We start from the raw sequence: 144,179 nt of genomic DNA on the forward strand, positions 1-144,179 counted from the left end.
CTGTATATACAGTGGCAATAAAAAGTACGTGAACCCTTTGGAATTACATGCATTTATGTAAAAATGTGTCTTAAAATCTGGTTTGATCGTCTGAATACATCGTTCAAACATTTACAGTGTGGTTTGGAAAAAGTATGTGAACCCCTAGGCTAATAACGTCACCATAACCTAATTAGAGGCAAATCTGGCATCCAGTTAATGAAACGAGATTGGAGGTGTGTGTTAGATCTACTTTTTAGATCTAAAATTTTGAGTGTGCTATTCATAAGAAGCATCTGGTGACGTGGATCATGCCTTGCACAAAAGAGATCTCAGAAGAACTACAATCAAGAAATATTGCTTTGCACAAAGCTGGAAAGGGTTACAAAGTTATCGCGAAGTCTACAGTTTGACAAATTGTCTATGAATGGAGAAGATTTAGTACTGTGGCTACTCTCCCTAGAAGTGGCCATCCAGCCAAGATGACTCAAAGGGGACACTGCAGAACACTCAATGAGGTAAAAAAATTAATAAAAAGAAAATACCTTAGAGTGACAGCTAAAGAACTGGTTAACATATCTGTTCATAGGTCTACTAAACAAAACTCATTAAACAGGCATGGTGTCAGAAAGGAAGCTGCAGCTTCCCAACAAAAACATTGCTGCATGCCTGAAGTTTTCCATTGACCACCTCGGCACTCCACAACGCTACAGCTTTGCTGCTTCGGGGCCAGGACTGCTTGCCATAATCAAGGGAAAAATTAATTTCCAAGTTTGTCAGTGTAGCTGTGTGCCAGCTGAAGCTCAGTAAAGGTTGGGTGATGCAGCAGGACAATGAACCTAAACATCTCAGTAAATTCACTACAGAATGGCTTCAAAAAGAGTTAGTCAGAGCCCAGACCTTAAAGGGGTCATGGCATGAGGAATCAAATTTTCCTTGATCTTTTGAGGTCATTGTACTATAAAAACATACTCAGAACTGAAAACGTCCTCCTTAATAGAAAAAGAACATTTATTTAAACCAAGCAGCAAAAATTGGAATTTGTGGAACTTGTGCTGTTTTGCACAATGCAATGGTCCTGGACTGATTTTGCACCCATCTGTGCTATTTTAAATTTTTGGTCTTTTGTAAACATGTCTTTTATGCATTTCTGGTAATGTGCGCTGCATTTTAAGAGCAGTACAAGTACATCTTTTATAAACAATCTCATTCTGCTGCTGCCACTGACTGGGAGAAACACAAGCAGTCCTGTGTGTAAACAAACACTAAAGATTTGAGATGTGAAGACCAGTGTCTCTGTTTTGGCCTGTTGAAGCACCCAACATCACTTTGTATTGTATTACATTTGAGTATTCAGGAAATTTCAGCATGGACTGCTTGTGAAACAGTCACAATATGATTCAAGCTTTGCAAAGGAAAGATGGGTCTGTTAAATGTCTTGTTTTAAACCCAGAATATTTATTTAATTACCTTAATTAATTAATAAGCTAATTAATTATATCAATTAGTGGTTAAAGTAATTATCACCTTTAATATGCTGGGAATAGCAACAGTCTTGTCCGAGACCCAGACTAAGACACCAAGAATTTAGACCCCAAATAAGGCCACATTTGTATGGTCTTGAGAGGTTTCAAGACCACAAAATCATGACTTCAACTCTGGCTGCATATTGAAACTTCAGAGAGAATCATAACGTCATGACTTTACAAGTGCAAACATAATATACACTCACACACAGTCTTGCATAATGTTACACTCTTTGGGGGAAATACAAAAAAATTAACTTCCAGGAGAGACCTCAGTCCAGCCCCTCTTTTCATCTGTGTATTTTAACTTTTCTTCTATCACAATACAGGTGCTCCCATCCACGCTACCATGATGAAATTCAAAAGAAATCCCAAACATCAAAGAATCACACAGCTGTCGTGTGGCACAAACACATACTGTACACACACACACACCCTTCAAAGACTTGTGCATTGTGATTTGTCAAAAGAGGGTAGTTAAATGTTGTCCCAGAGTAAATTTGAGAATTTGTTTTTGTTTTTGCCTTTTGGCTTTTGGCTCTGTGACACAAACATTCTGGCCATATGGTTTAGCTTCAACCCAGCATGCCCTCCTTGTGACCTTTTAAAGTGTACAGTAGATACACAGACATTTACATACATATATACACTCAAAACATACTTATGCAGAATATGGCAGTATACAACAGTCTGTCTCATATTTTCACTCTCTGTAATTACACAAATTGAAGGATGCAACAAGCAAAAAGAGACAGAAATGCTCTCACAAATGCAGTACCTATATACGCTTTTTTTATTATATTAAGTCTAAAGTGGATACAGCTTTAATATAAACAAATTATTTTCAGCTAAGTAATTACCTGTCTCGCCACTTTCCTCACTGGTCTTAAGACCACCACCATTGTCCAAGTGCCCAAAAAGTCTGCAGTGAAATGTCACAATGACTACTGCCCAGTGGCTTTAACCCCGGTCATTAACAGCTTTCAGAGACTCATACTATCGCACATCAAGACCATCATCCCCAAGGATTTAGACAGCCACCAGTTTTCTTACCGAGCAAACAGATCTACTGACGATGCTGTCTCACTTGCACTTCACACAGCCTTGTTTCATTTGGAGCAGCCAAACACCTATGTTAGGATGCTAATCATTGATTTCAATCTGGGCCTAGCCACTTCACTCTGCTTATGGATTATGAACTTTCTCACCAACAGAACACAACATGTCAGAATGCGGGGCTGTGTGCTCAGCCCAGCACTATTCACCCTTTTCACTCATGAGTTCACCCCAATTCACCACTCCAACAATATAATAAAGTTTGCTGATGACACCACCATAGTGGGCCTCATATCAGGAAATGAGGAAACAACCTACAGGGAGGGAGGTCCAACATCTTGTTGAGTGGTGTACGGACAACAACCTGGCCCTGAACACCACAAAAACCAAAGAGATCATTGTAGACTTCAGAAAATCCAGGAAGACCACCCATCCCCCTCTGCACATAAATGGAGAGGAGGTAGAAAGTATCAATAACATCAAGTTCCTTGGAGTCTACTCAACAAAAATCTCACATGGTCTGTCAACACCTCCCACCTGGTGAAGAAAGCACAAGGCAAGACTACCCACACATATCCAGGTGAACTTTTACCGGAACACTACAGAGAGCATCCTCACCCACTGTACCACAGAGTGGTATGCCAGCTGCATTGGAGAAAACTGCAAAGACCTATTTCGCATAGTTAAAATAGCACAGTTAAAATTAGCACATAGGCTGTGAGCTCACAAACCTGGGCACTGTGAATGCTAGCAACATCATTAAGGATCCCACCCACCCGGGACATAAGATTTTTGTCCCTCTACCATCAGGGAAGAGGTACAGAGCCATCAAGTCTCATACAAACAGTCTAAAGCATAGCCTCTTCCCCAGAGCTGTAGTAGAAAATAATTGTGGACCTCCACAAGTCTGGTTTATCCTTGGGGGCAATTCCTAAATGCCTGAAGGTACCACGCTCATCTGTACAAACAATAGTACGCAAGAAAAAACACCATGGGACCACGCAGCCGTCATACTGCTCAGGAAGGAGACATATTCTCCTAGAGATGAACGTAGTTTGGTGCGAAAAGTGCAAATCAATCCCAGAACAACAGCAAAGGGCCTTGTGAAGATGCTGAAGGACACAGGTAGACAAGTATCTATATCTACAGTAAAACAAGTTCTATATTGACCTAAAGGCTGCTCAGCAAGGAAGAAGCCAGTGCTCCAAAACCGCCATAAAAATAAACCAGACTACAGTTTGCAAGTGAACATATGAACATAGATCTTACTTTTTGGACAAATGTCCTCTGGTCTGATGAAACAAAATTAAACTTTTTGTCCATAATGACTATTGTTATGTTTGGAGGGAAAATGGTGAGGTTTGCAAGCCAAAGAACACCATCCCAACCGTGAAGCATGGGGGTGGCAGCATCATGTTGTGGGGGTGCTTTTATGCAGGAGGGACTGGTGCACTTCACAAATTAGATGGTGTCATGAGGAAGGAAAATTATGTGGATATATTGAAGCAACATCTCAAGAAATCAGCCAGGATGTTAAAGCTTGATCGCAAATGGGTCTTCCAAATGGACAATGACCCCAAGAATACCTCCAAACTTGTGTCAAAATGGCTTAAGGAAAACAAAGTCAAGGTATAGGAGTGTCCATCACAAAGCCCTGACCTCAATCCGATAGAAAATTTGTGGGCAGAATTGAAAAAGAAGGTGTGAGCAAGTAGGCCTACAAACCTGACTCAGTTACACCAGTTCTGTCTGGAGGAATGGGCCAAAATTCCAGGAACTTATTGTGAGAAGCTTGTGGAAGGCTACCCAAATTGTTTGACCCAAGTTAAACAATGCAAAGGCAATGCTACCAAATACTAACACATTTTATGTAAACTTCTGACCCACTGGGAATGTGATGAAAGAAATAAAAGCTGTAATATATAATTCTCTACTATTATTATGACATTTCACATTCTTAAAATAAAGTAGTGATCCTAACTGACCTAAGGCAGGGAATTTTGTAATTAAATGTCAGGAATGTTGAAAAACTGAGTTTAAATGTATTTGGCTAAGGTGTATGTAAAATTCTGACTTCAACTACGTATGTCTATATACTGTACTGTGCAAAAGTTTTAGGCACTTGTGGAAAAACTTTCATGGTGAGGATTTCTTTAAAAGAGAATTACATAAATAGTTTTCATTAATCAATTATCGTCATGCAAACTTCAGTAAACAGAAAAAGAGCTAAATCAATATTTAGTGTGAACACGTTTGCCTTCAAAACATCACCAATTCTCCTACTTACACATGGACACAGTTTTCCTTGGTTGTTGGCAGATAAGATGTTCCAAGCTTCTTGGAGAATTCGCCACAGTTCTTTTATTTATTTAGGCTCTTTGTGTAATCCCAGACAGACCTGATGTTCAGTGGGGGACTCTGTGAGGTCTCCATGCCTGTCTTTTCATTTTGACACAACGTCCAGATAGCAAGTTATATATTATATATTTTATAATATGTCTATATTATTTTAATTATTATAACTTTATTACTTAATCTATTTATTATCTTTATGCTTTAAGTGTAATATGTCTACTATTACTTTCTGAGGGTTGCCACACTAAATTGAATTGTATTGTAATGACAATAAAGTGTCTTATGTCTTATTGTACAGGTAGATTAAAAAGGTTTTGGTCATAAAAGTTGTGGCAGAAATTACCCATTTAGATCTCTAAATGTCAAATGAATCAAGTCACACCTTCCACAGATCATTTGATGTAAACTGACACTCTTATGTTGCCGAAACTGGAATACAAAAATAATTATTTACAAAATGTAAAATCTGCTCTGCAACTAAAATGCATGGTGATTACTGACTGTGAAGGTCTGTTGCAATTTTGCTTGTTATTTGTATATCTTAGAGTTAAGGTATGAACTACTAAGTTATTTAAAAAAAAAGTTATTTTATTTTCTTTGGTCATATCTTTTAGTTATAGCATGAAGAGTCCTTACAATTGTGTGATGTGTAGCGTAGTTTTAATCAATATGTTTATTTATGAACATTTTATGTTATGGTCTTATATAAAAAACTCCAAGTATGAATACAGAATACAGGTAGTAGAAGAAATAGGAATAGTTGTATCCGAAATTCCCCATTTAGTCATTGCCATCCACTGTGTTTTGCATCTCTGACTGCTGTGTTGCATTGTGTTTATTGTTAGTGTTGGATTGCAGCGTGTGCCTGAGAGTACTGAAGAATCTCTTGGACCTTGGAAAGTTTCGTTCTGTAGAATAAATTACTGTATGTATGAATGAATGAACGAATTATTTTATGCATTGATCTTACTTTTAAGACTAGTTGTCTCACTGAGCTATCCTACAGAACAACGGTGCCATCATGTGGCTACTTTAATTAATGCACGAACTTTAGTCATGTGCTTTTTTACAGTCTATGCCTGGTCATGTGCGATCTATGGAATGATATTCCGGACATTATTCAAAAGGAATTGCAAATTGTATTTGCAATTGCGTTTCAATTTGTGGACGCATAAAATGTGACATAATCCAAACGCAATTGCAAATCGCGCATTACGGTTTGCATTTTCGTTTAAGCGAACGCACAGTGACTGCCAAATTTCAAATGGAAAATCAAAGTCCGTTTGCAACTGTGTTTCCCATATCTTACGAGTTTTGGCCCTGTCATATTTAAATAGCAATTTCAATTACCACGTCTGCTTTTTCACTTTCTCAGCGTCGCGTATGTAGCCAGCCAAAACTCAAATGGAATACTATTTATTTATTTTTTTTATTGCAATATTAACAAAGAGAACAAGACGATACATACAAGAAATATAAACAATCTTTCAAAACAAAAGAGAAATTATGGTTCAGAATACATTGAGAGGAAATGTGAAAGAAATTTAAATATATTCAACAATAGTCTAAAAAGAAAAGAGAGTAAGAGAAGAAAGAAAAAAAAAAGAAGAAGAAGAGGGCACAAAAGAAAAAAAAACATTAAGAGAGAATATTAAACATGGCACTAATTCTGGATGTTTTCATTGCTTTCTTGTTAACAGAAGTTGAAATTGTATTTAAATACATCTTCAGTTCTTCTTTGAAAAAGCTGAAGTGGGGTTTACTTTTTATATATTTACATTTCTGGATATGAAACTTTCCAATATATAAAAGAAGGTTTATACAAAAACATGCATTAATTAGATTCTTGTCTTTAACATAAAATCCAAAAAGAATGTGTCTATATGATAAAGAAAAGTTACATAAAACCTTTTGGACAATCAGAGCATCAATATTGTTCCAGAAAGACCGAGTAAAAAGACATTCCCAAAACAAATGATCAACAGTTTCAGAGGAGGCTTCACAAAAAGAGCAGGAAGTATCAATATCATTTCTAAATTTCTTTAAAAAAGTATTTAACTGGATAAAATCTATGAATAATTTTATAGGATATTTCTTTAACTTTATTAGTTAGAAAGAATTTCTGAGGATGTGACCAAACATATGACCATTTAATATCATCAAAAAGGTTATTCCAATAAGAAATGGAGGAAGGAATTGAAGTAACAGGGTCCAAAAATAATGACCTAATTTTATAATTGGATTTATGTATTGAAAAACAAATAGAACCAACCACAGTAGATTCAGGGCTAGGGGAGAAACAGAAGTCACTGTAGCACTATTACTGTTTCTAAACAGCATACAGATTTCCAAAGAGATGGCCTTGAAAACTATATTAAATTCTTTACTAGATACTGGGAATTGGTATCCTGAAACAAAATCGGAATAATTAAATAAATTACCTTCACTATCAAATAGCTGGTTTACTAATATCACCCCATTATTGAACCAGTTTTCAAGAAATAAAGATTTCCTCTTATGAAGAATATTACAGTTGTTCCAAATTAAAAAATTGTGTGGCGAGAAATTATGCTTGTAAATAAGTTTCCAAGCCATAAGCATCTGCTGATGATAATTGGAAAGTTTGACAGGAAGTTTACTAATTGAATAATTGCACATTAAAAGAAAATGTATACCTCCTAATTGAGAAAAAATATATCTTGGGATTATACTCCAAATAGAAGATTGATTGTGAAGGAAACGTTTAAGCCAATTAATTTTTAAGGTATTGTTAAGAGAATCAAAATCAATGAAATTTAAGCCACCTTTATTATAAGAATTCAAAATAACTGATTTTCTAATACTCAAATGGAATACTAATTCCCTTAGTATTTCCATTTCCGATGCCTTACACAGAAACCTGTCAATCAGGGTCAAGGGTGGGATTATGCTATGGGGCGTGTTTGTCTTGGGAAGTGACGTCACTCACAGTCGACGGTCAAGAGGTGATGCCCTGAACAGACGCCGGTTTATCAAATCAAATAAAATCAAATCACTTTATTGTCACACTACCATGTACACAAGTGCAACAGTAGGTGAAATTCTTGTGTGCAGTTCCGAGCAACATAGCAGTCATGACAGTGACGAGACATATACCAATTACAATAAACAACATACACAAAACAATTTACAAATCAAATGTACACATACTTACACAACACAATAATTATATACAATGTACAGTAAACAATACACACAATATACAATACAATAAGTAGGAGTATATGAAATATATATATATATATATATATATCTATGAAGTAGTATATTGAGGAGAATATGTTGACAGTCCAGTGTGAGATTATAGACACTGACGTGCGGTCTGGGTAGGCAAACTAGGCACTGCCTACCCTGCCAAAATTCAAAAATAAAATGTTTATTAAATAATAAACTTGTATTTGTATTTTTACTTTTTATTTTTGTGATTTATATATGCAATATGTGTGTTATTCCAATTGTTTAGACGTTATGATGACAAATGTAGCAGTTACGCATAATCAACTAAAAACAAATGGTAGAATAAGCAGTGCTTTTACGGTCCATTCATTGCAGACAAGCGGAAAACCCATGTTGCGCATGCGCACTTCGATCCTGTATTCTTTAACATGTACGGCAAAAAGCACAAATCTGCTGTGCCATTTCACGTAAATATGTTATGCCCGTAATCATCTCCGTTACGTATCAGACATGGACCAATTAAAATCGAGATATTCCTGGACATTTGCGTAGCTAACGTCATTACACCACAGCTAGCATACATGCCTAATCCCCGCCAAATTCAAAATCAAAATGACAGCACCGGCCGTAATCACAGAATTAAGAATTTTTTCCAAGCTCGATTTTAATTCCAAATATGAGTTAATTGCAAGAGGGCGGTCTACGCCAGCCTTAGATTGACTAGTACAGCAAAAGGGCCCAAAAAGTATCCGATCATTTCAAACTGATTGGTATGTAAGAAAAGATTGGCTATGTGGCTGTGCTAACAATCAGCGGCTGTACTGCTATCCCTGCCTGCGTTTTTCAACCAGTCAGACTGTTTGGACTTCAGCGGGATATTGTGATTTGAACAACCTGCCCGCAGCTTTAACCAAGCATGAAAAGTCGTCAGCTCACATCCAGTGTCAAATTACACTGAAAACCTTTGGAAAATCTCGGATCGACCTTGCACTTGACGAGCAAAGGACGCTGTATATAACCTACCACAATGAAAAGGTAAAGGATTGTTGTATTGTATCTTCTGTTATAAAGATGAAGATTGCACATAAAAAAATAAGCACATAATGTTGTAAAAAATAAACAACTTATGTTCTGTTATATGTTCTGTGTTTTGACTACTGAATTTTGTATAATAATATCTAATGAAGATATATTAACAAAATCGTATATATTATAACACATATATAAAATACATACATTTCTTGATATGCCGCGCTTGTGCGTAACGTTCACTGTGTGTGTGTGTGTGTGTGTGTGTGTGTCTGTGATAGAGAGAGAGAGAGAGAGAGTACACACGATATACATCCTGATTTTTTTTATTGACAAATAATTCATCCTGATTTTTACATTTCTTGATATGCCGCGCTTGTGCGTAACGTTCACTGTTATTACGTATTATTAGCTTAAACAATAAATCAGGTAATCTGGCTTTCATAACTCAGTGCCAAGCCTCTTTAAGACATCACCGCATGTCACTGATTATAGATGAATAAAGTGCAGTGCTAATTATTGATCCTGATAGACTGTGAGTGATGTCACTTCCCAAGACAAACACGCCCCATAGCATAATCCCACCCTTGACCCTGATTGACAGGTTTCTGTGTAAGGCATCGGAAATGGAAATACTAAGGGAATTAGTATTCCATTTGAGTTTTGGCTGGCTACATACGCGACGCTGAGAAAGTGAAAAAGCAGACGTGGTAATTGAAATTGCTATTTAAATATGACAGGGCCAAAACTCGTAAGATATGGGAAACACAGTTGCAAACGGACTTTCCTTTTCCATTTGAAATCTGGCAGTCACTGTGCGTTCGCTTAAACAAAAATGCAAACCGTAATGCGCGATTTGCAATTGCGTTTGGATTATGTCACATTTTATGCGTCCACAAATTGAAAACGCAATTCCTTTTGAATAATGTCCGGAATATCATTCCATAGTCTGACTAGTCCAGCGATCTGAAATAAACTTTTGGGAAACTGTTCGTGATTGACAGCATTTTGCCCTAAAGTCTTTCTACAGTAGCCTATATGTACAAAAATAATATTGTGCTGACATACAAACGACCTTTCCAAATGTACAGGGCAACTTACAGAATGCATTCTGTGAAAAGTAAATGTAGCACAAGAAAAATCATGTCAGGTTTTGATTTACACTTCCTGGACAAGAAAAAAGTCGCGGTTTGGATTTAAATAAGCAAATATTTAAGAGCCTGTGATTGGATAATGATTGCAGTGATTCATATTTTTCAGCTGGCAAATTTATTTTTTAAATCCTAACTGATGCAGTGTGTAGCCTCTCATTTGTTAACCATGTCGGAAGTCGGAAGATGTATCCTTTGGTCGGGGGAAAAGATGTTATTTTGTTTCAGAAGGAAAAAATCATCCCCTTGTAAAACCACCATCACCCCTTACCATTCCATTTAGGTCAATTGTGTCATGTATTACTTAGAACTAATTATCAAAAGTAAAATATTAAACTTTATACGTTTAATAAATAACAGACTTTAAATAAGGGCGATTAGCCGGTCAGAATTACGTTTAGACATGTGTGGGGTTGCCAGATATCTATAAGTGAAATCCCACAATAAGATCTTCACACTTTGCTGTTTGAAAATATTCTGCCAGGGTGACACTTTAGTCACGCAATCTGGCGACCTTGAGCACGTGAAATCTCTGACTAAACTCTTGCAAACACTGCGAAAAATGACCTTAGTTTTCTGAAAACACTATAAACAGGTATTTCAGAGATAAGTGATGGGTTCACATCCTAGTGTTCACTTGAAACTTATGCCACAAGTTTTGTGGAAAACCAAGCTCAGAAAAGTAAAGAGAGTACAGTCCAACCGTAACGTACAGTGAAAAAATGCAATTCACAAGAAACATTTACTTGAATACACCATTTCTATGATGAGCATATTTTCAATTTCTGAGTTTAAAGTCATACTGATATTTTTTTATATATATCTTAAAGTAAAAAATGTCATGTGGTGTCCAGAGAAAAAGTCAAAGTCTCATTAAAAGCTGACATTCCTAAAAAAAAGAAATGTTGTGACTAGTGAAATGACTAGTGCAGAATAATCTTTTACTGTTATTTCTTAAAAAATGTGTTATAATATATATTTCAGATTTTAAAATGATTTTGTCCACTAAATCAAAGTCACTGGGTGAAATCAACATTTTGAAATTGACATTTTGTTGTCTAAGTTGACCATAAAAACCATTAAACAGAGTGGACACCTTTAGAACCTCAAGACTGAGTGAGTTTTAAAAAGCATCTGATATTCATTTTGACATTTTTATGAAAAGGCACATTTTGTTCAAGTCATGTGGTGTAACCCTGAGAAAACTTCTTGACTTATATATTAAATATTTTTTACATTTAAAAATGTGTTTGAAAACCTTCTTGGAAATGAATGATGAAGTTGTTTTTACTCTCGTGTATACAAGGTGCAATTAAAGTATTATTATACATTTTAATTTATGGTAACACCACATCACACATGATTTTTCTTCTCTTTTTTTTTTTTTTAGAAAATGCTATTGTTTCAAAAAAAAATTATGAAACCAAATTTGACACAAAGATTACTTTTCTGAGAATATGACACAAGTGTTTTAAACTAGATTTTTAAAAGATTTCTAATTTTAACACCTTGGACAACTTTGTCAATGACCCGTAAGTATTAGGACCCCCCCTCCCCCCACACACACACACAAAAAGAAAACCCCTTGAATGGATGGCACCCCATTCCTCTTGAATTTTTTTTTTGACAAATCGACCACTGATTATTGATAATTAAAAAAAAAACAGTGTTATATCAATGTTGTTAAGTTGTCGAAACAATACCACGATGAATGCGTGTCATAATCAAAGATAAAGGCCGTCCAACGAAATATTGGTGTTGATTGAATGTCAACATGTAATTAGGATAATGAGATTTGGCACTTTTCCACTGCACGTTAAGGTTCCACTAGCCTCAACTCTACTCGCTTTCCTTTCAGAGCTTGCATTTCCACTGCAGTTTAGTGGCTCATAAGCGTGGATGGGATTGTAGGCTGATCGTTTTAGTTGCGCCGCCTCTGCTGCCGTGACATTATCTTAAACACAACACAAACTGACCAAAACAATAACACAACCGCTAGCTGTTAGCTACTAGCTCATTGTGCTGCATAAAGCAAGCTTCCAGTAGCTGGTTAACTAAATAATGTGAAGCTTTCATGCAGAGTATAGAGTTAACATAAGAAAACATACCAACCTCCATCGTGGATCAACGCCAGTCCAGGGCACTCTCCATCCCATTGCTCGCCCGTTTAAATGGAGTCCATTTGGTCGAACAATATCCACTTTTCCTTGATGGTTCTGTAGTCACTTACATTTTTTTTACTCTTCCCTACACTGTTGGTAGGTCCGGTGGTAGCCGTGTGCTGCCAACAGCTGATACACTTCCTGAGAGACTTTTCATTTCGCTCATCGCTAACGAGCGGAATGTCTGCACCTAATTTATTGACTATGGCGTGATTTCTTTTTTCACAATTCGAAAGTCACGTGAACAATTGATACTGTTATCACTGATGCTAACTTTAAAAATAGCGGGTTGATGTCACGTGTCGGAAATCCAGTGATGCTGGTAGTGACAATTCTCCCTGACCAATCACTGATCTGCAGGATTGTGACATCACATTTAGTATCCGCTGGGCTTGCTTGGAACCTGGACCGAGGTGGTATTAAAAAAGTACCAGGTACTATCCACAGTGGAAACCCCCCAAAAAGCAAGCTGAGTTGAGTTGTACCGTGCAGTGGAAAAGCCCCATTAGATCTCCACCCTAAGCAAACATTATCTAACCTTTCACTCCGACCACTTTTCTCACATTCTCACTTTTCTCTACATCTTACACCATAAACAGGAGAAACAGAAGGATAAATGTGTCTTTTCCATATCATGGCTTTGATTTCCAAGGAATACTCGTGCTGATAAATGTTTAGCTTGAATGCACTATTAGTTTCTTTGGATAAAAAACGTCTACTAAGTGTAAATCTGCATGATGTTAACTGATAAACAATATTTATTAAGTTACAGTCTCTACCCTAATGTATCATGGCTTTCTTTTTGATTAGCAAATTAGACTCCAGGGAGTTAAATGATCTAGGGTGGTCTAAAATAGGATTATATGCTGTTGAACATATTCAGCAAAGGAGAAGGGGAAAATAAGTTAATCCAAATGGAGGAAAGCAAAGACGCCATAGAGAAAAGAGAGGGCGGACCACAGAAGGAGACAGGTAAGAAGATTCGCTGACTCAGGACCATTAAAAAAATGTTGATTTCCACTCTATTTCTCCAGCCTCTTTGTAATTCTAATGAGGTGTCAGGAGCCAGAGAGGGAGTAAGACAGAGGAAGATAGGGTGAAAGAGAGCACATCAGATTAAATATCGACTGACTTCAGGCTTTCTGATGCAGACAGGCAGTGTACTGAGTCATTATCTGTGTACCCTGCCAGCTTGGCTGGGGAGGAGAGATAGAAAGGGTGAGCAGGCAGAGACAGGAGGTAGGATGAGGAAGAGAGGAGCTACCCAGGAGAATTTGAGGAGAACATTGAGTTTTGGGGTTGTGGGGGGAGGAGAGACAAGCATAAACAGGAGAGACAGAAAACAATGAGAATGTTGTCATGTAATAAAGGGAGTAAAATTAAAAGACAGGATAAGAAGAAAGAAAAAAAACAAGAGGCTGGGCAGAATACATAATAAACACAGGATCTGGAAAGTAGAATTGTTTAGAACATTGAATAAAGAGACTTGTGATCAAAGACATGGGAGGAGAATGTTTATAAAAGAATATACTTGTATATTTATGCCAGCATTAAACAGATTTTATAGAAAAGCTCAGGTTAAAATGGATTGTGAATATTTGAATTAGATTGTGAAACAATTTAATTCACAAACAATAATACAAACAATAATTGATTTAACTTATATTTAAATTTAAATTAACATATAAAAAATTAAATATCAAACAGTGTTTTCTTTTTTGGGTATAATCTGATTACAAAGTAATTAGTTACTGTAATATAAGTAGTCAGAAAGTAGTATAATGCATTACATGTAACATTATTGTAATCAGATTAAAGTTATTTAGGGTCAAACCCCTTAAACTATATAGACTCGCAGGCAGGTAGAGCAATAACATGAAAAAGGTTAACGCTTAAAACGTTAAAGTATCCGAAAATATAAGTCTGGCACATGAGATATCATTTGAAAGCTTAGAATCTGAACTTTTTAGAGATATCCATTTCTGCATTTATGTTTCTTAAAATAAAAAGAAATGTTATGGGGTAGAAATATTTATATAAAAATAAAAGTCCTTCACATAGTACCAAAATGGACAAGTCATATATCAAATGAAAGCTCTCATTCTTAGAAATGTGACTGTGCAGTTATACAGTATTTGTTGCTATACTACCACAGTTCAAAAGATTTTCATTTGATTCATTTGATGACTTGAAACATTTTCAATTCATCAAATACAAACATCTAATTTTTGCTATAATAACTGTAACCTGTACAGTTATTATAAATATTTATATCTGCTTTTACCTTTTGCTTGTCTGAATAATCCAATGTTTATCTTAGATGTCCAGAACTAAATATGCCATCCAGAAGGAAAAGCATTCAAAACAAGTCATCAGAAAAATGTGTTTTACACTACTGTTGATAAATCATTGTAAATGGGAGGATCTCAGGGTTCTAATGACATCTGGATGGAGCTTCTATTCCACTCAGAGGCTAAGGTATTCAGTGAAACAACAAGGGTGGGGCTTGAACTAAAAATTAGAATGAATGTCTATGGACAAGCAATCTTTAAGGGCTAAAATGCGTTATAGCGCCATCTACATTTCAGATATGTATATTGTGATGGAATGAGACAGAAAAAAATTCTAGTGCTTTCTGCCATGTAGTGGAATAAAATTAGACTTTTCAATGTGATGTTGCATGAACAGAAGCAGAAATACTTTTTTTTTACAAATTTAGGACAACAAAATTCTTCCAATTCCAATAAAAATTCTGTTTATCATAAGATGACAAACAAATACAATATTATTTATGAATAATTGGAGTCTTTATTATTATTTGGGGGGGGGGTTCTCTAAAAAAATGAATTATTTTTTTGTATTATTATTCCAAAGTATGTGTGAATGAGGAACATTTTAATTTGAGTGTGAAAATTTAGGACAGCAGCCCAAAAAACACCAGAGTTAATTAATTAACATTACTTAAACATTAATTATTTTAATCTGTTTGCATCTCTGTAACAGCTGTAGGCCATGTACCCCAAAATGAGAACATTTCAAACTAAAATAATTTTCGATAAGTGGCAAAAACAATTAAGAGAATTAATTAGTAACGTGTTGTGGATTACTTTTTTGAAGTAACTTACCCAACCCAGTTTGGCAATATTGTGTGTATTTACTAATAAAGTACTTCCAATAAATTACTTTGAAATTCAAACAGAAAACATATCTGGGTCATTTAAGAGCATTTGAGGAAGAAAAACATACTTATATGATTAAATGACAGTAGTTTGTTCATTGTTTTGGAATTCTAGATATGACTATTGATTGGAAGCTTTATGGAATATCACGCAAAAGTACTGTATTATCAATAAAGTACGGGAAGTTTCCTTAAAAATAATTCATCTTATTTATCCTGTAAACCAGGTGCTAATATATATATATATATATATATATATATATATATATATATATATATATATATATATATATAAATAATGGAAACTGTGTGTTTTGTATGTCATTATGTATTTATGAGAAGAAAAATTTGGGCTGAATTTGAGTATTTATGTATTTATTAATTACAGTATAACAGACAGGAGAGTTTATCTATATAGTAAAGATATTTATAAAATTTTTGATCAAAAGTTAAAAAATTAACTTGTGAATTTACTTATTTACAGAAAATATTATATACACAAATGAATATGGGCAAAATAACTCTCTTAAAGACAGAAGTGATATTTTATTTAAAAACATGGCAAAACATGAAGAATCATAATGCTAAGAGCTTTGTCAGTTGTATTGTATTGTATTCCCTTATGTATATAGTTATTTTTTATTTTATTTTATTTTTTGGTTTGCACTGATATTCATTTTGACTTTATTATTTAATATACAAAAATATTGGCACCCTTGGTAAATATTCAAAGGCTGTGAAAATAAAACTGCATTTGTTTATGCAAAAATCTAACCTTTAATTAAAGAAAAACAATTGAAATGTGAAATATTTTTCTCCAAAATGCATTGGCCATAAAATTATTGCCACCCTTTTATTCAATACTTTTTGCAACCTCCCTTTGCCAAGATAACAGCTCTGAGTCTTCTCTTATAATGCCTAATGATGTTGGCGAACTCCTGTCAAGGGATCTGAGACCATTCGTCCATACAGAATCTCTCCAGATCATTCAAATAAATTAGTCCATGTTGGTGGACTCTCCTATTCAGTTCACCCCACAAATACAGGTGAAACTCGAAAAATTTGAATATTGTGCAAAAGTTCATTAATTTCAGTAATTCAACTTAAAAGGTGAAACTAATATATTATATAGACTCATTACAAGGAAAGTAAGATATTTCAAGCCTTTATTTGATATAATTTTGATGATTATGGATTACAGCTTATGAAAACCCCAAATTCAGAATCTCAGAAAATTAGAATATTACATGAAATCAATAAAAAGAAAGGATTTTAAATACAGAAATGTCGGCCCTCTGAAAAGTATAATCATGCATATGTACTCAGTACTTGGTTTGGGCCCCTTTTGCATTAATTACTGCCTCAATGCGGCGTGGCATGGATGCTATCAGCCTGTGGCACTGCTGAGGTGTTATGGAAGACCAAGATGCTTCAATAGCGGCCTTCAGCTCTTCTGCATTGTTTGGTCTCATGTCTCTCATCTTTCTCTTGGCAATGCCCCATAGATTCACTATGGGGTTCAGGTCAAGCGAGTTTGCTGGCCAATCAAGCACAGTAATACCATGGTCATTGAACCAGGTTTTGGTACTTTTGGCAGTGTGGGCAGGTGCCAAGTCCTGCTGGAAAATGAAGTCAGCATCTCCATAAAGCTTGTCTGCTGAAGGAAGCATGAAGTGCTCTAAAATGTCCCGGTAGACGGCTGCGTTGACTCTGGACTTAATAAAGCACAGTGGACCAACACCAGCCGATGACATGGCTCCCCAAACCAACACAGACTGTGGAAACTTCACACTGGACTTCAAGCATCTTGGATTGTGTGCCTCTCCATTCTTCCTCCAGACTCTGGGACCTTGGTTTCCAAATGAGATGCAAAATTTGCTCTCATCAGAAAAGAGGACTTTGGACCACTGAGCAACAGACCAGTTCTTTTTTATTTAGCCCAGGTAAGGCGTTTGATATTTGAAGCCCATGTCCAGGACCCGTCTGTGTGTGGTGGCTCTTGATGCAGTAACTCCAGCCTCAGTCCACTCCTTGTGAAGCTCCCCACACATTTGAATGGCCTTTTCCTGACAATCCTCTCCAGGCTACGGTCATCCCTGCTGCTTGTGCACCTTTTTCTTCCACACTTTTCCCTTCCACTTAACTTTCAATTAATGTGCTTTGATACAGCACTTTGAGAACATCCAACTTCTTTTGCAATTACCTTTTGAGGCTTTCCCTCCTTGTGGAGGGTGTCAATGATGGTTTTCTGCACAGCTGTCAGGTCAGCAGTCTTCCCCATGATTGTGAATTCAACTGAACCAGACTGAGAGACCATTTAAAGGCTCAGGAACCCTTTGCAGGTGTTTAGCTGATTAGAGTGTGACACTTTGAGCCTACAATACTGAACCTTTTCACAATATTCTAATTTTCTGAGATTCTGAATTTGGGGTTTTCATAAGCTGTAAGCCATAATCATCAAAATTATATCAAATAAAGGCTTGAAATATCTTACTTTGCTAGTCTATATAATATATTAGTTTCAACTTTTAAGTTGAATTACTGAAATTAATGAACTTTTGCACGATATTCAAATTTTTCGAGTTTCACCTGTATTCTATGGGGTTCAGGTCAGAGGACTAGGATGGCCATGGCAGAACCTTGATTTTGTGGTCAGTGAACCATTTTTGTGTTGATTTTGATATTTGTTTTGGATCATTGTCGTGCTGGAAGATCCAACCAGGGCCCATTTTAAGCTTTCTGGCAGAGGCAGCCAGGTTTTGATTTTTTATTTGTTGGCATTTTATAGAGTCCATAATGCCATGTATCTGAACAAGATGTCCAGGACCTCTGGCAGAAAAACAGCCCCACAAGATTCAAGATCCAGCACCACATTTAACTGTGGGCATTGAATACTTCATCTCTCTGTGCGCCAAACCCATCTCTGGTGTTTGCTGCCAAAAAGCTCTTTTATTTGTTTCATCTGACCATAGAACCCGGTCGCATTTGAAGTTCCAGTAGTGTCTGGCAAACTGAAGATGCTTGAGTTTGTTGTTTGATGAGAGCAAAGACTTTTTTTCTTGAAACCCTCTCAAACAACTTGTGGTGATGTAGGTGATGTCTGATATTATTTTAGGGACTTTCTGACCTCAAGGCTCAACTAAATTCTGCAATTCTCCAGCTGTGATCTTTGGAGATTCTTTGGCCCCTTGAACCATCCTCCTCACTGTGAGTGGAGACACTAGACACACGTCCCCTTCCAGGATGATTCTTCAGATCTCCAGTCGATTGGAACATGTTAATTATTGCCCTGATGGTGGAAATGGGTAATTTCAAATTTTCTTATAGCCACTGCCCATTTTGTGAAGCTCAACAACCTTTTGTCACACATCAGAACTATATTCTTAAGTCTAAACCAATGTGATTGATGATTAAGGGAATTTGGCCTGTGTGTTACCTCATATTTATACCCCCTGTGAAACAGGAAGCTATGGCTGAACAATTTAATGTTCCTAGTCACCAAGTTGCACTAAAAAATGGGAATATACTTCAGATATATTTTACTCATAAGAATGTTTAGGGGTGTCTAACATGTTTTGGAGAAAAAATATTTAATTTCAATTAGTTTCAATTGTTTTACTTCAATTAAAGGTTACATTTTTGTGATTTTTTAAATGAAAGATCAAAAGGATAAACAATGCAGATTTTTGTTTCACAGCCTTCTTTGCTCATATTTAACAAGGGTACCAATATTTTTGGCCACTACTGCATACACTATGTCTGACTGTCAGATTAAATATACATTGGAGAGAGAAAAAACCTTTTAATTTTTAATTGAATGCAAGTTTATTAGCGGCCACTAGATGGAGACAAATGAAAAACATCTAGCCGAAAGGAAACGTGTAACTAAAATAAGGAAATTACGTCAGACAGCATTCATGCGCTAGACAAGCAGGTGTTCAAAATGCTTCCACGGAGAAATGATGGTAGAGTTGTTCAGTCGTGACATGAGCGGTTGTAAGACACGACTGTCAGCGAGGGCACGAATGCAAAGGTATGTTGATGTTTACCCTCCGAATTACTGCAAACAAACTGTTCTGAGGTAACAGAACCTTTTCAATGAAAGCGTGTGATTATGTCTTTCAACACGTGCATCTTTTCGTCACCACCAAAATATAGCTAAACGTCAAAACACATTTGGCAACAGCACTAAGACTGTATGACAATTTTAAGTCCATTAAATTAAGAGAGTATTGCGAGTAAAGGTTAAAACAGTCAACAGTTATTTTTACAGAGATCCCATTAATATCCCTTATTAATAGACAATACACGTGTTGAAAGTCGACGGACAGTTTGCTGTAAGGGTGTGTGTCTTGGTAGATTCTGAATATTCTCCATGTTTACATTTTTATTTAGGACATAGTTGGTTGTAATAACTTACCGCACAAGTCATAGGCTACTTTAAAGTGCGCCTCATGATGCTTTCTGACAGCTGAGCTCACACTGAGCAGAGAGCTACATTTGGATTCAGGTGGCTAGTGTGTCGTAAAGTTGGAGTAAAGTTACATTCTGTGTCCTGGTTGTTCAGGGACCTTATGGAATTTAAAAACCATAATTTGAAAACTAAGTTTGGCTCTTTACCCTTTCGTTGAATAAATTATATTGTAGAAATCGCAGTGGAGTTTAGTTGTATATTAATGGTGTTTGTTTACGATCATGTTTTTAGTTACCATGTAATTAACATTTCCATGCAGTAACTGGGTAGTTGACATGTCAAGAATTGTGACATGCAATATCAACATTTAAACACATTTTTCTTGTGTAATTAGTATTTTTGTTTCTTAATATATATGAATTATGACTGCATGAAATAGATACTTTAAAAAATAAAATTATTACAAATAATTGTCCCACAGACAGCGTTATTTAAGTGAAGTGAAAATAAGCTTGTTATAGCAAGCTAAGTTGACTAGAAATATTGACATTTTGAAAATGGGGACCAGTCACAGTTCCTAGATATACATTTAACAATACATAAAAACAGTTAAAGGGATAGTTTACCCAAAAATGTAATTCTCTCATCATTTACTCAACCTCATGCCATCCCAGATGTGTATGACTTTCTTTCTTCTGCAGAACACAAACACAGATGTTTAGAAGAATTCTTCAGCTCTGTAGGTCCTTTCAGTGTAAGTAAATTTTGTCCAGACCCGTGTTTCCCCACCCTGTTCCTGGAGGCCCCCCAAACACTGCACATTTTATATATCTCCCTTTTCTGACACACCCAATTCAGGTCTTGGAGTCAGTACTGAGTTGAATTGGGTGTGTTTGATTAGGGAGATATCCAAAATGTGTAGTGTTGGGGGGCCTCCAGGAACAGTGTTTGGAAACACTCAAGCTCCAAAAAGCACAAAGGCAGCATAAAAGTAATCCATAAAACTTCAGTGGTTAAATCCATGTTTTCTGAAGCGATATAATAGGTGTGGGCGAGAAACAGATAAATATTTAAGTCCTTTTTTTTTCTAGATCTCCGCTTTCCCTCTCCACATTCTGTAAGTGAAAGTGGATAGTTCGAGTAAAAAAGGATTTAAATATTGATCTGTTTTTTACCCAAAGTGATTGCATCGCTTCAGATTTTGGAGCTTCAAAGGTCTTGCCACCATTTACTTGTATTGAAAGGACCTATAGAGTTGAGCTATTCTTCTACAAATCTTCATTTGTGTTCATCTGAAGAAAGTCATACACATCTGGGATGGCATGAGGGTGAGTAAATTATGAGAATTTTGAGTTAACAATCCCTTTAATGGTCATGTCAATGACTACTTTTATGAATGACTCCCCTTTAGAGCTGTATAAGTACCTGGACTCTCCAGCCAAAACCTCAGTATGGGCTTTCCATTTTAGGCAAGCGATCACAGATCTGTTAAAATAATAATAAAAACAACCTCTTCTTTCATCTCTGTGATCAGGAGTTGCACAAAGATGGAGGACCATTTGATAGAGGATGGGACAGTCTTTTACTCGAAGGCAGAACACTACTGGAGGGAAGTCCCACCCACTGTGGATGGAATGCTGGGAGGTTATGGCAGCATTTCCAGCATTGACATTAATAGCTCCAAAAAGTTCCTCCAAAAATTCCTTGGGGTGAGAAACCATTCTACAATAATTAGGGCTAATAATTTAATTCAGGGCCCATATTCCCCAAAAATCTTAAGGCTAGAAGTAGCTCCTAACGTGAAAATTTAGGAGCAACACTTAAACACTTAGGGTTGTGTCACTCCTAATATTAGGATTTGTAAAATTGTGGAATTCATGGAGCATTTTAATGCTAAAAGTAGCTCCTAAACCCACTACACCTTAGAAGTCATATTGAGGACTTCTAAATGCTTTAAGAGTTACTCAAATGATCTGAAAAATGGCTGCTGTCTTCATGTATTAGAATATTATTATGATGTTGACCGCTTAAAAAGGTATCGGCTGAATCACAACTGAGTCTGTTTTAATAATATAATATAATATTCTTATGTTATTATGTTGACATTGACCTTTAAAAAAAAGGTGTAGCCTGAATCCTGGGGGTGTTTTCATTATGGTAAACTTAGTTAGAGAAAATTATTTTAGTTAGTTTTCATGAACTATAATAAAACTGATTCATAGCATATTTTTTCCTGTTGATATATATCATATATATATATATTCATTTATTATAATTTTTTCCTATAGATATGTATCATTGACATCGATAGTGGTTTCCTGTCAGTGGTGGAAAGAGTACTGATTTATTTATTTATTAAGTAAAGTTACTGCTACTGAAGAAATAATTCACTTGAGTAGAAGTACTGAGAAATAGTGCTGCAACTAACGATTATTTTGATAATTGACAAATCTAATTATTATTAGAACGATTATTTGGGTGATTAGTGCAACTATTATTCATTAGCTCTTAACTGACCATTCAGCTTGTGCCTTGACTTAAAAAGGTTGTATTAATTGTGCTTCCTGACAATAGAGGATAAAATCATCTTTTAAAAATACCTCTAAATGACGTTCACTGAATTAAAGGGGAAAAAAAAATACTTTTTAGTTTAATTCAGAAGAAACTTCACTGCAAACAAATAATGTTGTTATCAAGTGTTTTGTCTTGTTTTCGATTTAAAAATATCTAAAAATCCTTAAAACAAGATATAAGGTATTTAGACTTGCTTTGAGAGAATAAGCAAGTCTAAATATCTTCTGTTGCTTCTCAGGTAAATGTGTCTTGTTTTAATGATTTTTAGATATTTTAAATATTTTATATTATATTTAAAATTCTCCAATGACAATTTTGTCTTCTGAAGTATAGCTCCTGAAATAAATGTTTGTTGTTTTAAAGGAGTTTAATAGGTTTATATTGTTATAAAGCCATATCAAAAACTTATTATGGGCAAATTCTACCCTCTCTTTTGTTCAATTCGATCCATCTTTAACTCACAAAAACAAACAAACTCTCATAATAGAGCTGCATATCGCCGATTTTCTTCATGCTAAAACACACCGCAACACATATTTTTTTTATTCAATCGTATTATGTCACGAGCCACGTGTGCGAGGGACAAGCGTCCCCACGCCAGAGTGTGTATCAGATGGGTGGAGTTTCAACCTCTCCCCTTTAGATTGGGTCACTTCATGCAGTGAAGTGACCCAATCTCTGTGTGGTCAGCATCTCGTAGAAGAGATGCTGACCACACAGAGAAAGATTTTGGAGTTTCGGAGTTTGTACTTGCATGACCTGCTTCCTTATATTTGAACTTTAATAAAGGATGAATTAAAGATATAACGCCAAGGTGTTTCCTTTAAAAAATGCTTTGACATGCAAATTTTGGTTAAGCGGCACGGCAGCTCCGGCTCTGCATAATTTCCCCAAAGACAGTGCCTCTGTATGCACCTATTTTGTATTTTTGTATAATTCCTCATACTTTTCGATCTATATCACCTAAAGCTGTTTGGAGTGCATCTGTGCTCCTCTCATGCACCATCATTAAAGTTTAATGTCATTTCATGTTACGTTAAAAAGATCAATCGACTATTCGACAACAACAAAAAACTTTTGTTGTTGATAATGTCGACTAATCATTTCAGCCCTACTGAGAAATATTATGACTCGAGAGTAAATAAGTAGTTTGCCAAAAAACTACAAGTAATTGTTACAAGTTACTTCATGAAAATGTTATTATTTATAGTATATACACTTCCATTTTTAGAACAGGAATTTTTGTTATTGAAAATTGATGCTTTTGCCAAAATCATTAATTGCAAATTATAATTATTACAGTTTGAAATCATTTTTAAGTGGTATTTAATCCATTTGTTTTCTTTACCAGTGATGGAAAACATATAGCCTACTGTCACCTATTCCTTACAAAATCATTCTAAAGTGCTAATTTGGTACTCAAGAACATTTTATTATTATTAGAACAATTGAAAATGGTTGCACTACCATGTGGAAATCACAATACAGTGGGTTTTCCCCCCATTTGAGCTTTACACATGCAAGTCAAATTTTGGTTTTAAAAATAGGCAAAAAGAAACACATTTCTCCCGAAATTCTGTGGTTTCACTGAATGAAACAACATAAAATGCCAGACCATAACGTAACAGTGTGGGTACATACCAAATTGTTCACTAACCACTGTTAGTGTAATCACAATAATTGCAGAGTAACTATTTGCATTAGGTGTAAATAGCACCACACAGCGGTGCTATTTACACTCAAATATTCTGGTGGAAGCACAGAAATTGAAGAGAAATTGCACCCCAAGTGTGGTCTTAATGGCGAAGTGTGTGTAAAGACTTGTTTTTATGAAGCAGAATTATTATTATTTTGCCGTGCAAATCTTTAAGCAAACAATACAATCAATACAGCAAATTAAAAGGTATGGTAACAAGGATAAAACTGACAGACAGGAGGAGTAGTGCATTATTCAGTGCAGGGCCAAGATCAAGTAAACACTGAAAGATAAATATTTAATCAATGTTAATGTTACTTAATGGACACTAGGTCCATCAACTTGTAATTAGACCAGTAAAGTCATCACACCCATTAATTCTCAAAACTGTGTGGCTGTTCACACAATACGCGTTCTTGCGTCCAACAGAAAGACGGATCAAAACTAAATGGAACTGAATGCAGGGGTTTTGATTTGCGTTTTTCAAAAGTTAAACCACTTTCAATTTTACTCGCCATCTTAAAAATGCAATGCTCATGACGTGAGAAAACAAATAGCAAGATGCGACTCAACGACCATAAATGGGTTGACATTAACTTTGACAGCCATATTTCGCTTTCATTAATTTCAAAACCGAAGTTCTACTGCATGTTAAAAAAAATGTAAACATCATACTACTGTTAACATCATAACACATTCATTCTGTTCTCTGTGATGTTTAAGGACTGGGAGGAATTGCAACAGGGTTTTCCATATTCAACAGTGCCCCCTTTTATCGTTAAATGATGGATGAGTAAATAATAGGTATTATTGGGGGCCTGGGTAGCTCAGTGAGTATTGACACTGACTACCACCCCTGGAGTCGCGAGTTCAAATCCAGGGCGTGCTGAGTGACTCCAGCCAGGTGTCCTAAGCAACCACATTGGCCGGGACGCTAGGGAGGGTAGAGTCACATGGCGTAACCTCCTCGTGTTTGCAATTGGTGGTTCTCGCGTGGTAAATTGTACGTGTATCGCAGAGGGTAACATGAGCCTCCACATGCGGTGTCATGCACAACGAGCCACGTGATAAGATCCGAATGCATGATCATGTACAATAGGAACAGTTACAGGTACTGAACTAAAATAATTCTACTCTAAACATAATTTTTGGGAATATTAAGAGAAACTGTGCTCCGGTTTAGTGCTTTTTTTTTTAATTCCCCCATATCTTTATCATTCAGTAAAATGAAAACACAGACCTTATATGGCAAGCCATTTTGACATTTATTCCTTAACACTTACTAATATCTATTTTTACGTCACAATTCAGGCGATACTTTTTTAAAGTTCAATGTCATAATATTCTAATATATTGTTTTTAATGTGGATAGATGACAGCATGCTTCGGATCGTTTAAGTCAATCTTAAGGATTTAGAAGTCCTTACGATGGTTTAGGAGCTACATTTAGCATTAAAATGCTTCATGAATTACTCTTGGGAGTCCTAAAATTAGGAGTGAAACGCCTCTAAGAGTTGCTCCTAAATTTCAGTTTTCTATGCAAAACAAACTGGCTTTGTTGAAAAAAATTATGGCATTTGATACATACATATTTTATTTCAAAACTAAAATATATATTTTTTTAAATGAATGAATGAATGACTTGGACTGAATAATAAAGAGCAGCCAATAAGTGCCCAGCATGGATGGGAACTCCATCCATACCATTTAAATAGCATCCCAGGGTGATACCTCAAGAAGTTGGTTGAGAAAATGTCAAGAGGACATTTCTGCAAATCACAACATAATTCCCATAGTTTTGTTGACTTCACTATTATTCTAAAATGTAAAACAAAAAATAAATAAATAATAAAGATCGGTTAAAGACTTAAAACGGTTGCATGATGTAACATTTAGCGACCCAGCACTGGCTCAATGGAGCAAGTGACAGTTATGTCAACTTGCCCAAAACTCTCATACACTGGCCACAGACCAGCAGACCATCCTTATTGTTGAGCCATGATCATATATCTTATGACATTCTACTATTTTGACTTCTAGATCAGATCAACTAATTATTTGGATAAGTATTTTGAAAATTTTGTAAGGCACTAATCTTGTCCATAGTTACTCTGAAAGTTTAACTGGAGGTAAATTAGTTAAGTTAGCTTTTTAAAATTAAAAGTACATGAAAATCACACATTTGTTTTTGGTTTCCGATTTGTTCTACCCTAAGGATGGCCAGGGTAAAACTGGGACTAGTTGTGCTCTTGACTGTGGGGCTGGAATTGGCCGTATCACCAAGCGGCTGCTCCTGCCTCTCTTTCGAACAGTGGACCTAGTGGACGTCACTCAGGAGTTCCTGGATAAAGCTCGTACATATCTGGGTGAGGAGGGTAAGCGGGTGGAGAACTACTACTGCTGTGGCCTGCAGGAATTTCAGCCCCAGCCGGAACGCTATGATGTCATCTGGATCCAGTGGGTGATTGGTAAGGCATAATATTGCTTTTGTTTGGTTAAACAATCAAGAGTTTTGATAATAACAATTTGGATCCAACACCAAGCTAGAAACTATGCCATACTCTTCAATCTGTGTCATAGATGGATTTATTATACAGAGTCATTTAGTTTTTTTACATGTGGTGGCATTCTGCTTACATCGGGTCTAAACACGATGAAGGTTGTTTACTGCTGCCAAGCAACAACACATCTTTGTGAATTTATATAGAATTCAGATGATGTGCCTTCACAGGTTTGCATATATTACTATTTTACAATGCCTTCAAACATGGCTCATCAGTATTATTTATAATGTATTACAGTTTTGATTATTTGTTTTTAACTTTAATGTTAATGTATATGCATATGTATTTATTTGTTATGAATCTTATCATTTGGTTTGTGTCTATTAAGGTCCGAATGAAAATAATCTCATCAGGAGTATGTAAATGAATATTCAAAAACATTTTACACTTATTTTTTTTTAAATAATTTATTAAATACTTTTGGGTTAAATGTATAGCCTAAAATACACTAACTATATCATAACAGTGATTTAAAATTACTCTTACCATTAAATGGGTATTATTTTGTAGATTAATACTCTGCCCACCCCTAATGTTATGTTAGTCATTAACAAGTATTAATGCTTTGTTACATTAACCATCTAAATCTGATGAGACAGTCAGAAATATTACCCATGGAAACTGTTACCATGACCACATGAATCTTCCATTATGTTTTGCAAACTCAAAGTCCCTCCCTGTATCTCTAGGTCACTTGACTGACGACCACCTTGTAGAATTTTTGAGGCGTTGCCGGATTGGTCTGCGTCCAGGCGGCTTCATTGTAGTGAAGGATAATGTTGCGCATGAAGGTGTAATACCTGATGATGTGGACAGCAGCGTGTGTCGGGACCTAAATCTACTACACTGCCTAGTGGCCAGGGCTGAACTCAGCATCATCTGTGAGGAGCAGCAGCAGAACTTCCCTGAGGAGATCTATCAAGTCCACACACTTGCTCTCAGATAGCTGCGAGCATCAGCCTGTTTTTTTGAAGCCAATGAATGTAAGAGGAAATTGTCTGGGATCAATGTTAGCTACATAAGGCTACTTATTACTGCCAATGTGATTGCTGTTTTTAAAATAGCACAGGCCTGAAACATCACTGTGGGACTTTAATTTAAGTTTGTAAGAAGTGTTATTTGGAAGGTTCCAGTTGACCTCTAAATGATAATGTTACAGTTAGGGTTTATAGCTGTCATGAATTGTGGATAAGTGGCTAATGGTAGCTTTTCAGAAATGCAAATAGCTTCACACTCCAATTGATATTCAATACAAAGTCTGGGGAAACAGGATTTATCACAGAAAACCAATCATGAAAAAATAATCTATGCATGCCACCACTTATGTTTATAAGTGGATCTACTTAAGACTGTTAAAACATGTTTAGCATGTATCTGTGGGTCAGAACAGATTGAATGAAAACCTTTGAATAAATCATGAGAATTTGAAAACTATACAAGTTATTATGAGTGTATATTTACGGCTACTCCAAAGTGAACCACAGGTTTTATTTTTCCTTTAGTCATATTTGAGCTGTCTCTGAATGAAAATGTTATTGAACAGATTCACTGTATTAAATATATCAGTGTGATTTGAATTCTTAATTATTTTTCCAGAAATGAGCACACCTTTTTTTTTGGACTTAATGGGCTATACTTCCTGTATTTGGGCCGTCAATGTAGCAAGAAACAAAGGATCAGTTCCTCTATTTTATTCAAGATCTATTTAAACAATTTTCAAAAAAGGGAACATACGTAATTACAAATGTATTTCCAATTTTTGAATTAAAATGTAATTAAATCAATAGAATTTGGAATCAGAGGATGAACTCAATGCAGTGCAGCAACCAAATATTTTTGTCTGACATATTACTATATATATATTATATATATATATATATATATATACACAGTTATGCACGTCATTGCCTTTCAAGTACTCGAGTAGACAAAATGGCCAAAATGCCTATCCTATATATATATATGTATATATATATATATATATATATATGAGCGAGAGACCAAAATGACTAAATATTATCTTCAGATGCATTCCAAAGCAATCATTTTGCTTTTAAGGCGAGTGGTCCGACTGACCAAAATTGAGGTTTGGCAACGTCTTGTAAAACCTTGTGGTGGAGTCAGTCACCAGCGTAACACCCTTTTACCCGTGTTCAAACTCTCAGAATGTGTGGGTTATTAAGGCTATGAGAGGGGTGTAATGAAGAGATCAGGACCAGGTTTCACTCTGAAAGCGCCCCGCTTTTTCCATGGCATCCAGCATTTCCTGTGCCTGATCTTCAGACATGCCACCCTCTTTTTCAAAAATCCCCTTCAGTGCATCACATACACCTGTCGGCATCTGCTTAGCATTCCTAGATAAGAAGGGAGATGTAGCTCATTTCTGCCCTGCACATAGCTGAAGTCATTAAAACTCATTTTTAACCACTCCACAGAATTCATATTAGCAAAATATAGTTTTGGGAAGTCTTTAGGACATCTACTTTGAGCATGACAATTACTTTTTCCAACAATTGTTTACAGACAGATTGTCTCATTTTTAATTGACTATGTCACAATTCCAGCGGGTCAGAGGTTTACCTACTCTTGTTAACTGTGCCTTTAAGCAGCTTGGAAAAGTCCCCAAAATTATTTTAAGCCTTCAGACAATTAGCTTCTGATTGGTGGTGCTCCTGGGGATGTATTTTAAGACCTACCTTCAAACTCCGTACCTCTTTGCTTGACATCACGGGAAAATCAAAAGAAATCAGCGAAGACCTCAGAAAACAAATTGTGGACCTCCACAAGTATGGTTCATCCTTGAGAGCAATTTCCAAAAGCAAAGGTACCAAGTTCATCTGTACAAACAATAGTACACAAGTACAAACACCATGTGACCATGCAGCCATCGTACTGCTCAGGAAGGAGACACATTCTATCTCTTAGAGATGAACATATTTTTGTGCAAAAGTGCAAATCAATCCCAGAACAACAGCAAAGAACTTGGTGAAGATGCTGGAGGAAACAGGTAGACAAGTGTCTATATTGAGGCTGCTCAGTGAGGAAGAAACCACTGCTCCAAAACCACCATAAAAAAAGCCAGACTACAGTTTGCAAGTGCACATGAGGACAAAGATTTTAGTTTTTGGAGAAATTTCCTCTGGTCTGATGAAACAAATATTTTACTGTTTGTCCATAATGACCATCATTATGTTTGGAGGAAAAAGGGTGAGGCTTGCAAGCTGAAGAACACCATCCCATCCGTGAAGCATGGGGTGGCAGCATCATGTTGTGGGGGTGCTTTGCTACAGGAGGGACTGCTATTTTATCACAAAATAGATGGCATCAAGAGGAAGGAAAATTATGTGGATGTATTGAAGCAACATCAGCCAGGAAGTTAAAGCTTGATTATAAATGGGTCTTCCAAATGGACAATGACCCCCAAGCATACCATCAATAGTGTGGCAAAATGGCTACAAAGTCAAGATATTGGAGTGGCCATCAAAAAGCCCTGACCTCAATCTGATAGAAAGTTTTAGCGCAGAACTGAAAAAGCATGTGTGAGCAAGGAGGCCTTCAAACCTGACTCAGTTACACCAGTTCTGTCTGGAGGAATGAGACAAAATTCCAGCTGCCTATTGTGAGAAGCCTGTGGAAGGCTACCCAAAATGTTTGACCAAAGTTAAACAATTTAAAGGCAATGCTACCAAATACAAACAAATTGAATGTAAACTTCTGACCCACTGGGAATGTGATGAAAGTAATAAAAGCTGCAATAAGTAATTATCTCTACTATTATTATGACATTTCACATTCTTAAAAAACAGTAGTGATTGTAACTGACCTAAGACAGGGAATGTTTTCTAATATTAAATGTCAGGAATTGTGAAAAACTGTGTTTAAATGTATTTGGCTAAGGTGTATGTAAACTTCTGACTTTAAATGTATGTATACATATATATATATATAAAATGCTCTTATCTATAATACAAACATAAATGCTGCTTTACAACCATACATTTGTTTGGATATATACATAGAGTAAGAACAAAAATTAGGTTGAAAAGTAGTTATGAGCACAACTGTTATGATATTCACATTTTTCTGTTAAATTAGTATGTCAAAGCTATTCATATAGAAAAGTTTTTGATGTTAAAATGAATTGACCTGTTGGCAGCTGAAGAAGCAAACTTACCCTGCTATATAAAAGAAGGCATTCCTCTTTGCTATCAGATCCCATAAAAGTTTGCTTTGTTCCTTCACTCGATGTTGAACATAGATTTTATCCTCCTGCAAATGAATCAAGTTAAAATTAAATCTCTAGCTCACTGTATACCACAGCCTTTAAAAGGAAACATCCAGCTGCAAAAATAAAATACTGTAATGAGAAGATTTTATACATTACATTAATTAAAAACAAATTACATTTATTCATTTGTGTTTAAATCATTCAGCTACGAATTTCATATGATCATTACTTGCACTACCATATGTCTTTAATGTAGTTTTGAGAACTAGTTCAAACAGCAGCAGTTCAGTTAGATAATAATGTCTGACATAATCTCTTACACTCCACTCCACAGTGCTCTCGAGGTAACAGGAAAATTATAGTCCTATTGCCTTACCTGGTCTCTGGAGAAGGCTGTGAAAAGGATCATCTGGCCCGCCTGCACCTTTTCCTCCCATTCTGATCGACAGTAGAAGTCCTTTGATTCAGACCGACAGCCGAAGAACAGCACATTAGCTGAAAAAGGAGACAAGACTGGGGTTAGAATATATTATGACAAACCACTCCGTGACAGCAACAACATTACACATAAGAGGAAACACACAGTAACTACATTTAAAAGGTGTTCTTGGCCTTCAAAGTACACTCAGGACTCAAAACACAATTCTTCAAGGTATATAGGAAAGTAACAAATCAGGCCCTCATTTCTTCATTAGGCCATAAAGGGTAAGAAAACTCTGCAGCAATATATGAAAACATAACTGCCTTAAAGGAATAGTTTACTCGCCCCTCATATCATGCTCTTATCCCTACAAGGAGAGTCCATAATGAACATGGCTATCAAGCTCCAAAAACAAAAAAAGCAGCATCAAAGTAGTCCTAGGCATATGATTGCAAAAGGACAAAAAAGCAGGAAAATGTACATATCAAAGACTGTGGCACCACTTTGCGATTTGAATTGCAATATGATAAACCTTGGATCGTCTAATATTGATGTGTTGCTCAGCATTCCACACACAGCCGCTAGAGGGCACCGCTCGCTCATGCAGCACTGACTGAAGCGGTAAATACAGAATGCAGACGGTTTAAAAAACACAGCAATTTACTAACTGTGCAACAAGGCCATATCGGGATTTCAATCTTAGTTCAATCCATAATGCTTTCTTGATAGATATACCAATGTCTTATAAGTCAAAGTCTGCAGGTTTCAAAGCGTTTTGGATGGTTTCCCTCTACATGTACTGTGAGTGCCGCTTTCAAAACTGTCATGGCGGTTTTTCCACATTAATGTGAAAACGACTATGAATAAAATTAAATATTAAATAGATAAATAGAGATTGTGTGGTCTCCAAAAAAAAATTTCATGTCCGTAATTTAAGTTAATTTCCCAATTTAAACGGGGGAAAAAATACATGTCTAGACTTGTCTAACATTTTCTATTGTCTGGACTCAGTTTGCAGGGGTTTTTGAATATACATACAAATGGGTCAATATACTGGCACTGAGTACTTTGTATGTAAAGTTATATTTTAGGTTTTCACTGCAAAGATCACATCCCCAACACAAGAACTGCCCCTAACAATAAAATGTTTTAACCGGTCAGCAACTACCCGTTTTATATACAACCATTTATGAACTTTTAGTTCTCTGGATTAATTCAAATAAACCAGTTCCTTGAATAAAGAGTAGGCACAGAAAACCAGTAGCCGCTGTCTAGCACTTTCTCAACTCTAAAGTAAATGACACTTGTTTGTGTGAAAAATTCTTAGAGAGAATTAATAGTTTATCTTTAATTCACAGAGGTCCGGCTTAATCCTTAAAAATCACATCCCTGTAGTCCAGTGTTTCCAAACCTTTTTTCTGCCATGGCACACTTTTTATGACTAAAAAAAATTCTATGGCATACCACTATCACACATAGGCTAACCATCATAAATATTTTTCCTAACATGTTTACCTGAAATATTTGAAATTCGGCTATGCAAATAAATAAATAATAACTAAAAATAAATCGCATACAGTGCTTGCGTTAGACCTTCTCATCATCCCTCATTTTGACGGACAGAGTTGTAAAAATTCAGTCATAATCTATTATTATCCGTCATTTAAATTTTCACAACGCAATATTACAAAAAACAAATACGAGTAAACTATGAACAAAACATGTAAAAATGAACTGAACAGAACTCAATCGACAACTCAAATCTTCCTCCTGGTCAGCTCGCCTGTGTGTAATCAAGCGCATCAAGGGAGACAGATGCTGAGGCAATTGTCATTAGATTTTGTGTCTTTGCCTCGGACAGACGACTTCTCGTGGCAGTTTGAATTCGGTTCTGGAGGCTGAACCCAGCGTCAAGCGCCGCATTTCCCTCCACATGACAAGAGTTGCAGAAAGCGTCACAGAAATCAAAGAGGCGTGCACAATAAACATTGAAAACATGTATTTGGAAGAGAGAACAAAAAACTTGCAGTTGCTTAGATAGCAGAAAGTAATAAAATATTCGTTTATGTTTAAGTCTAAGCGTTTTCTTGGTGAATTTAAATTAGTCTGTGATATTCGTAAACAGGTAAATATTCACTCTAAAATAAACTGTGAGACTATTTTATTTTCATGCATTTATTTATTTTGTGGAATTTGATAATTTTCCACAGCACACCTGACAATCTTTGTGGTTGGGAAACACTGCTGTAGTCCATGACTTGGGTCCGTTTCTCACACAAAGCTATTGTATGGCTTCAGCACACTTGGAATATAACACAAATTAAACCCAAAGTTTACTTTGATTTTGATGCGAACACTCAGCGTCTGCGTTCAGTCAAACGCAAGCCTGTCAAAGTATCCTCCATATTACTGTGCACATACATAGGCAGTTGGCAGATGCACGATACAACTGCTATGAGACACTGAACTATTTCTCTTCAGGAGTTAAGACACATTAAGTTGTTTTTAGATTCCTTCAGACTCAAGTTATACAAATGCAGGCATCTCCAGACCTCCTCACACGTGCGCTCTTGACTTGCACATCTACTGTTGTTGTTTTTACCTTCTGATATTCTGATGTTTGTCTGCAATTACATCTTCTTCAAATGTTTCTTTGAAAGCAACGGCTCAAATGTGAGTGTTGCCACCTTGTGGATCCACTAATTAGTGCAAATAATTCCAGGAGCATGTGCGTTCTGCGCAGTAAAAGATGCAGTGTAAGAAAAATCGTGCTGCGCACGTTCAGTGCTCAAGCACTGTGCTGATGACAAGATTTGTGTCACATGTCCTGTACGTGGACACTCAGCGTTCGTGTCTGACCAAAGTATACTTTGGGCTTTAGACTGACTACTTGCATGATGCTTTATGGTGCTTTTGGTGATTGACATCTGTGGTTACTTTGAACTGTCATTTTATGGAAAAGAACTGCGTGAGGATCTTTTCAAAATATCCTTTCGTTCAATAAGGAAAAAATAACAGCATCTGGATTTGGAACAACAAGAAGGTGAGTAAATAAGGACAGGGTTTTTATATTTGGGTGAACTATTCCTTTAAAAGATGTTTTCCTCACATTAAATCTCATTAATAACATACATGTTTGCTTTATCACTTTTCAAAATAAATTTTCCTCACCCATCTTCCCTTGAGTAGCCCTCAACTGTATGGCAGATCTGAAGGGAGCCACACCTGTCCCTGGCCCAACCATTATCACAGGGGTATCTGGGTCCTGAGGGAAACTCAAGCTCCCCTTCTTCACCCACAGGGGGACAAAAATCTCTACCCAAAAAAACAGATTACTTGAACTACTGTATTTGTACAAATTACATATCTTGTTTGGTGTATTACTCCCTACTGCTTTTTACATTTTAATTCCTCCAGGTAGACCACACCCACCTTTAGAGGGATCTAGAGATGCCAGCCAGGTAGAACACAGTCCCTTGCGTGGCTTATGAAGAGTGGTTTTATATTTCACCACTGCAAGCAAGATCTGGATGCGGTTAGGGTGTGCCTACAGGGGATAGTAGGTGGAAGCCAATATTTGCAGCAATGCTTGGTGCTTACACAACACTGTATAATATAACAATACCATACAGAGCAACATTCTCCAGGCTTCAGAAATTGTAACACAAATAAGTGTGTGCAAAATATGTACATGAAACTCTAGGACAGTAAAAAACATAGTGCAACTAAATTAGCACTTGTATTGGTCCAACATTTGCCATTTGTAAAACTCAAAAATAAATGTATAATAGGTTGTAGCAGTGAAATAAAACTATTTCTGCAGATGACATGGATAAAGTATCAATAGTTACAATACTTAGTCTTTACCAAGAGCGAAGAGGCAATGGAGAAGGAGCGAGGCTGGATTTCAGGGAAAAGATCCAACAGGTAGTCAACACTCAGCTCAGCTGTGGTGTGAGGAAAGTCTGCAAGTGCCTAAAAAAAAAAAAGGTATTAAATGGTAAATGCCAGTATGGTCCACCCAGAAGTGTTTAAGTTTATCCATAGGGTGAGTGCGACCCAAAGCTTAATAGTCATTTTACAAATAGTTTTATTTCCTGTGTGCTAACATTAGAAATATTGACTACTAAAGGATTCTTTACTGTTATAATCTCATAGAAACTAGGATGCCTAGAAAATCAGAGCAACAGAGCACTGACTTTTAAAAAAGCATATTGTTCCATATTCCAACAGTCACTGGGATCTCTCACCTCCAGGGCTGTTCGACGGGGTCGGTTGCAGTAGGAATGAAGAGCATCCTGGCCTTGAGCAGAGCTAAACTCCAGCAGTTTTTCACGCTCTAGTTCATTAGTGGAAAAAGTGGCCAACAGCTCAAAGAAGGAGCGACGTGGAACAGCAGAAATGTCCAGAAACTGTTCCACCAGAAAGCGAATGGAGCAGGGCTGAGGGAGACGTGCAAAAACTGCTGCTACAGAAAGGAGAGAAACCCAAACTTTCTTTTTAAGCGAAATTTAATTGTGCTCTAACTGGTCAAACGAAGGGACCAGTGTCAAAAGTACCTTTTTTTATTAAGGGGCAATGTGTCGTCCATTTATGTTGAATACGTATTAATATAAATAAGTTCTTAATAAAAAAAAATGATGGCTGTTACATATAAAATCAATTTAAACACAAAAGTAGCAGTAAATAATGCATTATTTGATAAAGGCTGTTTGAATGCACTCTAAATTGTTAGTTGTCCGTTCAATTATAAAGCTCTCTCCTCTACCATCACAATAGATTTTGATGTATTTAAATATCCGTATTTGATTTGTGTGCTGTTTACCAGAAGTTGATCAATGATTTGATTGGATTTGTGAGTGCATAACAACTTAAATATCCATCTGTTAATCACACAAATACAAATACAATTTTTGTAAATTACAATTTCTGTTTTGGAGATTTTGGTCTTTCCCCATTCAAGTAGATGCTCTTGTATGCTGCATGTTGACAGAAAAATAGCTGCCCAATAGAATTTCAAATATGGACGCCAGTGGACTGAATTGTTAGAAAGACCATATGGAGTCTGTAAGGCTGAGTAGCCTGCCAGGAACAAACTCAGGCACCTTTCTCCCAACAAAGTTTTACCTAGCCCCACCTCTGGCTTGGGAAATGACCAATCATAGTTTAGAATGGCACCTGGGGTAGCCTAATTTTACTGTGGTTTTATGGTGTATTTTGTCCTTTCACTATTTAATTTCATCATATGGCAAATCGACGTAAGCAGATTTAAATAAAAATCCTTTTGTGTTCAAGGAAGAAGGTCATATGTAAATGTATATAATGACAGAATTTTTATTTTTGGGTGAACTATTCCTTTAAAATCTAGATTATGTGAATAACAGGGCCGCATTAATGCACAGGCTTACTGGCTGCAGGGGAGCCCTGTCGTGGCATCCGGCACCCAACATTCACAGGAGGACACATATGTAAACCGTTCAGCAGGAGACGCTGATGTAAAAATGGAGACGTGTGCAACAGTGAAATGCGTGTAGTGCATGGTCGTAGAGTAACAACGTTCCACCTCCTACTACACCCCCCGACGACTGGACTAGCCCAGCAAAACTATAAGCCCCAGAGAACCTTAATGCAGCCAAGGTGAATAAAACATCCTTGTTCTCTTTTTTGAAGTGTTAAGTATCACCTGTGCTGCTGTCAGTGGGATTTAGTGTAAAGTAGAGCTCAGGGTCAAGTCCCAATAGTTGGCAGAACTGCTCCACATCATCTGCAGCATTACAGGGCCTTATCATTACAACGTCCCCTGCACTGTACCTGTCAGACATGGACATACTCATAAAAACGGTCTGTAAAACCTATTCATTACTACCTTTAATCTATATTTATTATTGTTGTTTTAAATGTTTTCTCCACTCACTGGATGTTAGAGCCTGTGATGTCAAACTCAATATGCCTGACATCCTGAAAGTGTGAGAGATCAGTCACTCTCTGATTGAACACCACTTGAGCTGGGAAAGGGTGCAATGAGGTGGGAAATGCCTTGTTATCAGGTGTCTGGAGATGCTCAACCTGCTTGTCTGGAGCTTCATCTAGGAAGTGGAAAACATATCGTGGTGGAAGCCTGAAAGTTTAAAATATTATTTGTAAATATCTAAATAAAATATATGTATAAGTTAATATAGTGTTTGAACAATCACTTCAAAAACTAAGGACAGACTATATAACACACTTCTCTTCCTCCCGGATTGGTGCAAGGCCTGCTGGAGGTGGGTAGAGACACAGGGTTTTTTGCCAGAACAAAATTAACCAGGGGTCAATCACACCATCTGCCCTGAGGAGTAATATAAGAAATATCAGCTACACATATGTAGATGGAAGCATACAAAGATACTGTATATGCATGGGAGTTCTGCAAGACTTGTAGAATAAGTCACTCACTTACATTGTATTGAAAAGCCATTTAACTGGTCAACAAGACCTATTTTTAAATAAATACAGCCCCTCAAAATGTTTATTACTGCTATATACTTATAATACATGTAATAAACATAACACTTTACTAGTATTTTTCAGGTATGTGAACATAGAATTGTTGGATGAGGATTTTGACCCATACATTTTTATATGAGACAAGCTTTCCCTCCTATATGTCAACTTGTTATGAGAGTAGAGTAACAAGGGGAAATCTCTGCTGAAATCTCACCCCAGGTCATGTTGATCATCAGCAAGTCCAACAGGCTGCAGCATATTAGCACCAAGCTGAAGCAAACGCTTATAGAGCTTCTTAGCAACAAAGTTGAACCTAGGAAATGACAAAAAACATATGTAAACAATGTACAATCATATTATATAGTCTAAACCCTCACAACATTGACACTTCATGCCCTTCTAATGATTGTGCATTCAATAGAATGGCCTCTGTGCTGAGCAGTAAAGAACGGGTATTTGCCATTTCAAATCCATTAAAAATATGTGAAACACATTTTAAAGCAAAATTACAAAAATCTTCAGCTTACTTTGGATAGGAGGAGTCTCCAAGGCCAAGCACTGCACAGTGAACACGACAAAGTGAATCAGCAGGCAAAGACTTCCTGAACAGGAATCTCCAGAATTTCTATATTAAAATGAGAAACCGTTTTACCCTGCTAAATCAAAACAAAACCATTTAAAGGGGGTACATGTATGGAGATGTCCTGCTATCTATAGTCTGACCTTCATATTGTCTGGAGGGTCACCCTGTCCTGTTGTGGCACAGACAAACACAACCAGAGGCTCTGAGATCAGGTTGGCCTATAGAGCAGACATTTATTAACATATCAAAGCAATTGATCAGTTATTAAAGTTATTACTAATACATCTCACAGTTTCATCTTAAGAAAGCATAAAGCTTCATATGTACCGTGTATGACTACACACTTCATATTTAACATGCACTGACCACATTGTAAGTGTCCAGGGCTTCCACTTTGACTCTCATCCGCCTTCTCTGTGCTTGACGCCCGATCCTCTCTGCTGTGTCCTGCGATGTTCCTGTCTGGCTCCCGTACAGAACCACAAGAGTGTGGATGCTCATTTTGATACTGTAATTAGAGAATACATTATACAAGCAAATACATGCAATGACATCAATCTTTTACTTTTTTTGAACAATGACATACAGATAAGAATACCGCAACTTTTAACATGAGATCAGTAGGAATCAGTTTGTAGTAAAACTGACAGATATGAAGATATATGTCGACGTGCTGTCTTGGCTCGTAATGACAGTAATACAATACAAAGATATCTTACAACATCCATCGTTTAAGTGACATTTATCTTGTAACACTGTATGTGGTTATTTTAAATATATATGGAAAACATATTTCCATCGTATAAATTCGTATGGCTTGTGATACTCATAATACTGTCAGCAGATGTATTAATAATACTGACTGTAAAACAGACCTTAGTATCCGGATACAGCATGCATACAAATGAAACTTTGCGGGGTCTTCCGATTGGCTCAAACGCCACTTTACGACAATTCAACAGTTTAACGACATAAATGCTTCCAGAGGTTATTTAGCAGAGTCGAACCACTCCTATTAAAATGAATGAGAAACATTAGAACGCCCAATATGGCGGATGTAGAAAAGGAAGTCCCGCTTTACAAATAAAAGAGCCAATCAGCTTTTAGACACAACCTGTCCGTCAACTCGAGAACGCGCATGCGCAAGCGCATAAGCTGTGAACCAGAGCTGTACTTTTATGACGCTTGTTTACCCAGCCCTGGAGCGTTCCAAAAATGGCAACTGAGTGGACTGACTGCCTTGAAAAAGAATTTGACCTCGGTCATTATCTCTGTGAACCGGAAATAATAGTACGATTGACCTGCTCTTATTTTTAAAGCGTTTTTAAAAGAAATGGCGTCTGGGAAAAGGTGTTTGTTTACAGTAATTAATGCGATTTTTATGGGTTTTATCATAGAAAGTCAATGTCGACTCCATCACCTCATTCTTAAGGTATGTGTGCTCAGTGCTTTGAATGTATATAGAAAAAAAAGAAACAGTTATTGAGTTATCATCACTATTACTGAATGCCAGCAGATGCTGTCTTGTGATCATGATAGTTTTGTTTAATGAAAGCCACATTTAGCGAAATGCCTAATGCCTCCTTCGCCACTAAACATATTTGTCATGTCTCAGGATGACATCCGTCAGCGGGTCCATCTGAACACATTTGGCTTTTATAAAGATGGTTACATGATCATTAGAATTAACAGTCTCAGCTTTACTGATGGAAACACGGACAACATTGACAGCTCCACGGTAAGAGTCTGTTCTCAGAAAGTCTGAATATCGGCTCTGAGATTCATTCAGTGCACCATAATAATAAAAATAATGCCTCTCACAGTATTAATGGCAGTCTTTCTCTCCTTATGCAAGACAACCTTCCTCATAATTAATTCAAAACCAACTTAAATGTCTTATGTCAATTGCTGTATGTTGATAAGTATAACACTGGATGATGTGAGATTTGTTCATGACCCATAAACGTCTTTCTAACGTCTTCCTATTTTTTTACAGATTGGTTTCAGCTTAGATCGCGCAAGCAATAATGGCTTCTCCACATATCTGGTTAGCGTCTGTCTTCTGATATACATTTGAATATGTTATACTTAATACACTTATGAGCCAAAACATTATGACCACTCATTTGAATTTTTTTGTTGCAGTATGACATGTCATATTGTATAATATTCAATTAAATCTGATTTTAAAATAGTAATTCATTGGATGATCTTTCAGTCAAACTGTGTTCAAAGCATTTTATAATCTGTCTTTTGAACATGCAGGATGAAGGTCTTGACTATTGTCCTCTGAAAAAAGATCCAAGCAGTAATTTTGCAGGAGTTCTTCTCTTGCTGGACTTCAAAAGTAACATGTGGGTGAACTTAAGCTAACGGTGTTTGTTCTGTTGAATATATTTGGATGTAGCTGTAATTGGAACCTTTTCTCATTCAAATAAAAATTGGTCTGGAAGTTTTAGCAGTTTCTAAATGCCCTGCCATGACTTACAATATCCACAGAGTGAGGAAGAAGACTTCAGCAGAGGCAGGTTTGTTTCCCAACATCATACCCATATTGCCCAAAAACACAAAGGAAGACCTTAAGGCTGAGAATGGGAAAGGGGTACCAGTCAAGACACCAGATGATGGATCTCAGCCTGAGGGTAAGTCTCACTTATCTGAATTGTCAGTCCCATCATGGGGTATTTCCTGGCCTTCCATAACACTTAAACAGGCATTACCTCCAAAACTACCCTGAAGTGAATGAAAATGTTTAGTTTATGCCAAGCGGAATTGTGGAAGTCTATTGAGAGTATGTGTAATTCTGCTGTTTGTGTTCAGATATTTTCCAGGGCATACTCCAACTCGCTATGACTGTTTGTGCTTATTTATGTCAAGTCAATGTCATATTCTTTTATGAAAATATGGTAACAAAGAGACAAATGACTGCCTGTAGTGTTAAATTGATAGTTCACCCAAAAATGAAATTTCCCTCATCATTTACTAACTCTCATGCCATCCCAGATTTGTAGGACTTCCTCTCTTCTGCCAAACACAAATTAAGATTTTTAGAAGAATATCTCCACTCTTTTGGTCCATAAAATGCTAGTGGCCAGAACTATGAAAGTCCAAAAACCAAATAATGGCAGCATGAAAATAACACTACAGTGGTTAAATCTATGACTTCAGAAGTGTGGGTGAGATATGGATCAATATGTTTTGCAAAAAATTCTCCCCATGCCCAGTAGGTGGCGACATGCACAAAGAATGCAAATTGCATAAACAAAAGAAGAATGTGAGTGGAATTTATAGTAAAAAAGGTTTTTAATATTGAACTGTTTCTCACACACACCTATCATATCACTTCTGAAGTCATGGATTTAACCACTGTAGTCTTATTTTCATGCTGCCATTATTTGTTTTTTGGACTTTCATAGTTCTGGCCACATTCAATTCAATTCAATTGAACAGACAGATATTTTTCTAAGAATCTTCGTCAACAGAAAAAAGAAAGTCAGACACACCTGGAATGGCATAAGGGTGAGTAAATGATCAGAGAATTTTAATTTCTAGGTGAACTATTCCTTTAAATTGTCTTTGTGTGGCTGAGATACATAAATGCAGTCCTTCATTTTTAGATTCAAGAAAGCCTGTTATGTAAGGCAATTTTATCTTTTGTTCACAGTCATATTTTGTATTAGTCTAGATATAGTGATGTTTGTCTGTTCATTTCTCTCCAAAAAATATTGCAGCGGTTGCTAAATCCAAGCAAGATGTTGAGGTGAGACCTGCCTAAAAAAAACATACCACAATATGGATCACATGATTAAATGAACTCTTAAAATGTTCTGTGTCTTAATTTTACATTAACTGATTTGGATTTCATAACTCCGTTTCAGAACAAGGCAGAAGATACCTATACTCTTCAGAGCAAGGACCATGTCTACTCTTTTCAGGTACTTCGGACATCAGCCTTGTTCTTTAGCCTAGATCAAATCTTTTTAAATAATTTGGCATGGTAGAGGAACAGGACAAGTATCTCATTGTTTCTTCCTAGAAGAACTGATATAGCTTTTGCTGAGAGCCCAAGGGACTCTGTGATCTTTAACCTCTGCAACTGAACTCATGTCTGTCCGTTTTAATATTTTCCAAGGTTTCTAAGTTGACTTCTTTTAACCTTTACCCAGTTGTGAACTCTGAACTGACTGACCTGTTCTTGTTTTTAGTTTTACTTCAATGTCACAAGGGACGAACAGCAGGGCCTATATAACTTCTATTTCTATAAATGCTACTCCGTGCCAATAAACCAGGACAGCCCTGTTTCAGGCGTGCTGTCTTTCAGCATTGATGTGAGTGATTTCTGAGAGTTCTAATTTACAATTACCATAAATGTCATGCAGTTGTCACTACAAGCCCATACTTAAGTAACTTAAGTAAATTAAGTACCTGAGGATGTGTAGTGTAGTGAGCACAGTTATGGCTAAAAGCTTGAATTCCCTTCAGCCGTGTCGATATTCACAATGTTTGCACGGCCTTGAGTGCCTTACATAATACATAATAAAATATTAAGGACAAAAATGTTCATTAACATAATGTTAGTAAGTAAATCTTTCCGCTATAAGAAACTGTCACTGACATGCAAAAACAATAACATATCATTGTTCTATGGATGCTGCGCATTGATATACACAATAGCTAAGTGAACTGGTGTTTCACATCATAGCTGTTACTGTATTACATATTTTATTACAGCTGGAATGCTGAATTGCATCGAAAGAAATGATCCATTTTACAATGAGCAATTTGCTTGAATTTTAACCAAATTTGAATTTATGAAATATTTAGTGACTCCCACTGAAAAGTTGTGAAGGTATTTTGCATGCCTTTTAGCAGGTGGAATCACCTAAAAAGCACAGTTGTATGTTAATACTGTGGAACTGTTACAAGTTGTTAAAATGTTGTGATATGATTTCAGATCAACATAGAGGAGAAAAATCCAGACAGCTACCTCTCTGCTGGAGAGATTCCTTTACCTAAACTTTATATCTGCATGTCCATGTTCTTCTTCCTCATCGGCACGCTGTGGGTTCATGTTTTGCGCACCCATAGGTAAGTGCTAATGTAACAGTCCAATCTTATATTTATTTAGCATAGTTTAATTTTCTCTTTGGCTGTTTTTCACCTGTTACAAACAATAACCAGTAGAGAGCAGCAAAAACATGCCTTTTATTGTGTACTGTAAAATAGGTAAAACAGATTCTTAATTTACTCTGTGTACTGCTCTTGCTTTGTGTCTTAAAGTGCTGATGTTTACAAGATTCATTGGCTAATGGCTGCTCTTCCATTCACTAAGTCACTTTCCCTTATATTCCATGCGGTGAGTTTTTGCATCCTGACCTCTTTTATTTGAGCAGATCTGTTTTTATGTGAGGTTTTCTGGTATTAAAAAAAGAAGTTGTTTGGAAGGATCCGAAGCTCAGAATTCCAAAACTTATATTCGGCTTTTTATGATGGGATATGTAATCATACTTTCCGCTTAGAAACTGTGGTGCTGGCCTACTTGTCCGGGAATTATAAAGTTTGCCTGACAAATTGGTAATATCTGGTCATTTTATTTCAGTGTTTATTTGGCGCTGTAACACGATGGATTATGCATAATTTGTTCATTATAGGAGTGTTACTTTGTTCAGATAGGGTCTAATGTTCAAGCTAGGTACCCAAAACACAAATTTCACCATTATATTCTTGTGTTACAGATTGACTATTACTACATTTCCAATCAGGGCTTTCCTATCGAAGGCTGGGCTGTGGTCTATTACATTACTCACCTGTAAGTTCACCAACCTGGGAAAATGGTACTGTCAAAAAAGAAATGACCTGAATCAACATGACTGCTTTCAGAAAAGTTGTGTTTTGGTAAAAGTCTCTGTACCATCTACTAGCAAACGTTTTTTGTTTTTGTTTTGTGCAGACTGAAGGGGGCACTGTTGTTCATTACTATAGCATTAATAGGAACTGGCTGGGCCTTTGTCAAGCATATCCTCTCAGATAAGGACAAGAAGATCTTTATGATTGTCATTCCCCTGCAGGTATTGTCACATTTTAGTATCATCCCCTCAAATAAATGTTTCTACAAAGTGTGGTATAGTGACTAAAGATGCATTAACCTCTTCGACTCTGGTGATTTTTGGGCGACCGTCTGCAATTTTTCATACTTTAATTTAAAAGCTATTTTTCCTAATATGTCAATGTCATGTTAATATGAGTGAATTGTCTCTCCACGTGGAATGTGAATGGGTTGGGGAACCCCACAAAAAGGAAGGTTATTTATTTTCTTAAAAAATATGATATAGTGATTCTTCAAGAAACGCAACTTTCCCGCAGGAAGCTGGGTTGCCCTCTTTCCCCGTTATTGCTCTGTCTTGCCCTAGAACCATTAGCAGCCACGATAAGAAAGGAGGATGATTTTCCTGGGGTTGTGGTGGGAGGGTGTGGCACAAGCTTCTGCTTTACGTAAATTATATTCTATTATTCCTCTCCGATCCTTCTAGATCTATACCTTGCCTCCACAGAATTATTAAATCCTTAACTAAGTTCTCGGGATACAGAGTTAATTGGTCTAAATCCGAAGCTTTGTCTCTGACAGCGTACTGCCCGATAATGTCTTTTCAGCCGGGCACCTTCCAGTGGCCCAAATAGGACATTAAGTATTTGGGCATTTTATTCCCAGCAAATTTGTCTGATTTAGTTAGTTCATTTTGACCCTTTAATAAAAAGGTTTTCGAGCGATATGGGCAGGTGGGCTTCATTACATTTATCGATGATTGGGCTAGGTTAATGTTATTAAAATGAATTGTATTCTAAAATTCAACTACCTGCTACAGTCTCTCCCTGTAGATGTCCCCCTCTCTTAGCATAGTGAAGGCCTTCATTTGGAATGGGAAACATCCCAGATTACATTTCAGTAAGCTGCATAGGCCAATTGACTAAGGTGGGTTAGGCCTACCCAAGATTTTATTTTATTATTGTGCATTCAGTCTCAGACATTTGGCTCATTGGTCGCTTCCACCTGAGAGAGCCCCTCCCTGGTTTTGTATTGAACAGGAAGTTCTTGCCCCTATTTTGCCATTGCAGAGCCTTTCTATCAAACTAACCGAAGAAGTTAAATTACATCCCTTTATCTCGCATTTGCACTTGGTATGGACAAAAGTGTCCAGAATGTTTAATTCTGACATTATTTAAATGTTGCCTCAAGCTTATAGCAAGGATGCACCTTATGCAATTCAAGATTTTACATGGATTCTATTGGACCCCCTTTAGATTGTATAGGCTTGGTCTTAAAGAGACACCCACCTGCTTGCAATGCCAATCAGAGGATGGAGACATAACCCATGTCTTTTGGGGTGTAAAGTTCCATGAGTTTTGGTTGAAGTTTCAGAATTTTGTGTGTGATGTATTGAGCACTCGAGCATCATTTTGCCCCAGACTTTGTATTTTGGGAATAGACACATAAAGAGTTGGGTCCTAACCAGTGTCATCAGTAAGTTAATCACCAGAAAGATCATTTTAATGGGATGGAGGTCAGCTGGAGCGGCCTCATTTCAGGAGTGGTACTCTGAGATGGGGAGGGTGGCTGCCTTTGAAGAAGGGGCATTTAGAAGACTGGGGAAGTTTTACTTGTTTGTGGAGAAATGGGATGGATATCTGATGTTTATGGATGTATGATTTTATTATTATATTTGTATATTTTATATTTTGTTTTGTGTGTGTGTGTTTGTCTATAATCATGTAAGACTGCTGAGATATTTTTGGGGGCCAGGGTGGGGTTGTGGATTGGGAGGGGTAATAGTGGGGGGGTTAATGTTGATTCTGTGTGTACAAGTTTTGTTTTTCTATGTTCAATATGTGAATCAATAAAACAATTGTTAATCTGAAGAAAGCTGCGATCCTCCCTTTTGCGCTGATGGATAACATTTCATCATTAATTGTAGATAACATATATTTCCAATGATTTATTTAGCATGCTTTTCCTGCTGGACTTTATATTTTGTTCTGGACATCTAAGATATAACATTGGATTATTCACAAAAGCAGTCTAAGAGAAATAAAAAATGGCTCATTATTTTTTGGCAATGTAAAAGCAGATATAGTTTTTTTGCTATTTGGGGCATACAGCAGCATTTGTATGCATTTTATTTATAGCATTTTATCATAAGGCATGACAAAATGTGAAAAAAAAATTATGGGGTCTGAATACTTTCTGAATGAACTGTATGTATTCAGAGGCTTGAACAGTTTGAGCGTAAAAACATTTAGCGACATAGTACCCCCTTTTCAGGTACGCAGAGTTGAACAGGTTAAAAACTAAAATGTGTAATGACACACACACACACACACATGCCAAAAATTCACTACCCTATGAGGATTACAACCAGAGTAGTAATAATTGTAATGTTACAGTTTTGGCCTTGTGATATCAGGTTCTGGCCAATGTGGCGTACATCATTATTGAGTCCACAGAGGAGGGCTCCAGCGAGTATGGTCTGTGGATGGAGATCCTGTTTCTGGTCGATCTGCTGTGCTGTGGGGCAATACTCTTTCCAGTCGTCTGGTATATGGTCTCCAATGTTTGTATTGTATGAATAAATGGTTGGCTGTTATTGCTCTTTTAGTAGTTGACTGTGACATTTGTTTTGATGTTTAATGTTGTCCAATGTTTTTTTTTACATTTTATTTTATTTTTTTATTGGTAGGTCCATAAGACATTTACAAGAGGCATCAGCGACAGACGGTAAAGGTATGTTGAAATAACATTGTTGGAGCAATTTTCAATCAGCTTTACAGAAAAAAACTGCAGTTTCTAATACTTATGTTGTGACTACACAGAAACAGTCTTATACAAAACTCACACCTGTTTCTCATTTGTTACAACGTTTAAATTAAAAGTAATTTAAAGAAAAATATGTATTTTCAAACTTTAGAAATTCCTCCTTTTGGTATTTTGAACTGTCATAGTTTGCGATTCGCTACGTAATTTATTCATAACACTCTTTGTGTGCACTTTATTCATAAGTCTTTAGGCCATGAAATTTAATTGTGCAAAATGCACAATTTCGTTGTCAAAATGTACAGCTGGCAAAATGTACAGTTCTAAACATGTTGCTGAAACATAAGTTAACCAAATACTAAAACTGCCACAGAGATGTAAAAATGGCTCTCAATTACATTGGTAATCTTAAAAAAAAAAAAAAAAAGTTTAAAGATGAAAATGATTCTGAATTTTATTATCACTCCAGAAGTGCACAAAGTTTTGACAGTCCATTCCAGTGATTTACTCACTATGAGTAACGATGAACAGTGATCAGATGACCTGATTCAAAGCTGAAAATATGGATCCAAACCTCATTATGAATGTCTGATCAGAGGTTAATTTTTGTAGTTTTCCAACACACATTTGTCACTACGCAAAGCAGAGATACAATATTTCTCTCCTCTTGCTTGATTGTTTATCCTACCAGTGATGCTCTATCTGGCATGTGCTCTGCCACCTTACACTGTTTCCTGTTGTGACAGTAGATGCCAGGCAGCTTTTAAATGTCGTAGCTCAGAGAAACCAGCCTGGGCCTATGAAGTTATCCTACCCACAAATCCAGAGACTTGATAGACAGATTTCACCCTGCAGCATGGGATCTGTGCTTTCCATCATTTGGGATGAAGATGGCAAGTTCTCACTGCAAGTCAGATTTTAGAGAGGCAGATTTTACATGAAAGTATATTCAAATAACAAAGCAGGTAATACAGAAATAGTATTCTGTAGAATATTTGTTGAGTCTCACTGTTTTGAAATCTTGAAATTAACAGATTGAATTTTAGCAAATTTGTACCCCTTTTTTAAATTTTTTTTTAGGACTATTAAAATGTACGTAGCCCTAATACTTGGTAGTAGTCAACCTAAATATAGCCACGAGTGATAAATCGTCTTTTTGCACTGTATGTATAATTCATTTTATTCGGACTTTAGTGAGAAAATTGCTAACTTACACATGCCATCCGTGGTTGCTGGACTACTGTGTGCACTGTTATTTCCTCCTTCCTAATATAATAGAAATTTATTTATGTGCAAAATTAAAATTGGATAACTAAACAGAAATTGGAAGAAAATGCTATCTACTATTTTAAAGCACAATCTTATTTATTTTTTTAAAGATTCCTTTTCACAAAGTAAAAATTGTGTGTGAAATTGAGCAAATATAGTGCTAAATAAGAGTTTATAATTTAAGCATAAAATTGTGTGACATATTGGCCTCTCAGCCTCCCGGCTCTCTGGATATCTGCTATTAAAAACCCATATCAGTCAACCACAAGTACTTGGTAATTTCTGCCATGGCCTGGGACTACATTGTTCTTTTAATATCTCAAGCTGTCCCCCTTTCTTAAATGGAAAGAAAACATTCTTTTAAGCTGATATAAAACAAGACAGTCCAGTTTTTTGAAATGACAAATAACATGTAGGCGTATAATAACCAACCAATTATCTCAGACCAATGTTTTTATCATGCATCTAAACAGGGAGGAAAACTACTCGCCTTTCATCTAAATTTCTCAGATTGTTTGGTAAAACTTTCTAGGTTTTATTAAAATTATTTGAAAGTGTTACTTTATGCCTAAACACAAACAAAGAAAACTTCAAAATCCAACAAAATGTTTTAAATACATACGAATAAACTGAAAATATTCTCCTGCTGACATATTTTCTCCTCTCATGAGTTTGTATCCCTGGTTAAAAAAATTAAACCTGCTAAGAAAGAACACTAGATAGAGCTTTACAGGTCTTGATAACAACTACTTCCTGCTGTGCATTGTCTCAGACGTCTGTAGTAGATTTAGAAATACAAGGTGTTTTGCTGATGTTCAGGTTGTGGTGCTGTTTATTTCATAAGTGATCCTTCAAGATGTCTATTTTCAACATGCTTACAATTACTTTTGTATGTGAATGTGTGCATTTGTGCTGTCTGGTGTCTGTTATCAGAGCTCTGAATCAAGCAGGTTATTCCCATAGCCCCAGCGTTTGTGTCCTAATTTTGCCACTGCGGAAAAATTATGCACTCTCGCAAAAATAAAAAATGTGGTCATATTTAGCCACTATATTACATACACCAAACATTATTATAGCAAAGCTTGGTGATGCAATGGCATGCAGTCCATTACTTCCAGTATAAATGCTAGTATAATGCTATATTGAAAAGATTCCAAAAAAGTTCTGTCACCACTCTCTCAAATAATCAATATTTTGGTGCTGCCAAACTCTTTCATCTACTGCCTCTCCCTCTACTTTGATTGCCTCCTGATTTGAACAATTTTCACAGCAAGAATCACAGTAATTGAAGCTTGAAAGGTAAAAGGACAGCTCTCCACTCTCTGTTTTAATCATAATGGTTTGTCTTTTGTCTTTTTCTTTGTAGCTGCCATCAATCTGGCTCAACTGAAGCTTTTTAGGCACTACTATGTGATGGTACGTATTCACCTCACAGTCTCACTATCCAGACGCTGCTTTCAAATGGAAACGTGACTGGCGCTCCATTCTGTGCAGGGGTGACTGACTGTCATGGCACATTTATTAGACGTATTATTTTTGCTTGACTCATTAAATGGTGACAGCCTCTTTTTAAATGCATTCATTAGTCAGAGGCAGTGTATAACTACAGGACTGTCGCTGAATGTTATCGCACTTATGAAATTACAGACTGACTTCATGTGAATTCCACTCAACCACATTGCCCCAAATAGCTTAATTATCATAGAGATGAACAAATGGCACAGTATTCATTGCACCATTTTGGTGATCATCCTTAATGACATCTGTCTACTTTAGCATCATCAATGTATACCATTCTTGTGTTTCAATGTCTCGTCTAACATGATTTAAACATTTAGGCTATCTAATCCTTTATATAAGTGTATCACTCCTCCGTCTCTTTTTCTGGCACAGATTGTATGCTATATTTATTTCACCCGCATCATTGCCAGTCTCATCAAGGTCATTGTCCCCTTCCAGTGGAAGTGGCTCTACCAGGTGAGTGATGGCAGCTTTTACTTCAAACATACAACATTTTACAGAACACATTTAAAAAAAAAATTATATAGTAAAAATGCAGTGTGATAATTCACATCAAGAATTGATTTTGAAAATGTTAACACAAACTTTTAACACACTGAATGTGTAAGTTTGTGACAACATATTTGTGAAGTTTTAGCATAGATAATATTTTTTCTGAAGTCAGTTTCGCCTTTCTTTGAGGCTGACAAAGTTGTGCCATAAATCTTTGTGACAAGACATATTCTCAGTTTAATCTGCATAAATTCTTCCAAATGCATGACGTCAACTGTGTCTGACTTAGTTTTAGGCATCACAGAGGGAACATATAGCTTGTGGAGGTTTTGATATTTTATCTGCTGTCCCAATTATCTATTTGGTAGGGTAACTATGATTGGCTTTACCTACCTGTATATAAGACCAATAGTTTTTTTAAACATTTGAAAAACTGGGACGCAATCCTGGATTCCAGTGATTGATTGCGGCTGTCATTTGTGGCTGTAGTGATGAAATGTTTTGCGCACTACTCAGTGGCTTTTTGTAGTTTTACACCTGTTGCACAGAATCTATAAGACCCCACTGTGTTATCACAGTCATTTAGTCATAACCATTTAATATAAAGTTTTGTTAATCGTATGGAAACTGGCCCTGCATCCGAATATGCATATTTCCCTACTATATAGTATGCGAAAAGCAGTATTTCAATGGAGTAGTGTGTTCAAATCCTCAGTATTTATAAAACAGAAGGTGAGAAATACCCAGATGACTTACTACATCCGGTGAGATTCATAAGTGCCTGTTCTCTGGACACCTTACTATCCCATAATGCCACAGGAGCTGCAGAGATGTCATATTCGAAACACTGCATGCAAAAAAACAATTGGTGGAGAACCACAAGTCGGGCGGCTCTTTTCGCTTATAAGTGCTACAGTACATACAGTACTGTGCAAAGGTTTTAGGCACTTGTGAAAAAAATTCATAATGAAAAATAATGCCATAAATAGTTTTCATTTATCAATTAACGTTATACAGTCTATTGAACATAAAAAATCTAAATAAATATTTGATGTGACCACCTTTGCCTTCAAAACAGCATCAATTCTCCTATAGGGACACCTGGACACAGTTTTTCTTGGTTGTTGGCAGATATGATGTTCCATGCTTCTTGGAGATTTCGCCACATTTCTATCTATTTAGGCTGTCTCAATTGCTTCTGTCTCTTTATGTAATCCTAGACTGACTCTATGTTCAGTTGGGGGCTCTGTGGGGACCATGCCATCTGTTGCAATGCTCCCTGTTCTTATATTGTAATCTTTTTTTTTTATTTGCACAAGGAACGTTTGGAAGTCTGAAATTTATATTACTTATGGACACACTAAAGCTGAAGACATTAAAAAAAACATCTTAAGGCAAATGTTTTAGTGAAACGTCTAATTTACCTAAGACTAGGTGCATACGATTGTTAAGACTTGTGCACAGTACTGTATCCCAAGACATTTGTTCCTTGTGGTTACATTGTACTTGTTTAACAAAATCAGAATAGATTATTTTTGCGGTAGTTGTTAGTACGCTATATATTTGGGTCACGGGACAATGCCCGTGTTCCCATATGAATGTATTCATGCTACTCACCTGCATACCTAAAGAGTGTACTTCTTTTAAATGGCCAAGAAGTGCATTCTTTATCAATTGCAGTACATACAATGCATACAGTGTGCAAATTCAGATGCAGCTAAGGTGTCATATTAGATTAACAACTTTAAAATGGGCTTTTAGGTTAATGTCAGCCATTGAAAAATGAAATTCTAAATAAAACTGTTAATAAAGTCCATTAATGGCTGTAATCCTGATCATTTTCAGCATTCAAAGAAAAACATGTATTTCCCAAATACTCACCTGTACAATTATACAAGGTTAATACATTTTATGCTTCCTCCTATTCTTAGCTGTTGGATGAGCTGGCCACTCTGACCTTCTTTTTCTTAACCGGACACAAATTTCGTCCAGCATCCTACAACCCCTATCTACTGTTGTCTGTGGAGGAAGAAGACATGGAGATGGATGATGTGTAAGAATTTGTACATGCTATTTAAACACATTCAAAATCCCACACAAACATACAGCTGCTTGTATATATTTCTATTTCTATCATATATATATATATGATAGAAAACTGCAAATGAATAAACATTCTGTGTGATTGAGTTAAATATTTGTGAACATTGTTTCTAGTGTTCATTCTGCCAGTGTGTTTTTTTTTAAATTTTTTTATAAATTAACATAATTTTTGTAATAGCTGTGTTGTAGACATAGCAAACATGCTCTTGACCCGTTGGACATGTGTTGCTTCCATTGAAATTCAGGTTTGAGGCCTGCATTGTGTCCCCCTCTCTCTCTCCTATTACCTTTATGTTGCTTTGTATTCCTTTGTCCGTTTAAAGGCTTATAGAGCCATAAGTAAAACGTAAGTAACATTTTTTTGGTAGAGAGCAAATTTGTCTATGTGTGAGCATGCATGCGGCTCTTTTACATGCCAAGACCCTGTTGCGCTCTGTTACTAGAGGTGACCTGGTCACACACAGGCTTACAATGATCCAGACACCTGTCATGGCCTTAGCAGAAGCCCAGAGGGGTTTCACCTGATTGGAGGACCTGGAATACATTCTCATTACATGCCCTAGCTGCAAGCACCTGTCATGCCCCCATTTATTTACACGTACACACGCTCCCATACTGGTCATGTTCTCTTAATCTGAGCTGCTTCACCAGATTTTGTTTGTTTTAATAGCTTTTTTCTTTCTATTTCTATGGTCATTGTCGCTTTTCCCATCCTTCTAATTTTCTTGCTAGTGTCTCGGTGGATTGCATCTCTATCCTCCCAGATGTCCAAGTTTTGTTCTGTTCCATGACAACCACCACCCTCCCCACTTCCCCCAGTCCCCAAAATAGCCCTGTGACTTCATATGTCCTTGTTCCAGGCTTGCACTTTCCCCCTTTTCTTTTCCTCCTCCTCCTCTCGTGGATCTCTACCACCTGCCTTACATCGTGCTTTACTCTCACTTCTCTTCCTTCCAAACGGATTGAGCAGATTGCAGCCTTGTGGCCTATTTTCCTGGGGTGATTTGGGTGCGGCCTGATTCAGCTGTCCTCATTGAGTCTTGTGAAGAACACAGAAAAGTTGGGTGAGGGTAATCACAAAAATAGAAGGCAATGCTCTCATGAGCTGTCAGAGTTTAGGTCTAAACAGCCCATTGTGCTTTAAAAAATTTTAATGACAAATCTTTGGCTTTCAATTTTCTTTTAATTGCAAAATTTTATCTAAAAGCAGCTTTAATTTGTTAAGGCCTTTTCACACGAAATGCAAATATTTGAGATATATGAGACTTTGAATAGTAACGGTAACTTTCTATGGAGCGATTTAAAGGTGATGTGTTTTTTGGATGCTTTCTCCTGTCCCGGATTAATATGCAGGGACAACTATAAGAAAACCATTAATTCAAAACCATAATTCCTTGGAAAAGTTAACACTGTTGCTATTTGAGCACAGCTGTTTGAGCATTCCCATCATTTGACACAGCAACAGGAGGGTGGGTTTGGTGTGAGACCATCTGTTTTTTTGTTGTTGTTTTTGTTGTTTTTACCAATGGCAGATGCAGGGAGGTAATTTTTGCAGTTCTATTAACATTAGTGGCACAGAAATTACACACTTCAGCTCTAACGCTAGGTATTAACATTTGCTCGAGGACAAACCAAGGTTCTTTTTTGTTAGTTTTTTGATGATTGTGTCCATTTTATTTCTTTGTCTGGCTATGACACCAACCATATTTTTAACTTGGCATACATGTAAACCAGGCCTTTTCTTCCAAATCAGTGGTGTGCAATGTTTATTCCATAAAATGATCCCGGATCCGGGATTTAAAATGACGTCAGTAATAATGTACTTCAAATTTTAAATGTATGCGGAGGAGTTATGAGCTCATATCTGGTACCATTTGAAAGCTTAGAATGTCTACTTTCTTGAGATATGCATCACTTTGGCATTTGTTTTACATGAAGTAACTTATTTACAATAAATTACATAGTTCCACCCATCAAAAGTCGTGGTCATAATTATGTATGCTTTTGAATACATATATGTCTCATATCGCTCAAATATGACGCACATGTACAAACCATGTATCAAATGAAAGCTCTCATTGCCAGTAAGAAGTTCCAATAAGTCTTTTTATTGAGGTTTAATCACATATCTAATACACTTCGAATGAATCATGAGGTATACAATCAACATTTGTAAACATACAAGTGAAATTATTGAATATTTGCCGTGCTACTCGCGACTAGACAGCACAGTTAGCCACAAATGCTACATAATCCTTTACCTTAGGTTATTCTCTGCAAAATGAGCCGTTTTTCAGTGTTTTCTGTGGTTGTGTGCCCAAGTAATCCCTCGATATGTCACGCGAGTGCAGAAACACTACAAAGTAATGTTATATGATATTCAACAATCCAGGAAAATATGTAAACATCCGATCCGGATAAAGCATATATTGCCGTAAAGCTTAGACCCTCCGCTTTCCGGCAATGTCTCTCAAGATCAAATAGACCAATCAGGGGCTGTGATATTGCATCCTGACTGTGAAGTGATCACTAGGTAGGTTACGTCAGCAAAACACACAGACGCTGCCTCACCAGACACCTGAGTGCATATTTACCACTTTCAACAGTGTTTTATGTAATGACAAAGGGTTTTCTGTAAAATTACACTGGGATTTTGCATTTATAGCACTGTATATGGGTATGGGGAGACTTTAGATTTGGGTAGGCGAAAAGTACACCAAAAAAAGGTAATATTCCTCCCTTCAGATACATTTAAATAGATATTAAATAAAACATGATACAGACAAAATTCCTTTTTCAGGTATTTGCTGACATCTAGTGGAAACAGCCAAAACTGTCTGCATGCTGCTAGGGCAAACAGGGCTTGAGTTATACACTTTCAAAAATGAATTTATATAAAAACAATCAAAAAGCACCTCTTTTTTTAGGAGGGTTATTACTGTTCAGACAACATATATTTAATTTTTTTTAATTTTTAGCAGTGTTTTATGCAACTTCAAAGGGTTTCCTGTAAAATGACACCTAAACTGTGTATTTAGGCCAAAGTATGTGGGAATGGGAAGCTTTTTAATTTGGGTAGGCCAAATCCAGGCGGAAATCCCCAAAAATGGCAAGGATCTTAAGAGGTTAACAGAACCTCACTTTAGCAGGTTCCTGGCATTTTCTGCTATTTTTACACATCCTTTATTTTGTGCTTTGCATCTCAGTGGAGACCTTTCACTACAGTTTTTGGCAGCTTCTGAGCGTGTGCTGGATGTCTTTTATATTTTCCTTGATGTTGATCCGAGATCCAGTTCTGGAGGATGGACCAATGAATTTGCAGCAGTATTGCATTGTAAAATTGATGTCATTTGGCCATTATCCAACGTGAACCAGTGATTAATCCACTATTAATATGTCCATGTCTATAACATGGACATATATCACATTGGGGCTCATTCATTAGATTTTTTTTTGGTTGTTTGTTTAACCATGACATTATCAACATTCTACTCCATTAAACAATTTACATTTGAATGACCTAAATTTAAATGCATTTCAGAACAAACTCTGTGTTGCTTTAACAACAGTAGGTCCTCTTAGATGTGTTTTCTTATCAGTGAACAGTTTGTCACTACCAGAATGGCCATATGCAGTCCAATTTTTGTTCAAATAATTGTTACGATCAGAAAGTGTGTGTGTGAGAGAGAGGTCTAGATTTTTTTCAGAAAGTGATTTAACATTTGTTTTGTATATTTTCAATGTTCAAACCTTCTTAGGAGAGACTGATTCTGTCTTTTTATTAAACATGAGTTGTATGTATGCTATAGCTGAAGGGCTTTCCTCAGAAAATTGGGAGAGTCTGTTTTTTTTTGTTTTTTTTCCCAGAACATATTAATTAATTATTCAAGTTCAGCTTCATTCATGTCAACACTGACATTATCCACAAGTACAAAAGCAAATCTGGTCTAAAAACACTGCTTTAGCTTTTAGTTGTTTATTCAAGAGTGTTTGCCTTGCAATGGTAGCTGCATGTGACAAATTTTAAGTCACTGACAACACTGTGATACCTAATTGAGAACATGGATTGTTTTTGTTGTTAATGTCACTTCTCTTTTTCATGGCAGGGTAACTACCTCAACTGCCATGGGAGAGGGGGTTAAGAAAGTGAAGAAATTGTCAAATGGGCCATCAGAAGAGAGGGAGAGCATGGCATGATGGGATATAAAGTTCTCTTTCGGTCCTGTGTGCCTCTGGACATTTGGAACCAGCTGTTGGATATTCTTGAAGAAGAGCTTAATAGCTTAATGTGCAAAATTCCCAGTGGACCTCTCATGATCACATGCGAAGACACCGCGTTCAGATCCTCATTTATTTTATATATATATATATATATATATATATATATATATATATATATATATATATATATGCACAGACAGTATGGAGACTTTACACCACATGTCTCTATTATTCCTTATGCCACTGTAGTTTTAATAAAAATGCTTGGTGCTGTGCTTTTTTTTTTATTTTTTTTTTATTTTACACCTTACCTTGATAACGTGTGTGGGTTTTTAACATTTTGTTGTTCATTTTTATTTATTTATGACTTTCCTACGCATTGCTTGAGCTTAGACACACTGTGGCACTTTAACCTTATCTCCAGTCAAGTGAAAGCCTCTCTGGGGTCACTGGGATATGTAGAAAATGGCAGTCTTAATGACGTCTCTTTCAGCTATTATTTAAATGATCATTTCCTACTCTGAGTTTTCAGAATTAATAATTTATGTAAATGCAGACCCCAGAAAACCAACATGCAACATAAACCAGACTAATGAGTTACAAAGAATAACATGTACAGTTCTCAAGCTTAGTCAGAAATTGATGACATTGCTTTATATTTGCTCAGTATTTGTGGGTTATAAATACAGATGACAAAGGACATTAATGAAATAGATCCAGCAAATACATGTATTTCAAATGTATCAAATATGTTGATTAAAATTATTTCAGGGACCTTGTAATTTATTGTTGTAATGTAATGGAGGATTTTATTTTGATGTATAATATTTTGCTTATTTTCAGATATCTTTAAGCAAGCTTTAACAAATTGTGTTTCAGTATTAAATTGTGCAATGGTTTCATTTGTATTTGTCTCTACATTTTATTAAAATTCAGTAGATATAATTTGAAGTCACATGTAGATAGATGTTCAAGATGGAATGTAACTGACTGCAAAGAGAAGGCCAATCAGAAACCAACCTCAAGATCCTTGCTAAAAAAAAACTGTTTACAAGAATGTTCTAGTTTTCTACACAGCTAAGGAATTCACAGGAAACATTATACATTTTCTTTTAAATTATTGCGTTTGAAAATCTTAAATGCATTTTAGCTTGATTTTTCTTTTTTTTTTTGGCAACGTTATCTAAACGCCTTTATTTACCAGAAGTGATCATAAAAAGAATGTTATTCTGATGTAGTAACTTAAAATGACATTTGATCAGTGCTTGAATTGAAGGGGGGCTGGGGGGATCTGGGACCTTTTACATGGTGTTTGTACATTAAATGTGAGTCGGCAGTGTGTACACAACCACCCTACAATGTTAAAAGTCCACCCACTCCTCTTTCTTATAATTCTATTAATCAAAAACTGTGTCAAAATTAATGGTTTTCATTTCTGCTCTAAAGTGATGTCACATTAGATTAGGCCTTGCCCATGACTGGTGGCGGACTCCACCCTATTATCATAGATCCTTCCCTGAGTGATCTACCATTTTCTTCTGTATAGGAGCAGATACAGAGAGAAGAATAATGTCTCGGCTTCATAAGCATCATGAGTGTTCTGTTGTTGGCTGTAAAAGTGAACATAAGTGTCTTCATGTACTCCCGACATCAGGGCTACTGAAGATGCAGTGGACAACTTTTGATTTTGAAGGAAGTGTGCCCCAAAACATACCAAAATGTGTGTATGTTTGTGCAAATCATTTTGGACTGGACATCACCAGCCTGCTTTGTGAATGAGTGTCAATATAAAAGCAGGATTTTCAAAAATGTTGATTCTCAAGCTGGATCAGTACCAACTGTTCGTGTTCCAGCTTTATGTTCTGAAGATGTAAGTATCGCACTTTATATTTTGTGAATGTTTGTTTAAAATGTAAACGCCCCGCCCCACTTCTAAAGACCGCTAAGCAGACCGTTGACATGACTGCTTGCATGGCACCGCTCCGGTGAAGCTTTTGCTAAAAAAAATGGAGAATAATAAACCTCCACTCGCAGTCAGGAATTGAAAGCTTTTTGCTGCCTTTTTTAGAGTAATTTTCTCTCTCTCTCTCTCTCTCTCTCTCTCTTTCTACTATATTTATCCTATAATTCGGGGCTTTTGTATTCCTTGCATAAATAGGAAACATTTAGGCGTACTAATGTTTCATTATGAATAGACTTGGTAGCCTACTACGGGGGTGCTAGATATCGCGATGAAGATGATTGACAGCTTTATAGTGATTATAAAGGGAGTGTTCGTTGTGCGCTTTCTATGCTATATATAATCCATTCAGAATTTGTATAAAACTTGTTTATCGTGTTGCTAAGAGGAGGACCAACAGCCACGTACACGCTCGGGAAATACATCCGCATATAAATGCGGGATTTACTCTTGAAATAGCATTGATTGACATATTGATAACCATAGCATTGTTTGTTCCTGAATAAAGCAGCCTTTTTGACAGAAATGGTTTAACAGTCTGCTGAGACTGACTCACTCATAATAGTCCCTTGCCGCCACCAACTGACGTAACAATGTAACTGCACTGAAATCTTTGAAAAATCCCCACCAACACTAACACACATACTGACAGTCTGTCTTGTCACAATTTATATTTGTAATATCTAATAAACTAGTTTCATGTATTTAAACAAGTCTTGATCAGACTTGATTCTATTTGAGCACTGCATTTTACAACATTAAATCAAACATATTGCTTATGATTAATTCACATGCCTTAAGTGTTTACTTCTGTTTAAGTGCCATTCAAAGGATCTGATGTTGACAAATGTCAGTGAGGGACTAATGAAGGGCTTTGGCGGGATAGGATGGGTAAATTGCAAATTCTAATCCCATTCCACTTATACCTGCTTTGAAACATTTCACACTTGTTTTATTATACATGCTCTCATTATGTATATTGCTTTTTTAGGGTCAAGCTTTCTATTTAAAGCTATATTACCCAATTTGTCCTTTTTCAAGGTGTGTTAATCATTCTAACAGTCGAATTACAGTGTTTAACTAACGCACTGTAAGGATTACAATCTCAGCTCTGTAGGTCCATATAATGCAAGTGAATAATGGCCAGAACTTTGAAGGTCCAAAAAGCATATAAAGGCATTTTAAAAATAATCCAGTGATTATATATATGTCTTCAGAAAATATATGATAGGTGTGAATGAGGAACAGATAAATATTTAAGTCCTTTTTTACTTTACTTAAAATTTCCTCACTGCCCAATAGGTTGCAACATGCACAAAGAATGTGAATCGCCAAAAACAAAAGAAGAAAGTTAAACTTATAGCAAAAAGGGACTTAACTATTGATCTGTTTATCACCCAAAACCAGTTAGATTGAATCTGAAGATATGGATTAAACCACTTGAGTCTTATGAATTACTTATGGACCTTCACATTTCTGGCCACAATTCACTTGCAATATGTGGACCTGCAGAGCTGAAATATTCTAAAAATCTTTTTTTGTGTTCAGCAGTCCTACACATCTGGGATGGCATGGGGGTGAGTAAATGATGAGAGGATTTTAATTTTTGGGTGATTATTTGTCTGGTTAAAAGCATTGGGTGAGTGATTTGATAGTTGATTAAAATGTAAAATGTAAATCTTTTTGTATTAACTTACCTATTAGCAAAACAAAAAGGATAATTCATACTATACAAGCTCTGTCTTTGACGTGTCAATCTTAAATAACATTGTTGTAATGTAACATACACCCATAGAAATCTGTGATTAGATATACAGTGGTTTCATTGGGGAAAGAGAAAGATGTGGAGACTAAGATTAAATACTCCACTACAGGCTGGGCAGGAAAGCTTTACTAGAAAATGGCTCCCATCTTCCTGATGTAAAGTTTAGTTAAAAGGAAAGTGTCTTTTGAGATACGACAGTATATGAGCTTGTATAAATATTACTTGACCGTACATCATTTTTGAAAGTGTTGCTTGCTAGACCAAATGCTTGGCACAACATGTGATCAATTATGATCATTAGATAAAATTGTTCTTGTTTCTACCTGAAGTTTACTAAAACTTCAAAAGTGCCTTTCAACTCCTGGCTACTTTCCAATCTGTTCTCCTGTGCAGTATCCCATGAGTCAATCCGTAAATTGATTCCCTTTCTCCCCCTCTGCCAATGCTATTTATAAACTTCATCCACCTTCAAAATGAATTTTGTCTGTATTGTATATTTTTTCCAGAATGATCCTTGTGTATGGAACTTCCTTTCGTGGATGATTGTCTTAGAATTTGTTTTTCTCATAAGGTTAGATTTGAGGAAGGGGCAACTTCAACAAGAGAGTTACTGAGCGAGAAGGTTGTTGGAATTCATTGACTTAAATAAAGCACCTAAAGTCTTTAAAGTATTGTACTTTAAGTTTCTTTGGATTCCCTAACAAAAAGTACTGTGGCTGTACCATGGTATCAGATGGTAGTCATGGTACTTGAATATATACTATGGTGTGATAACAATATTCATGATTACAATGTTTATACCACATGGTATTTACATGTAAATCCAAGATACTTTAAAGAATACAATGGAAATACGATGGTGCATGTCCAAAATAACCATGGTAGTACCATGTCCCTTTGTCCAGATAATACCATGGTACTTTTTATGCTGTCTTAACAAAGCCAACATACTGTTATTCAACACACATAGTTTACAGTTTTTCTAAAATACCTTTGACCAAAATTATCAACCATAACTCCTAGAGCTTTCAAGCTACATCTACCAAACTCAGCACAGACATTTAGAGTGTGCTATATGTCTTCAAAATGATCGGAATTACTATTTTTGCACAGCGGATGATCATAAATCCTAAAATTTTCTTAGACTTACTTTGACGGAATGTTCAAACCTATTACCTAATGTATTTACCTATCTAGTTTGTTAGTGTAATGTTTCTGCTAAATGACAAAGTGACAATGACTTGTAACAAGCTTTCAAGACCATAGAGGTGTCTGACGGATCAGGCAAATACAAAGTTCATTGGCTACAATCCACTTTTAAATCTGGTCCACAAGATGGTTATTCTAATAAAAGGTACCGGCTAAGGGCCTGGGTAACTCAGCGAGTAAAGATACTGACTACCACTTCTGGAGGCGTGAGTTCAAATCCAGGGCATGCTGAGTGAATCCAGTCAGGTCTCCTAAGCAACCAAATTGGCCTGGTTGCTAAGGAGGGTAGAGTCACTTTGGGTAACCTCCTTGTGGTTGCTCTAATGTGGTTCTCACTCTCGGTGGGGCACATGGTGTGTTGTGAGTGGATGCAGCGGAGAATAGTGTAAAGCCTCAAAACGCGCTATGTTTCCATGGTAATGCACTCAACAAAACACGTAATAAGATGTGCGGATTGACGGTCTCCGACACGGAGGCAACTGAGATTCGTCCTCCGCAGTGGTTAAATTGGCTTTTGTTGGGAGGGGGAGCCCTAATTTACGGTGAATGGTCATCATTCAAAATCCCGCCGTAAAATGACTTAATGTGTTTTTACACCAAAGGGGCTCTTTTTCCAGTATTAATGTGTAAGTTAGGGTTGAGTAGTTATTCAAACAAAGACAAATACTTAACAATTCACTTATTTTATTATTATTTTTTATCGTGAATGTTAACAGGCAGGCAATGGATTTCACCCTCGGAAAAATTATGAAATGAACATGTTTGAAAATATTGCAAGCCAGAGATGAATATGTACATTTATTTTTTATTTGTGCAATTTAGAAACATTGAAGTCCCTTCGCACCTGAATGTTAATGTAACTCTTGCAGTAATTATTTATCATATTCATGCAGCCTGTGTTATTCTGTTGAGTGTTGAAAAACCATCGAGGAGAAATGCATCATGACAAGTTTTAGAAAGAAAAAAAAATCAAACTCATCCGCTTTGCGACAAACATTAGTCGTTCTATAATTTTTTTAAAATTATTATTCAAACTGAGCATTTGTGCTTCAGGTGTACGCTTATCAAAAGAGATTATAATGTTTTATACACTTGTTTCTGCAGGCATTTGTTAAACAAGCTTTAATATCATGTAATGTGGAAACAAACTCATTTATCGATATTACTTAATGAAGTGAATGTTTATCACTTTGTGTATGTCCCTGAGTGTCGACATGTTTGTGTGACATCATGCAAGTTGAGAATTTCTGCACGAGCCTACAAGTTGTAATTCTGACTTCAAGATGCATTCCATTGCATTTTCCATGTAGGAAGTTGTAAAATCCGACTTTCCGAGTTGAATGGAATGCAGCACTATTTTTCAAAACTGACACTGAATGCTCAAGCAGCCTAATTTACACTTAGAAAACTTTCAGTGTTGCAACAACAATTCAAAAAGCAATTACCAATTTACTTGAAGTGAAAATTGATTAATAAATTAAGCAGTCACACGGTCATGCAGAACATCTCGTGTTTTTAAATCCATAAGGATCTCTTTCTCAATGGCGATAGCAGCAGTGATGACGATCTCGTACTCTTCACTTTCAAATTACCTCACTTAAAGCGTGATTGCGTCACTCAAGGCCAGCTAGAAGGCCTCGACCGGGGCATATCCTAAAGATTACACCCACCAAGAATAAATAAATCAATCTGATTGGCTGATGAATCTGACTTTAGTTACCCATTCATTTGCACTGTTGAGGGATTCTGTTGAAATTCTGAAGGCCTGGGGTGGATCTCAGACTCATGCACTGCCTCAGGCATGCGATTTGTGACACAGCTGTCACACTTGAGAAGGCTTTGCTGGCCCTGAGAATTCACCACTGGTGCATTTCAGACACATTTTCATGCTTTTGTATTATAAATATCTGTTTATAGCCTCGTTTGTCTCGTTTAAACAGACAAACGGAAACAGAACTTATCGTGGTTGCTATGACAGCCACTCTTTAACAAGTGTGAGTGCTTTGAGTGAGAAGAGAAATAAGCCATTTTGGAAGGGAATGTATGTCATTTTAGTAGAATTATAATGATGTAGATTTTACAGGTGTACTTTTAGTCTATAATACTTTATTTTAATCATATATTACTACTATTCCTCATACATATTGTATACTTTGCACCTGAGGTACTTCAACTTGGGAATTAACATTATTTGCATTTGAACAATATATTTCCAGAAAATTATGAAATGTTAATTTTCATTGAAGCAAAGGATTGTGGGTTGTTAGTGCCCACAAAGGATACACCTCATGCATCTTCCCAATTGAAAATAAGGTCGCATTTGAATGTTGTTATTCGGAAGTCGCATTTGGAGTGTCCAACTTACTTTTCTGAAATGAGACAATGCGGCTGACAAATGCAATCTCCGGAGGACACAGCCTTCGAAACAAGACACAGCAGGCTGCGTCCGAAACCAAAGGTAGTTGTCTTGTTCCCTCACTGCCCTAACATTCAATGACTCAACAGACAGCAATTTGCATCTGAAGGTACCTCCAGGAACTGGTTTTGGACAGGCTACCCAGGCAGCATAATGTCACATCGTTGCTAGGATACCAGCAACTAATTACTGCCATCTGGTGTCCACTAAAGTTAACGCGTAATCATCCAACCGTACTTTATTTAATTATTGCTAGAAATGTAATCAAAAGTTTGAAAATAAAAACACAGTACATTTATACACAAATTGGCTATCATACTCTTTTTTTTTTTTTTTTTTTTTTTCTTCTTCAGCTCAACCACTGTGGATCTGTGCACACGGGATTGTGGTATTTCATAGGCAGCGAAGGATACATCTATGCTGCCTTCAAAAATCGGTCAGATGAAGGTATCTCAGTTGACAGGATGTGATGCAAACATTGGATTCGGATGTGTATCCCTTCCTACCTCCGTATACAGTCTCCAGAGGCAGCATTTTCCTGGTTTTGGACGCAGCCATACTCACAGAGAGAGCCAATGACAGTGTCTGCATGTCTCACTCATTCAGTGAATCAATTCCTTTTCTTGCAGATCGGGCTAGACAGCAGTGAGAACCTGAATCAAGAGTGCCTCTCTTGGGCTGGAGCACTGATCAGAGCCCCTAATTCCCAGAGGGAGCCACTGCAACTGGCAGAAGGACTGGAGATGGTGGAGGAAAGGGGAGGGACACTGGTTAAAGCTCTCTCTCTCTCTCTCATTCCCTCCAACTGTGGAGAGACAACTCTAGGCACTGCATGCTATAATCACATTGCTTCTTTATAATTTGCTCCTCTTTTCCTACACTGCTGCACTAGAGGAATAAAAAGAGCAGGATTCTTTCTTTCTTTCTCTCTTTCTTTCTCTGTCAGCCTTTCTTCTTGAAATGAAAAGTGGAAGGTGAGTTTGGGGGGGAGGTGATTTAGGTAGTGGGGATAAACGTTGCGGCCAGCTGGAGAGATGGGAAAATCCAACAGCAAGCTAAAGCCTGAGGTAGTGGAAGAGCTGTGCAGAAAGACTTACTGTGAGTACTGCTATTTAGTCATCTCTTTCTAGTTTGTGCTAGTTAATTGCAGGTTATAAATATCTTATTACTAGTTTCACTATTTATTCTCTAAATGTAATTGGATACAGACACTTTTAACATATTTATTATATTTACTGTAATAATCTTTCCTGAAATATAAATATTCTGAAATGTTATAGTCAACATTCAAAAGTGTCACTGGACACGTACCAGCTTGTACCAGCTCAATGTAACTATGATGTATTGTGATACTAGACTATTGTGTGTGTGTGTGTGTGTGTGTGTGTGTGTGTGTGTGTGTGTGTGTGTGTGTGTGTGTGTGTGTGTGTGTCAAAAGCAATGTCTGTCATGTAAACTGTCTAAGCATCATGTCATTTCTAGGTTTTCCGATTTGCATCCATTCACAATCAGATAATCATTAAGCAGCTGATTGTTTTGCATGTTTTGCATCTCTGTTGTTAGAGGATAAGGTGCCTACATGAACAGCTGCCAGCAAATCTTACATTGAGTAAGTAAATAAGGTGTGGGGCTAACTGCTACTTGTGTTGCAACAATCCTTCCCTAAGGTGGAGAATTTTTTTTTTTTTTAGATTACTGAAATTAAATGAGGTTTAGAGATCTTGCTAATGCTGCATATTAATCACAATGTGAATTAGGTGGGATACATTTTTCAGAGAAGGAGGTAGAACTGGCATATACACAGGCAATTAAACAATTAAGTCTACATCAGTGAATTGGCAACAACTGTTTGAATAGTGTAATCTTTTTTATTCACTTTCCTTTAAATTGAAATACTGGAAATAGAAATACAAGAAGCAAGTTAACTAGGATCCAAGTTGATAGATTGATCATTCATGTCAGAATAGCTGAAGTGTTTTATTTCTGCACAACTAGTGTTACCAAAAGGAATTGCTAAATTAATGAATGTCACCAAACAGGTTTCACAACACCCCCACCCTGTCTCCCACTGGTTGACAAACAGAGGGTACCATCCCAAACGTATGCCATTGGTTGAGTCGATATTGTTGCATTGTACTGGGCAGGATGCTCGGACAAACAGTGCAATGTTTTGAAAGTGCCACAGTGTTTACACTTATTGCTTTTCATGGAAACTTTCCAATGGCTTACTTAAAGTTATCTCTGCATATTAAGGTGGGATAGGACTTAATCTTCTAAATCATTGACAAAATTACACAATTAAGATTTAACTGTTAAAGTACAATTATTTTGGAATGTAAATAGTTGCTCCAGTGAAACCAATTTTGCCATTATTCAATAGTGGATTAGATTGTGGGCAGAGAGAACGTATTAAAAACATGGAACAACTTTGGACATTTTCAGTTCACAAGAACATTTTCAAAAATCCCATGCACCTGCTACAAGTGGGAACCTTGGTTAATATTTCCGCCAAGTTCTCCATTAAAATTAAATGGAATTTAAGCACACTCCCAGCGGTAGACAATCATTCACGTTTTGATATTTTTTCTCCCCAATTTGGAATGCCCAATTCCCAATGCGCTCTAAATCCTTGTGGTGGAATAGTGACTCGCCTCAATTCGGTGGCAGAGGACAACTCAGTTGCCTCCGCATCTGAGACCGTCAATCTGCGCATCTTATCACGTGGCTTGTTGAGCGTGTAACCTCGGAGATATAGCGCTTTTGGAGGCCCGCTCTATTTTCTGCTGAATCCACTCACAACTCACCGCGTCCCCAACTGAGAGTGAGAACCCAACATTATAGCGACCATGAGGAGGTTACCCCATGTGACTCTAACTTATCTAGCAACCGAGCCAATTTGGTTGCTTAGGAAACCTGGCTGGAATCATTCAACACGCCCTGGATTCGGACTTGTGACTCCAGGGGTGGTAGTCAGCGTCAATACTCGCTGAGCTACCCAGGCCCCCACCGTTCATGTTTAATTGGCATCTTCAGAGGTCAGGTTTTGTGCGCAACAGGGGTTAAGCTGGGCTGTGAACAAATAATTTTCTGCTCCTCAGCTCCAGGGTTTGCTTATCACGTGAGAAGTGCACAAATAGAAGGCAAACATCAAAGGCTTGTGTCAATCACCATAAACAACAAGTCTTTTAATGCACTGTGAGTGACCGGAACAACAGGATGTTGAGTTTTTGTTGAGATGTTGAGAACAAAGTTTTTGTTTCTAACATGTTAGCAAAATAATTATAGAAAATTCAGCATACATTTTTTACACAGAAGAATTTAAAGTCAGCCTAATATCACATCATGCAATGTAATGTCTGCCATTGAAGAACTGGGTCAAAGTGGAGTTATCTGTGAGAGCAGTGATTCTCAACTTTTGGGATTTGACCCAAAAAGGTGTTGCAGTTGTGTTATGTAATTTGATGGGCAGCCAATAGAAATCGAGCACTCACCTTGCATGGCAGTCTCTAGAGGACATACTGGTCACGTATTCCCACCTTATAACACATTGAAATGCATTTAACCAGAGTAGCAGCAGCAACGACAATAGCAGCTAGTTCCCAAATGTGTGACCGGATTGGAACGACTTGAAATTTGTGTAGTGTGTGATCATAAGTCATTAAGTGTGTGATGCAAAGTTTTTGTCTGTAGTGATTTTCAAAGTCTGTAAGTGTATGCCTAGTATTTTGCAATCTGTTCAGATTTAAAAAGTGATGTAGCCATTACTTTAAAAACGCACTAGAAAACAGTATTTTGACAAATTAATTTGTCACTTGCTGGAAGCTAGCCAAGTGATGTACATGCCAACAGGAACAGGTAGCTAAAAACTATGTAAGGTCAAATCAACATTTGTAAAATTGTTTGTTTTAAGCCCAGTAAAGGCATTTTGACTTTGTATGAAATAATATTTTGGCACTGTTTTTGGTCACAACTTGGTGTTCACAGTAAAATCTAGGTCCTGAAGCAAAACCAGAACTGCTGGTTTATAGATTCCAATGTTTTAACTGTTCATGTCCAATTCATGTTCATCCAGAACAAGATGACCTATAATTAATTTATAGTCTTTACAATAAACAGTGTACACACCTACATTTAGATCAAGCAAGTCTTTCATACTAAAAATAGCCCTACATTTACAAAAACACATGCTTTTATTAACAGAAAATAAGTCATGCATGAAACATTTATATATTTGCATTGCAGTAATTGCTTTCATACAAAAACAATCAAGCTGTCATCGACCCTTTGGTAACAGCCCCTTGGATCCTCTCTTCATCCTCCTTCTGTTCCAACATACTTTTTAATTCTCTCTCTCTCTCTCTCTCCCTCTCAGCCTGGTTGCATCTTGTCTTTTCTTGTTCTCTTTGCCTATCTACCCTGTCTATTCTGCTCACCTCTCCATCATTGTGTCACTACAACTGGTTCCACATCAGCTATATTCATTCTCTCTCTCCTTTCTCTATTGCTGAAATATAACCATGGACTTTTCACAATCGATTACATTTTCTAGTGGTGGACTGACATATGTCTTCACATTGGAGACATGTGTTGGCCTATAACATTCCCACAAGCTCCCTGTCATATAGGTTTTATTTTTATTATCCTTTTTGTCCCAACAATGTAGGCAAGCCTGACCCACACACACTCCCATATGTTTCTTCATTTATTTCTATTTTATATTCTGCGGTCACCATGACAATGAGCTGAATCCATTGTTCCATATAATCAGTCCTAGTACATCTTCTGCTGCTCATATAAGTAGAAATAGGATGTTACATTCTCCCTCATTGTCTAGACTGCAGATTGATCTATATAATTTCCACCTTCTTTGCAAAGGACCAAGCATAGTGTTTCTACAGTCTTTTGACTACAATCTTTGACATCTATATGAGAGACAGATTCAGGCTTTGGAGGCTAATGCTTTTGCCTGGGGGCATTTAAAATGAAATTTTGTTGAAACTCTCTTTAGTAGATTCCTAATTGCTTAACACCCTTACTTGAGGACAAATTACCAATCAAATGAAAACTCATCACCAACCCAACATAATGGGTTTCAATTCAATTCAATTCAATTTTATTTGTATAGTGCCTTTCACTTTATACCTGGCTGCTACCTCAATAACTATAATCTTATAGTATGTTATGTTTACATTTGACATTTTAGAAACAGTAATCTTTTTGCACTACTATGTACTGTCTCTCATTGTGCTGAACTTTGTCCTGTTCATTTTTAGTAATTTATTGTACTGTCCCATACATTTTGCACACGTTTGCACGTGCACTTTATATAGGTATGTTATTTAGTCTGTGTGGTCTCATGTGGTTCTGTGTTTGAATTATTTGAATACAAATAATAATTGTATTAATAATCCCTGTGAGCATGCTGAAGGCAACTGTGGCAAGGAACACAAAACTCCATAAGATGTTGGTTAATGGGAGAAAAATAACTTTGGGAGAAACCAGACTCACTGTGGAGGCCAGTTCCCCTCTGGCTAACATGATGAATATAATGACATTATTACTTATGTATAGTGCAAGTCAAGGTTTAAAATGATTAAACTAAGTAAGTGTTAAGGGTCAGTGTTTAAACAAAGATTTTTTGTTTGAACTGTAAGATTAATGACCAATGTCTTTGAAGTCCATCCTGGATTAACTGCAGAAGTTCACATAGATGCAATTGTCCTTGTTAATTGGCTGATGAAGGCTTTTGTTGGCAATTGTTAGTCTATGTATTCCATATCAAGAGTGTAGTCCATCATTAGGCCGAGGTGATGCAGGCAGAGATCAGTGAGGTGCATCGCAGTTCAACCTGGCCGGTAATTTCAGTGAGGTTCGGTGTGGTCCATCCTAAATCCAAGGTTCAGACAATGGCATAAAGTATCCCGTGTTTTATGGTTGGAGTTGGCATCAGTTCATCCTCTGAAGTCCATCATAATAGACTGAAGTGATGTTTGGCTAGCAGCAGCTGCATTTAGTCATCATCACACAGCGACACATAGCAGTGGAGTCCAACATGAAGCAGGAATGGAGCTGGATACAGCCGGTTCTGGTGACCTCAGTATAGGAGTCTCGAGGTTGAGACAGGGAAACAAATTTAGGCTTTCTTTACAAAACTGGCATGCATAATCCATGATCATATATATGATCCCTTTGGCTCACCAGCCACTGTGGCTAGTTCTGTTCCAAAGTCACTAGTCACATTGCTAGTTAGAAAAGGAGTAGGGCAGAACAGGAGACAAACTTTGTTATAAAAATGTGTTCACTATTCATGGAATTTCAGATTTTAATCCCCTTCATTCTAAAATGTACTTGTCCGTGTGAAAGTTCACCGTTGTTCTTTCATTGTTTAAGATTGACATTTGTAACATTAAGTCCAAAACCACAGTTAAAACCATTGATGGCTCCTCATTAGAAAATTTAGTCTTGTGGACAAATGTTTAGTATGTGTTATATGGCCTTATTTCAGTGACTTAAAATTTTTGTTTTTTCAAAAACCACGCATAAACATTATTTTCTCAAAAATACAAACATGTACACACATGTTGCTCACATATTATTGTAGCCTAGTTTGTGCTGAATACAGTGTTATCAGACTTTAGCCATTAATATGATTTTAAGCAACTGAAAAAAGCACAAATGTCAAGGCATGTCAAAACTTCTCCAGGGCCCAAAACACCCTCAGACCCCAGAGGGTTAACTCAAGTACATGGTATGTGTACTTCGTCCACCACTGATAAACTTTATATGGACCATGGACTGTAAGTTTCTTTGAATAAATGTGTCTGTAAGTGCTTAAAAATGGAAAGAGATAGACCGCGTCCCCACCCCACTGGTGGAGATGGCCAGCAGGTCTGTCTGTGTCATCCTGTATAGCTCTGTTTCCACCCGCCTGTGGCCATACCTTCTCCTCCCATGCCTTCACATTGACTTCATGTCCACAAATACACTTAATCAAATCTCACAATGTGCAGCCAGTAGTATAGGGCAATGCAACAGGCTTAATGTTGTGGGAGATTGACCAAAAGTCACAGAATGTGGCCAATGCAATATGTCTGAACACATATTCAGGCAATCAGTGATGCTCTGTGTGTTTATGTCAAAGAATAGCTAAGCTGCAGTTTCTATTGATGGATTTTCAGACGTACTTCATTTGATTTTTGTTACTGTTCAGTTAGATGGGCTTCAGAGTGGCCAAAGGAACACTTTTTGTGATATTTGTGCATATTACTCTGTTCACAAACAGCTTATAGGCCCAATGACATTGTGGTCTGACTTAGAAGCATCACTGTTCCCACTTAGATTTTTGAGCCAAGCAAGATTCTATTAACACAAAGCTACATTTTTACATTTAGTCATTTAGCAGATGCTTTTATCCAAAGTGAAGACTAACAAATGAGGAACAAAACATGCAATTTGCCTTACAAAAGTCAACAATATCTTCATTATCGCACTGCCAAGTTCTCATTGTGGCTAAATGTGGCAAGGCGGATATATATTTCATATTTTTCATTAAAATATTAATTATATTGTCAAGCTGGTTCTTGCCTCCTCCTTTCCATTGAACAGCTTTACACTGGTGCCGAAACCCGGTAAGGAGGAGGGATATGCCGCAGTAGAGTTCTCGCCACTACCGTCCACCCCAACGGAGCAGCCGCGGCCATCTGCCGGGGGACGAGGAGCCCGGCCGCCTAGAAGCGGAGGACGGACGCCGACCGCGAGGGGAGAAGGGGCTCCTAACCGATCGCCTGGAGTGGTCAGGACCGCTGCCAGGGGCGGAGGAGTCACCTACCAGCCTCTGAAACGGGGAGGGGCTCGCTGCCGACCGCCTGGAGTGGGAGAACCGCTGCCAGGGGCGGGGGAGACCCCTTCTGTTCCACGAGACCGCGGCAGGGCGTTCCATCCGCCAGGGGATGGAGGACTGCCTCCGATCCGTCTGGAGAGGCACGGCTGTCGTCCGTTAGAGGGTGAAGGAGTGGCCGAGGAACAAGCTACGGCGTATCGGAGAACTGGCGAGTAAGGTTTTTTTTTAATCTCTCTCTCCTCTCTCTCTCTCACACTGCCACTCCGCGTTGGCCTTTTCCCTCTTGTTTAAAATTTACAGTGTTTTTTTGGGGGGTACTACACTGTTACAGGAAGTGCCCCCCCATTTTTATTATTTCTGTTTCCCTCCCCTTGTCCCCTCCCTCATCCAGGTATACAGGGATGACCTGCCGGCAGACGGAGCGAAATGCACGCCCCTCCCCAGGGAAAGTGGCAGGGCGGATATATATTTAATATTTTTCATTAAAATATTAATTATATTGTCAAGCCAGTCCTCGCCTCCTCCTTTCCATTGAACAGCTTTACACACTCAAAATGAGGTTCCTAACAAAAGTAAGAAAGTACTTTTTTTACATAAAGGGCCCTTTCAGAAGACTTTTAGTGAAGGCTACATTCAAACTGTGATGCCATGTTCCCTTCAGAGTGCCCACATCAAGAGCTCTGTCTTTCGAAGTGAGTAGGGCATAGGGATTATCACTTTCGATTGGATTTCACCCAGTATCTTATCAGTCAACCATCTCAGCACTATTCTTTGAGGATCCCAATTTAAATCCGATTCATGTTGGTCACATTACCACTAATCACAGCAATTATATTTTAACCATAACAGCACCACGTCTTCACACATTTGCTTAATAATTAGTGACTTGTGTTACAAAAACACCAAAGACAGTAAACAAATCATAGATATGAATGATTTTTCTCTGAAGCAGTTTTAGAGCTTGTAATGGATACATTTTTCTTATATTTGAAGGCATCTCTGCTGTGTGTGATGCACTCGTGGTTTTTACTGCTTACCAGCATGTAACAATGACCTTTTGATATTGACAACAGAACTATTCATAACTGTTTCAAAACCTTTAAATATTAGCAATTCACAATTAATGTAATTTTTATGTAATTTTGGTAACTTTATAAAAAGGTTCCACTCGTTAACATTAGTTAATGCATTAGGTATCATGAACAAACAATGAACAATATATTTTTACAGCCTTTATTAATTATAATGTTCGTTAATAAAATTACAGTTGTTCATTGTTAGTTCATGTTAATTCATAGTGCATTAACTAATGTTAACTAATACAACTTTTGATTTAAAAAAAATTATTAGTATATGTTGTAACTAACATTAAGTTTATTAGTTCATGTTAACTACAGTAATGTTGTTAAATGATGTTAACAAATGGAGCCTTTTTGTAAAGTGTTACCATAATTGAACCTTGTGGGGTATAAACATTTAACTGCACAATATAATTGGCAAAAGTGTGGCAAAGGACACATAGACCTGACATAGACAGGGCCAGACTTGTTTGAACACCCGTTTGATTGACTTGCTCTGGACAGAATATGTTTTTATGTGGTCACCCGCTTGTCTGCATGATTTTAAAGTCATTTTTGACATTTATCTATTATATGATCCAACCATTGAAGTAACAAGAATGCCAGAAGGCTAACAGAGGATTTGACTGTCCAATTATTTATTTAAAATTTGAGCTACTCTAATTTAGAAAAAGGTCTTGGCTTGGATTCGGCTTTGCTATATTTTGACACTTGAGTGGGTTCGTTTATGGTTCCTCCAATGGTGTACATGTACTGTACTACAAACACCTGAGAATCAGAACCTTGATTACATTGTGGTGGGTCTTGCTTCAATCATATGCACTATTAAACACACACACACACACACACACACACACACACACACACACACACACACACACACACACACACACACACATACATCACATACACACACACACATATACATATATATATATATATATATATATAAAGCTCTTACCATTTTGCATTGTCTAGAGCAATATATAGGTAATATATTGGCTAACTCTTTTTCTCTTGTCTTGTTCTTTTGCTGTTTTAATTTTGCGTTAGCAGCCCACTACAGCTGAAAGTGAAGGGGAGTTGTGCTGCAGAATGAATGGAGATTGTCCTGCTGGGTGACAGTTAGATTAGATGTTTGGGGTTTGTTATGTGTAGGGTTATTATGGTTTGTGAGGTTGGAGGAAGAGTTGAGTATCTTAATGATTCCTTTTATTTTATTTTTTTTACATAGGAGGGTGTTATTCTTCCTGTGTTTTCTCTTTTTTTTTTTTGCTTGTGTTCTTTGTTGTAGCAGATGGAGATGTATGGAGTTGATGGAGTCATCTTGGGTCATCCGCACTGATGGAACACACCTGTGCTACAGAGGGCCCTCCTCTTTCACTTTCTTATTTCCCTATGCATACATCTTTTTGTAATATTTATTGGTTCATTTTACTTTAAGTTGTGTAAATATTATTTTATTTATTCATTTTTGACTTTTCAGCTCCTTATCATGGCATAAGAGTTGGTTGTGTCATAGACACTCACACATGTTTCTTTCAATATATTACTGAGGACATCTCATAGATGTAATGATTTTAATACAGAGAACATGATATTGGCTAAGTATAAGTTTAACCAAACCTGTTCACACACAGGCCTTTTTTTTTTCTTACTCCTGATCCATAATCAAATACATGTAATTTATCACCTAATTTTACTACTCTCTATCTCTTCCTCCTATTTATCCTCCTGGCCAGTTTAATTTTTTCTGCTCTACTTCTTGCTCTACATGGCTGCACACTGCTGACCTTGGTAATAAATACACCCCTGCCCGAAACAAAGAGCTTTGTGTGTGTGTGTGTGTGTGTGTGTGTGTGTGTGTGTGTGTGTGTGTGTGTGTGGGCAGGTTTAAGTGGTTTACGAGGAAATTGTTTTAGGTTACAAACAGGTAATTACAAGGGTATTATGCTATAAATGTGGTTTATGAGGACATTTCTAGTGTCCCCATAATTGAAATTGCTTAAAAACATACTAAACAATGTCTTTTTGAAAATGTAAAAATGCAGAAAGTTTTTTGTAAGGGTTAGGTATAGCATACATATATATATATATTTAAACAATATCTCACAAGCAAGAGTGCGATATGGCCCTACATCAGCACTGCTGTGATTCGGCCGCAGTTGTGTAAATTGTTGTAAATTAAGTTGTGTAGGATTTAGATTTAGGGCCATATAGCACGATTGCGAGTGTGATATTGCTTATATACAACGAGTTTATATTGAACAAGTCAATTTTAAAAATTAGGAAAAACTGAGTACGGTTATAAAAATGCATTTGTGCATGGAACTACTTTCTTTGTTGGTTCAAACCAAATGAGGCATCCAAGACTTTGTTAGTTATTTAAAAAATGTCACTTCAGAAACAGTATCACGGCTTGTGTTGTTTCTACCAAGTTATTGGATAAACAAGGATGTGTGTGTGTGTGTGTGTGTGTGTGTGTGAGAGAGAGAGAGAGAGAGAGAGAGAGAGAGAGAGAGAGATGGAGTGTGTGTGCGATCACCTGTTGCCACACCAAAGCAGAGATATTGTCTGTTTTCTGAAGGTCAGTTTTCTCAGTGGTAATATAGCCATTCAAGCGGGGGTATTTCTCCCTATTTTGCGGTAGCCGGTGCGCAACAGTCGTTCCCTATAAAAACCGCAATGTCATCCGCCATTTTAAACAGTATGTATCCAATGTGGAAACTCTGATAATAGGTAAGCACCATGAGTTGTGTAATCAATCAGTCTGTTGTGTCTCTCAGCTGTGATGAGCCTTAATGCTGAAGTTGTTCCTTTTAACGCTGTTTAAAACTATTTTCTAGCTGTAGTTGTGTAGTAGTAATACTAGCGATCATGGAGCGCAGTTCTATGTAAACAATGACTAACGTATTCACTTCATGTCACCAACTGCTCATATTACACACAAAAATTATCTTTTGCCACCACCTGCTGGCTAACATATGTAATGTCAAAAAAATTAAATAGATGTAAAAAGAGACACATAGCCTACATTAGCTCTTAACACATATGCACTACTCTTACACTTTAGTTAGACTACGAACACAAGTGGAGTGATACACACACAGTAAAGAGTCAGAGTGCTGATGGTGTCAGACCATCAGTGCTCATAGAACGTCGCTCGTCCAATCAGATTCAAGGACCAGAACTAACTGTTGTGTATATATGTGTGTGTGTGTGTGTGTGTGTGTGTGTGTGTGTGTGTGTGTGTGTGTTTATACGTATGTGTTTATGTGTACATTTATTTGTATGTCTGTTTTACATACAAGTAAAATTTGTTTTCCCTGTAATGTTGAATATTTAATACATATTCAATTTTCGAATACAAGGATAAGAACATTTTAAAAAGAGATAAGTTTGGTTTGTGTAATCTTCAAATTATTACACACACAATTATGCTTGAACATCAGAAACAGTCTCTGCATGAAAAACCTGTGTCGGGTAGATCTACGACGGTGCACTGCTTCTCTCATTAATGCGGTAGGATGCATTTTCAGAGAAGCGTAGATTGAGGAAAAATAAATAAAAGGGGAGGGTAACTGGAATTTTAGAATTATATAATTTCTGTGGTATAAATTACATATGAAATAATACATTAAGGGATGTAGAAATGAGATGTGAGGAATCTGTTGTGTACCTTGACGATTAAATGATGACCGGAAGTGCGTCACTAAACAATAGCGTTTCCTTCTCTAAAATGGTGCGATTTTATGACATGTTGGTATGTCCCAAACCTTGCACACTTTTTTTGTTACATACTTAAAAGTGTGTACTGTTCCATTACAAAAACAGTACACACTGTTAGGGCATAGTGTAAGTAGGCGAGTTGGAACGCAGCATGCAAGATTCTCGTTGATCAGGAAATTATTTTAGCTAAGAAGCCAATTTTTTTATTTTTAATTGATGCATTTTTTCGATAGAGCCATAGCTCAAATGAATAATTTACCATTTTCCAAAACAAAGTTTTTAAATAAAATAAAATGTTTATATTGCCCATAGACAACACAAAAACTAACACACATGCAATAATTAATAGGTAACATGTTGCAATATGTAATTGAGTTCACGTGTTTGTGCGGATCTCCATACAATTACTACATTTTACAATTTTTCATGAAAAATGTAACTTCCCTTTTGTGCTGAATGATATGTAAAAGTTGACAGTGTAAATTTCCTTGAAAAACAAAAGTTGTCCACTGCGTCTTCAGCGGCTCTGATGTCGGGAGTACATGAAGTCTCTTATGTTCACTTTTACAGCCAACAGCAAAACACTTATGATGCTTATGAAGCTGAGACATTGTTCTTCCCCCCAAAAATGGCAGACTGTGTGTAAATCACTCAGCAGAGGATCTACGATAATAGAGCGGAGTCCGTCACCAGTCGTGGAAGAGGCCTGCTCTTTTTAGAGCAGAAAGAAACCATTCATTTTGACACACTGTTTTTGATTAATAGATTTATAAGAAAGAGGAGTGGGTGGACTTTTAACATTGTAGGGTGGTTGCGTACACACTGCCGACTCATATTTAATGTACAAACATGAATTTTGTATAATAGGTCCCCTTTAAACAAAAGTTATTTCAAAATTCTAATTGCAATTTAAATGAAACAAAAAAGCAATTAAAACAATTAAGTGATTACATTTTTTTATGTATAACCACCTCCCCAAATCCAAACATTTACTGTCTCCAATGGCCGCATTTGTTATCACGCAAGCATCTGTCAATGACACCAGGTGAAAAATTACTAATAGCCTACAAGAACTAAAGACAACTATAAATATAAAGATAATTATAATAATCATCATAATAAATAAGCTTATTAAATTCCCTTGTGTTCCCCAAAAATGCTGCCAAATTTGTTCTAATCGAATATGTTTGTATTGCTTTTGTTAATATAGTTAATGTTGCCTACAGAAAAGAAAATAGAACTACATTTTAGGTTCAAGGTGAACGTGTCTTGTATTACTTTATGATTTAATCACGTTCTTCTTTGTTTCTTTAATACAAAGATACCTGTATATATTACTGAACATGCAGAGTTCACAATGTGTAAGAGTGAACTGCTCCATGGAAATAAAGCAAACTAAACTCACAGCACATCATGCGATGATCGGAGATCATCTGCAGCATAGACTACATTATTCTTGCAAACACTTTGCATTCGAATGAAACAGAGAAAAAGGTGAAAATTCTTTTCATGTGCTTGTTCCACATGACAGGCTCTCACTGTACGCGACAGGGAATCACACACGAGCATTGACGGCTTTTCTTTTGTTTGTTCTTAAAAATATAATAAAGTGTGTTTCTTCAAGCACGTGTCTCGTTGAATAACAGCATTTCATGTCATGTGTCACTCCGAGAAGTCTTACAGGTCGCCCATCACAGTGGCCGGTACATCTGCAAAATACTTTGCATGAAAAATCTGCATTTGAATGTTTAACATTTCCGTTTAACTCTAGCGCATGAACTCTATGTCGAAACATCACATGACGCGGAAAACTGGTTTGGAAACACTTTTTGTCGAGAAAATTGTCATTAACGCAAAAATGCAGTGTCATATGACAGAATTTGCCCCAATCCTTAGCCTGTGTTAATCATGACAACAAGGAATACATCCTCCAAAGCCAATTTATTGTACGTGATTATGGATTGATTTTATAACAGCATATAGATCCGAAGCTGCAAACATGACACTCCAGGAGTGTCAACACAAATATCTTGTATTGTGCACATCGACAAGAGCAAGGAGAACAAATGAATGGCCACTGTTTGTGATTAATTTAATCGTGATAGCCATCCATTTATTTATTAAAGTTTCTTTTCCACACCATTCAAAATAATAGATGGCAGTCACGGAATTAGCCCACAATACAAAAATATCATTTCTGTGCACAAAGATGATTTAAATTAAAGTATCAGTGTGCTTATTTGGAACACAAACATACAGCCCAATTCTATAAAAATATTGTTTAGCTTATTTTTGAAAAAATGCCAGCAAAATTCCATGTATTAAATTAAATAAATTACCAAACAAAAAAAATTATTAAATTAAAAAGATATACATATTTTAGACCTATATATGTTTTTTATTTACTCAAACTTAAATTAGCCTTACCCTCTTCTGTAGATGAAAAAAGTTGAACGTCAATGGCAGTGTCTCGTTTGGAAGTCTGCGTCCTCAGGACGTCACATTTGTCGGCAGCATATAGGCTACGTCATCGAGGCTGTCTCGTTTCGTTTCGTTTTTTTTTTTTTTTTGGCTTTCTTTTTCTTATTTCTTTATCTATTGTCAATGCCTTTTTATATGCACTTAGTTCCTATATGCAACAGGTTCCTTCAACTCAAGTGAATAGTCTTTTATTTGGCTTTCACAGTAGATGACAGCTTCAACATATTCAGATTCACAAAATAATACTTCAGCTTCACAAAATCATACTTCAGGTTCCCAGAACTCTCTCAGACCCAGACTCTCTCTGATTCAGATTCTCTTTCTCTGTCAGTCTACTGGCTATGTGGCTCTTTTATGCCGCTCTCCCGTGTTCACTGTAATCAGAAACAGGTGTTAGGCACGATCTTGCTACGGTGTAAGCACCCTTACCGCTCTTTCTCTCTTCAGGCGGACACTTGACCACGCCCCCGCTGCCACAGACATTAAATACATTTTAGATGACAATCAAGTTCAGTTGGTCATTATAAGTTGCTGGACAAATATGCAGGAAATAATGCAGTAGTGATGGTGATGCTTTTGATAGATGATTGTTCAAAATAGCTTATTGAATATCAGGAATGTAGGCTATTATGTAAACCCTGATATAACACTGCATCAATTTTTCTTTAATTGCTGTGTACACAGCATAAACACATCGATGGATGGTCCTTATACTAAGACCAAAAGTGTCCTCCACAACTTGGTGCAGATTGCTAGCCTGAACAGGGCCATAACGATTCGCTTTCGGGTCGGAACCGGTCGGTGGCAACCTGCGATATGCGCAACATCAGGACCAATATTGCAGTCCTATCATATGGGCAAATGCTCCCTTTTGATTGTAATTCCTCCTCTTCTGATTGCATTTATTTGTGAAATTAAAATGAATTTTCTCAATACTCTGCCCATTTTACCAAACCTTAGGAGGAAAAAAATTAGCGATAAACACACATTTCTGTATGGAAACGGCTTAAGGGCAGATTTATTTTGAGATAACCCAAAACTTATGTGACAAAGTGTTTTTTGGGCATATAACGTCATCACGCACCCTTTTTATCGATAACAGTCGATTTGAATGGAAACAGGCCGGAGACGCCAAACTTCGCCAATTTTTATTGATATTTTTCACGCATTTTCACGTTGTCATAACAAAATAGCGTGATGGAAATAGTCTACTGACTTCCAAGCTTTGCAATTGCACCACTTGATTTTTAAGAGCCACTTGTGAGATGAGAGATGCACGTTGTAGCTCTAAAGTGACAGTAACTTTTTAGCTTTTCTTATACAAATGAATGTAATTACTTGGGACAGTAAAAATAGTGACAGCTCATATCATTACTATATATACAATTTCTTGATATAATACAAATTTATATAATGTAGAATTTTTGTATTTTATTTTTTACAAAGTTACATTTTGATTATTATTATAATGATGGCAAACAAATGATTAAAAGATCAAACATACACTTTCACATACTTTTTTCAGATCAGGATCTGTTCAGTTCCCCTTCTGTCGCTTCTCTCCACGTTGTGTCAGAGAAGCGACACTAGGGGTCTCTCTTGAGCGCCGATATTCACCTCTGAACTATGAAAAAAGGCCAATGAGAGTTGGCACCCAGTATTTGCATGTCCCGCCCCCGGACATACGGGTATTTAAGCGGCGCAAATACGGGAGTTCATTCAGAAAATTTCTTCGGAGCCGATGGTCGTGCATGCAGTCTGCTGCGAGTTACACACCAAGTTCCTGTTTAATCCTCTGACGCTCTGCATGCTGTTGGATCTGACGGCGCATAACAGCGGCTTTCTCATTCGTGCACGGCTGTGCATTCTTGCCCCTGGGCGCTTCGACAGCGCAGACAACTCGAAAGAGTTATTCTAAAAGAGTGAATTTCGCTCTAAAAGAGCAAAACACAGCGGTTCAAAATGCTCACCCAGAAACAAATTCTATCTGGCGTCCGGCATCTAGATTGGTTCGCAGTGGTAGACCTGAAGGACGCGTACTTCCACGTCTCAATTCGCCCTCGACATCGACCCTTCCTACGGTTCGCGTTCGCCGGCCAGGCGTATCAGTACAAAGTCCTCCCCTTCGGCCTGTCTCTGTCCCCTCGCATCTTCACGAAAGTCGCAGAGGCAGCTCTTGCATACGCATACTCAATTACCTCGACGACTGGCTCATACTGGCCCACTCCCTAGAGTTACTATGCGCACACAGAAACCAGGTGCTCAGTCACCTCAGCCGTTTGGGGCTTCAGGTCAACTGGGAAAAGAGCATGCTCTCCCCGGTCCAGAGCATCTCTTTTCTCGGTCTGGAGTTAGACTCCGTCTCAATGACAGTACGTCTCTCCAACGTGCGTGCTCAGTCAGTGCTGAAATGCCTCGCTTCCTTCAAGCCAGGCGCCGTGGTCCCGCTAAAACGTTTACAAATGCTCCTGGGGCATATGGCATCCTCCGTGGCGGCCGCGCCACTGGGGTTGATGCATACGAGACCACTTCAGCACTGGCTCGTAAAAGTTACCTCTGCCTGCCGCCAAACCTTCAAACCCTGGACAGACCTCTGCTTTCTAAGGGCAGGAGTACCCTTGCAGCAGGTGTCCCGGTGCGTTCTGGTCACAACCGACGCCTCCAAATTGGGTTGGGGCGCCGTGTGCAACGGGCGCGCAGCCGCAGGCCGGTGGAACAGGGGCCCGCTGCGCTGACACATCAACTGCCTAGAGCTGCTGGCTGTTTTTCTGGCCCTGCAGAAGTTTCTCCCGTTAATTCGGAACAAACACGTCCTAGTCAGGACAGACAGCACCACGGTCGTAGCCTACATAAACCGCCAAGGCGGAGTACGCTCCCTCCACATGTCACAGCTCGCCCGTCGTCTCCTCCTTTGGAGTCAGCAGCGACTCAAGTCACTGCGCGCCACTCACATCCCCCGCAACCTCAATGTGATAGCGGACGCGCTGTCAAGACAAGGCTTGCCTGGTGGAGAGTGGAGGCTCCACCCCCAGTCGGTCCAGCTGATTTGAGACCGGTTCGGCAAGGCTCAGGTAGACCTGTTTGCCTCCCAAGAAACCTCCCACTGCCCGCTCTGGTATGCCCGGACAGAGGCTCCCCTTGGGGCAGACGCGTTGGCACACAGCTGGCCTGCGGGGCTGCGCAAGTACGCATTTCCCCCAGTGAGCCTTCTTGCACAGGTGCTATGCAAGGTCAGGGAGGACGAGGAGCAAGTCATTCTGGTAGCCCCTTACTGGCCCACCCGGACTTGGTTTTCGGACCTCACGCTCCTCACGACAGCCCCTCCCTGGCGAATTCCCCTGAGGAAGGACCTTCTTTCTCACGGACGGGGCAAGCTCTGGCACCCGCACCCAGACCTCTGGAACCTCCACGTCTGGCCCTTGGACGGGATGCGGAAGATCTAGCCGGCCTACCATCGACCGACATAGATACAATCAATCAAGCCAGCAGACATTTGTAGCAGACATTTGTAGAGCAGCGGGCTGGGCAACACCTAACACTTTTGCGAGATTCTACAATCTCCGAGTTGAGTCAGTATTGTCCCGTGTTTTCTCAGGTACCGAGCCCGTAGAACTCGGTAGCACGCCCACGATCTTTAGGCTTAAACAAGCTCAACAAGCCACTGGGTTGATGGTCTCAGACGCGGAGGCAACTGAGATTTGTCCTGCTCTACCCGGATTGAGTCGAGTCACTACACCACCACGAGGACTTAGAGTGCATTGCGAATTTGGAGAACAAGGGGAAACATTTTTTTTTGGAGCATTTATATTGTGTACTAAAGAACTTTATTTTCTTTTTTGATGAGAAATGATGTGCATTTTGCTCTAATTTTTTCAGATAAAATTCTGTAATATTTTGTAATTTAGGGTGTTATTATATAAAAACCAAGATTATATCGATTTGTGAACCTCATATCATATATCAAACCGGATCATGAGATAACCACATTGTCCCATCTCTAATATTCAATAAATTGCATATTTCTATTTTAATACATAATGGTAATGCATACTTTAACTGTAACGATTCTCAGTGTCTGTGTCCGTTTCTGTCTATTCTGTTTGCCTTAATCCCAAATGACCCTTGGAAATACTTAATATGCCATTTGATTAATGTAATTAATTGCAATGAATCACAAATAATTCCAAGACATTACATTATGGTGGCAGACAAGTAAAGCATTGATTAGACAATAGAAAAAGTGTCTTAAGAAGTCAATATATTGTTTATTTCCATTGACCATAATCCTAACACAGCCCACAGCAATCCATTTTGCAATTTAATTTGTCAAATTTTCCAAATAAGCCTGATTTCAGCTGTCGATTTGTTACTTGCACAGCTGCATGTTACACTGACTGCCCCCTGCTGACTTTGACTCATAAAAACTTGAAGGTAAAACTTGAATTGGAAAATTCCTTGTTATGGAATTTACGTACGGTCAGCAGGGATGATTAATCGAGTTAATTTTCAAATGTTACTTTTATATAATTATTTGCACTGAATTAACATGTTAAATCGAAAGCCTTAATTACCAACTATGTATGATTTGTATTACAGTAAGTGGTTTCACTGGAAAATACAAATCAGTGTGAATGGAAAAACAATGCTAGTCATCTTTATCAGCAAATCAATATTATTCTCCTCCAAGACACACATTGATATCAATATTTATTTATTGTTGGACAGTCATTATAAAAGTATAGTTATACAGTGTCTGCCTAATTTAACAGTGGATCTGAAATTGTGTATGGCATGTGTATGTATAAGAAATAAATGTTTGTCAAAAAGCTGTGCCTGTGATGCTGCAGGGACTGACAAATGTAGTGACAGTGTAGTGACGGGCTTGATGTTAGCTGTGATGACATGGCTGCCTCTAAGCTGCGAAAGACAGCTACAGCAGTTTTCCTATCAGGCTTCCATTATTTTTCTTTCTCCACTCAGCAGCAAAATGGCTTTTGTTACCAAATTGAATAAGAATGCAGATAAAAAGTTCTGATGATGAGAGTTCAGTCCTTATGGACCCTGTTTCCCCTCATTCCCTGCTGAAAAAAATAAAAACAGTAAAGGTCACCACCAGCATATGTTGGCATATGTGTTTTGTATGCTGATCCCCAACATGGGATGATGGTGTGCTGGTGTTCCCACCAGACTTCTTAAAGGGATAGTTCACCCAAAAATGACAATTCTGTCATAAATTTGAATCTTTTTTTTTTTCTTACAATGAAAGTGAATGGAGACTGAGGCAAAAATTCTGCTGAACAGCTCCTTTTGTGTTCCAGATTTGGTCATACAAAGTCATGCAAACTTTGAACAACATGAGGGTGACTGAATGATGACAGAATCTTTTTTCTTGGACAACCAGCTTCATGAAAACTGTACTGGTTGGCAACTTTCATCAGCATTGTTGACCACCAGCTTGACCAGTTCCAAACCACTCACAACCAGCATTTATATTCATTTTCAACAGGTATCTGAGACTCTTTCATCTATTGTGATTTGTCTGAAGTCTAACACGTCTCTCTTCTGTCTTCTTTTGCAGTTACAGAGAAGGAAGTTCAGCAGTGGTAAGTATATTCTAAATTTCCTCTCTCTGTAACCATCTCTCATTCTCTCTCACTATTTCTCATCTTGAGTGAAAAGGAGAAATAATCTGGAAATAAATCAATCATTTAAAGTCCCAACAACGATCTTATTACCAAAATGTTTTAAAAAAAACACTTAAGCAGAACCGGAAATTTCTCTGCCTGGAACTTTCCATTTCTGTCTCTGTTACTATGGACACAGTGCACCTGGTATTGTCATACGAGTGCATGGCTCTAACAAGAGCATGAAAAGCTGCAGAGAGTAGCTGCTTTATTAGATTTATATAAATTCATGAGGTTCTGGACTGAGTGGTACATTTGGCACTTGTTATTGTGGTTATAACCTGCTTATTTAGCTTGATGTGTCACTTATTGACAACAAGCAGTGGCAGTACCACTCTTCTTTCACACATACTGTATACTGAATCGTCTTGTGAGTGTGTGCCACCAAGGGAAGGGACAGTCCACTAAAGTATCACACCACTGTGGATTCTCATTGTCATTGCTTCTGTAGAGTCATTATGTTGAGTCATTGTCCCCTTCACTTTCTCTCACTCTCTCTCTCTCTCTCTCTCTCGACCCCATGTTCTCCTTAAATTGTTAACATCACATGTCAACAGCTATACTCCTGACTGCTCTCTGCCCAGGGTTGGGAGTACATATTTAAATGTAACGGGATTACGAATTTAAAATACAAATATAAGTAACTGTATTCCACTACAGTTACAAGTTAAATCATTGGTATTTAGAATACAGTTACATTCAAAAAGTATTTTGATTACTGAAGAGATTAATTTGCATTATATTGTAAATTGTTTAATTTAATAGTTAGTCCTTTCAGATGGAAAACATTTATACATATAAATGCTACGATCCAAAGTGCATTTGAACAGCAGTGAAACACTTTCTTATGATGTGTTACGATCAGACAGAGAAGTAAGTTTGAAGCTGAAGAAATAGAAATAAACCTTTTGGAAATTGTCAGCTTTAAGCTAAGCTAAAATGCTATTTCTAGCCATTTTACATGCACATGTTACCAGGTACAATCATATTTTTTTATCAAGAAAATTCACATTGGATCATAATTTTCTAGCAAGATCTTTGATATTATGGCAAAAATCATATTCTTGCATAAGATATTAAGATTTTTAAATATATTTTTAACATGTGTATTTTGTCTTTCTGTACTGCAGAGATTTAACGGTCAAAACAAGTGAAAAAAAAATCTATTAGTGCTGAAGTAATCCAAAATATTTAGAATATGTTACTGTCCTTGTGTAATCTAACGGAATACGTTACAAATGACATTTTACAGCATGTATTCTGTAATCTGTAGTGTATCTGTACATTTCAAAAGTAACCCTCCCAACCCTGTCTCTGCCTCCCATGACAGATGGTGAATGGTTGACTCTAGGCATGGTGCCCAGTAGGGAAAGAGAGAAAGATGAAGAGAGAGGGAGAATAATAGAGCGAGAAAAGGATAGGACAAGAGGGCACTAGATACCCAGTAAAGTTTTAAAGTAGCAAAAAGTATAAGACATATGGAAGAGAGAGAGATGCTCTGCTTTAATGATATTTACAAAGGTTAATCTTTTGTGACAGTTAAATCCATCTTTATAAAAGATTGCATATTTATAACATTATCTAGTAGAGCAAGCCAATAGACACCTTAGTTTCACTCCTTGTCTGATTTAGTTATAGTTGACATATTATTCTGTACTTTGAACAAGTTGCGTCAGTACTACCAGAAGTAGCCTTTAGCCTTGAATGATCTGCCAGTGAGATATGACTCAAACCATCCAAGTGCAGTTCCTGTGTTGCTCAGGTCAGAGAGGGTGGTCTGGAGTATCTTGTGGTTGCAGAAAAGTAAATGAGGATGAGGACAGATGATTTGGAGTTAACTCTCACCAGTCGCAGCGTTTCAGCTACTGAAAAGAGGGCTGTCTCTGTTGAGTGTCATTTTTTCAAGCCAGACTGATGTCTGTTGAATAGGTTGTTCTGTGAGAGAAAAACAGACAACTGGATGAATAAGAGGCTCTCAAGAGTTTTAGACAGGAAAGGTAGGAGTGACACTGGTCTGTAGTTGTCAACTACTGTGGGGTATTGTGTTGTTTTTTAAGCAATGGTGTTACTCAAGCCTAGCATTATTTAAATCAAGTGAAGAGAAATGGTTAGTGGAGGGAAGGGATGCAGAGAATATGGAAGAGAAGCGAGTGGGTGAGAGAGAGTGAAGGTTGCAGTGGAAGGAGACCATAGGTGAAGTAAGAGGTAAAGAAAAAGTGAGAGAAACAGAAATCTGGATGAAGAAATGGTCAGAGATACAGTACTGTGCAAAAGTCTTAGGCACATAAGATGTTTCACAAAAGCATTTGTCTTAAGATGGTTATTTATATCTTCAGCTTTAGTGTGTCAATAGGAAATATTAATGTTAGACTCCCAAACATTACTTTGGCAAATAGAAAAGATTAGAATACAAGAACCGGGAGCCCTGCAACAGATGTCATGTCCCCCACAAAGCCCCCCACTGAACATCATTGTGGCAGGGCGGAGGGGGGCCGGGTCGTGATCATACACACCCGGTCCCGTATTAGGCTAATCAAGCCTCCGAGGTATAAAGGTCGATTGCAGGGTGTCGTGCGGGAGAGAGAGAGATCGTTAGCGGACATGTCTGTCATGTGTGTGTTTACGTGGTCTTTTGAGTTTATCATTAAACTATTATTTATATTGAAAAGCCAGTTCTCGCCTCCTCCTTTCCATTGAATACTTTACAATCATATCTGTCTGAGATTACATATAGAGACAGAAGCAATTGAGACTAAATAGATATAAAGCCTAAATAGATATAAAGAACTGTGGCAAATTCTCTAAGAAGTTTGGAACATCATATCTGCCAACCACCAAGAACAATTTTGTTGATGTGTACCTAGGTGAATTTGTACTGCTTTAAAGGTAAAGGTGGCCACACTGAATATTGATGTAGCTTTTTTATATTTACTGGACTTCGTAAGGCATTAAGTGATAAATGAAAACTATTTATGTCATTATTTTTGAAGACAACCTCACTACGCAACGAATGAGGTCTAAAATTAATCTAAATTTGAACTGACGTTTGTGCTGATAAATTAATTTTCAACTAAAGGCTGACTTGCCTTATAATATCCTTTGCAAGCATTTTACCATTTGCCCAAAATGTCTTGGAAATGCGCCACAATGATAGTCCTCAGATTTGTCAGGGATCAATTAGCTTATAGTAAATAAAGCACTGAAGTGTTGTGTCTGAAAAATGCTGGATAAAGTGACAGAGGTTCAATGTATCTTTTTTTATTTTATACCCTTTCCTCCCCAATTTGGAATGGCCAATTCCCAAGTTGGGAAAGTTATCTTTGAATACATTTACCGCATGCTCTGGGTTCAAGCAGCATGCGTCAGATTCTTAATTTACAGAGGTTACTGGCCAGAGGAAACATTTTCATGTTTTGTCTTTGTGGTGGGGAATAAGTAGAATACATTTGGTACCTCTTTAAATATAAACCACCATTTACATAATTACAAGTTTTTATAAATATATCTTCTGCCCTTATGAATATCGAGAGTACGTGTCAAATTTGCAGCAAATTCACCAATGATAATTTTCAATTGCACCACTACCAGCACAGAGCTGCAAACTTCATGGCTGTCACGATTACCTGTCGTCTGCCCTGTGTTCTCTGTCGCACTATCACGTTTATGTCATGTTTCCTTGTCTGCTCCGTGTTTTCCACTTCACCCGTCACCGTTCGCGCTCCATGTCGTGTTTTCCTTGTTGTTCGCCCCGTGTTTCACTGTCCTTGTCAAAACTACAATTCCCACAATTCCTGGCCTCTCTCACTGCCTGCACTCTTCATTGTTCTCACCTGTGTCTCGTTTAGTCTTCATTGTGTTTGTGTATTTAACCTGGTCTGTTTCTCCTTTCCCCTGTCGGTCTTTGTTGTATGTAGATGCCTGTTCCCATGCTTCCTTCGTCGTTTTCACTCCAGCTATCCCCGTGTTTACCTTCCATGTTAAGTTAACCCTTTGTTTGCCTTCCGTGTTTATTTACCTTTTCCCATCGTGGATGTTTCTTTTGTTGGTGTTCTTTTGTGTTGCCGTTATTGTTAATAAAACCTGCTGCATTTAGATCCTCGTCCCGACTCTACCTTCTCCATCATTTGTGACAGAAAGACCGACCGCAAATGGATCTAGCAGCGGTTTTCACCACACTGGCCCATGCAGGTTTTCCCGTTCGCGAGTACTCACGGCTCTTCTCCACGGTCGCCATCCACACCGGGTTCGACGACGCTTCCCTGAAGCTCATCTACCGGGGCGGGTTATCATCAGCCCAGTGGCGGGAAGCGCCGGAATTTGGAGAGCACACGTGGAGGGAGTACGTGAGTCTCACCCTCAGAAAACTCGCACCCGAGGAACCACTCCTCGTGTTTCCGGCTGTCGAGCCTGAGCCCCTGCCTTCCCGGATCGATGAGCCAGCGCAGCCAACTTCTTCCGCCCGGAGAAGGAAAGCCTCCGCTCTCCAGCTCACGCCTGCCACTGTCAGCGAGCCAGCGCCAGCGCCTGCCGCGAGCCAGCGCCTGCCACGGTCAGCGAGCCGGCACCTACGCATATCACGGTGAGCGAGCCAACGCATGTCACTGTGAGCGAGCCTGTCGCCCTGAAGTCCCTGAGCCAGCGCCCGTAGCCTCGACCGTCCCTGAGCCAGCGCCCGTAGCCTCGACCGTCCCTGAGCCAGCGCCCATAGCCTCGACCGTCCCTGAGCCAGCGCCCATAGCCTCGACCGTCCCTGAGCCAGCGCCCGTAGCCTCGACCGTCCAAAAGCCAGCGCCAGTGATCATGCCCGTCCAAGAGTCAGCGTCTTCCAAGCTTTCCAGAGCTCCGCCTACAGAGTCTTCCAGGGCTCCTCTCGAGCCTCCCAGAGCTCCGCCTCCTGAGTCTTCCAGGACTCCGCCTCTCAAGCCTCTTGAGCCTCCCAGGGCTCCGCCCCTCAAGCCTTCCAGGGCTCCGCCCCTCAAGTCACTCGAGCCTCCTAGGGCTCCACCCCTCAAGTCTCTCGAGCCTTCCAGGGCTCCGCCCCTCAAGTCACTCGAGCCTTCCAGGGCTCCACCTCTCGAGTCTCTCGAGCCTTCTAGAGCTCCACCTCCCGGGCCCCCTACAGCTCTACTCCCAGAGCCTTCTGAGCCCCCCATGGCTCTGCCTCCCGAGCCTCCTACGGCTCTGCCCCTAAAGGCCCCTACGGCGCCACCTTCCTCGGCTCTGCCTCCAGGACCTCCTACAGCTCCGCCTCCCGAGCCTCCTACGGCTCCGCCCGTAAGGGCCCCTACGGAGCCACCTTCCTCGGCTCCACCTCCTGAGCCTCCCTCGGCTCCACCTCCAGAGCCTTCCAGGCCTCCGCCTTTAAAGCCTCCTACGGCGCCACCTCCCTCAGCTCCGCCTCCTGAGCCTTCCTCGGCTCCACCTCCTGAGCCTTCCAGGCCTCCGCCTCTAGAGCCTCCTACGGCGCCACCTCCCTCGGCTCTGCCTCCTGAGCCTCCCACGGCTCTGCCTCCTGAGCCTCTCACTGCTCTGCCGCCTGAGCCCCCAGAGCCTCCCTCAGCTTCATCTCCAGAGCCCCTCGCAGCTCCGCCCCCAGGGTCTCCTGCGGCCTTGCCTGCGCCTCCTTCGGCGCCACCACCCAAGTCTTCGACTGCGCCATCTCAGAAGTCCTCCTTGGCTCCGCCAGCTCCCCTAGTGGCCACTCTTCCTCCCAGGCCTCTTGAACCTGTCCCTGCCCGATGGCCACCTCCCAGGCCCCCTAGACCTGTCCCTGTCTTGTGGCCGCCTCCCAGGCCGCCTCGAACTGTCCCGGTCCTGTGGCCACCTCCCAGGTCCCCTGAACCGGCCCCTGTTCTGCGGCCATCTCCCAGACCTCCTAGACCTGTCCCTGTCCTGAGGCTGCCTCCCAGGCCTCCTGGACCTGTCCCTGTCCGATGGCCACCTCCCAGGCCTCCTAGACCTGTCCCTGTCCGATGGCCACCTCCCAGGCCTCCTAGACCTGTCCCTGTCTTGTGGCCGCCTCCCAGGCCTCCTCGAACTGTCCCGGTCCTGTGGCCACCTCCCGGGTCCCCTGAACCGGCCTTTGCCCAGTGGCCAGCTCCCAGGCCCTCTAAACCTGTCCCTACCCGGGGGACGTTCCCCAGGCCACCCGACCTGGTTCCCTGCACACACCCCAGAGACTGCTCACCTGCCCTCTCGGCCTCCCTGGTCTGCCGTCTGCCCTTTGTGCCCCCGTGGACTGCCTATTTGCCCCTTTTGCCTCCTTGGACTGCCTAATTTCCCCTTGTGCCCCCGTAGTCTGTCTCCATGTCCCTGGTGCCCCCTTGGTCTGTGTCCCTTGTGCCACCTTTGGTCCGTCTGTTTTTCCCATTGTCTAGCCCCTCTCGCCTTGAACATCTGTTTATCCCTGATATTGTTTCCTGTCTTTGTCTTAAGTCCGTCTGGAATCTGGTCCTTTTGAGGGGGGATTCTGTCACGATTACCTGTCGTCTGCCCTGTGTTCCCTGTGTTCTCTGTCGCACTATCACGTTTATGTCATGTTTCCTTGTCTGCTCCGTGTTTTCCACTTCACCCGTCACCGTTCGCGCTCCATGTCGTGTTTTCCTTGTTGTTCGCCCCGTGTTTCACTGTCCTTGTCAAAACTACAATTCCCACAATTCCTGGCCTCTCTCACTGCCTGCACTCTTCATTGTTCTCACCTGTGTCTCGTTTAGTCTTCATTGTGTTTGTGTATTTAACCTGGTCTGTTTCTCCTTTCCCCTGTCAGTCTTTGTTGTATGTAGATGCCTGTTCCCATGCTTCCTTCGTCGTTTTCACTCCAGCTATCCCCGTGTTTACCTTCCGTGTTAAGTTAACCCTTTGTTTGCCTTCCGTGTTTATTTACCTTTTCCCATCGTGGATGTTTCTTTTGTTGGTGTTCTTTTGTGTTGCCGTTATTGTTAATAAAACCTGCTGCATTTAGATCCTCGTCCCGACTCTACCTTCTCCGTCATTCGTGACAATGGCAAACAAACCTCAACTGCATGTGAAAATGACGAGCGGCAAATTTGCGGCAGGTTTGCAGTTAGTTTCGAGTTTTTGTAAGGGTGGTCATTTCTTCTGTAATAGAGCAATAAGGGCTTTTTTCTGTCTCTCCCTCTCTTCATATGTGATTGAGTCTATATCTTAATTGTGATATAATTCACATCTTGATTTTTTTTTTAATTCAAATAAGTTGAAAATGACTTGCCATTATATCAAACACTGCTGAAAGCTTTTTGGTTCGTTAATTGAACCTATCGTTGCCTTTGTGTTTGTTTATGAGTTGCCACAGTATGCAATAGACCGGCATGTCTTTTGGTCAATATTAGGTCAAAAATTGCACAAAAAAAGAAACAGTTTTCTCTAGAAACTCGTCAGTCAATCTTTGTTTTGAGGAATGAAGGCTATAAAATGCTTGAAAGGTTTCATACATTGGCTGCCAGTGTATATATATATGTATATATATATTGTATTCATTTCCTGCCCCGAATAATCCCTATATGTTTCCTGACTGCCATCTTAATTCATCTTTCATGTCTATGTGGCAGGTATAAGGGTTTTATTAAAGACTGCCCCAGTGGTCAGTTGGATGCAGCTGGTTTTCAGAAGATCTACAAGCAGTTCTTCCCATTTGGGGATCCCACCAAGTTTGCAACCTTTGTCTTCAATGTATTTGATGAGAACAAGGTAAAAAGAGGTTGAAAATGGAATAGGTTGATAAGTCAGAAATGAAGGCATCAATAAAAAGATAGCACTTATTGATTAGCCTACTGGGGGACATTTTAAAGTTGCAGTTCTCCAAGAAATTTCATGTTTTAAATTTATCTTTGCGGAGTTGGTAAATACCTGTGCCACCAGAATATCTCCCAGAAGAGCTGTTTTGACTGAAACGATCAGTTTTGGCCTAAGTGTCTCCTTTAAACTTCAACTTAATCGCCCACTATTATGATTGGTTAACATCGTGCAGCCCCTCAAATACAGCCATATTAAAAACCTAAATCGGAAGAAAATGAAAAAAGCTCCACAACATTATAAATCTAAATGGTTTAGACATAATGCACATCCAACAAATTGCATCAGAATATATTACACTGTTCATCTCAAGCGTAACTGTTAACACTCAGCACCATAAACTATCAAAAAGTCATGACATTTTAAATGAAACCGTTTATATAATCTGTTTTGAGATCAGGTCCATGTGATTTTTAACTGCCCCATCCTTCAACAGTTCCTTTGGAAGGCTTCAATTTTATTATGACTGGTTCATGAGCAATCCACACTGATATGAGCCAAAAGCAAAAAGCAAAAACATCTCGTACATACATAGTCCAAAGCACGGAGAAATGACACACATATAGGTGCACTGAGGCGCACATCGCAGGAAACACATCAAAACGGTCAAATATGTCCATCTAATGCATGCTTATAAACACCAAAAATAACAAATAGTGCAGATGTGCAAAATAATGCATCCATGACACGTTTGTACTCAAAACAGCAAGACCCAGAGCAGTTGAATGAAAGAGAATGGCGTATTCTCTTCAAAGTTGTAACGTGACACTGCATCTTTTCCAAGAAGCAAGATATATAACCAGATGGGTCCCCTTTGGTGTTCAGTAATAGTTAGCCACACTAGGCCTGTCTGTCCTGCTCTCGAACTGAGAGCCAGAGGGTGTGGCCAAGGGTGGGATGACATATGTTGTAGGATATGTAAATACAAATGAGCAATGTCTCGTGAAGTCACAAACACACATATGTTTCAGCAGGATGGTAATTATAAATGCTCTTTTTTTAAACTGGTGAGGAAGTTTTGAGTTCTTTCAGTCAGACAGCACAACTGTGATGCCCCAGTAGACTACATTCTCAGACGTTTCTAAATTCTCAGTGGGACTGTCTGGAACGATTATATATTTAAAAACACTTCAGAATTCCAATATGTAAAACTTTCTGTAAGATTGTGTCGAGTACAGATGAGATAACAGAAATGCCTTCCATGCTGCTACCATATTTAATTGCAGTTATTTTTGCTGTAGTCTGTAGTTCTTTGCTATCTTGGGTGTGTCTTTAATGTCAAAGTAAGACTGTAACAGATTTGCATGTGAAATCAGGATTTGCTGTTGTGAGGGGAATAAAATCAATAAAATCAAACCGGCATTTTCCCTTCACTAACATGCTCTCTATTTGTCCTGTATCTGCAGGATGGACGCATCGAGTTCTCAGAGTTCATTCAAGCTTTGTCTGTCACATCTAGAGGAACACTGGATGAGAAACTCAGATGTAAGGCCAGAATCCTTTTGTCAACAGTCCCTCAAAGCTTTTTTGTATCTGAACCAGAGATGTGTTCATTTATTTCTGGGAGATTGTGGAAGGACTGGCATTTCAATATCTTAAAAAGACAAATATGTCAGGACCCACACTGAATGCACAAGATCTGAATATGCCTGCCACTCATTTTCATTTATTATTATGACTAATGAAAAGATTAGCATATTATAATAAATAGTAAAAATCTAAAATGATGGTTGTCTAATAACAAGTTACTCTATGCTCTTTTGAGGATGCTAGATGGAGCTTTCTTAATGTGCTTGCTTGTTGTTGCTGTCACAGGGGCCTTTAAACTTTACGATCTTGATAATGATGGCTACATAACCCGAGATGAGATGCTGAACATTGTGGATGCCATCTACCAGATGGTGGTGAGTCATTTGCTTTTTACTGAACCGTAACTTTCTATTTGTATTGAGTTAATAAAAGTGCTTTCTTGGAACCCGATCGTTGTTTTCTTTGCAAGTCTAACCCTTACAAATGTATTACGAAGGTCCGTCAGATTGATAAAGAAATTATAATGACTGTCTTTGCAAATCATACCTTCCAGGATGCTGAAAAGCATTGAGAACTGTTATTTGGAAATGTTAAAGTGATGTTGTTCCAAACCTGAATGGCTTTCTTCTGTGGAACAAAAAAAGCAGAATGTTAGCCTATGTAATCATTTGCTGATGCAATGGAGGTGGATTGTGACCGAGACTGAACATTATGTCAAATATCTCATTTTTTGTTCCATGGAAAAGTCAAATGGTTTTGATTAAACAATGAGAGAATTTTAATTGTTTTGCATGAACTGTCCCTTTAAGGATTGCTTATTATTGTATGTGTGGAGATGTGTGTTGGTACCTTTGTGGTTACACTGGATGTTGTCATGCCTTTTTATCATGGGTTTTTGTTCCTTCTCCTGTGAGAGTTCAGGTTTACATCTATGTCTCAGGGCTTTGTGTCTTATGTTTTGCAGGGGAACACAGTCGAGTTACCTGAGGAGGAAAACACACCAGAGAAAAGAGTTGATCGCATCTTTTCTATGATGGATAAGGTGAAGTTTCTGTTACTGTGTATTTATTGTCTTCCACTGGCTTTTGTCTTTTTTTCGTTGTTATTACACACATCATAGTAAATTATAGGGGGGATTTCACTGCGAAACCAGTTGAGTATGTGACACATGAACTTTTTAGTGTCAACCACTTATTCACACAAGTGTGTAGCTTTGTTACCTACTTAAAAAATGTATATGAAATGTATTATCTCATCCAAGCATAATTTACTGCATTTATGCAAGGCAAGGGATAAGGTCCTTTTCATTAACAGCCTTGCTGAACCTTTAGACACCCTCTCACCACAATACATTTTTCAGTTGTGGTTTTAGTAGTTCATTTTAGTAGGGTAACAAGTCTCTCCCATGACTGGCTATTAGTACTGTTTGACTTAATTTTCTTAGCAGTTGGTCAAATACACTGACTTAATTCTACAGTCATTTTCAGGAAGGCTATCCATTGCACTAGAAAACAGAACGCACTTTACATCAAAGACGTAAAATTGAAGCTCTACTGCTCTATCTAGTGTCCTTCAGAAGGCTTTGATAAAAATAGTCTTTGATAAGATACAGAGCTTTAGAGTGCAAGAACAGAAATTAATTTACCACTAAAACTGCACTGACTCTACATTCCCTGCATATCCCACAGCATCAGTTCCTAGTGTACAGTTGAAGACAGTGACATGACACATTACTTATCTTCATCCTTTATTGTCACCAGAATGCAGATGGGATGTTGACCCTGCATGAGTTTCAGGAGGGCTCCAAAGGGGACCCATCTATTGTACAGGCACTCTCCCTATATGATGGCCTGGTGTAGGTCCATCTCAAAGTGACATTCAGTAAGTCCCATTTCCTTCTTACTCAAACACTAGATAGTAAAGTTTGTAGAGACAAACTTTGATGTTGGCTTGACAAAGCCTTGTCTGGAAGTTAAAAGTGCATACAGACATCACAGTAAGACAAATAACCAACTGGCTAGATCTAATGTCAGACATACAGACATTACTAGCATGTTTTAGATCTGGCTAGTTACTAGGAATTGCTATTTTGTTGCTTGGTGTTGCTAGCCTGTTTTAACTTGTTTCGAGGCATTGTTAGCAAGTAGTTGGGGGTTTCTAGGCATTGCTAGTATGCATTGGCATTTCTAGCATGTTTTTCCTTACGATAAATTTGCCACTGATAATTTTTACATGCAAATGATCTTTGCTTCAAACTTGCAGCAAATTATCCCTTGTTGCCAAAGGTTTGCCGGAGGTTTACCACTACCGGAGAAGAACTGCAAACATTTGGCAAACATTTGCGGCGAATCAAAAGCTCATCTGCATGTGAAAATAACAAGTGGCACATTTGCAGCAAGTTTGCGGCTAGCTAGGCAATGCTAGCATGTCTTTGCATGTAACTAGGCCTTTCTTGCATGCAGCTAGATTTTGCTAGCATGTTTTAGTCTGTAAGTAGGTTGCTAGCATGATATTAGCATGTTGCAAGTCATTTCTAGCATGTAGCTAGGCCTTCCTTGTATGTTGCTAGCATGTTTAGCATGTAACTAGGGGTTACTAGGATGTTTTATTATGTAGCTAGTGGTTGATAGCATGTTGCTAAATATCAGCAATCTTGGAACCTCAGATTTGAGGATTGGAAGGATAATTTGTCATTCTAAATTATATTGTAACACTTTACAATAAGGTTCCATTTGTTAACATTAGTTAATGCATTAAGTATCATAAACTAACAATGAACAATATGTTTTTACAGCATTTATAAATCATTTTTAATGTTGGTTAAAAATAAAGTTGTTCATTGTTAGTTCATAGTGCATTAACTAATATTTGCATATACAACTTTTTTTATGATTACTGTATGTTTAAATGAACATTAACCAAGATTAATATATGCTGTGAAAATTTCGACCATTGTTAGTTAATTTTACATATTTTTAAATATTTTTCTTCCTTTCATCCTCAATCACCTTTTTGCCTATGTATTTTAAATCGCTTTCCACTCTCAATTAATCTACAAATAAATAGAGAAAAACTAAAAGTTTGTCCAGTCAGAATGTATTCCTTGATGCTAAAAAGCGAAGCGTGACAACTGTTTCAAAAATCTCATGCCCAAAGTCGAGCTTGTTAGCCGGAGCACTGTGTGAGTTTGAGCTCCACTCCTTCGGGCCTTGAGAATTTCCACAGAATCCCTCAACAATGCAAATGAATGGGTAACTAAAGTCAGATTGTCAGATTCATCAGCCAATCACATTGATTTATTTGTTCTTGGTGGGTGTGATTTTTAGGATATGTCCCGGTCGAGGCCTTTTTGCTGGCCTTGAGTGATGCAATCACACTTTAAGTGACGTAATTTGAAAGCGAAGAGTACGAGATCTTGCTGACGATTCAACTGTCTTTACTGCCGCTATCCCCATATAGAAAGTGATCCTTCTGGATTTACAAACCTGAGATGTTCTGCATGTGATTGCTTAGTTTATTAATCATGAAAGGGGGAATCAGTTCAAGCAAATTGGTAAGTGCTTTTTGCATTGTTATAGCAACATTGAGTTTTCTAAATGTAAATTAGGCTGCTGGAGCATTCAGATTCGGATCAAATTTTGAAAAGTAGTGATTTTACAACTTCCTAGTAGGAAAAGTGCAATGGAATGCATCTTGAAATCAGAATTACAACTTGTTGGCTCGCGCTGAAATTATCACCACCGAGATACAGGATGTCACACAAACATGTCCACACTCAGGGAGAAATACAAAGTAAGTGATAAAAATTCACTTTATTAAGTAATATTGAAAAAGATTATATTAAAGCTTGTTTAACAAACGCTTACTGAAACAAGTGTATAAAACATTAAAATCTATTTTGATAATTGTACAAATGAAGCACAAAAGCTAGCACTGCAGCATTATTTATCAGTTGGGTTGCTAGGAGACTTCTCTAATGAGAGTCAAACCCCTGCTAAGCTAACGAGAGCGTTGCAGTTCTGAATATCGGGGAATGGAATTCATTTGTGTTCGGAGATATCAAATAGGAATATCTCACATCCAATTTGAATGGAACGCAGCATTACCGTGTACCTTGACAAAAATAAATGTATTGCAAGCAACATATAAAATATTTTTTGATAGATTTCTCCAGGTATTATAGACCTCCTTGGTAGATTCATATGAAAAATTGTGGAACATGGAACATTCATTTTACAAAACAGTCATGCTGCAGTTAAAATTAGGCTTGCTTGAACATTAAGTGTTGTTTCAAGTTCTGGCTTTTGTGTGTGGACGTGTTTTTATGAAATGTCAATTAGTATTATTAGTTAGGTGCAACATAATGTATAATGTATAATGTATAATGTAGTGGTGGTGGCGTAGTGGCTAAAGCACAGGGCTGTTAATCAGATGGTTGCTGGTTCTAACCCCACGGCTACCACCATTGTGTCCTTGAGCAAGGCACTTAACTCCAGGTTGTTCCAGGGGGATTGTCCCTGTAATAATTGCACTGTAAGTCGCTTTGGATAAAAGCGTCTGCCAAATGCATAAATGTAAATGTAAATAATGTCCAAAGGAATAGGGTGTCTTCTTCATTGTGAAACTGTGTTTTCTTAATGGCATGAATCACACTGAAGGCCTAGACTTTTAATGCACAGCCCACCACTGATAGAACCTTATTGTAAAGTTTACAAATTATTTGAATTATCATGTAACTGATTATTCAATTACCTACTTCATGTACATTAAGAGTTTCTGTCTTTCAATCTTTATCTAGGTAAACACTACAATCCATTTATGTCATTCTGCTGGCACCGTAAGAGGAAACCTGACCTGTCCCAAAAAATCCTGCAATCTCTTGGACCTGTGCCCACAAAGGTGCATTGTGGGTGCTGTTCTGAGAGGAGATCAGCTGTCAATCACTCATCTCCACTGTCACCGGAAAACAAAAATCTGATCAAGACAAAGGGAACTCTTGCGGAACTCATTTGAAATGAGTGATGTAAAAGACCCTAATTAGGTCTGATGGGTTCAGCGCTCTTTTTAGAAATGAAAAAGAGACACTGATACAGACAGTGACTGAAAAAATATTTTACGACATAAGCATAAGTGTTATTCAATATATAAATTAAATATTCTAAACATCAGTTCACTTAAGTTCCTTATATTGCTGTGATTTTTGTCATATGTGGTAGGATGGACCGAGCTGGATTTTTTTTCTAGCTTTCACTACATTGCAAACACAATTAAGTGTTGTACCATTTCACAGAGCTTCAGCGAGTACTGACATTAAACAACAAGATACTGTATCTGGTTGAATATTTATAATACCCATCTATGTAAATCAACAAACTTCAACAATCAGCAAAAATCAAGATCATCAGTGCCTATAAAAATCATGGTTATTCTTGAGAATTGAATGTCAAAGGCTGACAGCCATTTGCCTCAGATGAGCATACGAAGCTGTATTATATTTATTGAGAATGTATCTATTAACATGGCCCTGCTTATTTGTTTGATCCTTTCTAGCAGCAGTGTCACTGCACATCATGTGATGTAGAATGCAACTTTTTTACAGTATTGTGTATGAACATGTTGTTGTAATGGTGTGGGCCTATGTGTAATGCATTCAACACTGGAAACCTGTGCTCATACAGATATTGTATTTGGCTTGTTTCATCATCATCATCATCAACCTTTATTTTTACAGACTCTTGGTCCATTCAGAAGGCACAGACATAACATGCAACAATACATAAATCAAAAACATATACAAAAAGATAAAAAAGATACAAAGATAAAGGAAAAAAAAACTAAAATACGGCATTTCTATAAAGACACTTATACCAGCCTTTCCATAGTGATGATTGGTATCGTATGGCACTAAACCTAGCATTTACTAGCAGCATCACAATGCTGTTCTGGGAGTCATTCAGGCGACAAATGAATTTGTAGGTGAGTCTCCTCAGTAATGCCTGAAAAGTGCAGACCCCTGCATTACAAAACAGGTCACTTGCACTAGAGCACCTGGGTTTGTTGAGCAGTGTCCTCATACAGTCATTATAAGCAACCTTAAGCTTCTGCATACTAGCCTTTTTAAACTTAGACCACAAAGGAGCAGTATACAAAGGAGTGCAATATGCTTTGAACAGGCCAATTTTGACGTCATCCGTGCACCTGTGGAATTTTCTTACCAGCATGTTAGCTTGGGCATATAATATGCGAAGCTGCCTGTATGAATCCTCATCATCAGATAACTGATCTGTAATATAATGACCCAGGTATTTAATTTTATTACAAACAGTCATCACTTGTCCTGACAGATAAAAGTCTGGAAAACAAAGATCTTTATCCACTTTTGTCCTACATATTATCACAGCACTCTTTTTGGCATTATACAGCACATCAAATTTCACCCCATACTCAGAGCAGATATTCAGTAGCTGCTGAAAACCAGCACTGCTAGGAGAGAAAATGGCCAAATCATCAGCATACATAAAATGATTAACCAAGGTGTTACCAATTATACAACCCGTTTTGCATCTTGATAATTGGTTGGATAACTCATCCATGTAAAGGTTGAAGAGAGCTGGTGAAAGTAGCCCCCCCTGACGTACCCCATTACTCACCCTAAATGAGGCAGATACTGTGTTACCCCATTTAACCTGCATACTCTGGTTGGCATACCAGTAAGCCAGGATTCTTATAATGCTGTCAGGAGCACCCCTTTGGCTCATTTTTTCAAATAGCTTATGATGATTGACTCTGTCAAAGGCTTTAGAAGCATCAATAAACCCAATAATCATGGAAGAGTTCTGCCTTATGTACCCCTGTGTTGCCTCCTTCAAAGCATAGATACTCAAATCAGTACCAAATTTAGCTTTAAAGCCAAATTGATTATCAGTGGTACCAATAAATGGACCTAGACGATCAAGTAAAATCCTTTCCAGTACTTTAGATATCACACTGGCTAGGGCTATTGGCCTATAATTATTTAAGCTCCCAACCTTGCCAGCCTTGTCCTTGACGACAGGCACAAGAGTAACAGACAGCATAGATTCAGGTAGCAGACCATGGGTCATGAATCCAGAAAAGCAAATGGCAAGCAGTACTGCCACCTTAGGACTAGCAAACTTAAGGTGTTGTGCAGTAATGTGGTCTAACCCACACACTTTCTTGTCAGATAGATGTGCTACAGCCTGGCAGACTTCACTGCAAGTGATTATCTCTGGACTACTGTTAGAAATATTTATCACTCTGTAGGGGTCACTTTTAACACAGTTAAATAAGTCAGAGTAGTGTTGCCTCCACATCTCAGCAATATTATCAACCCCAGACTCCCCTTCCATGACACATGGAAGCAATGTATTGGCCCTGTTCAGGGCTCTCACCTCCTTCCAAAAGCCATTGACATACTTAACCCTTAATTTCTCAGCCATTGAATTTGCTCTCATAGTTTGTTCATGTTTACCAATGTAACGGATGGCATATTTGAGTTTAGCGCTGGTAAGCTTTTTATACTCAAGGATCGGACCATTTCTAGGTCTGCCTGCCTGCACCCATGTCTTAAATGCTACCCTAGCTTCTGCATGATGAGCCTCGACATGCCTGTTCCAGCCTGGCTTTATGTTGGTAGTTTTAACAGGTAGTATAAGGTATGGTCTACTAGCCTCATACATTGCGCCCACAACACTGTCATACATAGCAGCGAGGGTTTCATGATGGGAGATATCAATACAATTCACATCCGAGCACATAATAGCCTTTTTAGGTAAACAAATATTACTGAGAAGGACCTCAGTTTTCATACAGTATGTCAAGAGATCTTCATTTGTGAATCTGGCCCAATCCAATTTAATCTTGCAACTATCATTCACCCCCTGGATCAACTCAGGCAGACTTTCCACATCAAGCTTCATAGCAAGCGGCACATGGTCTGACATGGATGTCCCATATAGAATTTCTATAGATTGCAAGATTGCATGGGCATCAGCAGTAATAATACAGTGGTCAAGCCATGATGTTGTGTGCCAGGCTTCACTTATATAAGAATAGCTATCAACAGGAAGAAGCAGTTGGTTAGACAGTATGAGGTTGTTATCCTCACAAAACTGTACTAAATGTCTTGCAAACAGAGACTGGCTGTCTGTAAGGTCTGCATTCATATCCCCTACAACACAAACACTTGTGTACTGATTCTCCTGAATAAAGGAATTTATAAAGGCAAGCCTATTTAAATATAAATCTTCATTCTGCGAACACTCATATATATGGTGTATATACATGGTGTATGTTTGAATGCAATGATATTCACTTTGCATCAATAACATGCTGTGTTTAGATTTTTGGTAATGTTGACAGGGCATGGTTTGGAATAGTTCAGCCAAAAATAAAAAATTATCTCATGATTTACCCTCATCAGGCTATCCCAGATGTGAATGACTTTCTTTGACTGAACACAAACAAAGATTTTTAAAAGAATATCTCAGCTCTGTAGGTCCATGTAATGCAAGTGAATCATGTCCAATACATTTAACCTCCATAAAGCTCATAAAGGCAGCATAAATTAACCCATACAACTTCATCATTTCAGTGATGAAATCCATGTATTCTGAAGTGATTCAATTTTAGATGAGAGTAGACCAAAATGTAACTTTTTTTACTGTACATATTGCCATTGCTGTCTCTAGGCATGATCGTGATTTCAAGCTCAATTATACATCCTAGTGTTTGACACATGTGCAAAGCTCTAGATGGAACTAGGAAGTGTAAATGAGCTTGAAATCATGATCTTGCCCAGAGACTCCAGGGGCCGGTTTTTCAAAAGGTTTAATCCGGATAAAATTGATCCGGATTTAGTAATCCTTTTTTTTGTGATCCGTGATCACGTAATCCAGCTTACTTTTGAGCCAGTTTTTCAAAGCAACATCGGATTGGATCAATCTGATCCGGATAGGAACTTTTCAGGATCACCAAATCTGGATAACCAGTGCTCAAACAGGATAGGAAATCACAATGTAGAACTATAGATATGTAAAGAGCAACAAGTAGAATAGCCAGTGTGGGGTCCATATAAGTTTATTTTTATTTGAAATGAAAACACACACATTTAAAAAAAAACTAAAAACAAGAAAAACCCCACCCCATCCTCTTCCAGCAGTCCTACAACACAAATACTGTACATTGAGGATATTTATAACAAGTTTCAAATATAGATGTATTGAATTAAAAAAAAAGACTTAATGTCAAATACTCCACAATAATTTCAGACTTCCTCATCTGATGTGGAGAGACCAGCTTGTCTGAGCGTAGCCTTTAGGAGGCGGATCTCAAGTCTGGCCTTGGTTTGCTGCAGTTTGGTCAGAGTCAGTTGTTCCTCTGCCAGACGAAGCTGTGCTTCTGACCTTTCAGTCTCTTTTTGCAGAAGTGCCTTGTAATCATCATCTTTGTTTGATGAAGGGCGCTTCAAACCTTTCCTCTGAGATCCTGTGGCAACTACCACTGGCTCAACCAATGAGGATCCAGCTTCTTCCACAGGAACAGAGCTGAGATTCAATATAAATACGCTCTCTGGATCAGCCTCAGGAGGAACTGGCAGATTCTCCTCCTCCTCCTCAATCCAAGGCTCGCCATCCCCTACAACACCTTGAATACCATGGAGAGCTTGCGACTTCTCACCTCCAATGATGTCGAGGACCACATCTGTGTAATCTCCCTCTTAAATGGCTTGTTGCCTGTTTGTGGGTTTTTGGCTTCAGCATGGTCCTTTGTTGCCCTGGCCTTAAGATTCTTCCACCGCAATTTGATTTGGTCTGTGGTCCTCCTCTGACCAGACCCTATGGCATTCACATTTTCTGTGATTAAAATCCAAACATCATTTTTCTTTTTGTTGGTATCCTTAGCAGAATTAAAACTTCCCACTATTGTTCCATAATGGCACCGAACACCCTCTAGTAGTGCATTGGTTTCAGCAGCAGTGAAGTTACAGCTTCTTGAGTCCATGGTTCCGTTGCTTTACTATAGTGAACATTGTTCATCAATTATAGGCCTTGGGTCCAATTGCCTCAATTGAACACAAACCAAAACTGATCAGTTGTAATAGATGTGTTTGAAAAGACCAACTACACAGCATATAAATCAGCCTTTCTCAGAGGATTCACAGAGAGACAGTGAAATGGCAGGTGTTGTCCACCGCCACCACCACTTTTCCAGGAGAGGATACCGTCAAAGGGTGTATGTTGAACGTACCAAGCCACTGGAGCAATACACCACTGAGGAGCAGTATGTCTGGTTTCGCTTTGGGAAGGCTGATATAGAGTACCTTGTGAACCTTCTCAGGCCAAAACTTCAACACAGAACCCAAAGGAGTCACGGTCTGTCTGTGGAAGACCAGATCCTCATTGCTCTCCGATTTTATGCATGTGGGACTTTCTATCAAGTTGTTGGTGACTATATGGGAGTGGTGAAATCAGCTGTGTGTGATGTGGTGAGAGATGTGTCAATCGCACTGGCCAGCCTGGTCAATGAATTTGTTTCTTTTCCAAAGGACAACCAGATTGCCCAGGCCAAGCGCAGCTTTTTTCTTTTGGGGAATATGCCCAATACTATTGCACACATAATCGACTGCACACATGTGCATATACAAGCACCTCGTGAGAATGAATGGGAGTTTATAAACAGAAAGGGGAGGCACAGCATCAATGTCCAACTTGTGTGTGATGCTGACCTCATCATCACCAACTGCGTTGTCAAGTGGCCTGGGTCTGTCCATGATGCACGCATCCTGAGGGAGAGCGCTCTATATAGAGACCTCCAAACCAACCGACCGGATGGCATAATATTAGGAGACAGTGCCTACCCACTCCTACCATGGCTGATGACTCCTTTTCTAACAGCAAATACACCGGCGCAGGCACGCTTCAACACTGCTCATTGCAGAGCAAGATGTGCAATTGAGCGTTTAAATGGAGTTCTTAAGAGGCGCTTTGCATGCCTTAACTACCTGAGAGCGGAACCACAGAAAGCATGCAACATAACCCTTGCCTGTATTGTCCTGCACAACATCGCTACTAAGCGCAATGTCCCTCTCTGTGCTGACAATGATGCACCTGAGCCCCTTGGAGACCCTAACCAACCTCCTGCATTCTGCCAGAACGCAAACAGGATGTGCAACAAAGGACGCAATGGTTAGACACTATTTCTGATTTGGATTTGTTTTGGATTTCAAAAATCAGTGATTGCCATTCTTTGCATTTTTTTGGTTATTCTGTAATCATTGCATGCATCACTAATAAATATTCAAAAAAATATATATATATTTTCGATTGTGATGAATATATATATCAATTAGTGACAGAATAAAATTTATTGTTTTTGGTCAATTTTGATAGCTGTTTGGGGGATTATTTTATGAGGGCAAACTCTTTCTATTTTGCTGTAGGCCTATACTGAAAGGCTGCAAATACGTTAAAGCCTACCTAATCACTGTAGCCTGACGGATGAACAAATAAAATTAAAACCTTATGAATAAATAGGATATCTTGTAAGATACTGCATGATCCAAATATAGTATTATTTGATACATTTTTAAAGTTTTCATTACATTTTGGGCATGAAATCCACGCTGAATCCACCCTTCTGATGGGATCAGTTTAATCCAGATTTGGATTAAAGTGATCCAAATCCTAAAAAAAAGTTCTGAAAAACCCAAACTAAAGGTTTGATCCGGATCAAAACCAAGATTGGATTACGTGATCTAATCCGATTATGTAATCCGTTTTTTCTTTTGAAAAACCCATTTTCAAGATTTGATCCAATCCGTTATCCAAAATCCTAGTGGATTACTTTTGAAAAACCGGGCCCAGATGTCAAGATTTACTGTGGAAAAAGGAGACATTTTGGTTTTTCCCACATAAAACTGATTAAATATCTTCAGAAGACATGGATTAAACAACTGGAGTCAAATTGATTACTTTTAATGCTGTCTTTATGTGCTTTTTGAAGCTTCAAAATGTTGGTCAGCATTCACTTGCATGGTATGGACCTACAGAGCTGAGATATGTGTTTGTTTGTGTTCAGCAGAAGAAATAAAAGTCATACACATCTGGGATGGTGAGTAGGTGATGAGAGAATTGTAATTTTCCTTTAAAATCTTCCTTTAAAATGAACAAATTTCTTGTAATTAAAAATCCTTAATTGTGCTTTTTAATATGTCCATTTGGAAAGTTACATCATGATTTACAGTCAAGATAGACACCAGCTTAAAACATCTTAGAATAAATATTGCAAGCTCTGTCTACCCTCACTTACAAAATTCACTGCTGAGTGAATTATTATTATTATTTTCACTCAGACACTGCAGTAGATGAAATGTTGAGCTAAAAATTATACCATTCCTCATGCAGTGATGTACAGTATTATGTAAATTTACTTACATAAATAAGTAAATTTATGTAATACTAAATATTTATTTACATAAATAAAAGCATTTTTAAAGAAAACACCTTTGGGTCTGGTTCGATGGAGGGGGTTAGATGGAGGGACAAGGACGGATTAAGATCAGAGAGGCCCATGAACAGCATGGAAACTTTCACCTATAGAAATCTGGCAACCCCACATCTGTCGAAATTCTGATCGGCCCTTATTTAAAGTCTGTTATTTATCAAACGTAGAAGGTTAAATATTTTACTTGCATGATAAGTTATAATTAATACATGACACAAATTGATCTAAATGATCTGGGAAGGGGGTGGTGGTTTTACCATGGGGATGATTTTTGGTATTTCTTGCAACAAGGGAGATGGCATCACCTCACATCCCCCTCAACTCCAGCCCTGACTGTTACATTTACATTTATGCATTTGGCTCTGTCTACCCAATTTTTGTCTAAAGACACTTTACATTTGGTTTCTTATATAGGCTATATTTAAATTGATTATTTATTGTATATCCTAGATATACTTCCAAAGTACAGAATTATCCAAAAAGTTATTGTGGTCCTTTAAACTGGTCTTCCTAATGGGTGAGAACTAAAACTTTTGGGGATGTAACATCTACGTTTATGCTTCACAGACTATTTGTATAAATTACAATTTTTGTATATTCATTTTAAGAGGTTTATGCCTTACTTTAATTCTCATTTATATACATATGTATTTTAATGTAATTATTTTTTATAATTTTTTCCATTTAGTTTAAATTCTTAATTGCTTAAATATTTTTCCTTTATTTATTAACCCTGCTTTGTTCCTATCTTGCCGTGTTGCTGATGGACAGTGTTGGGTGTAATAATTAAAAAGTAATACTGTAATCTAATGAATTTTTAGCAAACCAAAAAAAAAAAAAAAAAAGTAGTGTAATGCATTACATTCTTGTAATCAGATTACTGACTTTCAGTTAATTTAATTACTTTTAAGTACATTGTAGGGTTTTGCTAATTTCTAATATATTATTTATGTAGACATTAGTTATGGCCCTGTGTGTCATTGTGAAGGAGAAATGTAAGGTGCTGAGTGTTTGACTTGTATGTAGCAATGAATTTGTATTCGTTGAGTGGAAAAGGTTTTTAGAAAGTAAAGTAATACAAAATGTGATTACTTTTTCATTTACATAAGTACTAAATTAATCTAATTACAATTTTAGAGAAATCATTAATTGACATTTGTACTCATTTGTAGTATATTACTATTTTTAAGTAACTTTAAACCAACACTGCTGATGGATACAGCGATTGCTATTATGTTATAAAGACTGCATTTAATTGTCAACATGAATTTTACCTAAATAATTTAGAGAATATTTTCAGCAATAAAATCATTTTGTATGGAATCAATTCGCCACATATATTTGCAAAAATATAAAGTTTTTCAAAAGAAAAAAGTATTGAGCCAAAAAAAAAAAAAATTTTTAAAACAAAAATTAAGTATCACAAAAGTAAAATAAAGTATCGAGAGAAAAAAAGAAAGTTTTGCTAACAAAAATAAAGAATTGCAAAATATAAATAAAATATAGCAAAAACCAAGATATAATTAATTGCAAAAATCAATGACTGTTGTAAAAGAAACTAAAGAATTGATATCCTTTTTTATCTCTGCAACAGATTTTTAGGCAGCAATGATTTTGACACATCTTTTTCTTTGCAATGCCTACTAATTATTTAGCAACGCTCCTTTTAGTCTGCATTTGGACTACGATAGTTTAACTTTTTATTTGTAATCTATTTATTGTCTCCTTTAACAGTGATAATGTAACATCTATTTATTTATATATTTTTAAAAGACAACATACTATGGTATAGACAACTATAATCTATAAACATAAGAATCAATCAATAGTCCAATCAATTGAGAGAGAAAAAACTGCAGATGCTGGCTATTAGCGAGTAGGCCTATGGCTAATAAATCCACCGCTTTAACTGATCTCTAACTTCTTTATCTTAAGCAAACGCTGTTAAAACACATTTAATGCTAATTAAATAAAAGGAAACAATCAACTTTTACATACCTGAGATCCACCTGCATGCCTCTGCTCGGCCATGATGTTTGATCCGTGTCTCAAGCTAATGACATAACTTCCAGGGAGGCATCACTGAGCCCGTTGTTCACGCCCCAATCCCCTGACTCCACGTCAAAACAGTGCCAAAAAGCAGTGGTTCTCAACCAGGGGGTCGGGACCCACTACCTAATAGATTATTATGATTTTTATATAATTATTATTATTCAACTTTCTGAAAATGTGAAACATTTAATAACTCCCATCAACAGCTTGATTTTTATGAAGAATATACAGTTCTAGACATTTCTGGAAAGGAAATATCTTCTTATAGATATATCTTCTAATATAAATATCTAATTGCCTACATGGGGGGCCTTCAAATATTTTCTCAGATAATGGGGGGCCTCGGAGTCAAAAAGGTTGAGAACCGCTGCCATAAAGTGAAACGCACAGAAAGTGAAGCGCAAAGGCAAAACGGTATCATGAGCTCACACGTGATGGAAATGCAGACTAAAAGGAGCGTTGCTAAATAATTAGTAGGCATTGTGAAGAAAAAGATGTGTGGCAAAATCATTGCTGCCAAAAAATCTGTTGCAGAGATAAAAAAGGATCAAAGTTCTTTAGTTTCTTTTACAACAGTCATTGATTTTTGCAATTAATTATATCTTGGTTTTTGCTATATTTTATTAATATTTTATAATTCTTTATTTTTGTTAGCAAAACTTTCTTTTTTTCTCTTGATACTTTATTTTACTTTTGTGATACTTAATTTTTGTTTTAAATGTTTTAATTTTTTTGCTCAATACATTTTTTCTTTTGCAAAACTTTATTTTATTTTGCAATACTTTATATTTTTGCAAATATATGTGGCGTGGAATTGATTCCATAATTTTGGCTTATAAAGTATGCACAACCAAAGGCATGATTCGTTTTAACTGAATGTCTTAGTTAATTGCTGGTTATTTGACATGATGCGCCCCCTGTTGATCAGAAAATTACGTGCTCCATATAAGCACCCAGTTTAAATAAGAAATAAGATATTAAAGCTATAAGACCCGAAATAAATTATTATGTGTAGTTCAAGCCGATTTACTAATAGCATGTGTGAAAAATATTTGTAAGCAATGCACACTCTAGTAAATTTAGTGACTAGTGTCATGCTTTGAAAGAGTGACAGGCAACGGACACTCCCCCTGACTTCCTTTCGCTTGTGTCAAATAGCTCATCTCGCAACTTCCTGTCGCTGTAATTCCCCATTGCTAACGACGGCTCCTCATATTAGCCTAGCCAGCTAACTCTACAAACAGAAAACCCAAAATGTGTGCTTTCAATTAACGTATAACATTAGGTTCCGGAATAATATAGTGGTTAAGATGTAAGCGAAAACAGAGCACGTGAATTTTTCGAGTCGAGGCGGTATCCGTTAGATCTATATTTTATGTACTGTTGTCATGCTAGCATTACACTCTAGAGTTTTGCTTGAATGCAGTTAGCAGCGAGTTGGACTCTTTTTGTTTCTCGTTAAGATTAGATTTTCACCGAACAAGAGCGGATTGTGTCTCAACTGCAAACTCACGAGTTATCTTTTTGTATAGCGATATCGATTTGTGTTGACACATGTTAGGTAGCGCGTTTCATAAGCAGCTAGGTAACGCGCTCCTCGCACTGATTCTACTGGAAATGGTGAGCGTTTTGTCCTGCTTTGCGTTTTGTCCTGCTTTGTTTAATATGTAGAGTTAAGCGTGGGTTTATTATCACCGTTGAACACAATGCTGTTCAGGTTGGTGTTTGAGTATAGTTTTTATAAAGTCCTTTTTAGCCAGCAAGCTAGCAACTTTGTTTTAGCTGGTGTGTTTGGAAACCAGAAAGCTTAGTAAGTGTATCCCATTTACTGACAGCTTGTCAGTTTCAGTGCAGGCAGATGTATTAGTATGTCAGCCAAGTAGTTCTGTAGATGTCATGTGTTTAACAGAGTCTGTTTGCTTCATACGTGTGACTACGTCAGGCACATTATTATCTCTGCAGTAATTTTTTGGCTCTCCAAATGAATTAGTACCTAGACATCCTGTTTTGTAATGTAATGACATTTACATTACTGAAAGGCTGCATCAGACTGATTGGTGCTTCTATTTTTCCTCTGATAGAGCATCCGTTATGTAATATAAAGGTGCTTGCTTTCTGCATTGCTCTTGATACAGCTATAAATAGTCTTGTTAACTTCTTTAATTCAGTTAACAAGTAGTACTGTTCTACATCATCAGTGTTGGCATGAAGTCTTGTCTGCTCACCTGGTCAATTTATCTGTCAACAGGTAGACGCTCTCATGTGCCCATGGAGAAGGCGGCTTTTGAGGGGTGGCTGGAATCAATTTCCACCTCCTTCCTTTCTCTAAATGACCAGCAGCGCAACCAATCTCTGGACTACCTCATCTCACTGAGTGGTGCCGCCCAGCTGCGACACCTGTCCAATGGGCTGGAAGCGCTGCTAAAGCGAGATTTCCTGCGTCTGCTACCATTAGAGTTGGCCTTCTACGTGCTCCGCTGGCTAGACCCACAGACTCTGCTCACCTGCTGCCTGGTGTGCAAACAGTGGAATAAGGTCATCAATGCTTGTACAGAAGTCTGGCAGGGTGTGTGTCAAGACCTTGGCTGGCGCATCGATGAGTCCATCCAGGATGCAGTGCACTGGAAGGGTGTTTATCTGAAGGCCAAACTGCGCATGAAGCAGCTGAAAGAGGAGGATGCGTTTGAGACTAGCTCTCTCATTGGACACAGTGCTCGTGTATATGCACTCTATTACCGGGATGGGCTCCTCTGCACAGGTACGTTAAGTTTGTAATTGTAGTCTTTACTTTTCTGAGCAATTTGCTTATGTTGTTTTAATTCTCATTTGGGAGTTGGATAGCATAGACCTACCAAATGAATGAATGTGCATGTATTGAGGTGGTCGCTTTTGAGACACATCCCTTTTGGCTGACCAACATATGTGAGCTCCATTCCCCAATGTGGGTAAATCAACTGTTGGTATGGATTCATGTTATACCTCCTATGTCAATAAAATCAATAGGGCATGCTAATGTGAAATGCATATATTTGGTCGAATGAAGTGGGTGTATAAATTGTTTCTGGATATGCTTTGTTGTAAAGTTGTTCCAAATAAATGGTCAGTTGGCTTCACAGAATGAACTGAATCCGTTGCTTGTGGCTATTGTGTGTTAACTTATCCAATACTGTTATTTGGGAGGGGTACTAAACAAGTAACCAAACTGACATTCAAATGTGATTTGTTATGTGATTTACTGGTGAAGCACAGGGTAAAAGATCAACACAGTTTTGGAGGTCTTGTTTTAAAATTTTTTTTTAAAATATAGGTCACCTTTAGTGACTGACTGATCACAGAGGTAATTTCTCTCAGGTTCTGATGACCTGTCAGCCAAACTGTGGGATGTTCGGACAGGGCAGTGCATCTACGGCATCCAGACACACACTTGTGCCACTGTCAAATTTGATGAACAGAAACTGGTTACTGGGTCTTTTGACAACACAATTGCATGCTGGGAATGGAGTACTGGTGCCAAAATCCAGCAATTCCGAGGACACACTGGGGCAGGTAGGAGATTTTGTATTTTTTTTTTCTGGTCAATGCAGACCTGCAATTAAACCTGCAATTAGACCTGCAATTAAAATTGCAGTTTTAATGTAGACTTTGTTGTAGATGTAAGCAAGACAATTTACTCAAAAATCTAAGATATTTACTGTTGTTGCAGTGTTCAGTATAGACTACAATGATGAGCTGGACACCTTGGTCAGTGGCTCTGCAGACTTCACTGTAAAAGTCTGGTCCATGTCTACTGGAACCTGTGTCAACACTTTTACTGGGCACACAGAGTGGGTCACCAAGGTAAGACTTATGTTATTTTTACCCGACCTGAAAGTAGAGTTTCCGATTACAGCTGTTTGCAATTAACCAATTGTGGAAAGTGTTAATGTCAGAATTCCCTTTAGGTTCCAGTCGTGTCTAAATATTTTATATACAATGTGGGTTTTTGCAACATTGAGCATTGTAACCAATCAGAGACATGTCTCTTGTGTGCATAAATCCAATGATGAATCAGTGTTTAGATTAGTCTGGGCCCAGGCAGAAGGTCTGTTCAAGAATTAGTGAGCTACCTTGCTGTCTCCTGCCTACAAAGGCAGCTGCTGTCTTCTATGGCAGCAATGGAATTGTCACACGCAGTGTTTGTCTCGACTCGCAACTGATTTAAATAGAGGTGAAGCGAGAGGAACACTGCAATACTCTGAGCATAAATACACACATTTTGGGTAAAGTTTGGTTCTCTATGAAATAAAAACATTTTGTACCTATATTTTTCAAAATGTAATGTTTTAGAAGTATATTTATAATCCAAATTTCTAGGGGTGCCTGGGAAGCTCAGTAAGTATTGACACTGACTACCACCCTTGGAGTTGCGAGTTCGAATCCAGGGTGTACTGAGTGACTCCAGCCAGGTCTCATAAGCAACCAAATTGGCCCAGTCACATGGGGTAACCTCCTTGTGGTTGCTATAATGTGTGTTCCTTGGTGGGGCGCGTGGTGAGTTGTGCGTGGATGCCACGGAGAATAGCGTGGGCCTCTGTGCACTACGTCTCCACAGTAACGCACTCAACAAGCCACGTTAGATGCGCCGATTGACGGTCTCAGACGCGGCGGTAACTGAGATTCGTCCTCACCCAGATTGATGCAAGTCACTACACCACCACGAGGTCTTTGAGCGCATTGGGGAAAAGACTATATATATATATATATATATATATATATATATATATATATATATATATATATAGTCTCGCTTAAAGGAATGTTTCCGAGTTCAATACAAGTTCAGCTAAATCAACAGAATGTGTGGCATAATGTTGATTACCACAAAAATGTAATTAAACTCATTCCTCTCAAAAAAAAAAAAAAAAAAAAACAAGGTTACAGTGAAGTCCTTACAATGTAAGTGAATGGGATCAATAAAAGTAAATGTGGCCAATTTTTTGAGGGTTTAAACACAGAAATGTGAAGCTTTTGCATACATTTTTCTGTTAAAACTTTTGTACTATTTGAGCGGTAGAGTTGTTTACATTGTAATTTTTACAGTCCTTTTTAGGGATTTACTGGTTCCCCTGGATCCTTAAAGTCTTAAATCCAAAATTATGGTCATAAGTCTTAAATATTTTAATTTAAGTTACATCGGAAACCTCGGGGCTGAGGGATTAGTGAATATTCTTGCTATTGTGATTTTGCACGAGACTGCACGCCTCTGTATCAGCGTGTCATATATGCCCATATACAGCGGCATTTCTGTCAACTGTACTTAATAATATAATAAAGAGTGTTTCTTCAAATGCGTGTCTTTGTGTCTACGGGCAAATTATTTGCTAATAATAATAGTCTAATAATAATAATTTAACAGATTAATGGGAAAACGAGCCAAATATCGTCATGACATGGTCAAAGGCATCAGCTATTGCCGATCATTCTGACCATTGATCCCGTGATCATCGTCTGTTTTATTGATCCCGAGATCATCGTCTGTTTGCTCAACCCGAATGTGCATTTCTCTCTATAAATTAACAAATTTCAGACAGTGTCTTGCTGGTTTTTTCGACACATTCAGAATCATTACCGCTTTTCCATGGTTGCTGCGGCTCGCTTCATGCGTGCGCTTGTATAAATTATAAAGACTCATTATTACGGTTTAGTATTTCTCAGTAATGTTGAACAATGTTAGCAATATTACTGATAACATTCATTCTCAGCCCTGGAACTCAAACCATTTTCTGATACTAATGTTTTTCCTTGATGCCTAAACACAGCCAATCACCAGCACCTATAAATGACGTTGACGAGATTAACCAATTAGGTATTGAAATTTGGAACCGAACGACAAGACATTTTTCGATACTCAATTTTTTTTAGAGGCAATTCGGTCTGTGCCTAAAATGTATCTAACTCGATACCCAGCCCAAGTATTGTTAATTTTTTGTTTGTTTATTATGCCTAATGCCTTAACTAATGTTAACGAATGGAACCTTATTGTAAAGTGTTACTAGTTATTGGTTATTTTCATCTATTTATTTCATCTTATCCTGTTAACTGTCAACCCCCTTTTTGTTACAGTGAAGTCCTTACAATGTAAGTGAATGGGATCAATAAAAGTAAATGTGGCCAATTTTTTGAGGGTTTAAACACAGAAATGTGAAGCTTTTGCATACATTTTTCTGTTAAAACTTGTGTAGTGTTTGAGCGGTAGAGTTGTTTAAATTGTAATTTTTACAGTCCTTTTTAGGGTTTTACTGGTTCCCGTGGATCCTTAAAGTCTTAAATACAAAATTTAAGGTCATAAGTCTTAAATATTTTAATTGAATAAAGAAGTCTTCATTTCTATTTCAAGAGGTCATAAATCTGGGGGTGGAAAGACAGGAATGGTGATTTGACCTATTGTGATTATCAAATTCAGAAGAATACTGTTTAATTAAATAAATGTATGTACTGCGTCCTTCAAAGTGAAAACGCGGCACTGTATTTTCTCCAAGCATGGGCTTGTGAGTGTTTTTAGCTGTTGCAGAGTAGTTCAAGATCAGTAAGCAATATCGGAAATTTATCACTAAAGATCAACTATTGATGATAGTGTTGATGAACTATAACAATGTTTACTTTGAATTGTTTATTTTGTAATATGTTGTAGATTATTGTTGGAGTGCACATTTTATTTCCCTGATTTGTTTGAATGAGCAGCTGGAAGCAGTGAAGCACAAACATTTCAAAATAAGTGTATTTCAAAGTTAAAGTGCCTTTAAAGTTAAAAGTTATGCAAAGTTCCATGCATAAAGTGCATCTCCCCATCACAGAAAGGAAAGACTAAGAACATTTAAAATAGGCTACCAATAAATACAAAATAAATAAATAATAAAAAATATTGGCAGACTAACTGGCATTCTTTCAACACATTAATCAGTACAATCCAATATTGGTCAACCTCTAATTTGTATCTATTTATGTAATGGTACATAAACCAATTTTAATGTGATATGTATGTGGAATACATATGATATAAAAATATGGCATGCAGTTGCCCTAACAAAATGTGTTTTTAATGTAAATTCAGTGAATCAAATATTCGTGATTTACAAAATCAATCATTTGGATTTGTCAAAATCGTGCTTCCCTACCTGAAAGTAATGTATTCTGTACGTATGCTAGGATATGCCATTCCTGTATTTAGTCAGTTACTTTTTGCTGGTGATTATTGTCCTCTAGCTTTGTACTGTACGTTTTCCTTGGCTTAGGTACTCCTTCAAAAAAGCCAAGTGGAGTCCATGATGCACAGTCCTGGTGACTACATACTACTGAGTGCTGATAAGTATGAAATCAAGGTAATGTAAATCACTTGACCCATGACCCAACGATTGTATTTCCTGTCTGCTAAAAGTATTGGGACTGTTATTGTAAAAATTAAAAGGTGACCAGTCAAAGGATTGCATTGTTTAAGTTCAGTCATGTGCAGTTCTGTGGACTTCAAATGGGAGCAGTATTATTTAAAGTTCTTTCTCTCTCTAGGTGTGGCCCATAGGGTGTGAAATCAACTGTAAATGCTTAAAGACCCTGTCTGTATCAGAAGACCGCAGTGTCTGCTTGCAGCCACGATTGCAGTTTGATGGCCGGCATATTATATGTAGTTCAGACCTGGGCATCTACCAGTGGGACTTTGCAAGTTTTGATGTTCTCAGGTACATTCTTTTCAATCTCTTAAAGGCACATGGTAAAAACCATGTGCATCTTTTTGTTTATGGTGTGCAGGAATTATTATCACCTGCTTTTGCATAATGCAAAAGCAGTTTTCAGTTACCGATTGCATTGTATAAATACACTATTTACAATCTATAATGATTAATCGGTGACACTTTACAATTAGGTTCCATTTCTTAACAATATTAGTTAACATGAACTAACAATGAACAATACTTTTACAGCATTTATTAATCTCAGGTAATGTCCATTTCATTCTAATACTAATTGATTTTTAAAATCAAATGTTGTGTTTGTTAACATTAGTTAATAATGAACTAACAATTAACATTAATAAAGATTGATAAATGTTGTAAGGAATGTATTGATTAGGGCTGGGTACCTTTCAAAAACCTTCGATATCGATAACTTGACTTCGATACCTGTTCCTAAACGATACTTTGGTCCAAAAATAAAAAAAAAACTCTGCAGGAAAACGACGAACACCGCTGGTTTGACACTAGGTGGTACTATTGGATAATTTTTGGTAAACATGGATGGGTTAAGCTTACACAATAAAGCAAGACACCTTGATTTCAAACTTTTATTTTTTTTTATTTATTTGAACTAAAAGTTCAAATGAAACTGGAAAAAAATAAGTGCATTTAAAATGTGGTGTTCAACTTTTTGAAAGATGGCTTTACAACATTTGTGAACATCTCTCTGGCAAAGAAGCTTAATCCTTGCATTTTGAACCGGCTTGTTTCGTAACCGAGTGTTTCGTTATCCAGGAAAATATATCATGAATGTGAATAAATTAGTTTAGTTCCCTCCTTCACAATAGGACACTTGATCTGAGGAAACAAATTTATAAAGTGTATATATAATATTAACACAATATTTATTTACATATTTATATTGATAATATTTTTAAATTGACACATAGGGCTTTGTACGACAGACAGAATAAATCAAAATACTTAAGTATTTCATTTTTATTATCCTATAAAAAATGGATTAGCTCAAACATATTAGAAAGTAACAGGTTTTTTGTATGATGGATTCCAATACAAGAATCTATGAAAGAGTGCAGGAAATTACATAAAAAATACACTGTGGAACCAAAACCACTTGTCTGACCATGTCCTGATATAAATTTGAAAATGATACTAACATTATCAAAACATTATATAATATATTTATTTTAAAACATTATACACAGGACATAAAAACAAATGCCTTTTACCATGAACATATTAATACAATAAACAACTAGAAAAATTAGAAAACCAAACCACGAATTGTTTACACAACTATATAACTATATACAACTTTTCAGTGCTAAACACTACAAACACTTGTCATCATGCCAGTGATTGAAGCAGTCTCGCCTAATAAAGGTCACAACTCCACAACAATTTAAGATTTTCTTGATGCGTAATCATGTTGCAAATTAATATTAATATAAAATCACAAAACAGTGCCAAATGTGGACACTTGAGACTCAGATCTTTCCAACAATATATAGTTTATCAATATTATAAAAGGATTTGATTTGTAAAATAGTGCAGTATATTTGAAAACACCAAGTGGCCCACCAGTGGGCCATTGATCATTAACAGGTTTTTAAGATGCTCATCCTTACGAAGGCACCCTCTCATAAAATGGCTCTAATTTGGCTACTGATTTAACTGCTGTCAGATTTCATGATTGATACATGATTTTCAAATATACTGCAGTGCCATTTTTTTTTTTTTTAAATCTATGCACTCTGCACTCTTTTTAAAGATGCGCTCTGTAAAAAATTACAGAGTGCATCTGTATCAGCTTAGCTTAACCCTCTGGGGTCTGAGGGTGTTTTGAGCCCTGGAGAAGTTTTGACATGCCTTGACATTTGTGCTTTTTTCAGTTGCTTAAAAACATGTATGGCTGAAGTCTGATAACACTGTATTCAGCACAAACTGGGCTACAATAATATGTGAGTAACGTGTGTACATGTTTGTATTTTTGAGAAAATAACATTTATGCGTGGTTTTTGAAAAACCAAAAACATTGAAATAAGGCCATATAACACATACTAAACATTTGAGAACTGGATCTTGTAGCCTAGAGTTTTTGCTACAAAATGTGAAAACCATCCTGATCACTCATTCATACAAAACAATATAGTAATTTAACTTTTGTAAGACAGTTTTAGTGTTAGAAAGTTAATATGCGAGGAGGCGTGAATGATCATGAATATTCATTGTAATTCACACCTGAGGATACAAAGACCCTCCCCTGGGCCTATCAATGAGGAATGTGACAGAAAGAGAATGAATGTGAGGAGACTTAATGATCAAAATCAAGTTTTAAGTTAAAAGAAGTAATCGGACTATACATTTTCTTTACATAAAGACTTTACTTAATTTTAGACCAACACTACCGTTTTAAAAGAAGTCTCTTCTGGTCACCAAGACTGGATTTATTTGATTCAAAATACAGTAAAAACATTGATATTCTGAACTCTTTTTACAATTTAAAAGAACAGTGTTCTATTTGAATATATTATAAAATGCAATTTGGGATCAAAGCTGAATTTTCAGCATCATTACTGCAGTCTTCAGTGTCACATGATCATTCAGAAATCATTATAATATGCTTCTATCTAATTTTCTAATATGGGCATATTTAAAGTGCATTTTACTCATTTACACCTGAACACATATTTGCAAGCACAAGCTTTGTTGATGATAATGAGGCAGCATAAAAGTTAAGTTAAAATATAATCTAAACATTCATATTATTTTTACATCATATTAAATATTATATTTATATCATACAGCATACAATTTAAATGCCTTCTTTAGCCGAAACAGCATTTAAATTTAACTAAAACTTGCTTATTAGGACATATTTCAAATGTCAATACTCTGAATCCTGGCTGGCAAGTCTGGAAACAGTCCCACTTGTAAAATATGTACATGTTTATTTAAAATAGCATGTCAACTAATATGTAAGTAAAACTAAATGACTTACTCATCCGAAATTGTTTACTCTGCTGGATCAAGTTTCTCTTCAAAATAAAACATTCATCGGAGTCCTGCTGTTCTTCTGAGGAAAATTTTAACTCTTCGTCACTATCCAGGAGTTTCCTCGCCTGTGTATCATGCGATCTTCTAAACGTGCAGAAAAGTGAATGAACTTGATATTTTTATGGCACAGTCGGGGGCGTTTACATTTGCATTGATCTTCTCAGCACATTACCGTATGATTAGTGCCTTCTGCCCATGAGTGTGATCACATAAGGGATAATTAGCTGAGCCAGTAAAAACTGTACATCGCTTTGTTTCATACAGATTACATTGCAGGAGAATATTTGTTTTAAATTTTAATTGTTTTATTTAAAAGTAGACATTTTAAGCTTTTTTTAGACACATGTTTCATGTTTGTGTGATAAGTATTTGCAGAGTTTCAGTTCATTTTTGTGAAGTGTTTCAGAAATATGCTCGCAAACACAGAGACTGCTGAAAGCTCACCCTTTTTATTTTTTTATTTTACAAAAGCACAATGTTTTGTTGTTATTGTGAGTGTACACAAATAAAAGTAGACCCTTTATAGTCTCTAATGATGTCTTACACTTATCTGTATGCCCCAAAATGATGGAGAATTTTATGTTGTTTCGCTGTAATGACATAAAAATCCAGCAGGATGTGCCGGCGCGTCCGTTGACCCCAGAGGGTTAACTGAACTATAAACCTGTTTGATCTGGAAATTTTCTAGAGTTTAATGTTCTTATTATTGAGGGAACTGTAACTGGTTAGTCAGTTTGTTCAGTCTCCAAGTTCTCTTATAAAGCTAGCATATGTATTTTATCTCTGATCTCTCCACCTTCACAGAGTCATCAGACCACATCAGGACCCCTCTAGCCTCTCCCTTCTCAGCTTCGGTGAGGTCTTTGCTCTACTTTTTGACAACCACCACCTTTATGTCATGGACTTAAGGACTGAGGTCATTGTGGGTCACTGGCCACTGCCAGCCTACCGCAAATCCAAACGTGGCTCTAGCTTCTTGCCAGGTGTTACCTCCTGGCTAAACGGACTAGACGGCAAGAATGATTCGGGCCTAGTGTTTGCTACCAGCATGCCTGACCATAGCATTCATCTGGTTCTTTGGCGAGAAAATGGGTAGAGGAGATGAATACATGCCCTGTGTTTTGAAAGCAGCTGGGACTTTTTAAAAACACAACAAACAAAAAAAGAAAAATGGGTGCTCTTGATTTGAAAAACTTACAGCCAACAGAGTTAGATAATGCATGGACCAAAGTGATTTTCCCTTCATTGCCTTGGTTGTCTTTTAAGTTAACATGCTTCACTCTCTCTTTCTTCAGACCACACATTCAACCTGCATTCACATTTGAAGATTTGTAGTACGAACCATGTCTTCTACCATAACATGAACAATCCATGGATTTTTTTCTTAAGATTTTTGAGAGGCTTCAATCTAAGCATCAGAAGTTTGGCTTCTTTTACTGTCTGCCCAGTGAAAGTTATTTAGAAAGGTAGTAAAATGAAACCGCATCACCGGAGCACCGATTGGTCCACAGCAAGCATGGCAAGTAGCATTAGCATATATCTATAGCACAATTACAACATTGTCAGTGGAGTACTTCTTGTTTGAGTGTTATATTTTCAACAAAATGGCAATTTTTAGAGGTTCAAACATTTGCTTTGGACACAGAAGGAATTTTGCCTTAAATCCTTGATTTCCTTTGAACAAATTGATTTTGCAGACCTCTGCATCTGTGGGCGCTGGCTTGCATTCCAAACTGTGTTTTTCATTTGTCTGAGTCTTTAAAAGCTCTGATAAAATGCTGTCTGAATGAAACAAATGAGTTTGCATGAAAGTCATTCAGATGTGGCTTCTCGCTGTTACTGACACTTGGTTTTATTTTTCACTCCTCTAATTAGTCTTGTGCCTTTTTGTTTTAACACTTAGCCATTTACATTTGGAATCCAATGTTACAATCCTCCCTCAATGAGAGAAAATCAGTTTTATGCTTTGTTTTTTTGTTTTTTTAACCTAATGTAACCAACACTGTAAGAAGTATTCTTTCCACTATTTAGCCAGACTAGATCACTTGAAAGTGTTTCTTGAGAATCTTAATGAATGTTCATTTTTAATCTTTATTTTTAAAGACTGATCTTATTTTTGGGGTTAATGGTTAAATGCTAGTTTTCACTATATTGCTCACACATTTCAGTGGATAGACACTGGGTATTTTAAACCTAATTAGCTTAAGCATTTGATGTATCATTGGGAGGTGTCAATGTAAGCACTAGTTGTGTTACTTTACTGAAATGCAAACTTCACTGCTGCAATCACTCATGCCTCCACAGCTAGTAATGTCATCCATTCATAATTCGCAAAATTCAGGTCTGTTGTTTGTATAACAAAATAATATGCTGTCTTTCAAATAAATGACAGTAGCTAATGTTAGAAGTTGATGTTTTCTGTTGACTCCTGAATTTGCACTTTGTTCTTATGGAATATGTAATATAATCTATTGCAACTAATATATCAATTCTATCCATCTCTGCTTGAACAGAACCACTTATTTGCTGAAAACCACATTGGTATTCAACAACCAAGCCTATTATACCAGGAGCTTTCTCATGCAAGGAGGACTGTTTAGTCAGTTTGCACACAAGATGGCAGTATAAGAACAAACATATTGGGGCACAGTGTGCAAAATAGTTTATAGAATGTGGATCTGAAATGCCCAAAATATCATTGCAAATACAGGTGTTTACTTTGAAAAGCCAGTGATGCAAAATACATAACTCTGACTATGTGAAAACGGAAACCACAGCTCTACTTTGATAGCTAGCACAAATAACAAGTGTGCTTTGGATTTGATTCTTCCCTCCTTTTAGTGGGAGAGTGACAAAGAGAAGCAGTAGTTAAATGCAAAGATGAAGCATAAGTGTGAGGCATAAAGGCAGGCTGTTTCTAACAAACTCATCAGTTTAGAGATTGTTTGAATTTTAGTGCCATTCCCACAGTTTCACATTCCTTACAATAAATCTAATAGCTGTTTTCTAATCTAATCCGTTCTTTGCTCAATTGTCTCTCAGCTAATTTATATTCCCTCACTTCTTTTCAACCTCTTTTTTTTCTTCTTATTCCCCCTAGCTCCCCCTCGTGCTCCTCCAAAACCCTTGGAATGAGTTAAAGCCAAAAGAATAACGAGGCATGTCGCTCTTATTCCCTCTTTCTCTCCCTCTCAGTCTTGGTGTCAGTGCAGAATTAATGGGCCATTTGGGCTAAGGGTTATGGCGTAATCCCAAAAGATTTCTTTCACATCACTGTTTACACAAGCAGTACCAAGTGCTACTCCATTTTGCCATACAATAGAACTTCTTACTGTAATGCTTTTTACATAACTGGATTGGAAATATTTGGTTGTTGGTTGTAGAATTTGGTGATTTGGTTGTGCAACACAACCAAATCACACGTACAAAAGTGTTGCGTTTACAGCTTGAAGTACATTTGTTTACATCTACTGTAGATTGAATTTACTTTCCTTTTTATAATTCACTTAAGTTCCTTAAAAGCTGCTTTTTCAAAAATTTTTATTTAGTCAAGGATAAGTGAGTTCACTGTCACCATTGTTTTGGAAAGGATTTGGATTCAATCAAGAAAAATGGTAACACTCTACAATAAGGTTTTATTTGTTAACATTAGTTAATGCATTAAGTATCATGAACTAACAATGAACTATGACTTTTTATTTATTCATCTTCAATATCATTGTTCATTGTTTATTTATGATGCACTGTTAAATGTAAAAAAATAAAACAAAAAAAAAAGTATATGTAGAAATGAACATTAACCATGATTCATGTATGCTGTAAAATTGTTCATTGTTGGACTATATTAAAGGGATAGTTCACCCCAAAATATTCTCACATTTATTCACCATCATGCCATCCCAGATGTGTATGACTTTCTTCTGCTGAACACAAATATTTTTAGAAGAATATGTCAGATTTGTAGGTCCATACAATGCAAGTGAATGGGTACCAACATTTTTAAGGTCCAAAAAGCACAAAGGCAGCATAAAAGTAATCCAATCCAGTGATTAAATCCATATCTCCAGAAGTGATATGATAGGTGTTGGTGAGAAACAGATCAATATTTAAGTCCTTTTCTATTCACTCTATATTAAGTGAAGATTGATTGTAAAAAAGGACTAAAATAATCTGTTTCTCATCCAAATTTATGTCACTTTATACATGTCTGGGATGGCATGAGGGTGAGAAAATGTTGAGAATTTTCTTTTTTGGGTGAACTATCAGTTAACTTATGTTAAAGAATTCAAACTTCTTGTAAAGTGTTGCAATAAAAATACTTAAATGTACATCCACTTGGAAAGAATGTTGAATCCTGACATTTCATGGTGGAGCAACACATTCCTTAGCATCTGAACCGGAGTGTATAGCCATAGATTTTAAAATGCATATAAAAAAAAGCATATTCTTTATACATATTTATTTCTATATGTTATTATACAACATTATACAGCATTGTAGTGTAGTATAGGTGCGTAATGTTTCAGAATGTTAAAGTTACTTGATTGTTGTGTGTGATGACAGGTGTTATTTGAGCCTAATGAAATGCTTTGTATTTTATTTAATCCAGCTTGCTCAGTGAAAAGGGAGTGCTGATCCTCTGCTAAGGGAAAAATATAAGGATACAGTGGGTACAGAAAGTATTCAGACCCCCTTAAATTTTTCACTCTTTGTTATATTGCAGGCATTTGCTAAAATCATTTAAGTTCTTTTTTTTTTCCTCATTGTACACACAGCACCCCATATTGACAGAAAAACACAGAATTCTTGACATTTTTGCACATTTATTAAAAAAGAAAAACTGAAATATCACATGGTCCTAAGTATTCAGACCCTTTGTTCAGTATTTAGTAGAAGCACCCTTTTGATCTAATACAGCCATGAGTCTTTTTGGGAAAGATGCAACAAGTTTTTCACATCTGGATTTGGGTATCCTCTGCCATTCCTCCTTGCAGATCCTCTCCAGTTCTGTCAGGTTGGATGGTAAACGTTGGTGGACAGCCATTTTCAGGTCTCTCCAGAGATGCTCAATTGGGTTTAAGTCAGGGCTCTGGCTGGGCCATTCAAGAACAGTCACGGAGTTGTTGTGAAGCCACTCCTTCCTTATTTTAGCGGTGTGCTTAGGGTCATTGGCTTGTTGGAAGGTGAACCTTCGGCCCAGTCTGAGGTCCGGAGCACTCTGGAGAAGGTTTTCGTCCAGGATATCCCTGTACTTTGCCGCATTCATCTTTCCCTCGATTGCAACCAGTCGTCCTGTCCCTGCAGCTGAAAAACACCCCCACAGCATGATGCTGCCACCACCATTCTTCACTGTTGAGACTGTATTGGACAGGTGATGAGCAGTGCCTGGTTTTCTCCACACATACAGCTTAGAATTAAGGCCAAAAAGTTCTATCTTGGTCTCATCAGACCAGAGAATCTTATTTATCACCATCTTGGAGTCCATGCAGGCTTTCATGTGTCTTGCACTGAGGAGAGGCTTCCGTCGGGCCACTCTGCCATAAAGCCCCGACTGGTGGATGGCTGCATTGATGGTTGACTTACTACAACTTTCTCCCATCTCCCGACTGCATCTCTGGAGCTCAGCCACAGTGATCTTTGGGTTCTTCTTTACCTCTCTCACCAAGGCTCTTCTCCCCCGATAGCTCAGTTTGGCCGGACGGCCAGCTCTAGGAAGGGTTCTGGTCATCCCAAACGTTTTCCATTTAAGGATTATGGAAGCCACTGTGCTCTTATGAACCTTAAGGGCAGCAGAAATTTTTGTGTAACCTTGGCCAGATCTGTGCCTTGCCACAATTCTGTCTCTGAGCTCTTCAGGCAGTTCCTTTGACCTCATGATTCTCATTTGCTCTGACATGCACTGTGAGCTGTAAGGTCTTATATAGACAGGTGTGTGGCTTTCCTAATCAAGTCCAATCAGTATAATCAAACAAAGCTGGACTCAATTTAAGGTGTAGAACCATCTCAAGGATGATCAGAAGAAATGGACAGCACCTGAGTTAAATATATGAGTGTCACAGCAAAGGGTCTGAATACTTAGGACCATGTGATATTTCAGTTTTTCTTTTTTAATAAATGTGCAAAAATGTCAACAGTTCTGTGTTTTTCTGTAAATATGGGGTGCTGTGTGTACAATAATGATGAAAAAAAATGAACTTAAATGATTTTAGCAAATGGCTGCAATATAACAAAGAGTGAAAAATTTAAGGGGGTCTGAATATTTTCCTGATTCACTGTATATTGACAAGGATGAAATTTTGCAAATCTGACATTACATCAGTGGCAAAATATCTACCCTTTCCTGAGACTACCCACACAAAAATTTTGTATCAGAATGTGTTGAAGCCAAGCAATTACAATGCAAAGGACCACTTTGATATACTCCATATGCTTAAAATCACACATTTCAATGTCAAGTATGGTATGTTAGGCCTTGATATAGTCTGCAAATCCTTTTAACGATTTGTGCATGTTGAATTTGGATTGTTCTAAACATTAAAAATGCACATATGCATTCATGCACTGCTTCTATAATAGGATGAGAGAACACGCACACATACTGCATATACACACACAGTGGTGTTTATTTTCACCCTGTCCGCAGACCAAACATGATTACAAGTTGTACAGTCAATATTTAGATATTGCGGTAAGGCCCTCAGCCATGTTCTCTATTCTCCTCTGTTTATGCATATGTGTGTGAGCGGCTGTTTGTCTTTTAACAGACTTACCCCCATGATATCATCAGAGAGGATAGTCTCTTTTGACATTTACCTTTACTCAACTGTCCCTCCTCTCTAAATCTGTATTAATGAGACTGTAATGAAAGCATGAACTAAATTCCAAATGCACAGCATAAATGCACATATGGGAAATTAAGGCACTGAGTATAACTCATCTCCACAGATACACACATACATAAAGAGATTTCTAAGAGCTAGTGATGACATTTATCTTACCATGGTATGCTGCTGTCAACGTTTTTGTGCAATAGCAGTGCAGGAGATAAAGAAAGACAAAATAAGACCTTAGCTGATACAGATGGTAGATCAGTTTGAGAAGATCTCAGAGGAGTCTCTGTAAATTTGATCAACCCTATAAGTCGAGTATTTTCAGTTCTCTGAGATTATCTGTAATGATGTTTTGCTATGAACACTCATGTCAGGTATTACTTGACTAAGAATAATACATATCAACCTTGTGGTGCTTGAAGCTTTTACTAAACACTTTTATTACTAATTGTCTTATATTCCATTTGAAGAATTGTATTTCCTAAATTGAATTGTGCATTCCTTTCTTTTAAAGTAACAGGTTCTTTTTTAAAACACATTCCATAGCAATATTGTAATGATCAAACAATGAACTAACATATACACTATGAAATATGAAAACATTTCTTGTTCAGTCTATCCTATTCAGAAACTCTCTGTCATCTGGGCCATGGTGAGCTCAAGGCCCAAACAATTCCACTCTCCTCCCCTCTCTCCAGCCCTCCATACATGGGACAAAGGATCATTCACACTGCCCTGCCTTCATACCACTGATTGGCTAACAGTAAAACATTCAGGCCTCGTGGGAACTTTCCAGTCGAGATGATAATCAGAGGGGGGAGGGAAAGAAAGGAGAGATACAGGAGACAATGGGCAACAGAGCCCTTATTTACATCATACATCCCCACCCCAAACAAATCAACAAAAACACGACCCTAATGAAAAAGACATTGTTGTTAAAACGTTGTTTTAACTTCCCAAAAAAGATGCTTTAATTATCTTGGTCTGCCTTTCAAATGCTAGGGTAGTAAATTGTGCCTCACTATAAAATTAAAAAAGTACCCAAATTATCATAAAACAAGTCCATGCTGCTCAAGCATAATATCCCAAGCCTTCTGAAGACATACAATAGGTTTTGGTGAGAAAAATCCTGAAATTTAATTTTTCTGTCAAAATGTTGGGAGAGGCTCATTCACAGCACTAAAAACACTGCAAGTTCTTGTGTGAACATGCATACCACTGTAAACAAGCTTATCTTATAGCGCTCATGAATGTGTAATGGATGTCAGATTTTCACAGGAATTTTTTTATTCCTTTAAGGTTTGTTTTCTCTGTTGTAAGTTCACAGTTGAGATCACAGCTGTAAGTCATTTCCCTGAACAAAGAAGAAAGACTACAAGAATATAAAGTAAATGTACAAGAATGAAAGAGCAAGAGATCTACGTAGAACCACCATGAATTCTCTTCTAATCATCAAGCACACAGAGGCTTAATGGGTCAAACTTTTGTGGGATATAGGAGCTATGATGTCACAACCCACATGGAACAAATTCTACTCTGTTAGGAAAAATCTATTGCCACTCTTGTAGAAAAAAGTAAATACTGGCATTTTGTATGTGTTGGCAATCCACATGGATGCAGTAATAACGTTGGTTGCCAATGATAAAGTTTAGAATTCATCAGTGTTTCCATATAAAGTCCAACACACTGCACTGTTTTCTGACAAACTGAAAATATCAGTTATTATAACGTTCTAAATTCTTGCATGGAATATAACTTGTAAAATAACCAATGGGCTAATGGAATTTAAAGTTCACCTAATAGCAGTGCTGATTTAGATCATTTTGACGGTTAAATTTTGATGTTGTCATTGTGACACGTAGTGATTCCATATTTACCTCCAAAAAGTACATGCTTATGAGAACATGGAGACATCCAAGTTAACCAGAGTTGAGGTCATGTATTAGGCTTTTCCATTTTTTAACTTTCTTGCAAATATTCCCTCACCTCTTCTAATATTTCACCTCTTCTATATTCTCTTCTTCAGGAGATATGTGAATTTAGGCTATAAGTATGGATTTTCCTGTCAGGTCAATCAGCCTTAACTCTGAGAAGAAAAACAAAGGGACTGGATTTGAGCCACTGTTATGTCCCATCACAATACAGGATGGGTCCCTAAATATGCCGAATATTTTTCACCCTTCCATCCTATATGAGATGGGCTGCAACTATATGCTATATTAGTGGATCTGTGAGTAAATATGTATAAGCCATGGACCACACACAATTAAAGGTGCATTCAGTCATTTTTTCCTCATTAAATAAGTTTAACTCAGTTAAAATGATTTTAATTTAGCAAAATACTATATGTATGAAATCGTGAGCACTCACATAAAATGAAGACTCCAGTCATTTCAGTAACCTTATAAAAGCTGTTTTATTCTACATTGAGAGGGTCCTCACATGGGGCCAGCCATGTTAGAATCACATGACCAGCTGAATACTACTCATTTAATCTCAGTAATCGCCCTGTTATTTGACACTTGTCTTATTGAAGTAATTATGGCTGACTGTAAATACTAAATATGTCATCTGAAACTGAAATCTATTGATTTTAAATGATGTTGCGTCCAAGCCGCTAGGTGTCATTATAAGTCCAAGATGACACAAAGACAAAAATTACTGAGTGCACCTTTATAAATGAAATTGTAATTTTGAAACATATGTGTAAATTCATGACCACTTATGAGAGATAAAGACTCAGTAACCAAAAGCTGTTTTATTTTACATGGAGACGGTCCCCTCATGGGGGCTGTCATGTTATGATCACATGCCCAGCCGAATACTACTCACTAAATCTCAGTAACCACACTTCTATTGGACACTTTCACTCATGTATTAAATTAATCATGGCTGAATGTGAATAGTGATTTTTTTACATCTGTAACTGAAAGCTATTGTAGTTGACTGATGCTGCATCCATGCCACCAGATGTCAGTGTAAGTCTTAAGCCCAAAGTATACTTTGATTTTGATGCAAATGCTTAGGGTGCTTCTCAAATGGAAGGCTGCAGCCTAGTTAGGCTGTGTCCTTCCTGGACCAGTCCTCCGGAGGCTGTATGCTAGACTCCTCAGCATTCAGCACTAGAATGAGATCTAGTAATGGCGAACCATAAGCTCAAGTTCATGTAATGCCCCTTTCTTTAATTAACTATTAATATTATTCATTTTATATTCAATATAATCATCATATTATGTGTGCGATTACAGACAGAAAGATGCAAACTTTAGTTTCACATGCCAAAAGTATGTAAACTGTGTTGATTTATGTTTACCCATCGGCTGCGTGCATTAGTGCTCGAGCACTAAGTTTCAGCGTTTGTGTCTGACCAAAGATTAGGCTACTTTGGTATGACCTTTTACACAAAAAGGATCATTTTGATAGTCAAAATATCAACATGACATAGCAATCCTTGGACTCTACATGAGAAAAATAAAACATTTATGCTCAGAATGGTTCAACAGATGGTTGTAATATTGAGAGCTTAAGAGAGGGTCTTCCCAATAAAGTTCCTGGAAATAACTTCAACAGCTCTTTCAGAAACATTTGCTTAAGATACACAAAAGAAGCCAGATGGTTAAATAAACACAGGCATGCAAAAGAAATGGAGAGACAGTCAACAGCTGTTTCCATTAAAGCAAAAAGAAAAAGCGGGACTGGTGGAGCCAGGCCGTTTTGGCAACTAACTTATATCATAGTGTGCAAACTCTGTGCCTTTGAAAGCTTCTTGACAAGGGAGGTCCTGATGAATACATTTTTGGCAATGAGGCTTGAGTGTGTGTAATCATATGTGACAGTGGTGGAGACGGAGAGACTGAGACGTTTTATGAGAACTGAGAATGCTGTGTGTCCTCTCCAAAACTCAGCATTCCAATTCTAGAGTTATGACTTATTGTCACTGTGGGCAACTGGGTGCACAAACCAGTTGTTTCAAAAGGAAAAAGAAATGCCATTTTACATAGTACAGTATATGTCTTCTTGGAAGAGTTTGCATTGCAAATTATGCTACATCATGTTCGCTTATTTTCTTTGTTACTTTTCTTTAGTACTTTTTGAGAGTAGAAACGATCATATTACAGTACAAAATAAGATAATTAACTAATGACTACTATGTAGTTTTTCCTCTGTCCTAGTAAGCTATGAAATACAGAGAGCAGCTGTCTGTTCATGCCTCAGCCTTCATCTGAGCGAGGGAAAATTTGGCCTACTTCAGTTATGGCCTGTCTCCAACACTGAAATGATTCAGACTATGTCAGCTGCATCCTATGCTCCAGCCTTTATAAAACAAGACAGATGTCTGTGAAGAGCAGAATAATTTCCTCTAAATATCTCTCCCACATTCTAGTTTTTCTAGAAGTCTTAAGGACAAATCTTTGTTCCAGGTCTTTCCATTAAAAGTTTTAGTTTTTCCCTGATCGCAAAGTCTGGGCTTTTTCAGCAGATAACGAAATACAGGTCCATAGAGAGAATACATTTTACAGCACTTTTCTCTATAAGAAAAGGAAATGCCAACATCTTGCCGTAGCTGTCTGACCAGATTGAACAATTTCATCCATTGTGAGGAGTGGAGCCCTAAACAGAGCAGTTCTGGACAGGTGTTGCTAGAGTCTGTTTTCTTGTTATGTTGGGAGACCACTTACATCTCTGTGTTGTGTCAGTTTTGTGTATTTAGAAGGTACTTGATTTAAAACATGATGCGAAAAACATGAGAGCACTAATCCAGGATTAGTTTTACACTTTCATATCCTCCTGAATAAAAAGATAACATTTGCAACCTCACAGTATGTCATCTAACTATCAGTTGCAGACAGGCCAGGCAACACAGTTATCAGAAGACACAACACAGATGCTCTAGATAGAAAACAAGTATAATTTAGTTAAATGTAACCATAAAACATTGAAACACATAGGCCGGTCTGCCAATTATTATTATTTTTTTTGGCTTGATCGTAACTGCATTTTAGTCTATGTTTTTTATATAATGGGAGCATATGAGTCTAAAACAAGCTTGCCCTGATAAGTTCCCATTCCCAAATCTGAAAATTGTCAATTTGCTTTCCTCTTTGTGAGGAGATACCTGCAATTGATTCTTTTCAGGTACATCTATATCTATTATTATTTATTGTTTTGAAGGGAAAGGAAATTAATCTGAGAGGGATATACTTAAAGTCTGTACAATGGCATGCACTGTATAAAGGTCCTACTGTAGACGACGTCTATCTTTTGTCTAATGAAAATATTTTAGAAAGATGTTTTTTTTTTTATGTTTCATCGATCAGCACCAATGTAAAAAACAGTAGGCTGCAACGCATTGAAGAGAAGTAAGTCTGTCCCTCAAAGCCTCCTTTGTATTCCTGCCAAAAATTCAACATGGCGCTACATCACTCTGAATAATTTTATTTATCTGAGATTCTGATATTATCATAAACACTATTGCCTTGGAAACCGAAGGAGATATTCACATACAAAACAATAAAAAACAACACAAAACTACAACAAAAGATGTCTTCATTGTTAAAAATGTATGTGCTTCATTACTGGTTTACTATTCCTCCCAGATGGGCCATCTAATCTCTCTAACTGGGAAAAGGAGAAAATGTTGAAAGGTGGGGGTGGGGTAAGGGGTATTTTTGGCCAGCTGCCAGAACTTTGTCCGAACTTTGTGGTTTGAGTGCAGCAGCGTGATAGGGTCAATGTCCCATGGATAACACAGTCTGCTCTGTTCTCCACAAATGGTCTCTTCTCAGGTGATGACCATAATCAGTCACTGGGAGATTTTTCCATAAACACTTGTACATGAGCTAGTACCGAAGTCACCACTGTTTACTATGTGTTTAAGATGTTATATACCCAATATATTTTACTATGATATACAGTATATAACTTGGTAAACTGCTCAAAATTCAAATCTATTGTTAGTAGCTGCTCTTGTTGCTAGTACATCTTTATTGGCAATACCATGTGTGTATGCATGTTTTGCCATCAGAATGTTGAGTATTAATGAGCCAGGGCTTTGCATAATGGTGTGGAAGATGTAATGAGGGGAAGGGGATGTTTTGGAGGGTGAAAAGAAGGAAAGAAGATATGTGTTTTAACAGCTGATCTCTTGCTCTATAGGGAGTCAAACCAACTAGAGAGGTTCAAAGGATTGCCTTTGCAATCCTGAACCTTACAGCAGACCAAATGTTAAGCACAGGGCATGACAACACAGTTAACACCTTATGGGCTGAGTGCACTGGGTTTGGAATTAAGAAGCATGGGTCAATAGGTCTTGACTTTTGGCCAAATGCTTATTAACTGTAATTGGATCTGTTTGAGGCCCACTGGGGATAAACCATTTTAAGCATAAAAATGTAGTAGTGACAATTTCAAATACTGTAAATCTACAAATACAAATGTAATCTTTCAAAAAATAATATTATCTAAACAGGTAAATCCAGCTCTCTCAATCACCATAGCAAATACTACTGTAAACTTATTATGGACTTATGTAAAAACACAATGAAACAAAAATCAATGTGCAATTAAATTTTTTTATCAGGTTGATATATAACAAATTAATGAGATATTTCACACATAAATGAAAATTGTCATTGTTTACTCACTGTCATGTTTTGCCGAACCAGAATGCTTTGTTTTCTTAAGAATCATTACGCACCACATCTGTGAAGCTCCAAAAAGAACTTCATATGACTTGTGCACTATATTCCAAGTCTTCTGAAGCCACACGATAGTTTTTGTGTGAAGAACAGACCAAAATTTAAGTCATTATTCACTGAAAATCTTCACCTCAGGTGTAGCTCATGTCTATCCCATGTCCATATCCAAAAATTGTAAACATTGTAATTGACACCAAAATTAAATTGATTCTCGGGTGTGTAGGAACACAACACAATGCACCATTTTTTTATTCTGGACCCGAATATTGGCTAGATGCAAGTAGATGTAAATAATTGTAATTTTTGGGTGACCTATTCCTTTAACAGTTTTTGCAAAGCTAACCTGAAACCAAAACATTTTTGTTGCTTTGTATAAATTCATCATGTTTCCACATAAGAAAGTTCTCCACATACTTTAATGAGTGACATAGCTTAATTTAAAACACAAACCTCTTAAAATATGCAGAGGTCTATAAGGCTGTACAATAGAGATTGCTAAGACATGTGACCAAATGGGCGGCAACGTCATCAGAACGCAAAGGATTATGGGTATGTTTGGCCCGTTTACATGGGCTGGCATCGCATAGCAGGCTGTTCTGGCATGAAAATAATAAAAAATTAGCGTGAAAAACAGAATATAATCCTACAAAATGCAGCGGTCTAAAGAAAACATTGTCGGACCATACCGCCTAAAACTAAATCCTAATGCAAAGACGAGGTATGACGAGAAAATAAAGGGAATCAAAGGACTGGATCCTTACGAGCATAGTGACTGGTCAGGGGACATCAACCTGTTGCCCAACTTCCAGCACCCATATATACAGGTGAAACTCGAAAAATTAGAATATCGTGCAAAAGTTCATTAATTTCAGTAATTCAACTTAAAAGGTGAAACTAATATATTATATAGACTCATTACAAGCAAAGTAAGATATTTCAAGCCTTTATTTGATATAATTTTGATGATTATGGCTTACAGCTTATGAAAACCCCAAATTCAGAATCTCAGAAAATTAGAATATTACATGAAATCAATAAAAAAAAGGATTTTAAATACAGAAATGTCGGCCCTCTGAAAAGTATAATCATGCATATGTACTCAGTACTTGGTTTGGGCCCCTTTTGCATTAATTACTGCCTCAATGCGCGTGGCATGGATGCTATCAGCCTGTGGCACTGCTGAGGTGTTATGGAAGACCAAGATGCTTCAATAGCGGCCTTCAGCTCTTCTGCATTGTTTGGTCTCATGTCTCTCATCTTTCTCTTAGCAATGCCCCATAGATTCTCTATGGGGTTCAGGTCAGGCGAGTTTGCTGGCCAATCAAGCACAGTAATACCATGGTCATTGAACCAGGTTTGGTACTTTTGGCAGTGTGGGCAGGTGCCAAGTCCTGCTGGAAAATGAAGTCAGCATCTCCATAAAGCTTGTCTGCTGAAGGAAGCATGAAGTGCTCTAAAATGTCCCGGTAGACGGCTGCATTGACTCTGGACTTAATAAAGCACAGTGGACCAACACCAGCCTGATGACATGGCTCCCCAAACCAACACAGACTGTGGAAACTTCACACTGGACTTCAAGCATGTTGGATTGTGTGCCTCTCCATTCTTCCTCCAGACTCTGGGACCTTGGTTTCCAAATGAGATGCAAAATTTGCTCTCATCAGAAAAGAGGACTTTGGACCACTGAGCAACAGACCAGTTCTTTTTTCTTTAACCCAGGTAAGACGTTTGACATTTGAAGCCCATGTCCAGGACCCGCCTGTGTGTGGTGGCTCTTGATGCAGTAACTCCAGCCTCAGTCCACTCCTTGTGAAGCTCCCCACACATTTGAATGGCCTTTTCCTGACAATCCTCTCCAGGCTACGGTCATCCCTGCTGCTTGTGCAACTTTTCTTCCACCTTTTCCTTCCACTTAACTTTCTATTAATGTGCTTTGATACAGCACTTTGAGAACATCCAACTTCTTTTGCAATTACCTTTTGAGGCTTTCCCTCCTTGTGGAGGGTGTCAATGATGGTTTTCTGCACAACTGTCAGGTCAGCAGTCTTCCCCATGATTGTGAATTCAACTGAACCAGACTGAGAGACCATTTAAAGGCTCAGGAACCCTTTGCAGGTGTTTAGCTGATTAGAGTGTGACACTTTGAGCCTACAATACTGAACCTTTTCACAATATTCTAATTTTCTGAGATTCTGAATTTGGGGTTTTCATAAGCTGTAAGCCATAATCATCAAAATTATATCAAAGAAAGGCTTGAAATATTTTACTTTGCTTGTAATGAGTCTATATATATATTAGTTTCACCTTTTAAGTTGAATTACTGAAATTAATGAACTTTTGCACGATATTCTAATTTTTCGAGTTTCACCTGTATACCCACAGACATGTGCATGTATGCACTAACACTTAATATCATGTAGTCGTGTATATATATATATATACACACGACTACATGATATTAAGTGTTAAGTGCATACATGCACATGTTTTTGACTTATCACCCACAACCTACCTCATACATTTCCAGTTATCTTTTCTATGGTCTATTTATAATGTAAATGTATTCATCTAAATTTATTTACGTTACATATGTAAAGAAACTGAAATTAAGTTGGTTGTTACTACTATTTAAGTTATGTAATTGTGTTTGCAACCAAATAACACCGATTTTGCACAATTCTTCCTTAATACAGACAAAGGAGGCAGAATTTCATTCAGTCTTTGTGTATTTTATTTACAGAGATGGCTAAAAATCATTACATGTGAGAAGTGACATTACAAAATCTTTTGAAAAAAAAAAACATATTTACATATTAGATGTGAGCATGGTGTATAATTCTAACACGACGGCTTCACAACAATACTTGGACACATATTGGTCAAAGCACAGCACTCCCAAACCAAAATTATATCCAGCTAAGTCTTATCCTCCACCTCTCAAGGCACCCCAAATCCCAGACGTATTGTGTCATTTAATATGTTAAACTTAGAGCGCATACACCCGATCACTCGCTCCACGTGGATCCTGACATGAGCTAACTTCCTGGTCTGTGGCCCCTGGTGAAGGCAGGTATTTTCAGTGTAGCACCCACAAGGGCAACACTTTCTTTAATATCAGTGCCCGGCGATGGGGGTGGATTCACGGGACCTTCCATCTCAGTTGCAGGTGTAAAAATAAATTGTGTCATATCACAACCTTTAATCCAAAGTAATCCAGATTAGATATACACAGGGGGCAACATATATTGTATTATTTTACTATTTACCTGGGTATAAAGGTGCTGCATTATCCAACTCAGCCTCAGGACCAGTGTGGTCAGTGCCTGGCGATGGGGGTTGATTCATGTGAGCTTCCAACTCAGCCTCAGGACCAGTGTGGTCAGTGCCTGGCGATGCTGTTGTTGTGACCTCGTCGCTCTTCTCCTAAACCGCTTGAACCGGTCTGTGTTCGTAGCTTTGACCTCAGTATGGCCGAGGTACAGAGAAGGGGCCCAGTCAGGATCACACTCCAACAATTCATAGGCAGGTTTGCCTGCAAACAGTCACCAAATAAATTGCTATGTAGCCTAGATGTACAACATTTTCTAGCCATTTCATGCTAGTTAACAGTTAACATTGGCCTAACGTCAAATCTAATGGTCTGGCTAAATCAAACAAAACACGCTGGTTATTTGCCCACAACATAACATTTACAGAAAGTAGTAACTTACCTTTGTGAAAATGCTTTGAACACACCATCATGTGTGGTGGAGTGTTATCGAAGGTAATCTTGGGCCTCCTTACTGCTGCTATCCATGCCATTCGTCGACTTTTTGTCACCTCTGAAACGTGGCTTGTACTATTATTTTTCCACGCTGGAAAACGATAAAAGGATTTTCCGTTCTTAAGCTTTATGCCACTTCTATCGTGAGAACGAATATTGCAGTTTATAACGCAGCAGGTAGACGGCATCTTGAACACTGCGTTCTTCCCTCCATGCAATCAAGTCTGGCGCCTACTGTTTGTGCCGTGGATTCCCAAAATGCTTTGCGTTCACCACTGGTAAAACGTCACGATGACGTCACATTAGCAATCTCTATAAGTAGTACAAGTGAAAATAATATTTTGCCAAGTTCACACTGAAACTGTTTATCATTTATTTTGGTCCTGTTTCTATACTAAACGACTATGGGAGAATATTGAAACTTTTATTAAAGACAATACTCAGCAAGATATATCAGTAACTTTTAAATACATTATTTTTGGATACTTTGATTCTGATCCCATTAAAAAAAAAACCTGCTTTGTAACTAATTTAATTTTTTTTATTGTCAAATTTTATATCCATAAATGTAAATTCACCAACAACAAACCAATCTTTATTGTTTTTTTGAAAGAGTTTGAAATGTACCTTAACACCATCTCGTCCTCAGTAAATAAGAAGGCGTTAAAAACATTTTTAACTTGTAATGACCTTAATTTATTTAGGCCTGCTCTAAGTGATGTATAACATATCTCACCCTCTTGATTTCTTTTATTTTTATTTTTTTTTTTTGTTGTTGTTTTTGTTTTTGTATCTTCTATTTTTCATTTATTGTTATTTTCTTCTTTGTTTTAGATGACACTGTACATATTGTTGTTATATTTGTACAGTTTTATTTACAATTTTGTTACAGAAGTGTATATTATGATTGTTATCTTTGTATTGTTTGTATGCATAAAAAAATAAAATAAAAAAAACAAGTGAAAATAATAAACAATTATTCACAGCTGAATACAGGTATGGAAGCATCGGATGTGACATGCAATGCACTTTGAAAGCCAAAATATTCTACCTCTGTGCAATTGTTGAAGTGGGTTGATGCTTTATCAAGTCAAATTACGGTCCTGCACCATCTCCACATTCTCCAGTCTCTACCTTCATTAAGTTCTAACCGCCACCATGGAAGTGACGTCAGAAATCACATCAAGTAATCGGACCAATAGTAGGCTTCATGCATATTTCAGAGATCTGGGCACAGAAAAAGTAGGAGGACGTCTCAGTGCATTGCAACCGCCGGAGTCAGATAAGTGCGCTTTTTAACCTAATGAAGACACTAAAAGATAGCTTTTGGGAATTGCTGATTAATCTGTGAAGTAGGAGACCCGTATTCAAGATCTGTGGAATGAAGACTCGCGCAGATGTTGTTGCACGTTTTGAATCTGTGATGCATTCCATCACGCTACGAGTTTTTGTGAAAGAGAATTCGGTTTGTCTATGGAAGAACGCCGAGGCACGTTTCTGTGGATATTGAAGTAACACATGTCCACTCTTAGCTCCCTAAAGTGGTCAACAAATCGCGTTTAGACTGCTGGCATGGAACAAGGGGAATTATTCGCCTCAAAGTGTCTGTTAGAGAAACGTTGTGGGTGTTATTGTACACATAAACAAATGGAAACCCCTTGACCTAATAAGTTCATTTTCCATCTGTTGCGCGTGGCACTTCGAGAAATGGCCAAATCTGTCAACTTTGCAGTCGACTCATGGCTGCAGATATCGTTGTTGTCCATCGGCTGTGCTTTAATATGTTTTAGTCGTTCATCCACTGCATCCCCAACACACAACCAGCGTTTGATTTGCTGGCAGGCCATTATGAAGTGCCAAGGAGAGCAGGAGTGTCACTACGCTTATACCCAGTATCTGCACGCGTGCGATCCGGTTATTAACGGCGACAAGACGAAATGTCCCAGCCACTGCATTTCTTCTATCGTTCAGCTCAACCTCACTGTGAACGGCCCGGCACTGGAAGACTGCGAGTGTGCCTCAGACACTTTATGCAAGATCACCAAGCGAGCCATCGAACCCTGCATGCCCAGAACCAGCCACACGGGCTGCACTGAAGCCCGCAAACAGTGCGAGACGGATCCAGAGTGCAGCACGGCCATGCGGGAATATCTTTATCACTGCAGGAAACTGTTTGGAGGAGAGCAGTGCTCGGATGATTGCCGGCGGGTCATCACGAACATGCGCTTCATTCCAAAAGCCCAGCTGCTGGATACTTGCGTTTGCGACGGTGAGGAGAGAACTATATGCGAGTATGTCAAAGTTAGCATGAGGAACTTCTGCTTTAACGACAAATACGCCGGGAGTGGCTTTTCAGATACCGAGGATGACTCTGACGACTACTACGAGATGGATTATGAGGAAGAGGAGAATGATGCTGGAGATTTAAGAGCACACTATATTTTGACATTGGCATCCACCATTTTTACTTTTGTTATCCTTTTATGTTAAAAAATTAATGAGTGACTCATGAGCATCCCCCAGTTTAGCAGCACGAATATCAGTGGGCCTATAAGCTTATTGTCAAGCTTGTTTGTTGTTGTGCAGTTTGCTAAGTACCCAACTAACAATGTTTGTTTCCCAAAACGTTCAGTTAATGTTATTTTATGGTTCTAAAACCTTAAACGAACGTCCCGAGAACGTAGTAGTTGGTTCACCCCAAAATAACCAACTTGGAACCATACTGTAAAGTTAGTGGAACGTTTCTGCTGCTCTCTGTTTCTTTTATCATTAGTTGCTTGTTATACGACAAAAGGAAAAATAGCCTTATTGAAAGTTGTGAGCTGCCAAAATCTGCACAACAGGAGTTAAGGGTATTGATGGAAAGAGTTGTAAATATGTACTTCACTAAATATTAAATTATGAACGATTTTGGAAATAACTATTCAAAGAGAGAAAAAAACAATACTGGAATTTTATTTTTGTATAAAATATTGGTTTGTGTAAATTGTTGTTAAACAACATGATTATTGTAAAGGTGTACAATGCTTCTGTAACATCATTGTGTGAATGATATTCTTAAAGAAACAGTATAACTCTGTATTGCTAACTGTTTTTAATGTGAACAATGCGAACAAAAAGATTCAAATTATCCCATTGATTATTTGACTTCTTTTTGGTCATTTGCAACAACAACAGGAATTTAGCAATTTGGAACATGTAGGCAAATGGCAATCTCAAATATTATGATTGATTCATTAAAATGGATTAATTGAGTAAATGTTTTCTGTCTGTCCAATTATGCAGATCTGATGTCAAGTAAAATGAGGGAATGTTTTACTTCTTATTGTATGCCTGAAATCAGATTTAATATACCTCTATTTTAGATCATATAAGGCAAAGGAGAACCCCAGTTTGGGCATGAGGGCATACAGATGTCTTATAATGTCTGTTCATAAGCAATGACAGGTGGACCTGCTTTATGCTAATGTTAAGATCTAAATTCAGAATACACCAGTTCATTATTATTGTTGTATGAAATAAAAATGGTGTTCTGAGATGCGGGTTGGCACTGTTTAGGCGGCATGAGGGGGACTTGCACAATATTAGGCAGGTGGTTTTAATGTTGTGGCTGATTGGTATATACTGTATGTATGCGTGTGTGTGTGTGTGTATGTATGTATGTGTGTGTGTATATATATATATATATATATATATATATATATATATATACACACACAGTGCATCCGGAAAGTATTCACAGTGCTTCACTTTTTCCACATTTTGTTATGTTACAGCCTTATTCCAAAATTCATTATTTTACTCAATTCTACAAACAATACCCCATAATGAAAATCATTGCAAATGTATATATATATATATATATATATATATATATATATATATATATATATATATATATGTGTATATATATATATATATATATATATATATATATCACATGTATATAAGTATTCACAGCCTTTGCCATGACACTCAAAATTGAGCTCAGTGCATGTCACACTGGTTTGTGCTCTGACATGCACTGTTAACTGTGGGACCTTATAAAGACAGGTGTGTGTCTTTCCAAATCATGTCCAATCAACTGAATTTACCACAGTTGGACTCAAATCAACTTGTAGAAAAATCTCAAGGATGATCAGTGGAAACAGGATGCCATGAAGTCCAAGGAATTGTCTGTAGACCTCCGAGACAGGATTGTATCAAGGCACAGATCTGGGGAAGGGTACAGAAAAATTTCTGCAGCATTGAAGGTCCCAATGAGCACAGTGGCCTTCATCATCCGTAAATGGAAGAAGTTTGGAACCACCTGGACTCTTCCTAGAGCTGGCCGCCTGGCCAAACTGAGAGTTTGGGGGAGAAGGGCCTTAGTCAGGGAGGTGACCAAGAACCCGATGGTCACTCGATAACCCTTTTCCACCAACAAGAACCAGGTGCTGGTTCAGAGCTAGAGCTAGTGCCGGTTCGGAGTTGGTTCGACTGATGAGCCTCCAAAGAACCGGTTTGCTTTTCCACAGGCTAAAGAGCCAGCACAGAGCCAGGTCTTACGTCACTGTATACGTCTCATCTTTCCCAGTAACGTTAGCGTGGTGGCGCCAAACACAAACACACCAATAAACAATGGCGGACGTTGCTTTGCTATTGATGTTCATGGCTTTGCGGACCTACATCGGCATCCAAACACGGCGGATCCAACGTGATCGCGTGGCTCGCCTTTATTTGTACAGACGGAGATTACAAGCGAGAGCAAAAATGGCGGTCACAAGTTTCTGTTCGTCTTGATGGTCACGGTAACCCCACCCCCAGCTGCTGACGTAAGCGTAAACTTCTAGACCAGCAATGATTTGGTGCTACTTAAGAACCACTTTTACTGGTTCGGAGCTGGTGCTTTGGTGGTCGAAAAACAAAGAACCGATTTGAAACTAGGCTCTGGCTCCGAACCAGCACCAGCTCTGCCTTGGTGGAAAAGGGGTATCTGACAGAGCTCCAGCGTTTCTCTGTGGAGAGAGGAGAACCTTCCAGAAGAACAACAATCTCTGCAGCACTCCACCAATCAGGCCTGGATGCTAGAGTGGCCTGACGGAAGCCACTCCTCAGTAAAAGGCACATTACAGCCCACCTGGAGTTTGCCAAAAGACACCTGAAGGACTCTCAGACCATGAGAAACAAAATGATCTGGTCTAATGAAACAAAGATTGAACTCTTTGGCCTGAATGGCAAGTGTCATGCCTGGATGAAACCAGGCACTGCTCATCACCTGGCCAATACCATCCCTAGAGTGAAGCATGGTGGTGGCAGCATCATGCTGTGGGGATGTTTTTCAGCGGCAGGAACTGGGAGACTAGTCAGGATCGAGGGAAAGATGAATGCAGCAATGTACAGAGACATCCTTGATGAAAACCTGCTCCAGAGCGGCAGGCAAGATAACAAAGGAGTGGCTACGGGACAACTCTGTAAATGTCCTTGAGTGGCCCAGCCAGAGCCCAGACTTTAACCCGATTGAACATCTCTGGGGAGATCTGAAAATGGCTGTGCACCGACACTCCCCATCAAACCTGATGGAGCTTGAGAGGTCTGCAAAGAAGAATGGGAGAAACTGCCCAAAAATAGGTGTGCCAAGCTTGTAGCATCATACTCAAAAAGACTTGAGGCTGTAATTGATGCCAAAGGTGCTTCAACTAAGTATTGAGCAAAGGCTGTGAATACTTATGTACATGTGATTTATTTTATTTTTTTCGTAATTTATTTTTAATAAATTTGTAAAGATTTCAAACAAACTTCTTTCACATTGTCCTTATGGGGTATTGTTTGTATAATTGAGTAAAATAATGAATTTAATCCATTTTGGAATACGGCTGTAACATAACAAAATGTGAAAAAATGAAGCCCTGTGAATACTTTCCTGATGCACTGTGTGTATATATATATATGTATGTGTATATATATATATATATGATATATATATATATATATATATATATATATATATGTATACTCACTGAGCACTTCATTAGGAAGACTTGTACACCTACTTATTCATGTGATTATCTTATCAGCCGATCATGTGGCAGCATTGCAGTGCATAAAATCATTCAGATATGGGTCAGGAGCTTCAGTTAATGTTCAAATCAACCATCAGAATGGGGAGAAATGTGCTCTCAGTGATTTCGAGCTTGGCGCGATTGTTGGTGCCTGACGGGCTGGTTTGATTATTACTGTAACTGCTGATCTCCTGTAATTGAGAATGGCCAGACTGGTTCAAGCTGACAGAAAGGCTACAGTAACTCAGATAACCACTCTGTACAATTATAGTGAGGAGAATAGCATCTCAGAAAGCATAACATGTCGGATGGGCTACAACAGCAGAAGACCACGTTGGGCACTTTATTATGACCATAGTGTTCCTAATAAAGTGCTAAACGAGTGTATATACTGTATGCATATACACACACACACACACACACACATATATATGATCCCTAAATAGTTCAGAGTTGACAATACTTTTCATCAGATTTTTATTTTAAGAAAACTGGTCCTTCTTAAAAATGAGCAGTTAATATCACAAACCTTGAATTAACATTAGTTAATAAATTTTTTTTTGGCTGTCAACAAACCACTGCAGTTTAAAAACTTTACCAAAGTCATTGTCACGAGCATGCACTAGTCAAAGTTGTCTGCCCCTGCACTTGACCTTGTAAACATAACTGTTTACACATAGAGTTAGTTTAAGTTCCTTAAGTCTGTCAACATCTAAGGAAGCAAATGAGGTTGTATTTAATGGGGATCAGTTCAGTAGCATTAGCCAAGTGAGGCCTTGACTGGCTTATTTGTTCAAAACTGGAGTGCTTATTTAAAGTCTTCACTCAAGCTGGTGTGGAAAAACGTGTGTTCGAGTGAATGAAGCCTCAAGTAGCCATCACAAATGCGCTCGGTCTGCTACTGTGTGTGTGTGTTTAAGTGGGCTTGTCGTTGCTTAAAGGGGAGTTTGC

General features: G+C 37.8%; 7 protein-coding genes across 12 annotated transcripts; 6 read left to right on the forward strand and 1 right to left on the reverse strand.

Moving 5' to 3' along the window:
* Positions 1–19,563: 19,563 nt before the first annotated feature.
* ntmt1 (N-terminal Xaa-Pro-Lys N-methyltransferase 1) lies at positions 19,564–28,627 on the forward strand. Its single transcript, XM_052105212.1, has 4 exons — positions 19,564–19,685; positions 21,601–21,775; positions 26,552–26,804; positions 27,590–28,627. The coding sequence occupies exons 1-4, from the start codon at positions 19,612–19,614 to the stop codon at positions 27,844–27,846; spliced, it is 759 nt and encodes a 252-aa protein (XP_051961172.1). The 5' UTR covers positions 19,564–19,611; the 3' UTR covers positions 27,847–28,627.
* Positions 28,628–28,780: 153 nt separating this feature from the next.
* ndor1 (NADPH dependent diflavin oxidoreductase 1) lies at positions 28,781–39,619 on the reverse strand. 4 transcript variants are annotated; one of them, XM_052107426.1, is made up of 15 exons: positions 39,494–39,619; positions 38,985–39,126; positions 38,759–38,836; positions 38,563–38,660; positions 38,250–38,348; positions 37,776–37,877; positions 37,464–37,667; positions 37,233–37,360; positions 35,800–36,014; positions 35,417–35,524; positions 34,982–35,096; positions 34,721–34,864; positions 31,505–31,623; positions 31,075–31,169; positions 28,781–29,254 (listed from the first exon to the last, which is right to left on the reverse strand). In XM_052107426.1, exons 2-15 carry the CDS (start codon positions 39,117–39,119, stop codon positions 29,110–29,112), a joined length of 1,785 nt encoding a protein of 594 aa, XP_051963386.1. In that variant the 5' UTR covers positions 39,120–39,126; positions 39,494–39,619; the 3' UTR covers positions 28,781–29,109. The 4 variants fall into 4 exon arrangements, with proteins under 4 accessions (XP_051963386.1, XP_051963359.1, XP_051963376.1 ...); XM_052107399.1 differs by having other exon boundaries at positions 35,800–36,017; XM_052107416.1 differs by lacking the exon at positions 39,494–39,619 and adding an exon at positions 39,223–39,323 and having other exon boundaries at positions 35,800–36,017.
* A 287-nt stretch (positions 39,620–39,906) lies between these two features.
* gpr107 (G protein-coupled receptor 107) lies at positions 39,907–57,921 on the forward strand. Its single transcript, XM_052113330.1, has 18 exons — positions 39,907–40,050; positions 40,234–40,356; positions 40,615–40,665; positions 40,884–40,972; positions 41,118–41,260; positions 42,350–42,378; positions 42,497–42,553; positions 42,824–42,946; positions 43,573–43,706; positions 43,899–43,974; positions 44,354–44,427; positions 44,569–44,686; positions 47,078–47,208; positions 47,351–47,394; positions 50,060–50,109; positions 50,587–50,670; positions 52,638–52,759; positions 56,916–57,921. The coding sequence occupies exons 1-18, from the start codon at positions 39,952–39,954 to the stop codon at positions 57,004–57,006; spliced, it is 1,638 nt and encodes a 545-aa protein (XP_051969290.1). The 5' UTR covers positions 39,907–39,951; the 3' UTR covers positions 57,007–57,921.
* A 7,203-nt stretch (positions 57,922–65,124) lies between these two features.
* LOC127628692 (neuronal calcium sensor 1-like) lies at positions 65,125–100,312 on the forward strand. Its single transcript, XM_052105490.1, has 8 exons — positions 65,125–65,478; positions 85,088–85,112; positions 92,762–92,900; positions 94,412–94,490; positions 94,821–94,909; positions 95,500–95,577; positions 96,296–96,416; positions 99,334–100,312. The coding sequence occupies exons 1-7, from the start codon at positions 65,415–65,417 to the stop codon at positions 96,392–96,394; spliced, it is 573 nt and encodes a 190-aa protein (XP_051961450.1). The 5' UTR covers positions 65,125–65,414; the 3' UTR covers positions 96,395–96,416; positions 99,334–100,312.
* Positions 100,313–104,658: 4,346 nt separating this feature from the next.
* Positions 104,659–105,747, forward strand: LOC127624647 (putative nuclease HARBI1). Its single transcript, XM_052099464.1, has one exon. The coding sequence runs from the start codon at positions 104,659–104,661 to the stop codon at positions 105,745–105,747; it is 1,089 nt and encodes a 362-aa protein (XP_051955424.1).
* Positions 105,748–110,293: 4,546 nt separating this feature from the next.
* Positions 110,294–122,532, forward strand: LOC127633765 (F-box/WD repeat-containing protein 2-like). Of its 3 annotated transcripts, XM_052113081.1 has the most exons (8): positions 110,294–110,732; positions 111,194–111,216; positions 111,361–111,870; positions 112,464–112,658; positions 112,816–112,949; positions 116,384–116,470; positions 116,655–116,824; positions 120,701–122,532. In XM_052113081.1, the coding sequence occupies exons 3-8, from the start codon at positions 111,381–111,383 to the stop codon at positions 120,990–120,992; spliced, it is 1,368 nt and encodes a 455-aa protein (XP_051969041.1). In that variant the 5' UTR covers positions 110,294–110,732; positions 111,194–111,216; positions 111,361–111,380; the 3' UTR covers positions 120,993–122,532. The 3 variants fall into 3 exon arrangements, with proteins under 3 accessions (XP_051969041.1, XP_051969031.1, XP_051969024.1); XM_052113071.1 differs by having other exon boundaries at positions 110,294–111,216; XM_052113064.1 differs by lacking the exon at positions 111,194–111,216.
* A 15,890-nt stretch (positions 122,533–138,422) lies between these two features.
* Positions 138,423–140,623, forward strand: LOC127631104 (growth arrest-specific protein 1-like). The gene has a single exon (XM_052109090.1). The coding sequence runs from the start codon at positions 138,895–138,897 to the stop codon at positions 139,675–139,677; it is 783 nt and encodes a 260-aa protein (XP_051965050.1). The 5' UTR covers positions 138,423–138,894; the 3' UTR covers positions 139,678–140,623.
* Positions 140,624–144,179: the final 3,556 nt, after the last annotated feature.

The sequence above is a fragment of the Xyrauchen texanus genome, chromosome 3, assembly GCF_025860055.1.
Source record: "Xyrauchen texanus isolate HMW12.3.18 chromosome 3, RBS_HiC_50CHRs, whole genome shotgun sequence".
NCBI classification, from domain to species: Eukaryota; Metazoa; Chordata; class Actinopteri; order Cypriniformes; family Catostomidae; genus Xyrauchen; species Xyrauchen texanus.

Excerpts from the sequence above, each read along its gene's own strand:
- ntmt1 (XM_052105212.1), top strand. The coding sequence starts at position 19,612 with ATGATGGTAGAGTTGTTCAGTCGTGACATGAGCGGTTGTAAGACACGA. Across the intron at positions 21,776-26,551 it reads TCCTCCAAAAATTCCTTGGG|GATGGCCAGGGTAAAACTGG; the intron begins GTGAGAAACCAT and ends TTCTACCCTAAG. Across the intron at positions 26,805-27,589 it reads CTGGATCCAGTGGGTGATTG|GTCACTTGACTGACGACCAC; the intron begins GTAAGGCATAAT and ends CTGTATCTCTAG.
- ndor1 (XM_052107399.1), bottom strand. The coding sequence starts at position 39,119 with ATGAGCATCCACACTCTTGTGGTTCTGTACGGGAGCCAGACAGGAACA. Across the intron at positions 38,661-38,758 it reads ACCCTCCAGACAATATGAAG|AAATTCTGGAGATTCCTGTT; the intron begins GTCAGACTATAG and ends ATTTTAATATAG. Across the intron at positions 29,255-31,074 it reads GCCTTCTTTTATATAGCAGG|GAATGCTAAGCAGATGCCGA; the intron begins GTAAGTTTGCTT and ends CTTCTTATCTAG.
- gpr107 (XM_052113330.1), top strand. The coding sequence starts at position 39,952 with ATGGCGTCTGGGAAAAGGTGTTTGTTTACAGTAATTAATGCGATTTTT. Across the intron at positions 42,947-43,572 it reads TGCTGTCTTTCAGCATTGAT|ATCAACATAGAGGAGAAAAA; the intron begins GTGAGTGATTTC and ends ATATGATTTCAG. Across the intron at positions 43,975-44,353 it reads TTTCCCTTATATTCCATGCG|ATTGACTATTACTACATTTC; the intron begins GTGAGTTTTTGC and ends CTTGTGTTACAG.
- LOC127628692 (XM_052105490.1), top strand. The coding sequence starts at position 65,415 with ATGGGAAAATCCAACAGCAAGCTAAAGCCTGAGGTAGTGGAAGAGCTG. Across the intron at positions 85,113-92,761 it reads GAGAAGGAAGTTCAGCAGTG|GTATAAGGGTTTTATTAAAG; the intron begins GTAAGTATATTC and ends TCTATGTGGCAG. Across the intron at positions 94,910-95,499 it reads ATGCCATCTACCAGATGGTG|GGGAACACAGTCGAGTTACC; the intron begins GTGAGTCATTTG and ends TATGTTTTGCAG.
- LOC127624647 (XM_052099464.1), top strand. The coding sequence starts at position 104,659 with ATGTGTTTGAAAAGACCAACTACACAGCATATAAATCAGCCTTTCTCA.
- LOC127633765 (XM_052113071.1), top strand. The coding sequence starts at position 111,381 with ATGGAGAAGGCGGCTTTTGAGGGGTGGCTGGAATCAATTTCCACCTCC. Across the intron at positions 116,471-116,654 it reads CTGATAAGTATGAAATCAAG|GTGTGGCCCATAGGGTGTGA; the intron begins GTAATGTAAATC and ends TTCTCTCTCTAG. Across the intron at positions 116,825-120,700 it reads GCAAGTTTTGATGTTCTCAG|AGTCATCAGACCACATCAGG; the intron begins GTACATTCTTTT and ends CCACCTTCACAG.
- LOC127631104 (XM_052109090.1), top strand. The coding sequence starts at position 138,895 with ATGGCCAAATCTGTCAACTTTGCAGTCGACTCATGGCTGCAGATATCG.